The following is a 144,179-nucleotide window of genomic DNA, read 5'->3' on the forward strand; positions in this document are numbered from 1 at the left end:
GGCAAGAGGGGAAGAGAAAGGGAGTGCTTAAGAGAGACGGTGGGGAGGGAGGCTGTGGCTGTGGCGATGGGGCCCACTATGGCCAGCTAGCCAGGCCCACGCTATGTGGCGCCCCTATAGCCTGCCACAGCATGTGAGAAATTTTTCTCACCTACTGAGCTTTGGCTTGGACACGAGGTCGATCACAACGTGGTCGGTTGCATCGTGCCCAAAATATATTATTATTATTATTATTATTATTATTTTGGATTGTTACATGGTAGATTTGTTATTTAGAAGGAAAAATGAAAAAGGAGGATGGCCCTATGGGACTAGGGTTGTATGACAATTGAAGGAGAAAGGGAGGAACGAAAGGGAGGAAGATCAAGAGAGACGAGAGGTAGAAAATGAGTCCATTGCAATATTCTTCATTAATCCCTATAATAGGCTGCTCTCCATATATATATTAGAGAGTAACCTTAATGACATGAAATTAATTAAACCCTAACCCGAAAGAAATAATCGAACCAGATTGAAATCAATGTGTGGTATGCCTCAATAATGGCTGCTTTCTAGTTTGGGTGTTTGAACTCCATTGGCTAGGCATTCAAATACCTCAACAATGTCTTGAATCTTGGGCGTTCAAATGTTGTTTGCCAAGCATTTGATTCCCAGAGCCAAAAATAGCTGGATGTCTTAAATAAATGGCAAGTGTTCGAAAGTGAAAAATGACTCGACCCATCTAAAACAAAGCCCTCCCACCCAGCTCTCTAGAATTGCTCTCACAAAATCCACCCTAGAATCTATTCTAAGACCATTTCTGATCGGATTAAGTCGTTTCTCCATCTAAAAGATCGGAGCACGTATCATGGAGATAAAGAGGCTAATGGTGATGATGGAATTGATAATTTATTATTTAGAAGGAAAAAATTAAAGAGGAGGATGTTGGCCCTTTGGGGCTAGGATGCTACAACAATTGGAGGAGGAAGGAGGGTGTTGGCTTTGGTGGTCGCAACGGCTAGGTTGAAGGAACGAAAGGGAGGAAGATCAAGAGAGAGGAGAGGTAGAAAAAGAGGCAATTGCAATATTCTTCATTAATCCCTAGAAATGGCTGCTCCCCGCATATATATTTGGAGACTAATCATAATGAATTGAAATTAATTAAACTTTAGCTCCAAACAAATAATTTAATGGGACTGAAATCAACGTTTGGCATTGAATGCCATTGGCTAGGCATTCGAACACCTCAATAATTGCTACTTTCAAGTTCGGGAATTTGAACTATGTTGGTCGGGCATTCAAATGCCTCAACTATGTCGTGAAGCTTGGGCGTTGGAATGTCGTTGTCCAAGCATTTCACTCTTTGAGCTCGAACTGGCGAGATGTCCTAAAATATGACAAGTGTTGTGAAGATAAAAATGACTAAGCTAAGATAAATGGGTTTGACCCAATTAACCCAACCTCCACACCCATCCTACGAGGTGACCCCATGTAAGATTTTCACACGGTGGTGTAATGATGTGGAGTTGAGGGCTCGGAAGGTAGTATTGATGCTAACCTATGTGATGGATTTACGACTGAGGTTCTTAATCTACAATGGCAAATAATTCGGTCATATTGTTCGTAGGTGATCGGTTAGCGAGTTACCACTAGGATCTATCATCCCTTGTGGGTATTGTGCGACCGAGTGTGAGTGTTGATGTGGCCTACGAGCGTAGCTCTACATAGGCCTAAGTTTGAGGACTCGATAGTCTGGATTGATGCATGGTAGATTATTGATTGTTAATGTATGTGCGCATTAGATAAATATGTTATGGAATATTGATGTATTGATTTGATCTTGATGTGCATATTCATATTTACTTATTGTTGCATCATTGATTGCACTATTTTTAGACTATAACAGTAGATACTTGCTGGGCTTTATGCTCACTAGATTTTGGTGGAAATATTTTTTGATCGGTTGATTGACCCGAGCCCGTGGAAGATCTAACGAAGACTAGTTTTAGTTTTTATTTATTTTATTCTTGTAAAGTAAGCTAGAAAGCTTGCAACCCTTGTGTAGGAATTATAATTTATTTATGGTTTGTATTTTGAGGCTTGTTGTGGTCTATGGTGTTTTGGACTTCCTTCTGTTTTATATTATTTATAAAAATATGGGCTTTCCTCTTGTTTATTGTGTTAAAATATTGATGAATATATCATGTGGACATTACATAGGTTGCACAGACATGAAGGGCACATGTATTTGATGGTAGGTGTTACACCCGATCAAGCCCGAATCACATCAACTTATATATATATATTGTTATGGTTATACAATTAAAATTTTTATATACATATAATAAACTATATTAGTATTATATATTATATATAATTATTTTTAATATTATTAAAATGTCATTCCGCCTAAGCACTCGCTTGTCGAGTTAGAGGTCGGCGGTACGGTGACCTTATTCCCACCGCCCTGAAATTGCCTCTCAATACACTATATATATTAGCAATAAATTAAGTTCATTGAGCTGAATTCGATGTAAATTTCCCAAACATTAAAATGGTTCAGAAAATTAAAAGGAATATGAGCACCATAAGTAAAACAACAATTGACTCGTAAGATAGCAGGTCATACCAAACCGCTAGGTAATCCCTATGAAAAGCTATTCAAAGATGGGGTCATCGACTTGCCCTTAATAGAACTGGAGTTCTGTACAAGCTCGGTTCCGAATTGATTTCGAGCTTAATCGAACCTACACAAGAGATTGGGATATTTTATACATATATATATATTCTCGTCTCCCTATTAATACATACCCTCATAGCTGTCATGCGTATTAGTTTAGAAGCATTAATATTATATTATTTGCATTTAAAAATATACGTATATGTAATATATACTAATTATCAAGTCTGAGAAAGGGTTGGCCCATAAGCTATATATATATATATATATTGTTATAGTTATAAATTATATTATTCAAATCTTTATATACATGTAATTATTATATTAGTATATTATATATATATATATATATTTTACTAAGTGGTGAGGTGATCGGCCCCATCCATGATCGTACTTCAATACATTAATATATATATATATATATATATATATATATATATAAAGTATAAATTGAGTTTATTTAGCCGAATCTATTCGTAATTAAATTTGAGCTTTACTTTGGTGATCAAGCCGGGCTAGTATTAAATATGAGGGGAGCTTGAGCCTCCAAACATAGACACCAAGGGCAATAGAGTTTTTGATCAAACTAGACCTATTTAAAATTTTTTTTATCCAAATAGTTTACACCCCAAACTTCTCTATTTCATAGTGGCTCTAAATGAAATGCTTAACTGTTAAGTGTTTTACTCAGGCAAAGGTAAAATGCTGATTTGATCAATGTTATTTAGTTTAAAATAAAATATGGAACATTTATAAAAAAAAAGATACATATAAGCATTTTATTATTAAAAACACTAGATAGCAACAATATGAGTACAAATAAAAAGAAAAAATTTATAACGTCATAACTTTATGCTCGATTATCAATTTTAGTCATAAAATATGTCACTGTGAAGAAATGGAGGAGTTCTATAATTCCTCGAAGCCAACTATACTCAGGATCACAAATAAAAAGATGGTAGCTCCTCCAAATTTATGTGAAATTTTTTAGTTCTTTCAAATAAAATGCTCAACTCTTTAGAGTTTCCTAAATATAAAACGGTGATGCGTTGAGCGTTTTATAAAATAAATTTTTCGACATTTTCATCTAAAAGTAAAACGCTGAACTTTGAGGTTACATTTCCATTCAAAATAACTTATTAGCATTTTACCTATGGCCACAGTGTCTCAGACCTATTATTGTATTAAGTTTGAGCTGGAGTCCATTTGGGTAAATAAAAGGTAAAAGAGAGCTAGTTTGGTAAAAAAAAAAAAAAACTCATTATATACTACTTGGGAAGTTGCTCCTTTACGTGTACACCCACCTCTTTAAATATCTAATTTGAACGTTTCCCTTTCAATATTGCCAGAAGTTTTTGACCAAATTAGCCCTCTTTTACATTTTATTTACCCAAATAGACTCCACCTCAACTTAATACCAAAATGGATCTAAAGACCTATAGCCCTAGGTAAAACACTATAAGTTCAGTGTTTTATTTTTAGATAGAAATGATAAAAATTTATTTTATAAAATGCTCCACCCATCAGCGTTTTACATTTTAGAAAACGCTAAAGAGTTGAGTATTTTATTGAAAAGAAGTGAAAAAAAAAATCAACTTAAATTTTGAAGAGCAACGGATTTTTATTTTGCTGCCTATGAGTGCAATTGGCTTCGAGAAATAACAATAACATATTTTATGACTAAAATAGATAACTGAGCACAAAGATATAACATTATAAACTTTTTATTTATATTACTTACATAGTTGCTGTGTAGTGTTTTTAACAATAAGATAGTTAAATTTTCAGCGTTTTTTAATCTATCATCTTTTTATAAATGTTCAGCTTTTATTTATAAAAAATAAAAGCGTTGGTATGATTAGCATTTTATGTTACGAACCAACCTAATCTGATCCGCAACGGTTCTGAAACTTGGATCCTAGCTTGGTAGCCCACTAATGGCTAGATAGATGCTAGGGTTAGATCTTGGTGTGAAATGAGAGAAGTTGTTATGAAAGAGGGTGGTTAGAGGCTGGAAGAAGCCGACCAAAGACTTGGGCGGTGGAAGAAGGGAGGTGGGAGAGAGCGCCAATGGCTAGAATCAAGAAAGAAAGAGATGAGGCTAAAGCCAATTCAAATCCAAATAAAAAAATCAATTAGGGTTTCCTCCACAAATATATAGAGACTCACCCTAAGGACTCCATAATTAACATAAAAACACCCCAACCAAATCCTAACAATCTCTAACTTAACCTACACTTTCGTCATAGTGCGTTCGAACGCGCCAATTTCGTTCTTTGTCAATGCAAACGTGATGCAGGCGTTTGAACGGCCGCGTTCAAACGCACCCATTTCCGTTCGAACGTGCCAATTTCGTTCTCTATCGATGCGAACGTGATGCAGGCGTTCGAACGCGGTCCTTACTTTGAACACACCCTAGCAAAAATAGATTTTATTGATTCTACTTACTCAACTAGATAAATAGGCTCATTTTCATGAACCCAATATCATGTGTGATGCCAATATGGATTAAATCGTATCACTCCAGCAATGCTTCGTGCACCTTGGCCTCAAGGTGTCAACTCAGGGTAATGGTCCATGAAGTCAGCTTCAGGCATCCATGTCGCCTCCTCCACTAGACGTCCTTGCTATTCCACCAAAATCTCAGTCATCCACTCGTCCTGAACTCGAGTGCATCGGCGAGCTAGGATTCGAACTTGAGTAGGGGTACTTGGTTCGGATTCAGACTCTTCGGCCTCCATCGTCGTTGGTTCGATTGAACACCTCCGATGGGCTCGGTAGGGGAGACTCGAGCCTTCAGATTCAAAACATAAAATACTGGGTGTATTCGCGCCTCCTCTGGTAAGTCAAACCGATAGGCTACCGATCCAATCCTCTCGATCACCTAGTATGGTCCATAAAATTTTGGAGCTAACTTCTGATTGGGAATTGGTCTAACCGAGCTTTGTCGATATGGTTGGAGCTTGATGTAGACCCAATCCCCAATCGAGAAGGACCTTTCTTTGTTGCCTTTGGTCATAAACTAGCTTCATCCTATTTTGGGCAGCCGCTAAGTGTATTTTGAGTCTCCTCAACGCCTCATCATGGTCTCTCAAAATAGCATCTATCTCAGTTTGCTCCGTTCGGGCTGATGGCAAGTATGTCTGCAAGGTAGGAGGGGGCTGTCCATAAATGGCCTCAAATGGAATCGTGCCAATGGTCGAATGAAAAGTTGTATTATACGACCATTCCGCCCATGGCAAACAAGATATCCACCGTCGTGGTCGCTCGCCCACAAAATACCTCAAATACTGCTCTAAGCAACGGTTCAATACTTTGGATTGCCCATCTGTTTGAGGATGATAGGCTGAACCCATCCGAAAGGTAGTCCCTTGGAGTGCAAAGAATTCCTGCCAAAATTGACTCACAAATATAGGATTACGATCTGAAATAATTGATTTTGGCATACCATGCATCTTGGGCACATTGCGCACATAGACCGCAGCCACCTTTTTCATCGTGTAAGGATGCGCTAAGGCTGAAAAATGCACATACTTGCTGAAGCGATCAACCACCACCAATATAATAGAATGTCCCTTGGCCTTGGGTAGGCCATCAATGAAATCCATGGCGACATCCTCCCAAACCTTGGTCGGAATGGGAAGCGGTTGAAGCAATCCAGCAGGTTTGGCCAACTCCGTCTTTGTCCTTTGGCACACTTCACAAGCTTTGACATAGGTCTACACATCCTTCTTCATTCCTACCCATATGCAACTCTGACTCAACCTTTGGTAGGTGCGTAACGCCTCTTAATGTCCAACCATAGGAGAGTCATGGAAGTGGCGCATCAACTCCTAGTGCAATTGACGGTCAGCTGGAACAATGATCTTCCCCTTGTCTAATAAGAGTCCATCCCTCATCAACACCCCTTGTTTACAATTAGGATCTGCAGCAAGGTCATCCATCATCTTCTTGGCTTTCGGATCCTTTTTGTAGGCCTCCTGCTGTTGCTGGAAAAAAAAGGAAAAATCGGTGCTAAAATGGCGGCTAACTAGGCTGGGTTCGAGCATCTGGATAAGGCGTCGGTGGCGCTGTTTTCAATCCCCCTTTTATACACAATCTCGTAGTCATATCCGAGTAGTTTAGACACCCACCTTTGTTGGGCTGGTGTGTAAATGCGTTGCCCAAGAAAATATGGTAAACTCTTTTGATCCGTGCGGATCGTGAAGCGCCACCCGATGAGATAAGGCCTCTATTTGGTGATAATATAGATGATGGGGAGCATCTCTCTTTCATAGGTTGATAGCAGTTGAGTCTTGCTCATGTAAGCTATAGGCCTTCCTTCTTGCATTAAAACTGCCCCCACACCGACTTCGGATCCATCGCACTCAATGGTGAACGATTTGGTAAAATCTGCTAAGGCAAGGACCGGGGCTGAGACCATTGCCTTCTTCAAAGCTTCAAATGCTTCCCTGGCTTTGTTCGTCCATGAGAATGCCCCTTTCGTAGCAAGGTCGTGAGGAGATTTGCCACCTTGCCAAAGTTCGCTACAAACCGGCAATAGTAGCCGGTTAAACTAAGGAAACCACGTAGTTCCTTGGTAGTCTTGAGCAACGACCAATCCACTATGTTTTGGATCTTCTTAGGGTCTTCTTGTACTCCATCTTTTGATATGAGGTGACCTAGGTAGTCGACCCTTTGCTGCCCCCATGAACACTTGAGTCCTTTGCCTTTAGCTCATGCTGCCGAAATAGTCCAAGCACCGTCCTAAGATGTCCCAAATGTTCCTCCCATGTACGACTGTATACCAATATATCATCAAAGAATATCAACATATATCGCCTTAGGTGAGGCCTAAAGATATCATTCATCAAGCTCTGGAAAGTGGCTAGGGCATTGGTAAGACCGAGAGGCATGACCAAGAACTCGTAGTGTCCATCGTAAGTTCTAAACGCCGTCTTGTGCACGTCAGATGGTTCGACTCTGATTTGATGGTATCCAGCCCTCAAATCTAACTTCAAAAAATAACATGCACCAACTAGTTCATCCATCAACTCTTCAATCACCGAAATAGGGTACCGATCCTTGACGGTGATGGAATTGAGAGCTCGATATTCCACACAGAACTGCCATGACTCGTCCTTCTTCCGCACAAGTAAGACCGCTGAAGAATAAGAGCTTCTACTTGGCCTTATCACCCCGCTGGACAATATCTCCTGGACTATCTTTGATATAGCCTCCTTTTGGATGAATGAGTATCGGTATGGCCTCACATTGGCTGGACCCGCCCCTGGCAAGATCTTGATGCGATGGTCTTGCGCTCTAGGTGGTGGCAGTCCATGGGGTTGCTGGAATACATCTTCGAATTCCTGCAAAATAGCCTTTAAGTCAGCGGGTAAAGGTGTTGAATCCTCCATGATTTGGTTCCCCTCAATGAGTTGCATGAGGAACCCGCGGTACCCGGGTTTCGGCAACTCTTCTAGGGATTGTAGTGCTCCAAAAGGTTCCTTGTTTGATGCTATCGTTAATTGGATCGGGTTGCCTTCGTATCTAAACTTCATCACCATGGTGAAATTGAAGGTGATCGGTCCAAGATTCTGTAGCCATTGCACCCCAAGCACCATGTCGGCCCCTCGAAGAGCCAATAGATAGAAGTCAATTCAAAAGGTGTGGCCTTGAATTTGCAACTGTACCTAGCGGCATATTCCCTCAGTCCTCAGCACGGTGTCGTCCTCGATGATCACATCAAAGCCATTAGAAGGCTCCGATTCTAATCCCAACCGCCTAACCATCCGTAGATCCACAAAGTTGTAAGTGCTTCCTAAGTCAATAAGAATTAGGACCTTTTTCTTCTTAATCATACCTTTGACCCGAAGGGTTTTCGGAGTCGACTCGCCAGCAAGCGAATGGAAGGAGAGTTCGGCTTGAATTTCTAGCGAGTTGTCTTCCTCGATGTGATTCATTTTTTTCACTTGCTGCCCTTCAAGATCTTCAATAGGATCTTCCTCAATCATCTCTTCCATGAGCATGATGACTGTAGGCTATTTGGCACATTTGTGGCCTAGTGTGAAGTGCTCGTCGCAATAGAAGCATAAGCCATTCGAACGCCGATCTTCGACCTCTGCTAGTGCAAGGCGTCACCCTGTCACCCTTGGCTATCCTCGAGAGTTAGGGAGGGTTTGGTCGATTAAGGTTTGGTCGAGCCCACCCCGAACGTGCCACTCTCGAAACCGACGGTCTGGTGTTAACACGCGGGTCCGCAACGCTCCAATTGGGAAGGTGAGTAGCCTTCAATTCCTTTATCTTTTCTTCCATCATTTGAGCCACTGAGAAGGCCTCTAGTAAAGATGTAGGACGGGTAGCCTTGACTTCCGCTTGGATGTCACAACGAAGCCCGGAGATGAAAGTACTTTTAAGGGCCAAGTCCGACCACCCATGGACTCTATTGCTTATCCTTTCAAACTCCTTTTGATAGGTTCTTACCAAAGTTTTTTGGGTTAGCTTTGTCAAGGTGGCTTGGAAGTCTTCATAGTCTGATGGTCTGAAACGCACACAAAGCACATCGGCAACCTCCCAAGTGGCGAAGGGACCAGCTCGATGTGTTGCTTGGTACCACCTCACCGCTACATCTTCAAGGTGGAATGAGGCCAATAACACCTTTTGATAATTAGGTGTCCCTTGGTATGTGAAGAATTGTTCCACTCTATAAATCCAATCCAATGGGTCCCCATCGCTAAACTTAGGAAAATCAATTCGAACGTTGCAGGGTTGTAGCATTTGGTCACGCCCGTTCTCACGTCCTCGACGAAGCGGCCCTTGATGTTGGGCCCTTAGCTAATGAGAGAGGTCCTCCCACTCATCCCAAGGCTCTTCCTCTGGGTATGGGGCCATAGGTTCCCTCGAGTGAAAGGGAAATAAGTTGGTGCGGCGCCCGTGCGACTCGTCGCATTGTCTCCAAGGTGCCTCTAGGATCAGTCCTCGTTGGTTCCCCTCTCTAGGTAAGGGTATTTCCTCATGTCTTCGATGACGCTCAGGGGTACGCCTCGGAGGGTATTCATTCATATCAGCAAGGGTGTCTTTGATCTCCAACAATGTTTGCACCATATGCGCTAAGGATTGTGCGAGATTAGGCAGGCCTTCTGTTCATCCTCGAGAACTCTAAGGGGATGGAGATCTTGATATAGCCACATGGTCCGTCTCCACGCCTTGATCACTTACTTGCTTAGCCGCCTTGGATCTTGTGGTAGCCATAGTGGTCCGAGGAAGGTTGGCTCTAATACCAGTCGTTACGAACCAACCTAATCTAATCCGCAACGGTTCTGAAACTTGCTTGGATCCTAGCTTGATAGCCCACCAATGGCTAGATGGATGCTAGGGTTAGATCTTGGTGTGAAAGGGGAAAAATTATTATGGAAGAGGGTGGTTAGAGAATGGAAGAAGTCGACCAAAGACTTGGGCGGTGGAAGAAGGGAGGTGGGAGAGAGCGCCAATGGCTAGAATCAAGAGAGAAAGAGATGAGGCTAAAGCCAATTCCAATCCAGATAAAAAAATCAATTAGGGTTTTCTTCATAAATATATAGAGGCTCACTCTAAGGACTCCATAATTAACATAAAAACACCCCAAACAACCCTAACAATCTCTAACTTAACCTACACTTTCGCCATGGTGCGTTCGAACGCGCCCGATTGCGTTCGAACGCGCCCGATTGCATTCGAACGTGCCAATTCCGTTCTCTGTCGATGCGAATGTGATGTAGGCGTTCGAACGGCTACGTTCGAACGGCCAGGTTCGAATGCACCAATTCTATTCTCTGTCGATACGAACGTGATGCAGGCGTTCGAACCACCTCGTTCGAACGCACCCTCGCAAAAATAGATTTTATTGATTCTACTTACTCAACTAGATAAATAGGCTCATTCCTATGAACTCAATGTCACGCGTGGAGCTAATATGGATTGAATCGTATCATTTTACTTTTGCCCAGATAAAATATGTAACAGTTAATCATTTTATTTAAGGCTACAGTAGAATATACCCATTTTATATTAAGTTTAGGGCGTCAGTCATTTCGGTAAAAATAAAAAAATGGAAAAGTTTCTAGTTTGGTCAAAAACTCGTAAATTAATATCATACAGTGACAGGCCAGTGCTTAGCGACTGACCGCTGGATAAAAGCTTCAGATTGTTGGCCTGACAAGCCTATTTCTTGTAATGCTAGGAAACCTCATTTCCACTTTCTATTACGTATATCGTGGCGGCCACGCCGGCCGGCACATGGATTTGTTTGTTATATAAATTCTCCGAACGTCGATTATAAATTATAAGACCTCCATCCTGAGAACTCGAGGATCTATCTAATTACAATAATTAATTTGGAATTAATCCGTGGTCAACGTAGCCATATAGCCATTATATATAATCCTGCCTATCCATCAAATAAAAGAAGCCCATCGATCGTAGCTGCAATCCTTTCAAGTAGATTTAGGAGAAGATTGAGGAGAGATGGAAGGGAGACAGAAAGGGGTGGTACAAGAGGAAGCCGCCACCTTTCAATACACAGCGGTGGAGAAGTTACTCGGATACGAATTTAAGGACAAGAAGTTGGTAGAGGAGGCATTAACGCATGAATCGCTGTTCTACCCGTTAATGCCGGAGGTCTCGTACCACAGACTCGAGTTCATGGGTGATGCGGTGCTCAGTTGTCTCGTAGCGCGCGAGGTCTTCAAATCCTACCCAGCTCTCGACCCTGGACACCTCACCCGCCTCCGCGCTGCCAATGTTGACAAAGAGAAGCTTGCACGCATCGCAGTCAACCACCACCTACACCTTTACCTCCGCCATAAGACTACTCGCCTCCCAGAACAGGTAAAATCCTTCGCTTAGTTTCCTGATCGATCTGATAGTTTCCCTATTTAATTAATACTCCAAATAATACTATAAATATCATTGTCAGAAATAAGGGTGTACTCATTTATCTCTAGTATTTAACAGGAATTCCATACGTATGTATAAATGAATTGAGGATCTTTTAGTCATTATTTCATCTGTATTAATCTAATACCTTGAAAATCGATTATTATTTCTTGACGTATAAGATAGCTGTTTCATATACTTTGCAAGCTTCTTATATATTGTATTAATATTTCATAACTTCTAATCAATTGCTTGCTAGTGCATCTAGATTGAAGATTTCATGAAAGCCATGCATGAGTACCCAACACATTCCAATGGACTGCTGGACCCACCAAAGGTCCTAGCCAACATTGTCGAGTCTCTCTTGGGTGCAATTTTTATAGACTCCAACTCTTCTTTAGATGCCGTCTGGAAGGTACGTCTTTATCTCCTAGTATCTCTCTCTCTCTCTCTCTCTCTCTCTCTCTCTCTCTCTCTCTCTCTCTCTCTCTCTCTCCCCATTTCTCTCTAGATCTCTGCGCTCCTCCACGTACTATTGTTTCTAACGCAGGTCTTTAAGAAGCTAGCTGAGCCATTAATCAGTCCGGAGACACTAGGAAAGCACCCTATGACAGAACTACATGAGCTGTGTCAAAAATTGGGAAAGCAGGTGAGTATCAAGAAGGATGGATGGGCCGAGAATGGTAAAGTGGAGGTTTGTATTGATGGTAAGTTGGTTGGAAGTGCCACTTACGTTCACAAGAAGGAGATTGCTAAAAATCGTGCGGCAAAAGTTGCCTTGGACTGGCTACATGGGGGAAAAGCTGATATCAACTTACATACATCCCCCAAGGACTGACTGATGAAGTCTATTTCAAGGTTTAAGGTCATCTCTTTGTATGACTTCTATGCATGTTCCAATGTACAGGACCCTCATTTTTCAATCCATCCTATGGATATAATTACGATGAGCAACATTCTTGTGCTTCCAATGAAAGTAAACGGATTATGTAACTTCTCTATAATTATTCTAAATTTTTTGCACTACAAAAGAAGCTTTACATTGGCAAAGACGTATGTCTCTTTTATTAGAAAAATAAATTATGTAAGAAAAAAATTAACCATTACATCCATCAACCACTCAAAGAATCAAACGAAGTACTAGTACTAATACTAGTACTATCATTTGATACTCATAACCCTATTTGAAATGAAATTACTCAAGTTTTCATTGATATTCTATTTTCTCTTCTCCACTACTAACTGTGTAGCCCTCAAGGCTAGTTAACCTCTCTGTCACTCTCGAGATAATAATGATTACGAATTAGCAATGATTAAAACATTAGTGCAAGGAAACCACTACTAGCAATAATCAAAATATGTATCTAATATATCTAACATGATATATTAAATATATAGCATATTATATTACTTCTAAATTGGGCTATACTTACTGAGTTTTATGCTGATTATATTTTGGTGGAATACTTTTAGATTAACAGATGACCTCAAGTTCATCAAGAAATTTGCGAGGAATATTTATATTTCAAATATTTATATGTTATTGTAAATTAAACTAGATGGTAGCCCCTATGCCAACATTAGTATCAGTTGGTTGTATGAATATATATATTTTGGGGCTTATTATGGCTTATGGTATTTTAAATTTCTTATTTTTGCTTAAGTTATTTACGATTAGTTTTTATTTTATATATTATATAGAAATATTGATCAATAGCTCACATGAAAATCACATGGGTTCCACTCACTTGAGGATTAAGTATGTGTACTTGATGGCGGGTATTTCAATATGTCCTAAAGCACTTGAAAGAGCTAAGTTAAGTCGTTATCAACAATCCAACACAAGATTAGTCTTTAAATTTAGAGAGTTCTCAGCTTAAATGCTAGCCTACTGCAACAATTGACCGTTGAGCATCACAGAAATTGAATTGAGTTGTCAATAGTAACTTTTACCACTATGACATGAGGTTTGCAAGTTGGTCGGTAGCTTGGGTGCTTGCCAAAAGATGCCTTCAACTTTACAAGAATTGTTAATAGCTTACTTTGGGTTTAAAAGATTACTTAAATGCTTAAGCATTGGAGTATTAGGAGGGGTTGTAAGTAAATTTTATTTTATATTGCTTGGTGAAATATTTTTTTCCTCTCTATGTGAGAGAGATTTCAACTTTAAAAAAAATGTCATTATGTTTACCATGTTTTACTTTTCCTACTCTTATTGGACATTCCTTTCCCTACTCATTTTTGGTATAGGAATCATTCTTCATAACAACTCCGGACAAAGAAGAATTGTATAGTAGAAAACAAGAACAAAAAATAAAAGAGAATCAATCTCACGAAATAGATTGAAATAAAACTAAGAATCCATGCATGTTTGTGATAACTCTACAAAAACGAGATGGAGGAAATCCCAAAAATAATATACCACAAGGAAATCCAAAAATTTCTACAGATAAATTTAAGAAACTAAACATCTGTACAAGATAGATGGAGACCCCCAAATCTATAAACAAGCGATTGAGAACTCACAGATCCTACTCTGATAGTAATTGTGTAATAACCCAAGTACTAAGAAAAATAAAGGGCTGGGGATGACGCGATCGGCCACGCTGTGGCCAACCTCGTGCACAACATGCGTTGCATGTTGTGGCAGTGGTGGAGGTGCCACACACCTCCACCTTGCCACCCTTCTCCATATCGCGGTGACACGTGGAGGTGGGACCGAGCCCACCGGCCACTTCACCGCTGCCACGTGACCCTCCGATCTCTCTCTTTTCCTCTCTCTCTCTCTGATTTTCTCCTTCCTCTTCTCTCATTCTCTCGATCTCTCTCTCTCTCTAACTCTCCCTCTCTCTCTCTCCCTCTAGTTCCCCAACAGCCACCGACTGCCGGGAAGAGCCGTCTTTGGCCCTTCTAACCGCCAGTGAGTCTCTCTCCTTCATTTTCTCTTTCTCTCTCTAGTTTTCTACCTCTTGATATTCCTTTGCGGGGCCGCCGAAGGACCAAGCCGTTGGCCATTCCCCTCTCTTGCGGTCCGGCCCCCTTCTCCCCCTTTCTTCCTGTCCTTCTTCCTTTTCTTCTTCTCCTCCTCTTATTCTTCTTTTCTTGGGTGGCTCCCCCTTGCCTCTTCTCCTTCTTCCTCTTCTTCTTCTTCTTCTTCTTCTTCTTCTTATTCTTCTTCTCCTCTTATTCTTCTTTTCTCGGGTGGTTGCTACAATGGTGCTGGGCTCAAGCCAGCACCACGCAGCAAGTGTGCTTGGGCACTCGACTCGGCCCAACACCTGCAGCATTTTGTGCATTGGCCCAGCACCTGCAGCATTTTGTGCATTGGCCCAACACCCATAGTATTTTGGGCACTAGGCTCAACCCAGCACCCGCAAGATTTTGGTGCTAGGCTCGGCTCAGCACCTTAAGGCTGTGAAGTGCTGGGCTAAGCCCAGCACTGTCTAATTTTTTTTTGTAATTTATTTAATTACTATTTAAATTATGATAGATTATATTAAATAGTTTGAAAAAACCCCTAGACACAAGTATGTATCTAAATACTAGGCAATGATATCATTCGTTCGCTTAAGTAAAAGTCCGTAGAAATATTAAGAACAAAAGCAGAGATGAACGCCAAGATTTTAACGTGGAAAAACCCAAACGGGAACAAACCACGGATCCAAACTCGAATCAAAACCAATCACTAGAATAGTAGCAGTTACAAGACTGACTCTCAAAACAACCCGTCGATCCAAACGACTTTATTCCTCTCAGTCTTGCTCGCTAGAACCCACGATTCACCGCTTCTCGTGATTGAAGTCCAATCTCAGTAACCCTCGAGATTGATCTTTCGTCTAGATAGCCCTTAAGACAAAAGATTAAGATTTGTAGATTAGTGGAACCTTGTTAGTTGAAGAACCGATGTAGCCTCAAGAAGTCTCCTTCAATAATGCTTCTTCAACTACGCTAGAGATAGGGTTTCACAATCCTTATATATCATCTCCAAGATAGAGTCAAATTCCAATCTTATCCGTACTCACGAAAGTACAAGATAGAACCAAATCCTAATCTTATCCGTACTCACGAAAGTACAAGATATAGCCAAATCTAAATCTTATCCGTACTCACGATCTTCAAGATATAGCCAAATCCAAATCTTATCCATACTCACGATCTTCAAGATAGAACCAAATCCGAGTCTTATCTGTACTCACGAAAGTCCAATATTCTTAAACTTTGTTGGTGCGTTCGAACGCGACAGCTTGAATTCTTCAGGATGCGTTCGAATGCGTTTGTGAACGCAGCTCTCGGTCTGTGTGAACGTAGTACCCGCGTTCGAACACATTTGTGAACGCGGCTCTCTGTCTGTGTGAACGCAGATTTCGCGTTCGAATGCGTTTGTAAACGCGACTCTCTGTCTGTGTGAACGCAGATTTCACGTTCGAACTTGTTTGTGAACGCACCGCGTTCGAACGCGTTTGTGAACGCGGTGTGAACTCGAAGGCTTTTCTCCAATAATCTTGCAATTCTTCAAACTAGAGATATTCTAGACTTGTGTAAAGCTCATATACATGAAAAAATATACTTAGAATATTTTGTACACAATTGCCAACAAATAAAAACCTAACAATCTCCCCTTTTGGCAATTTGTGACAAAACACCTAGGTTACAAGATATTACACAGACTTCAAATGAGCAATCAACAAGACTAGAATATTTTGCACATCAATCCCTGCAAATAAACATATACCAATCCAAGATCAAGCGAAAATAACTTGAAATGAATAAACAATCCAACCACAAGTTATCAATGGAGCATAAGTTCAAAAGTACTTAAACAGACAAAGTTCACAATTTCTCCAAGCAAAGTTATAAGCAATATTAGAAAGACAAAAAGACTCTAATAAACTCCCCCTATTACCATGCTCCCCCTACACACGTAAACTCTAAAACTTTAAACTCTTACCACACACGACACACTAGACACTCTCCCCCTTTTTGACACAAATGCCAAAGACTAGGAACTCGGAGGGAACTGACGATGAAGAAACCATGAAGGCCCTAATTGAAACCCATCTTTCACTTGAAAACGCTAAGATATCACATTCAATCGCACAAGAAACATCAAGATATTAACTTTAACATGATCAAAACTCGAAACCGCACGAAATCAATCAAGATCAAGAGACTTAATTGAAAGAAAAAAAATTGATGAATGATCATACCTCGCAAAAAGTGAAGAAAATCTTGAAGTTTCGGCCAAAAGACTTTAAAAGGGTTTGAAGTGAAAATTTTGATGAAAAAGATGAAGATCTTGAGGATTTGGATTTTTTTTTAAAATTTAAACTAAAACAAATCAAAAATCTTTTTGGAGATGCACTTCTAGAAAATTCAAAATAGATTCAAGACATAGAATATGACAATCAAATGAAATAAGTCATACACAGATCAATCAAATCATCAAGAGCATATTATAATCAATTCTAATGCATCACTCAAAATTAAATTAATCTTGATTGATCATAACGATATGCATATGCAAGATGAGTATAGATAACATGAACCAATCTTTTTAAACAAACTTTTCTATATAAACAATGATGCAACACAGTAGTCAAATCGACTTAGTATTGAAAATTTTCACTTTTCGACTTATTCTCCATAACATAACAGGAATTTTCCTGTATTATTTTTTATACATAAACCAATATAGGTGCAATGATGACTTTCACACATGAGTAGGTAGCCCTTTTCTTGTAATACAAATCAAACAAAGTGCAAGAAGAAATTCACATATTTTTTTTTTTTGAATTTGCATATAATGTACTGAGTCAAACTGGACTCGAAACAAGACGGCTTTCACACTAACTCATTGTAGCCCTTTTCATTGATCTTTTATGAACATATTTTTTATGACTAAGCATGAGGTCAAACTGTGCAAATCAAAGTTAATAGTGAGCTATTTAAAAAAATATTCATGATATCATGCTCACACAATAATACACATACGTTATGAGTGCATTAAACTTTTTATTATTATAGAAGTCGAGGGAGTGACAAAATCAAAATTGAAACAATATACTACAAGATGACAAAATTGACTATAATAACTCATAATCAAGAGAAAAATCATATTTTTATGTCAAGAGTATATTATTGAATCTAGGAGTGCATCAATTTTTTTTTTTTTAGCAAAAACTCTCGACAAATCTGAAACTAAAAGCAAAAAAAAATTTCAGAGTAAAATAAAACCTAAAAAGAAACAAAAAAAACTCATAAAAATGAAACATGCAAACCAAAACAAAAAGAAAATCAATCCAAAGCATAAATTCCTAAAGAAGTACGAAGATATTCAAATCTCTGTAAATCCAAAAGTTTTGTAAACAAATCGCCTTTCTTGACCCATATGGCCTTTGTTTTCATCCCATAAATAAAAGCACTTCTAGGTTTTTGCAAAAGTTTGTAATGAGGTTGAATATGCCCTAGAATGCCGCAATGATAGCATGTCGAAACAAACCTTTTTCTACTCACCTTTTGTCGAGGAGTGTGACTAGAGTTTGCCTTTGGTACAATCGAAGATTCACCAGTTTGTATATTCAAGTTTTGTTTAGAAGGGTTCATCCAGGATTGCTTTGTAAATGCAGTTGTTGGCTTCAGGTATTCCTCCTTTTGTATACCTGCAGAAACAAATACAGTTTTGTTATTATTTGAATTACTAGTGTATCCAACACCATACCTGTCTTTTCTAGAGATCTGAGCTTTTAGAATCTCATCAAGTTTGTTCTTCCCTTTTAGAAATATTACTTCCTTTTAGAAATATTACTTCCAGAGATCGTTCTAGTTCAATTTCATCAGCCTTCATTTTATTTTTCGCATTATCAAGTTGTTCAGAAAGGTCTTTGACACGTTCAAGCTCCAATTTGTACTTCTCCTCAAATTTAATTCTTTCTGGTTCAATTACCTTGAGTCGTTGATGTAGTCTAAGATTGCTTTTCTTGAGTTTAAACGACTCCAGGTATAGGTCATTATATGCCTTTTGAATTTCAGATTCATCTTCTTCAGTTGGTAACATATCCTGATCATCTGTACTATTAGTATCAATACTGGAATCAATATTAAGTAGAGAAGAGGCAAAAGCTACAAAGTTTTCTTCGTCTTTTCCAGAATCATCATCAGATTCATCTGAGTCATCCCAAGTAACTTTCATAGCTTTACCCTTCTTCTTAAGGCGATTAGGGCATTCTTGTGCGATGTGTCCAAAACCAGAACATTTAAAACATTGAACTTTATTCTCAGAATTCTTATTTTTCTGTTTGACATTGTTGTTGGTACCACCTGTATTTGAACTCATAGTATTCTTCTTTTTCACAAAGGCTTTGCTTTTATCAAGTTTTTCAGCATTCAACTTGTTTGGCTTCCGAAAGAATTTATTGAACTTTTTGACAAACTTGGTCAACATCTCAACATCTAAATCACCTTCATCATCAGACTCCTCTAAATTTTGTTCAACTATGGATAGGGCCATCCCTTTAGACTTCCTTGGTTTTGAAAGACTGGACTCAAATGTTTGTAGATTTCCTACCAATTGTTCAACTTTCATAGAATCGATATCCTTACTTTCCTCAATGGCTGTAACTTTTGCCTGAAACCTTTCTGGAAGAGACCTAAGGATCTTACGGACAATTTTGTTTTCAGGAATTTTCTCTCCTAGGTTGAAACTGGAGTTGACTGTATCACTCAGCTTTGCATAGAACTCATCAAATGTCTCATTCTCCTCCATACGTAGAGTTTCAAAACTAGTAGTCAACCTCTGAAGTTTAGAAAGTTTGACAGCCATAGTTCCTTCATGAGTTGTTTCTAAGATCGTCCAAGCTTCTTTTGCTATCTCACAAGTAAAAATTCTTCTAAATTCTTCCGAGGAAACACAACTAAAAATTGCATTTATTGCCTTGCTATTCCATCCAACTTTTTCATAGTCTGACCTATCCCATGACTCTATCGGTTTATCAGCAAGTTTATCATCCACCATGTACATTGGTGGACTCCAACCGTTCACAACGGCAAACCATACTCGTTCATCTATAGATTTCAAGTAAGCTCTCATCCTAGCTTTCCAATATCCATAATTTGATCCGTCTAGGATAGGAGGTCTAATAGATGATGGTCCATCTCTATGAAAATCTATGCCTATCTGATCTCTCTCAAAGGGTGAGAGAACCTGCTCTGATACCAATTGAAAAAACCCCTAGACACAAGTATGTATCTAAATACTAGGCAATGATATCACTCGTTCGCTTAAGTAAAAGTCCGTAGAAATATTAAGAATGAAAGCAGAGATGAACGCCAAGATTTTAACGTGGAAAAACCCAAATGGGAAAAAACCACGGATCCAAACTCGAATCAAAACCAATCAATAAAATAGTAGCAGTTACAAGACTAACTCTCAAAACAACCCGTCGATCCAAACGACTTTGTTCCTCTCAGTCTTGCTCGCTAGAACCCACGATTCACCGCTTCTCGTGATTGAAGTCCAATCTCAGTAACCCTCGAGATTGATCTTTCGTCTAGATAGCCCTTAAGACGAAAGAGTAAGATTTGTAGATTAGTGGAACCTTGTTAGTTGAAGAACCGATGTAGCCTCAAGAAGTCTCCTTCAATAATGCTTCTTCAACTACGCTAGAGATAGGATTTCACAATCCTTATATATCATCTCCAAGATAGAGCCAAATCCCAATCTTATCCGTACTCACGAAAGTACAAGATAGAACCAAATCCTAATCTTATCCGTACTCACGAAAGTACAAGATATAGCCAAATCTAAATCTTATCCGTACTCACGATCTTCAAGATATAGCCAAATCCAAATCTTATCCATACTCACGATCTTCAAGATAGAGCCAAATCCGAGTCTTATCTGTACTCACGAAAGTCCAATATTCTTAAACTTTATTGGTGCGTTCGAACGCGATAGCTTAAATTCTTCAGGATGCGTTCGAATGCGTTTGTGAACGCAGCTCTCGGTCTGTGTGAACGCAGTACCCGCGTTCGAACACATTTGTGAACGTGGCTCTCTGTCTGTGTGAACGCAGATTTCACGTTCGAACGCGGCTCTCTGTCTGTGTGAACGCAGATTTCACGTTCGAACTCGTTTGTGAACGCACTGCGTTCGAACGCATTTGTGAACGCGGCTCTTTGTCTGTGTGAACGCAGATTTCGTGTTCGAACTCGTTTGTGAACGCACCGCGTTCGAACGCGTTTGTGAACGCGGCTCTCTGTCTGTGTGAACGCATATTTCGCGTTTGAACTCGTTTGTGAACGCACCACGTTCGAACGCGTTTGTGAACGCGGTGTGAACTCGAAGGCTTTTCTCCAATAATCTTGCAATTCTTCAAACCAGAGATATTCTAGACTTGTGTAAAGCTCATATACATAAAAAAATATACTTAGAATATTTTGTACACCATTGCCAACAAATAAAAACCTAACATAGTTATTAAATTATTGTAGTTAATCTAATGTATTTAATTTATATGAATTAAATCTAATTTTATTATGATAAAAAAATAAATCTAATTATACCAAGATTAGCAAATACATGTAATATAAATTACTATATTAATCCTAGCTATATATAGTAATTATTGAAGTTATGTGCATATTTTCATATGTAATTACTTACATTAATTTAATTCTTATTTTCTTAATTATCAAAGAGAATAAGAGGCAAATAATTATGTCTTAAATAAATTATTGCGATAGTATAATTATAGTTAATGAATAACAAAACAAATATAGGAATTAATAGTATATGATTACAATGAGGAATTATCTTTTAGTCAGGTTAATGTTAATTAGTGAAAAGACTGATATTATATGTTATAAATAATTTTAGATTCCAATCCTTAGTGGAAAGACTGACATTATATGTTATAAATAATTTTAGATTCCAACCCTTAGTGGAAAGACTGACATTATATGTTTTAAATAATTTCAGATTTCGAACCCCCCTATTCAAGACCCCGTGGACCTAGTTATCGAGGACCGATCATTGTTGTAGCAACATGAACGAGTGGTTGTTTGGTAATTTTACTTATGGTGAGTAGTCTTATCCCCTAGACATCTTTCTTAAATTAGAATTTATTAAATAATTATGTATATACATATTTTGGCCTCCAGCATGATTATATATCCTTATCTAGAAATAATTTTAGCCGAGCATATTTTATCATGCATGTAATTAGGCTGATATTGGATATGAGTATAATGATGATAAATAGAGATGATTAGAGATGACTATGATTTTATAATTTTATGTCTAGTTGATCTATAGCATGAGTATGCATATGATAGATTAGCATGGATATGCATGTATTGATTACATGGTTGGAGACTACGTTGCATTAATTTTCTCTTAATTCCTATTCTACCTAAATTTTTGTTATGCATTAACTTGTTATCATACCGGATATATGCATATAATTTATCATTTGGAAGGAAAGCATGAAATTTAATTGATAGGATAGTTGATAGAAAGCGTGAGGATATCTGAGTGGGTGTGAGGGTTAGGACGACGCGCTTGGTGGATGATTGATCGCTCGACATAGTCGGGATCTTGTGGCATTATGTGTGAGGTCGTTAGTCTTTGTGCGCAACAGACATTCGGACAAATGCCGTTCACTAAGGCATATGTGGCGAGTTATCCTCATGAGGTTTTTATTAGCTAGAAGAGTGCCTAGTCTAGATGGATATTGATACTATTAGCGGATGGCAGGGTATGTGTAACACCCATGAGAAAAAAAGGAAAAATTTAAGCGCACGCGCGTGCCATGCGCGTGCACTCTAACCGCAGCGCACACGCTTGGCGCGTGCGCTGACTTATTCTTCTCCTTCCTCCACCTCTCGCAGTTAGTTGCGAGAGGTGGGAGAGAAGTGTGTTGGAGTGGAGTTGAACTCCACTCCGCTCCCCTCTCCCCCTCAACTCTATATAAACTCCAACACCCCTCCCCCTCTAGCTTTCTACTCTTCGCAATCTCTCTCTCTCGCTCTTCCACCCCTTCCTCTCTTTTCTCTTTTCGAGCTGCCGAAGACCTTGTCACGGACAGCGGATCACCAGAGCGTTGGCGGCCGATCAAAATCCCCTCACCTCAATCCTCGAACCCATTACTATACGAGGAGGATCTCGAAATTTAGGAGGAGTCGAGTGATTAGGAGAGTGAGACAAATTTTAGAGATATTTCAGGCAAGTTAGATCCTATATTAGTCTACGAATAATGTTTACATATGTCATTTCTTACTTGTATTAATTATTACTTATTGCATATATATGATAGACCCCATGCTTAATTTTAATACATGTTACTTTGATGATCATGATATAATAAATAATAGAAGTCATGGCACTACATGCACGTATCATAGTTACTCTAGTCCCAACTAGGCAGTGCTCCTCTCACCCACTCAACCTAGGGTTAAGGAAAGAGTGTATTATATAGTATTATATTAGCGGTCTACACCTGAGATCGTTAGCTGGTAGAGCATTCAGGTGATTACACTGCCCTAGTTGTAGACTAGTCTAGAATGATATTAGTAAGATGATTAAGAGGTAGGGTTATAGTTCTAGCGATATCCGAGAACTCAGGGTTAGGGCATCTATTGAGCTGTGAGCTCTTACCTGCTGTATGCGATGATTCTGCTCTGTGCGATCATTCAACTACAAGTAATGATTATGTTATATGCAATGATTTACTAGAGCGGTTATGATGGGCCTACGATTGGGGTCTATAGTCTAATGGCTACAGACAACCAGTCATATGCAGCGTTGCCAGACATGTATGGGCGATAATACCGCTAGATGACTAGTCCCCCTCGATACTATGTTGCTTTGTAAAATATGACATTAGTGACAGTTTCTGTGTGGATTTTTATATATATTGAGCTATGATGACGAAAATTTATTGAAATTTGTATTGTATACATTTACCTGATATGTTGATAATTATGGTTATGTATTTCTATTTATCATGCAATACAATATTCATAGATTACTATTGGATTATACTTGTTGGGCCCTATGCTCACTACCATTTTGGTAGAAATATTTCAAAGCTAATTATGGAGGATGCGGATATCGAGGAGTAAGGATTTATTTTCCTATTAGTATTGTTTATTCTGTTATTCCTAGTTGGATTTTAGCCCTTGCGAGGGTTTTTATGCTTAAAATTTGTGTATGGACTTGTATTCTTAGAGGCTTGTTGAGGCCTGTGATAATTATAACTTTGGATTATTTATTTGAATTGTTATGGTATTTCTAGACTTATCCTAGATACTTGTGAGATTATTCCACTAACAGGTCATGTGAGAATCACGTAGTTCTCTCCACGCGAGGAACACGTGATTTTTGGAAGTGGGTGTTTCAACTTGGTTTTAGAACATATGTTCACCATAATCCGGCAAGTTCTCTAGGGTACATGTTAGGCTCTGATACCAATTGATAGGGCTCTGATACATGTTAGGCAAGTTCTCTAAGAGGCCGGCCGTCGGCTGGCCACCAGCGGCCGGTGCCCTTCCCACTGGTGCCAAGTCCTCCTCCCTTCATTTCTTCCTCTCTTCTTCTTCTTCTTCCTTCTTTCTTCTTTCTCTTTCTTCTTCCATTCTTTTCTCTCTTAGCTCCTCCCTCAGCTTTTGGAACAGTGCTGGGCCGAGCCGCACTGGTGACATTGTTTAATTATCTACTTTACTTTATATTTATTTATTTATTTAATTAGGTATTACTTCCTTAATTAATTTAGATAAATTATTTAGACATTAATTATTTTAATAATAATGTATATTCTTCAACATGATGATTATTAATTATAATTAGTATAATTAATGATTTACTAGGTTATAAACTGGATTTATGTATTGATATTCATAATATATGCAATTTAAGTAATCTTAACAATTTATTATATACTATCGTGTGTAGAATAAGATACTAGTCTTATTAATTCATTAATTATTTTGCATAATTAAATAAATACTATATAACTTCTAATTAATTAAAATAGACTAAGAAATATAAATTTATTATAAATAGATATTATCTATAGTTATATCCCATTTATAATTGTTTAGCTTTTACTTTATAATTATATATATAGAATATTAAATAAAAAGAAACGAACCTTTCTCCGTATGTTATAACTAGCATTTTATAATAATAGTATGTTATAATATTTGAATCGGTACCTATAATATGAATTTAATTATGTACAAAATAAAAGAAGTGATTTTAAACCAAATAAACTTTTATATTCTACTTGAACTAATTCTAATTGGATAAATGACTAACTAATATTTGAGATACTCTTGCGGATGGCAGAGTATGCTCGGAGCCTTCGGGCATAATGTTGAGACCGGGTACCGGGTGTTGACTGTGCATAGTGGTCTAGTATGATGATATTATACCGAGATGTCGACGATGATCATGATGTTGAGAAATGCATATGATTTCATTATCATCTATTATACTTGATTATCGAATGGTCAATATGCATCATAGGTGATTGCATTTGATATCATAGCATGATCATGATCGGCATGCATCGTATGTGTTATATTTGAAAGAGAGTTATGATAATGGTATGACATGGAAATTTATTTATACATTGTCGAGGATTATATATTTTATTAGTTATGATATGACATGTTATCTATTTTTCATTTATGTATTATTGAGGAACATTCATATACTTATTCATGACATGATGCTATTTTTGATTCATATTATCTGGTACATGATTTACTCTCTGTTTGGCATCACTAATTCGGGGTAAGGTCTATTCACTGAGCCTTTTACTTATGACTCTCTTTATTTTTTTTCTAATCCCCTCAGATATGTGGTACGTGATAGCGTCTTGAGATATCTTGAGAAGATATTTTAAAGCGATGATGAGATGAGCTATAAATGTGAGACGGTATAGATGATAATTTACATAGAAATTGAGTTGTACCAGTATTTAATATTTGTACTCTTTTGTATTAGACGAATTGTATAATACAGGTCGAATCATAGTGTACTTTTATGTTAGTCGTTTTAGTTATATCTTGATGGTTTGTTGTGGCCTGTGTGGGTCTTGCCAGATTATATAGTGGTTTAATGTATATTATTGTGGATTGAGATATTCATATGTTAATAGGTTTATTTGGTTAATAGTATGATTTATCTGGTGATGGATTATGTGATCATGGATAGGTTAGCAGATTTTATTTGATGATGTCATGATTATATGTGCATAAGAGAGTATCTGTGCGTGACGGGCCCCGCCCGACTTGTCACATTCACCGCACGTGCTGTGTGGGCGCGTGGGTGTGCACGTGCCTATGCCGGGCGGGATCGTTACAATTCAAGTGGTATTAGAGCTCAGGTTTAAGGATGATCTAGCAAACCATCAAGTATAGTAGTTGTCGGTTTATGTTAGGGTTACGCTAGTAATCGATCTTTACGAGTGAAATACTAATTGGTGAGATAGAGATCTAGGGTGTGATGTTGCGATTATTATGTTTTGATACTTAACGATATTGATAGAAATAATTTGAGATATTGGTGTATTGAGAAAATTATCTAAGCGACTAATGAATAGGAAGAGATATTACTAAAATCATGCATTGATGTTATTGATATTGAGGTGTTATAGGCTGTGGAGCATAATATTGGATATATAGACTTGTTCATATGTTGTGATAAAGTATAGAAATTTGTAAATATGTGGAAATATATATTTTGTGCAGAATGATTATTATCAGTAGATTTGAGGTTATTCTGAGTAGATATAGCATATTTTTGGATTTTTAATCTTTTATGGATAAATTTCATATTAGGAGATTGATGTAAAGAGATACAGGCATAGAGAGACTATCCTGATTTTTAAGAGGGTTATAGTTATGGATTATGGATGGAAGACATATGATGATTTTGTATAGCAGAAAAGAAATTATGTGTTATGATATAGATGATTGTAGATCGGATGACTAGTATGATAAATTATGTTTGCAAGATACTTGTGTTAGTAGGTATGAAATTTTGATTGTATCCATAAGATAGGTTATTTAGTAGGGATATGTGTATCTAACAATAATACTAGAGGATTAACGTCTCGTTTAAATCTTTAAGTTGATAATTACCAAATAGGGTAATGAGCATAGGAAATATTGCATTGATACAGTTATTAGATTATAAATGATTTCAGTAGCTGAGACTTAATATATATATTTATGGATGATATGAAAGTATGTTTAGTTTAGAAATTACTAATTATGTGAATATGATTAGATAGAGAGGATAAGAATGAGAATGAGATGTACTATATAGGGTGATAGTAATTTACTAAGATGGTAACACTTTTGATATACCTTGTATGACAATGAAAAATGTTTTACCAAGTTATTTTGACATCGATTTAGAGGGTAAGAATGTTACAACATGTTGATTGTGCGTTTTTGATGGTATTGGATTTGAGTCGAAAATATGTGGATTTATATTTCATTACGATTATTATGTGGTACTGATGACGTTGTAGAATAATTTTGAACAATAGTCTAAGACTAAATTATTTAGTATATGTGGTGGACTTTGTTCGGAGGAGTATATGTAATAGAATATTAAGTTGAAACTTGGAGGAATTACCAGGTTTAAATGATTTAGTTATTAGAAATGAGAGATGAGAATTTTTTTTGATATGGATATTAAATTGAGTGTTATGATATTGTCGTGATGATACAACAAGAGAGGTATTTAGATTGAATTATATGTAGAGTATATGGCAGATATGATTATTTATTATGACTGATAGATGATTTGAAAATTGAACTAATTGCTTCATAGAACGAATCATGTTCAGGGTATTGATGGATGTTTATTATACTGCTAGATGATAAACAGATAATGATGTATAGGGAAATGATTATGTTAGCATTTGTTTAACCGTTGGCTTACATGTTCGATTATTACTAGAGATTATTGAGCGAGCCTTTTAGAATGATGAGATTGATCTTAATGATTATAAAGACTTACATGCTTATATTTAAGTCTTAAGATAAAGATATTTGATTGGGATATAATGATTCCATGATCGGTTCCATTATAGTTTGTCAAAATTTGAACTTTTAATGAATAGCAAAGTGAAGGTTGTGAGTTGATCTAAAGTAAAATGGAAGATATACTAGTAAGGTTGTAATTTATATTTTTAGATGTCTTCTAATCTACATAAAGCAGTTAGTGTCAGTTATTTTATTAGCAGATCATAATAGCATTACCAATTCGGGAGATTAATCTTAGTAGCTTTAGTTCATATACAATGATTTTGTGGATTTGTCTAAGATGTGTTTATGCATTCTTAAAGATCAAGTATGATGGATTAGTAAATATTTGTGTGGCAATGGATTAATATTATGAACTGAATATTATATCTGTCAAGATATTGAAGAGATTATTGGATTACTTAGTAGAACTCAGTAGATGACTAGTCTTTGGACCTAAATATCGATATCATTAAGTGATATTTTGGTGGATATACTAATAGTGATAGTAACTAAATAGATAATGATCAAACTGAAATTATGTGAATCGAGGAATGAATAGTTCGGATACATAAATGATTGATAGAAAGATTATTATAAAGTTTATCATGTATATTTCTTCAGATAGTTTGAATTTAATCTTTCAGATATTGTAGATTAAGAAGGAAGATAATGTGGAGAATTAGAAGGGTGTATAAATTCGTTTGATGTTACATTAGGATTAACATTGATAGGTTGGATTTGATGCACTGCATGTTATTTTTAAGAATGTATTATGAATACACGTTGATATTGTAGTCTTATTTGGATAGGTGTGATCTCTTATATTAATTTATCTAGTAATTTGTATAATGATTTAAGCATATGAGCAATGCATTTTAAATAAGTGACTTTGTGCTATCGCCTAAATTTTTTGAGAATTTCGGATGATGCTGAGTATGTTTAGATAAGTGACAATATTTGTCTAGAAAGAGAAGCATGAATTAAGTATTTCGAATGTTCTAGAGATAACTTGTATTTATTGTTCTACTTGGTATTACTGATAGTATTGAGGGATAATCCATGGAGTATGTTTGGGATCGGAGTATACTTTCAGTGGATTGGAGATAATTTACTTAAATAGGTTGTATCATATTATCAGAAGTGATTATGGCTTTACGATGTTGTATTGTTGTAGTTAGCAGGAAAAGTAATAAATTTGGACAGCTTGAGGTATTTTGGAGTAGATTATGATTCAATTAATAGATGACAACACTTTTTATATTGTGGAATGAATATACGCTTTCCTGCATACCAGTGATATTATTGATATTTATAGATAAGGTATGATTACCTGACTGACTTAGATCTAGAAATTTTAATTTTGTAAGGGAGTTATTTGTGGTGGTATAAGTTATAGATTTGAAAAAAGTGAGATTGCACGGTTGTCGATTTGATTAGAAGATTGTGGAACTAGAAATGTGGATTATCTTACAATACCAACAAGATATAAATTTTCGTAAAGGGGGAAGGAAAATATAACCAAATAAATATTTATAATGTTTGAATCGTACCAATAATGTAAATCTAGTTATGTACAAAATAAAGAAGTGATTTTAAACTAAATAAACATTTATATTCTACTTGAACTAATTCTAATTGGATAAACGACTAACTACTATTACCCCGTGGACCTTGCTAGCGATGAGTGTCACTCAATTGATTGGCGGATGTAAGGAATACGTGGTTTGCGCCTTCTGATCAATGTGAGTAGTCTTAGCCCCTAGACGCTTTTCTTAAATTAGGTTACATTATATATTATGTACATGCATGTTTTGGCCTCCAGCATGATTATGTGACCTTATCTAGAGATAATTATAGTCAAGCATATTTTATTATGCATCTGATTAGGTTGATATGGGATATGAGCACATTGGTTATAAATAGAGATAATGAGAGATGATTATACTGTTATAATGTTATGTCTAGTTGATCTGCAGAATGAGTATGCATGTAATTGATTAGCATGAGTATGCATGTGTTGACTACATAATCGGAGACTATATTGCATTATTTTTCTCTTGATTACTGTTCCACCTAAATTTCTATTATGCATTAACTTGTTATCGTACTGGATATATGCATATGATCTATCATTTAGAAGGAAAGCATGAAATGTGATTGATAGGATAGTTGATAGAAAGCATGAGGATACCCAAATGAGCGCGAGGGTTAGGATGCGCTTGGTGGATGATTGAACGCTCAACATAGTCGCGATCCTGTTGGCTTTACGTCCAAGGTCATTAGCCTGTGTGCGCAGTAGATATTCGGACACATGCCGTTCGCTAGGGCATATGTGACGAGTTATCCCCACGAGGTTCCTATCAACTATGTGGGTGCTCGGTCTGGATGGATGCTGATACCCTTAGCGGATGGCAGGGTATGATTATATTTGAGATACTCCTTGCGGATGGCAGAGTATGCTCGAAGCCTTCGGGCATGATGTTGAGACTGGGTACCAAATGTTGACTATGCATAGTGGTCTAGTATGATGATATTATACCGAGATGTCAGTGATGATCGTGATGTTGAGAAATGCATATGATTTCATTATCGATGATTATATATTTTATCACTTATGACATGACATGTTATCTATTTTTCATTTATATATTATCGAGGAACATTCATATACCATTCATGTTGCTCATGACATGACATGACATGATGCTCTTTCTAATTCATATTATCCAATACATGATTTACTCTCTGTTTCGCATCACTAATTCAGGGTAAGGTCTATTCACTGAGCCTTTTGCTCATGACTCTCTTTATTTCTTTTATAATCCCCTCAGATATGTGGTACGTGATAGCGTCTTGAGATATCTTGAGAAGATATTTTAGAGCGATGATGAGGTGAGCTATAGATGCGAAACTATATAGATGATAGTTTACATAGGAATTGAGTTGTACCATTATTTGATATTTGTACTCTTTTGTATTAGACGATGAATTGTATAACATAGGTTGAATCATAGTGTACTCTTATATTAGTCATTTTAGTTGTATTTTGATGGTTTGTTGTGGCCTATGTGGGTCCTGCCAAATTATGTAGTGGTTTAATGTATATTATTGTGGACTAGGATATTCATATATTAACATGTTTATTTGGTTAATAGTATGATTTATCTGGTGATGGATTATGTGATCATAGATAGGTTAGCAGATTTTATTTGATGATGTTATGATTATATGTGCACAGGAGGATATCTGTGCGTGACGGGCCCCGCCTGACTTGTCGCATGCGCCTCGCGTGCCGTGAGGGCGTGTGGGCGTGCACGTGCCCATGCCGAGCGGGGGCATTACAGTCCAAGTGCCTATGGGTAGTACCACGAGTGGAGTATTTAGGACACATCATTTCAGCGGATGGAGTAGCGACAGATCTTCAAAAGGTTGTATGTATGACCGCTTGGCCTATTCCTACTACTACTATCAAATTGAGAGGATTTTTGGGGTTGACCGGATATTATCGACGCTTCATCACCGGATATGGCAAGATCGCTGCTCCTCTCACTTGTTTGTTGAAGAAGGACTCTTTTAGACGGATGAAGCCACTTCAACCTTTGAAAAACTGAAAACAGTAATGATGACGGCACCCGTTCTCACGCTACCGGACTTCACCAAAGAGTTCATTGTTGAATGTGATGCATCGTGTGTTGGCATAGGAGCTATACTTATGCAAGGAGGACGTCCCATAGCCTTTCTTAGTAAGGCTTTATTACAAAAATTTCAGCAATTATTGACCTATGAGAGAGAGATGTTGGCAATTCTACATGCGGTGACAAAGTTGAGGCCTTACTTGATCGGTAGACGATTAATTATCTGAACCAATCAAAGGAGCCTTCCATACTTTATAGGACACCGTATACACACTCCGGCACAGCAGCGATGGGTCACAAAATTGCTGGGATATGATTATGAAATCCAATACAAGAAGGGAACGGAAAATAGAGCGGTGGATGCACTATCGCGCCAACCCGATATCGTCGAGCTTGTAGTCTATTCATCTCCTACCTTTCCCTTCCTTGACGAGCTGAGGTATGCATGCACATCTGATCCAGATATTGTGAGATTGTTACAGGAGGTGATGGATGATCCGGAGCGCCATTGAGAGTTGGAAAATTAAGGCGGGTTGTTGCTGGACCGCGGATGCATTCGAGTGATCGCAAATGATGGATTGCGATAGAAATTGTTGGAGCACTTCCACCATACTCCAGAGGTTGGTCATGAGGGTGTCTTGAGGACTTATAGGAGGATATCTCAGAGTTGCACGTGGCCAGGATTGAGGAGGGATGTGAGGAGTTTTATTCGTGCCTATGAAGTCTGTCAAAGGGCTAAGGCAACCACATTGAAACTGGCTAGATTACTACTGCCTTTACCTATACTAGACCGTGTTTGGAAAGATATTTCTATGGATTTCATAGAGGGTCTTCCGCTGGTATGTGGTTATTCTGTTATTTTTGTGGTGGTTGACAGATTGAGCAAGTATGAGCACATTTCGGCATTGTCATATCCGTTTTCAGCTAAGTCAGTCGCTAAAATTTTTGGTAGAGATATTATTCGATTACATGGCATGCCACGCATGATTGTCTCGGATCGTGATCGTTTATTTATGAGTGACTTTTGGACTGAGTTTTTCAGATTGTAGGGACTCGATTGAACTTTAGTAAGGCCTACCATCCGTAGACGGACGGCCAAACCGAAGTGTTCAATCGAGACATTGAACAATATTTGAGGTGCTTTGTGGGTGAGAAGCTGAGACGATGGTTGGAGTTCTTACTGTGGGCGGATTGGTCTTATAACACCGCTGACCATAGCATCATTGTTATGACTCCATTTGAGGTGGTGTATGGACGCACGACTCCGACGTTACGTGCTTATGATCCAGTGGCATTTGTAGATCGTACGAAGGTGGACTTAGCTTTGATGGACAGAGACGCCACATTGAGGAGGTTGCATGCTCATCGTAGCCATAGGGAGTAGGAGTTCGACATTGGCAGTTGGGTGTTTGTGAGAGTGCAGCCGTATCGATAGGTGACCTTACATTCGATGCGTAACCAAAAGTTAGCACATCGTTACTTTGGTCTGTTTCGAGTGTTGGAGCGTATTGGTCCGGTTGCATATCATTTGGAGCTGCCGGAGGGGTCGAGAGTGCATCCTGTTTTTCATGTTTCATTATTGAGAGAGCGTATTGGAGATCATGAGATTGTTGGATCGATTCTACTAGAGCCATTGTAGGAGATAGAGATCGTAGAGCTAGTTCAAGTATTTGCTAGACGCCGACGATGATATGGTACCAGATTGGAGATTGAGATTCTAGTTGAGTGGCTTGGCGAGCCATCTGATAAGGTGATATGGGAGTTGGAGACTGATATCTTGGAGCGTTTCCCTAACTTTTCACCTTGAGGGCAAGGTGGGGGAAGCGTGGTGGGTTGATACACTTAGTTAGGATCTTTTCTTATTGCATTAGGTGTTTATGTTCATTAAAATAATATTCCTGTAGGTTGCGTTCGAACGCAGGAGGTGTCACGTTCGAACGCCCTTACGAACGCCTACATTAGGTTCGCAAATACAGAGAACGCATATTGTGCATTCAAATGCGGTCGGGCGAGTTCGAACGCCCGCGTTCGAACGCTTGCATCGCGTTCGCACATACAAAGAACATGTTTTGTTGCGTTCGAACGCGATCGACGAAAAAGTTCTAGAATTAGGGTTTTATATTATTTTAGGACTTGTTGGCTAGCCTCTATATATATGTGGAAGGTAGCCAATTTCATTATGCAATTGGATTATTGATTTCTTGCCTCTTATCTTCTCTCTAGACTTCTCCCTCCTCCCTCTTCACCAACCTTCCACCTTTACCGTTGGCAAGATTTCTCCTAACTTCTAATCTCCCTCGACTGTCGAGCCCCCCTTTTCTTTGGGATCTCAACCACTTCGTTCCCTTCGTCTATATCCCTTAATCACATCCACTATCCACCTTCATCTCCATACCCACCCATAACCCTAACATCCACTCCACTCGTCACCACCAGCAGCACCCACGTTATTCTGTATTTATGTCCCTTCTATAGTTAGAATCTATGAAGGGAATAAATACAAAAGTTATAGATCAGGAAGATACGGATCTAACCCAATTGGTTTCATAATTTTCTAGCTATCAGAGATTATTTGATGAATATTTTACCACGGTTGCATAGACTGATTCCTATAATACATCCAGATCTTGAAGGAATGGTTGTGTAGCCTATCTTTGGTTCAAGAACTTGTCATAGCCTTATGAGATAGAGTTTTAATGGCTTTAGTTTCACGTCAATCAGATGTCTGGATGAAAAGATATAATTAAAACAGTAGAACAATGTTAGAACATGGCAGAATAGTAAATATCTGATGTTGCGACAATCGTCGGAGGGTGGCGAACAGCCAATGGTGGTAGTGGGCAGCTCTATAGTAGGGGTGGCTACCGAAGGAAGGTGGTGGCTAGGGTTTGGGTGACTGTAAGGGTTCTACGATTATAATCTATTCCTATGAAGATAAAGACGATCTAATGGCTACGATAAAATCGGTAAATGTTATAATAAGAAAATAACTAAACTCAATTAATTCTCAGTACTTGTATGATTAACTAAGAAGCCTAGCTCTTCTATATGTAGAGGTCGAGTACAATGAGTCCTATTCGGATTTGGCACTAAAAGACTTACATGATTTAACTAGACTTGCCTTAAGGGCTTACATAAGCATGAATCAATTAAAAAAATAAATAGGCTCAATCCATTGAGCCTAATGTTCTCATGATGCGATCCGATCTGATCCAGTTCATATCAAAGAAGAAGAAGAAGAAGAAGAAGAAAAAGAAGAAGAAGACGAAGAAGAAGAGAGGAGAAAGAGAAAGGGAAGGGAACGGAAGCCGGGTTGGCGAAGAGGGCTCAATTGCTGCTGGCCAACTGATACGATTCGGACTTCATCGATATCGTCTCGAGCATGGGTATACACTTTAGGAGTTTCTTTTATTCTTATTCTAGTATTTGTTTTAGGAGAAACAAAAAGAAAAAGTTTTCTGTATGTCGCATTTGAACGCAGATGAGGTGCGTTCGAACATGTTTGTGAACGCCTGCATCAGGTTCGCAAATACAGAGAACGCAAAAATGCGATCGACGAAGATCCACTGTTTCTAGGGTTAATGATTGCCAATTTTGAATTATTTGGTTAGCCTCTAAAGGTGTGGATGGCAACTAAATAGTCATTATTGAATGAATTGAGTTTTGCCCTAGTCTTCATCTTCTTCTTCTCTCTCGTTCTCTCGTTCCTCGGTGCCGCCGCTTGTAGCCTCTTGCGACTGGCCACTCACCCTAGTCCCTTAGGGGTGGTCCCACTCCTCCCCCTTCTTCCAATCTATCTATCACCTTGCCCTAACCCCTTCCATTATCCGTAATCCTTCCATCTCCACTTACTCACCGGTGCCACCCTATTATCGTTGGTCTACCACTATCCATCAACACCTAGGATCTCATGCTTTCATCCACGGATTCATAGACGGACTCCTTGATGTTTATCTACTTATCGGACGATATCTTGAGATCCTACTGTTTGATTTCCCTGAAATGTCAAAGTTCCACATCGATCTGACGACTATAATTTATGGAATCCTTTTCCAAAGTTTCATGCAAGATCTTGTCCAAATCTGGAAACGGGATAGATCTAACCTTAGCCTAAGGGGAGATCATATCAGAGTGGTATCAGAGCCAACATTTCTCGGACATGCGCTTCCTATGATGACAAACGGAGCCATGTCTGCACGGCGAAATGAGGAAGACGTGATTTCCCCAATAGAGAAGGGGGAAACGGATGTAGGAACTTCCACCCACGGTACCACCCGACCAAATCTAAATACGGAAGAGCCTAGCGTTCAAGCCATGATTAAGTCTCTTTTCGAGCAAATGGCCATCAATACTCAGATGATGATGGAGATGATGCAGGAAATACGGGTGTGGCCAAAACCTTCTTCAACAAGCATAGCAATCACAAGGCAGCATGGGGAGCCCTCCGCAGCATACCCAACATCCTCCACGGCCTCCCCGTTCCCCACAAAAATAGGGGAGAGTTCGACTATCTAGCAAGTTCGAGCTTCTACACCTCGACCCATGGTCAGCCGCAACGAACTTCCACCGGCTACAATGGGATCCTCAACCATTGTAGCAGCCCTCGGAACCTCCACATCTTCCCATGCACTGGAGACCTCACTAACAAACCGCGAAAGGTTAGCCGCACCCTTCCCGATCACTGTAGAAATGACGAAGAGTCCAGCTTCAAGGCAGCAGTTTCCTCTGGCGAGCAAGACAGTTGAAGAGGTTCTTTCAATGCCAGAATAGAGTTCTTCAATGAGTCGACAACCGTGTGAACCACTGTTGAATGGAGGAAGACCACGCATGGTCGCTGGATATCCCTCATCAAGAATCCTCATCAGTGGTGAGGGAGATGATCTGGAACTGCAAGTTCCGACACTTGGGCCACGTTACACCACCTCCCTTTGCAACCACAGCGAGTCAGCAACTAGGAAGAAATCGCGTATGGCCTCCAGCAACCTTCCACCATTCTCATCAGTCAATCGACGGTCGACTACGACAGCGTCATCACGGGCGATGACGTTGCAGCTCCCCGCCAAGCTACAACTCGAAGGAGAAGGTCGCAATCTTCCACCCACGACAGCACCGGCCGCTGACAGCCCCGTAAAGACCTCGTGGGCTGCTGCATTTCACACCAAGACGGTCGAAAGCTTCCTGCCATGGCTGTGACTAAATGAAGAAGAAAGGAGATGAATGCTTTATTTTTGTCAACCTCAGCCTTCCACAGTAGTCAACCATCGCCACACCAAGAGGGACCTCGTAGGCAATTATTTTTATATTCCAGACAGCTGAAGGCTCCTTGCAGTGGCTACAACGGGATAGAGAAGGAGATGAAGATTTCAATTTTTGGGCCAACTTCAGCCTTGCATCGCCGCCGACTACCGCCACACTATCGGGAACCCTGCCAAAGCAACTACTGGAGGTGGTCACTACTTAGCCATGGCTGCCACGTGCCAAGGCAACTCCTATGGTAACGGCTGATAGAGAGGGAATTATAGGAGAAATATTAGGGATTTCAATTTTTTTTTAAAAATCCTAAGTGGTTAGAATTTCAAGATGGCTACATGGTTGGGCTTGACCAGGTTGAATTGCTAGACATGAGCTGGGTTGGACCTAAGAGACAAAGGGGTCAAGTCAAGTTTGAGTTATCTCAGGACTTGGGAACTCAATTAAGTCAAATAAGGGGCCTGATCAAAAACCCTCTACTTGACTTAAGTCGAGTTTGCTTATACCAGGACACATTTGACTTAGATCCTAATCCATGGAGTGGGCAAAACGATTATGAGCATAACTAATAGTTAGTTCGACTAGTTGAACCTAACTCGAGTCATTAGGTGGACCTAATCAGGATCCACCAACTACATCTAACTCGACCTCCCAAGCGCAATTGGATGCACCAGATTTCTATAGCTGAACTGACATTGAGTCAATTGGTTCGACCACCCGAGACCAAGTTGACTCAATGTAGACGGACCCGAATCCCACCTTGGGCCAATAAGAGTACAAGTATCCAAGCTCGACTGAGGATGACCCACCAAACATAGCAAGTTTGACTCGAGTCACCTTGAGGACAAGGTTGTAGAAGCGTGGTGGATTGATACGATTCGGACTTCACCAATATCGTTTCGAGCATGGATACACTTTAGGGGTGTCTTTTATTTTTATTCTAGTGTTTATTTCAGGAGAAGAAAAAGAAAAAGTTTTCTGTATGTCACATTCGAACGCGGGTGGGGTGTATTCGGACACGTTTGTGAATGCTTACATCAGGTTTGCAAATACAGAGAACGCAAAATGTGCGTCGAACGTGATCGACGAAGATCCACTGTTTCTAGACTTAATAATTGTCATTTTGAATTATTTGGTTAGCCTCTAAAAGTGTGGATGACAACTAAGGAGTCATTATTGAATGAATTGAGTTTTGCCCTAGTCTTCATCTTCTTCTTCTCTCTCGTTCTCTTGTTCCCTAGCGCCTCCACTTCTAGCCTCCCTCTACCGGCCACTCACCCTAGTCCCTTAAGGGCAGCCCCACCCCTCCCCCTTCTTTCAATCTATCTATCATCTTGCCCTAACCCCTTCCATCATCCATAATCCTTCCATATCCACTTACTCACCGATACCACCCCATTATTGTCAGTCTACCACCATCCATCAACACCTAGGATCTCGTGCCTCCATCCACGGATCCATAGATGGACTCCTTGACATTCGTCTACTTCTAAGACGATATCTCGAGATCCCACTATCTGATTTTCCTAAAATTAGATTTATCGGAAAGCTCTCTTCCAGGGCTACAATCTATAAGAGTTTCACATTGATCCGACGGCTATAATTTCCGGACTCCTTTTCCAATTTCATGCCAGATCTTGTCCAAATCCAAAAAATGGGATAGATCTAACCTTAGCCCAAGAGGAGATCGTATCACCAGTCAGCGGCCAACCTCTCGCCAACAGCTCGGGTCCGACAAATGAGAGAGAGACAGACAAAGACAGAGAGAGACAGGAAGAAAGAGAGAGAAAGAAAAGAGAGAAGTGAGGAGGAGAGGGCTGCAAACCAGAGAGAGAAAGAAATGAAAGAAGAGAATAGGAGGGAGCTCACCTTGGTGACGGTGGTGGCAGGTTGGCGTCAGCAAGAGCAAGAGAGATGGAGATTAAGAGAGAGAAAGGAAGAGGCGATGGCGGGGTCCATCATAGCTAGCTAGCCCAAACAAGTTGGCTGGGTCGACAACCTAGTCCATGTGGCGCCCTTAAAGCCTGGCACATATACTTTGCAAATATCTCACCTACTAGGCTTGGCAAACGAGTCTATAAAACTAAAAGAGACTCTAAAGTAATAAAGGAAACATAAGGTACTTATAGTAAAAAGATTCACTAAATTGAAGGCATTGATTGCAATGAAATTATTTCTCTAGTCTCTTAGAAGGACCTACTCAGAATAATCACGACATTAGTAACTCATTTTGACTTAGAGTTACATTAAATGGATGTGAAGATAACTTTTCTAAACGGTGATCATGATAACAAGTTTATATTGATCAACATAAAGGGCTCTCACATAAAGACAGAATATATAGTATACAAACTGAAGAAATCAATATATGGACTTAGATAGGCCTCTCAATAGTGGTATCTCAAATTCGATGAAGTAATCACAACCTTTGATTTTAAGGAAAATGTTGTTGATCAATTTATATATTTAAAGGTCAATGGGAGCCGATTCATAATTTTAGTTCTATATGTTGAGGACATCCTGCTTGCTATTAATGATTTAGGGCTTTTATATGATATCAAGTCTTTTCTTGATAATAACTTTTAGATGACAGATATGAGTTAAACCTCCTATATTTTAGGTATAGAGATTCATAAAGATAGGTCTAAGTATATGCTTGGACTATCTCAGCGGGCCTACGTCTTTGTAGTTCTTGAAAAATTTGGTATGAGTACATGTAAATCTAGTATAGCTCTTATCCAAAAAGGTGACAACAATGAATGATAGTGCGTAAGGAATATGATTGAGCTAGCAAAAATAAAGAACATTCCATATGCTTCTACTAATGGTAGCCTAATATACACTCAAACTTATACTCGTCCAGATATTCCCTATGTAGTAGTACTTGGTAGACATTAAAGCAAACCAGACATAACATATTAGAAGGCAATCAAAAAGATTATGAAGTATCGTAAGAGGGACTAGAGACTATATGCTGACATACATAATCAGATAATATTGAAGTTATTGGGCGCACATTTAGATTTTGTTAGATGCCTAGATGATTGCAAATCAATGTCAGGATATATATATTTATGCTTGCTCAGGGTGTAGTTTTCTATAAAAGCATAAAATAGAAATCAATCGTCTCATCCATGATGCACGTAGAGCATATCGCTTGCCATGAAGCCATATCTCATGCCTTGTCATTGAGAAATTTTATCGTAGAACTTCAAGTGGTTGATTCCATTTCCAAACTATTGAAGATGTATTGTGATAATACAACAACTATCTTCTTTGCTAATAACAAAATGATATACAATGGTTTAGGCATATCAAAATCAAGTATTATGTTGTTAAACAGAAGATAAATAAATATTATGTGTCAATTGTTCACATCGACACCGCGATAATGCTTGTAGATCCTATGACCGAGGGGCTAGCACCTAGGTTATAAGGAACATGTCATGAACATGATCTGATTTTAGTATAAGATAATTGATGTGATATTTGGTTATTAACATTATAATTCAATTTTATTGCTAAATATATCATCATTCATTCTTTTTTTTCTCAACATTTTTTGTTGGTTAAAGTGTCCTCGACAATAAAGTAAAGTCTAGAATGAAGGCATTATGGTTTATAGCATTTTAATGGACATAGAGGTAACATTTATTTATGAGCATCATGTATCTCATACAAATACATCACATAAGATACTTAGCTTAGACAGGTCAATAATAACTAATTATGGAAAAAAAAGTATGCAAAGGAACTACATTAGAATTGCCATAATTCTTATCATTGTTTTCGCTAAGTTTAGTTAAGAAAACTGATTCATAATTTTCTAAAATTGTGCACATCTTCTATTTCCAAAAAAGTAAATCAGGTTTAATGAATAAATTTTTTCTTTATGTATGTATACAGAATTTATATCAATATTTTAAAATTTTACACGTGATTATTGGCCAAGTGGGTGGATGTGGATAGTTTTCACATGGGTCCCACCTCAAGTGGGATTTGAAAAACACACCTATAATATTTAATTATAACATAACCACTAACTAATTCACTTATCTCTTTTGTGGCTACTATCCCACTTGAACTTGATCAAGTGGTATCCCACTTATCTCTGTATTTGATTAGGGCCACTTATCTCTTTAGTGGCCCACTATCTCACTTAAACTTGATCAATTTGAGTTGATTATAATTTTCTAATCTATTGGAGATTTTATTTGGTTAAAAGATTTTATATGGCCCCTCCCTCACCTATAAATAAAGACGCCATATCCCATCAATTGCAATCACATCCGAAGAGGTATGTGAGAGGGAGGAAGTTCAGTAATCCCTAGGCATAGAGATTCAAGACGTGGAAATATCACTTTTGCCCGGACGGGTTGCTGTAGCCTAGAATAGGGAAATTGGACTAGTTGTGGGTAAGTTGTCCAATGAGGTCGGCATGAACAAAGCACTCTACATCGATAACGCATGAGAGTCCCTAGCTTTCTAATAGTGATTGTCTCATTACTGACGAGCGCCCCACCACGTTAGCTTTAATAGTGATTGTCTCACCGCTATCAAAGCAATTAACCACAACCTGAACAATGTCAGCTAGGCGACCTTATCTATAGTTCAAGAATGCACTAGGTTGTTGAATCCATTGCCCATTACTAGGGTCGACTATACAAGTAGGTGTAATAATTACATAACTCATGCCTGGGCTAAGTTGAGTTTTTGACAAAAACTAGACCCATTTTATATTTTTTTATCTGCTACTTCAACTTATTACCAAATAAAATATAATTCACTGTAGCCTTAACAAAAAAATGCTAAATTAATCAGCATTTTTAAAACTACTGATCAGTTCAGTAATTTTATTGTTAAACATTTTTTTGCTTTAAGTATTAAATGACTAAGTTAAAGAGATTTATACACAAAACATTGATCAATTTGGCATTTTAAAACCAAACAAAAATGCTAAACTTATCAGCATTTTTGCCTAAAGAAAAAAATGCTAATCAAGTTAAGTGTTCTTATTAAGGTTAAGGCTAGAATAAATTAGGCCCCATTTGATAATAAGTTTAAGAGCAATTCAATTGTAAATGTGGAGGATGCCTAACCTTCCAATGTACATAAAATGAAAAGGAAGAACCAAAGGACCACTGGGGAATCATCCACTAGCTAAAGCTCAATCTCATCATAGGAATGAGCGGTATTGATGTTTCTCAAAATCTGAAGAGCAAGCGAAATTTAGCACCATTTGATACCGGTAGGATTGATCAACAATCTTAAAGGAAATGAGGACTATGAGCAAGGGAAAACTCCTAAACAAAGAATGTACAACTTGTTTAACTTTGATAGATTCTTACATGAACAACTCACATCTATTAATAGATAGATATAAAGACACTCTTCATAAATTAAAAAAAATTCTATTCTAGAACACTAAAAAACAAAGAATCATATATTAATTATTATAACTCCTAAATTAAAGGTAGTTCCCAAAACCTGGAAAGCCAAATAAATACCAATCCCTACAAATGCCCAGAACTTTGGAACCCTAACACCAGTTCACCTGATCTTGGACATGTCATAAAGAGGATAAAATAATCTACAACTTTGATATCTTGCAGTTTTTCCAAAATCTGTTATTTCACAACCAGAGTTTTCAAAGGAATATATGGAAGCAGGAAGAAGCAGCTTATTTGCTACATCTTTTGTCAGTGAACCACAGAATTAATAGGAGAGAACAAGGGAATCGTGCAAGCAATTCAAGCTTGAGCCGAGATTGATTCTAAAGTTGATTTGAACTCATCTTAGTCATTGCTACCCGGCGGCTAGCTAAAGCACATCGACCCAAAATTAGAACTACATTAGCCTAGATTAATCATTGATCCTTTGAAAATTTGTTCCAATCTTTTGTAGCTCAAATCAAGCTTGGCTAGATTACTCACCAAACTCTACTGTTTCAGTTTAACAGACATAACTTCTATCGATACACATAGAAGAGCACAAACACACTTTTTAAAAGTGCAACTAAATAAAAACACAATAGACCGCCAATCTCCGAGAAAGCACTCTGGCTGTATAGGCATAAAAAGTGGCCAGCAGCAAACAAGTCTGGCATCATTCGAGTTCAGAATGAGTAGGCCATCACTGGAGTGATACATGGCCGCAATCACGGGCTTCAAGTTCTGAAAGTGCTTACTTGGTCGATGTACTGCAAAAGAACAGAAAACGCATAATATAAAACCAAGGTCATGGCCTTGGGAGTTCCACTAGAGAGTCTGCTTGAATAAAGCAACATAAGTCTTTTCAATGCAAGCTCTTAATTCAAAAGAATTAAAAAGTGAAAGAAACTCAAAAGATAAGAATCTCCTCATACCGCTTTCTGTTATCATCCTTATCTCGTTTGACGTATATTTACTATAAGAGCAACTGCATGCCGTAGGTCAGTTCAAATTCTCAAAATACGCACCAATTTGTATACCTGCCAATGTCGAATTATTGGAAAAGAACAATAAAGAAGCAAGTGTAGTAAAATCTGCCATTCTATCTCCTACCTGAGCACTTCTACGAGGCAATGCTAACCCGAGGGAATTCCGATAACCATCAGCCCTGTAATGCATAGTACCCATGTCAGGCTACGGTGGCTCTATAATGCAGAAAGTGCCAAAAATAGATATAACTATATACATAACCACTTCTACGAGACTATGACCTACTCAAATGAACATCATACATATAATATAAAATGTTATAAATAGTATGTCAAGGAAAACCTTTTGGCGCTTGTCCTCAAAACACACTGACCACTCTTAATCTCACCACGTCCACCATATCTGATGTCATCACTGTTGAGTATTATCTGTGCAGATGTATAAAAAAGCCATCAGCGAACCAAAGAATGAAAAACACAAACTTATAAAGGGAAGTTGTAGTTTTAACTTTTAAAGTTCTAAAGGGACTTTCGAACTAAAAAGTTTATTCGTGCAAACATAGGAAGGCAGCCCACTCAGTGACACTTTGACTAAGCGACACATCATAAGGGAGAGACTTTGATGTTACAGGTATTTGTCTTTTTTCTATTATGAGTATTTTACCCTATTTGTCTTTTTAGAGTTTTCCTATATAATGGCTTGCTATATTGTAATATAGAATTAACGAATATTTTGAGATTTTGAAATCATCTATTTTCTTTTTCGGTAGTGGATTATAACACCTACTTGGTGGATTCCGTGGGTTGACACCTGTATTCTTCTTCAATATCATTGTACTATATCAATTTTAGTATTACTGCCGAAGATCCTAGTATATGTACGGTCCAATTATAGGGTTTTATACCACCTTGCACTTATTCTTTGCTCAATCACTTGCGCCATGAAAGTCGGATCATAACAAACTACGCTGCACATTGAGTAACGATGAGTTCTAAGTCACACGAGGAGATTAACATTGCCAATGAACAAGAAAAACCTGTCATTATCATGGAACTACAAAGCAAGACCCCATAATCGCCAAAAGTAAAGTGTTCACACATCATCCAATATTTCATCACCATAATGACAGATCAATCTTCCTTTCTGCCATAGGTAGGTAAAAAGGGGACCTATCAACAAATTTTCAAAATTCAAATTATGGTGACCTATCCTTTCCTTAAGATCTCAACAAATTTATTTTTTCCCCTAATCCTAACATCAAATCCTAATAATCCAAAACTACCCAAGCCTAATCTAAACTTCTTTTCAAAGCACCCAACCCATTAGCCCATTAAACTCCCTCATGTGACCCAGCACAACAAATTGGATCAGGCAAGCCAGCTAATGCAAACCCCAAATCCAAATTAACTCAACCAATCCAATTTCTTAGCCTTTAATCCCTGTTCTTCTAGCTCGATCTTTCCCTTACCTTTCTCAAACCCTAGCCGATTGTCCCCACCACAAGATCTGCCGACCCTCTCCACCAGAGTCGGCAGTTCTTTGTTAGGTCCAGCCTCATTTTCACTACCACTCTCGATATCTTTGTCGCCCTACATTGGCATCGCCTTCTCATCCACTACCACCATCACAGCCTTCTCAGCCACAGAAGATCGCCTTGATATCCCCGCGGTTGTCTGCGTCACTTACAAAAGCACAATTATCTCCAACATCACTATCGCATCATTTCTCCACCAGCTTTACTCTGTTGCCATTTCATCTTTGTCGTTACCACTTTCTTCTCCAACACACCTCTGCTTCGTCGACCATCCCTCGTCAACTACACCACCACCGATCATTACTGCTCCTGTCGTTGCCTCATTGCCCCTCATCTTCTCCATAGCATTGTCATTGCGTTGCCGATCTCCAACTCTGGCTCTGACAATTGCTCAAACCCTCATAATCTTGCTATGGATCAACTACCAATATCTGTGTTATGAACCGAATAAATCTCCGTCCATAACTAGGGTCTAAGCGTCGATTAAAGTGGGACCAACGGGTTGATGAGGGTGGAAGGTGGTAAGCATAGTGGAGAGAGAAAAAGAGGGCAGCAGTAGTGGTGACAGGGGTGGATTAGATTATGACTACTCCTATGTTACTCTTACTACTCATACTCCTATAGTAGTCTAATGCTAAAAGATAATCTCAATGCTTCCATGAATAATAAGGGTCGGGTACAACAAATCCTACTAGAATTAGGACTAGCCTTGAATGCTCACACGACTCTAACTAGGATTACCTCTAAAGACTTACATGACTCGAACTAGAATTAGTCCTAAGGGCTTAAAGATAAACATGAATTAATAGCCCATTCAACCTAGTCAGGCACACTGCCCCCCTAACATGGCCTTTGGCCCGTGACGCCTGATTCTGGCTCCATTTTGCTCGAACAACATCATCTCGCCTCCTTGGCCTTCACGAGACTAAGCCTTGGATGCCACTACCCCTGTTCCTCCACAGTGGCAACTATTGTGGCAACTACATTTTAGCTTCAATCATCAAGTTGTCGTTTCTTATCTGACTTTGATGAGTTTGACCTAAAATGAGACGGTCAAACTCCTTATCTAAGTCTTCTTAATATTCCATCTAAGTATCCTATGTTCATGTTTTGCTTCTCTAACAGTTCAAGTCCCTCATACGTGTCGTACAACCCATCATTCTATATCTGTCACTCCAGCCTCTTTAGCAATATCTATGAGGTCAAAGAGAACCTCCCTCCTTATCAAATAATGGGTCCTCCTGATTCTCGGCAGTCTTCATCCGCTCTATTATAGGATTCTCCTCATACGCGAAAGGACCAGTATTCAAATCTCCCTCATCTCTCTCCCGATCCTCAGTTGCATGTCACAAACATAGCCTCATATTGTAGTGGACATATACCCATTTCTCCAATTGTGACTGCCAAGTAGTATGTCCTTCCTTAGTAATTTTAGATTAATTTTGGAATTTGGAAAAAATTTAAAGGAAACAAGGTTTTCTTGTTGATTATTACATTTCAAAGTGAGTCTAGCACCAAAATCCTAAAATATGTAGAAAGATCCTTACGAATAATTTATCTAAGAAAATTGAGCTAGATATATCATTTTTACACTGCAAATTAATTTTTTAAATGTTGGAAAAGAGAAAAAAACCTAAAGAGAATGAAAGAAAAATAGGACTTGAAGATGAAATGTTATCGTAGGTCGAAAATATCTATGAACTAGTGATTTGTCACAGGCCACTTATCTTCTTCCAAAATAAACCCATTTCGAGGTTGTTAAGGCCCTCCAATTTCCTAGTCAACTATATCTTTATCATATATGGAATGTCTTGATTGGCTAGAAGCTCCTACTATAGAAAGAATTGAGCAAAGCGACAAGAGATAAAGTTGATGTGGGATTCAAATTCTATATTTTCTTCTTTAACTAGGAGCATCCTTCCTATTCAAGGAGCTCCCACTATTATAGATGATTTGCACTCATGGCTTGGTATGGATCTCTTTTAGTGAAAGGGAATGAATATTACTATGCTATTCTATTTTTCTTCTTTGTATTCTCAAAATTTTCTTTATGGTGTAGCATCCAATTGTTGAGTTGGTGAAATATGTTCCCTCTCTCCATAGCCACATTTGGATGTATAAGAAAAGAAAAATTGTTGTTACATGCTGTGATATAAAGGACTCATGACAATTAAGTCCATAGAAATGCATGTCAAAAGAAAAACAATAAAATTAAGAAAAAATGAGTTACCCACTTGATATTCCCCAGCTTCATCTACACCAACACGATACATCTCATAAGAATTTTCAGGATGGAAATTGAATATGAAGAGAAAAGCTCCTCTAATGTAAGATATGACCTGGCCACGATTACATTAGTACAATTATCAAGATGTATACAATTCAGAAAAGGTGTAAAAATGAAGCAGCATTTTTCTTGCTTTAAATGATTTTAAAACCTAATAAGTTGCTTTAGCTTTATGTAAATAGTCTTGTAGAAGGTAGCACTAAACCTCCTATGAAAATTATGTTAGAAGACATCAAGTTAACAGACTGCACACATACATTCACTCCAATTGTTTTACTATGCAATTCTTCCATCATATAAATCTACAAAAAATTGTCCCATTTGTAGCATCAGTAAATATGATTCTACATCATACCATATAATAGTCTACAATGATATTGTCATATGGATAGTGCTTAAATATTATTTCAAGAGTACTATTAAGAATTCCACTCCAACCATAATGTTCATAATTGTTGCCCCATTTGTGGCATTCGATTAGTCATTCAAAAATATGATAGAAACATGATTTCATTGTATCAATGGACCAAATAATTTCAGGCTTGTAACTATTTTGTGCTAAATTGGCTTACTAGCCATTATAAATGTATACAAGTATACAACAATTTGATTATTGTTTTCTTAAAATTACCAACTGAGCTAATTTTTTTAAAATTGCGAGTCACATAGTTTGACATAGTTATGGTTTAAAATTATAACTGCACTAACAATTTATGGTTGAGTGGTGATATGTTAATATGTTATATGATGGTCAACATAAAGTGTTGTCTCAGAAGGCTGTATCTTAAACCAGTATATATAACAGAATTTTGTAATACAACGATAAACACACAGAATATTATCATAAATTGTTTGACTAATCAAATACATCTATACCCATGAATCAATTTCCCAAATAAGTTCGTAGTAATGCAACTCTAGTATAAATGCAATGTTTTGGAGAACAATCGACCCAAACAACTAAAATAAAATATAGTAAGCAATAACTGACAATAATGTAATCGATTAAAAAGATCACTACTAGATGGAAGGAGAGAAAACTACTCAGATAAGGCAGTAACTTCCTCAACTCTCAAATAGGTATATTGACAGTAAAAAAACCTGAAATATAGTGTAAGGAAAGACTTTAGAGTTTAGGTTTACCAATAAATAGAATAGTAGTGCTTTTACTTTGAAATCACGTCTTCCCCTTCACGTCCGGGCACTCAAAGATTCTCTTTCACTACTAAAATCTTCTAGACAACAACAGTGACCAATGAAAAGTAGAGATTGAAGAAGGAGAGAAGTTTAGAGAGAAAGTAGAAGAGATTAGAGAAAAATGTTAAGATGGAGTAGGAGAAAGGGAGAGAAGAAGAAGACCACAGGAGAGAAGAGATTTCAAATAAATCTTATTCAATCGTCCCTTGTTTCTCATGCAATAACCCTTAAATAAGTTAATAACTTTTATTTCAGCTAATTCTAATAGAAACTTATTTCCTAATAGGACTCTAATTGATTATCTTACCTAAATTGACTAACCAATTTAGGTAATAAATCAATGTGGATATCCCCCATATATAAGCTTACCATAACTATCAATTGAGATTCTAATAGGACCCTAATTGATTAGGTCTTACCTAAATCGACTAACCCAATTTAGATAATAACTCAATACAGACATCCCCCGCATATAGGCTTACCATATCTATTAATTGACTAATTTAATTAACCATTTGAATTAAAAAACAACTCAACAAATTAAATGTTAAAATAAGTTGAGCCTAATTAGCTCAATTAGACAAAAATTGGACTCAACCAACTTTATTTTGGTCAAATTGAAGATGATGTCCACATCAATTAGCTACGCCTAAGACCAAATACGAGTTCATGTCCATGTGGAGAAGTCAAATTATTAGGTCAGTCAAACTTAGATTCCATGGACAAATCAATAGAACACAAGAGAGCTATTAAAGACATTCTTACTTTATGGCCTTTCTTACCTATTTGATGCATGCTCGAATTCCAAATCATGTTTTACCACAAATTTTAAGTATAGAAACTGGCATACATATGTTGGATAATTGACTTTGGTAGCTTAAGAGAACAAATGACGTACTCGAGAAATTATAAATTAGCAAAATTACCCAAGCAAGATCAACATCTCCCCATTATTTAAGGATCCATTTTATTGTAAAAAGATATTGCCAGATAGAAATATGTTGTCAGGTAGTAATAGTGACAAATCAACTAGGTTTATCTAGTAAGCTATCCTTATAGACAAATGGATTGTATGGATGCCAAAATAAGGATTTTATATTACAATGTCAATTTGTATGATTTATAGATTAAGTTGTTTGGCATGCTTTCGTTACTTAGTGCCAAAGTAACAAAATAATAGGACAAGTTTTCAGTTAATAAAATTCAAATACATACAACTACTTTATGTGCCAAAGTTACACACACTCGTGCACACACACGCGCACGCACACACACATGCACACATATATATATTATATCCCCCTAGCTCCTAGTGCACTGTATCCTTAATCTTTCAAGACTTTGTATCGACACATTTGTCTATGTTGTTTGCATCCTATACATAATCATCTAGTATTATATGTGGTATCATAAAGGGTTTAATAGAACTACCATGTAGCAGTACTAGTGAAAGAGCATAAAGGCCAATGATATATTGTAGATTAGAGAGTTGGTAGATAGTTTTTAGATGTCTTTATTGAGTCAAGTCTAGTTAGTGTAAAGTTTGTTTGGGATTAATTTTCTATTTTCGTAATTTATTTGACCTATAGACAAAGCTCTCTCTTTTTCATCTTGTGCCAGATGCAACAAAAGATTAGTCCTTTTTTCCTTTTCGTGCCAGACGAACCTATAGACGAAGCGGCATTTGATAACTTTTGTATTTGGGTCTAGTTTGGTTTCAATATGAGGCCATTTGGGTCAATAAGTTAGTATGTGGTTAGGTTATTGGTACCTGTACAATGAAACTTTCAAGGAAATAAAGAAAAGAAAGATGCCTTTTATTCTTCCTTCTTTTCTCTCTTAATTGTTCTCCTTATCTATACTCTCATTTATTCTCTTTTTCCATCAATTTCTCCTCTGTCGCTGTTTAGTTTACTTTCAATGCAGAAAACCAGAATAATTTTTTTTCAGGATTTTAGTATTGTAGCAGCAGTACCATCAGCAGTGTAGTAACCAATACCACCAGGTGCTTTAGCAACCTGTACAACTTCTCTTCAATCAGACTTCAGATCAGATATTTTTTCTTATTCCTTCTATTATTTCCTCTTCTTTTTTTTCTAGTCTAATTTCAGTTTTTCTATAGAACTCTATATTTGTTTCTCCTTTGTTCTTCTATATTTGCTCCACATCAGCTTGCAATCAGAGTTATTCGTCCTACATCAGTTTGGTATAGGAGCTATATCACCCCACATCAGGTACTAGATTTGAATTAAAACTACTTTCCCGTTCATGTATATCTGCAACTACTAGAAACACAAAATACTAGAAGTGATAAGTAGAATTTCATACCATAGTCGAGTCATTACAATGGTGAACGCTGGGTGGACCTCTGGAGAGCATACTTTCATTTTTGTCCAAGCTCATCATGTCCTACAAAGAAAATAAAGCTAATAAGATTAGGTATTGTCAAAAAAATCCACATGAAATTATTAATTTATATATATGCCAGATATAACAAACCTTATGGGCAATAATACAGGAACTGGGATGATATTAAACTATTAAAGCATAACATCCCCAAATAAACTGCGGAAAATATAGTATGACCAATTGTTTATGTGCTTTTATTTTGGGTTAACAACTTGTTTTGTAAGCTTGTCATTCAACAGACAGAAGTTGTGGCCAATAGTACCAATGTTAGATATCGAATTTAGTAATATCGTAATTGCTCCAATAAATTCCCACAAGTTTGTTAAAAAAGGATTCCCTAGGGGACAAGATAGTTGCTCCAATAAATTCCCACAATTTTGCCAAAAGAAAAAGTGTTCCCAGTGGATAGGCTTCCTCCTATGTGGTGTCTAGAGAGGGGAGCTCCTCATTTTTGAAGAGGTTGTTTCCTACTCCCAAGACCAATGTTTTGAAAGGAGGTTTTGATGGCCACCTTGGCAGTGGTGACCCATAGATAGCACCATATAATCCATATGCCATCGTTTATGCAGTTTTTGGTAGCTATTTGGAAGATGTGATTCAGGTTAGTAGGCATGAGTTCTAGTTTTATATTTTTGATAAAAACATAATTCTACCAAATGCTATGTTGTATTCTAGTCCATTACAAACCAAATTTTACATAAAGTATACATCATATCACTTAGGTGCATAGCCGCCCACATATGCACCAACATGCCATTTATGTGTTATGTAGTGGGGTGGTATGCGGGCACCTTTCACAACATAGCCCAAGACATCTTGGACCAAGCCTTGTGGTCACACACTGTGACACCATGGAATCCAGTTACGACTGATCTCAAGTCTAATCAGCCAAAACGGATCGGGATCAGCTGTTGATTGGTTTCGACTATATCAGTTGATCCTACCCGATACAGGTGGGGGAGAGAAAAAGAGAAAGAGAGGGAGAAAGAGAGACAGAGAGGTAGGCTACGACAGTAAGAGAAGAAGGCAAAAGAGAGGAAAGAGAGAGAGGAAGAGAAAGGAGATAGAGAGAGAATAAATGGTGAGAAAATAGAGAGGTGGGTCGTGGCAGTAAAAGGGAGAGGGAAGAAGAGAAATTTTCTTCTTCACTACACCATAGTTTTTTTTTTTATTTTCTTCCACTCGCTCTCTCTAATCTCTTCTTCTTTTCAATTTTCACTGCACTATAGTATTTTTCTTTATTTTCTTATTTTTTGTCATTTTTTCTAAATTATTTGATTTTTTTCATTTGTAAATTAATATTTAGAATTTACATAATTAAAAAAAGTCTGATCCAATCCAAGCGACCGATACAACCGATCGAGCCGATATGTATCATTTTTCTAAAAGAACGATCCTTATCCCAATCCTAATGTTTCGAACCTTGTTTCCTTCTTTAGTCTATTTGTATTTGGCTAGTTTCTCCCATGAGGTTTGCATCTACTATTTGGTTGTTGGGGCTCCCAAGTACACTCCAGGTGATTGAAAGTTGATCAAATATACTTTCACACTTTTATAGTGAGTCATGTAATCAGAATGAAGGCACAAATAATAACTTTAGTTTAGAAGCATTACTGATTCTCTAAATAAGGTGCCATTTGTCATATATGATTGTGTTTATGGTACTCAAGTTTTTGAATTAAACCGTCAGTTCAATTTGGTCATCTCCTTTGGTACTCTACTATTTCTCTTCATATCCAAGTCTGTTGTTCTATGTAATCTTCTTAGTTCTTACAACCAGAACTATAATCCTAATCACTTATCATTACAACCAGAACTACAATATGCAATCTACTTTGATTAACTTTGAAATTCTAGATACACCTTATATCTCTCCTAATAATTGATCGTCTTCATTTTAAGATATTTGGTGCCCCATTACTGTGGATGTGGCAATAGCAATAGGTTATCATTGCTCATTGATATTCTTATTCTTAGATTTGATTCCTCAATGATTCTCTAGACTTGGTTGAAATAGTATCTCCAACTTCTTGGCCATCAAACTTCTTTAATAAAAGGACATGTATAATACAAATTATCATTACAGAGAGCTTGGTTTTCTGAGATTACTTCATCTTGCAAAATTACTGGGTATTTCTTGTGGGCAGTTATATGCCATAACTACTTAGATAAGAGCTATAGAAGATAACCCACCAAGATATTGATAACAAAATAAAAAGAGATAACAAATTCACCTAGCTATAGGGAGAAGGAAGACAATCCACCAGGCTTGTCATGGAAAAGAAAGCCCTCACAATCTAAGAAAACATGGAATCCACCACAAAGAGAATAGCGGAGAGAGGGTGAAGATACACATGAAATTTGCCACAGGAATAATATCTTTCAATTTTCAATGATATTCTGTTCTTTCTGGAACTCCCCTCAACCCTATGTAAAGAGACAAGTTGATTACATCAAATCAAAACCAAAATTAGCCAGAAGCTTATCTAATCTTATCTATAACCAAACTAGGATTCTTTTAAACTCAAAATCAACCAACTGAATACTACCAAAACTTATCTAAAGACACTAATAAGTAATAACCAGATCTCCTAAACCCTATGTAAAGAGACAAGTTGATTACATCAAATCAAAACCAAAATTAGCCAGAAGCTTATCTAATCTTATCTATAACCAAACTAGGATTCTTTTAAACTCAAAATCAACCAACTGAATACTACCAAAACTTATCTAAAGACACTAATAACAAAAAAAGACACTCTAAAAAAATTATAATCTCTAGCTAAAAGAACATTCAAATATATATATATATATATATATATATATATATATAATTCTCATCATTAGTTTCCACAGTGCAAATCTCGCCTCAAGATCATTTTCATAATCTACATCATTATTCTTCATCAGTTAAGCATTAGAACTTTAGAAGTGTTCTTCCTTCAAGTAACTTTGCCTTCATCTTTTATAACTGGATTTATTTAATGATAGAATTCAATAGATCTGAACTTGCCCCAGTACCAAATTGATGTGGCATAAAATAACAAACATATCGATACACTGAAAAATAAGGAGGTATATGAATCCATACTTAAGGAGAAAAGATAGGAAATCAATGGATCCCTTTTTTAAGTCTCAAAGTACATTTTCCATACTAACATAGCTAGATAGATAAGAGCAGTAGAAGATAATGTAACAAGATGTAGGGGAAAGAAAATCACACCCTAGATGTAGGGGAAACGAAGGCAATCACTAAGCTAATCTATATAAAGCTAGGACTCTTTTAAACTCGCAATCAACCCTAGTAAAACTTATCTAAAAATTAAAAACAAACTAACAACCAAATCTCCTAAATTTTAGGATTTTTAACCAAATAAGACAATCCAAAAATTTTTTAGCTAAATATCCACACAAAAAATGAAAATCTAATTCCCATAAATCCTACACCACCAATTCTAGATTTGGTATCATTTTTCTCTAGAACTGTTTAGAACTCACTTGAATCACACAGATTACAGGTTTCTTTTGAGCTACAAGGATACTATGCCCCCTATTACGATGAACTTACACAGATTACCTTTCAACTTAGGACTTGAACAATTTGTCTAAATCCTAGGCCTCAAAGACAGAAGATTCATCCTTCCTATTTATTTTGCAATAAAAGACTGTTTCCATTTTCAAATGGATTTATAAATGAATTTTAAATGGATTTCCTATAGGTTTTAGAGACAGCTTACAATGTAATATGCACATTTATGAACAAAGATATATAGTTGGAAATTTCACATGTCAGACGCTCGTATCTCTGACACCCATATTGACAACATCCTTGTGTCTGATGAGCATACTGTATTCCCTACAAAGCAGTAAATAACTTTAAACATTCTTAAAACAACATAATGAAAATCTAGGACCGGATTCTAGAAAAGCATGATGGTTACACCACATCAATTGCATTCAAAAAGTAAAAAATTGTTAATAAAGGAAAAAAAATTAGTACAATAATGAAAGCAGATGTTCTAATTTCTACCTAGGCGTTGAATCCCATTGGAAGTACCCATAAATGTAATCTCGTGCTTCACATCAAGCAACTCAATGGAGAAAAATATAATGTCATCAGATGAATATAACTTGCAGGACAGGCACAACCTGAAGCAAGCATTACAAGAAAAGGTACTCTATTGTAGGTTCATGCTATTATCTTTTGTTACTCTACAGTATAATTTACCCTAAATAACTGAGTAACTATTGAAATGGAAAGGCATGACTATGGACAATTTCTCACATCATGCTGCATCTACACTGTAAATGCATCAATGCAAAAATACTTACCTTATGAAAATTGAAAAGATTATTGTGAACTCCTTTATCCATCAATAGGTCCCATCGACGATTGGCAAAGGCAAATGAAAAGTTGTTGCTTGCCATAGGAAATTCAACCCTCTATTAAAGTAAAGCAAAAGGACTTCTTAAGTTCTAAATTCAAGATTATTGGAAAATACAAAAGTATCAACAAATAAAAGGGAAAAAAACTGAAAATAAATATAGAGCAGCATAAAAAAGGATTGGATATCTTACATTTGGATGTGCAAATTCATTGCCCATAAAATTGAGGTATGCACGTCCACAAGTTGTAAAAGTAATTAGTTTAATCATCTGCAACAAATTAAAGTTGATATAATTAGTGAGTTTGCAGCAATAACACTGATCATAGGAATATATAGTTGACAGTAGGTGTAACACCCGGAAAATAAAAAATATAAAAAAATATATAAACAAACCCGACGCACGAGCCGAGCGCGTGCGTCACAAACCCCCTGCCATCCCCCCTTCCAGCCCGTCCTCCTCTAAGGTCTATATGATTTCACACCTCCAATTGAAAAAAGATGAAAAGGAACACAATATTTTAGATAAACCCAACTAAATATGATATGTTGACACCCTGAATGTAAATTAAGTTGCACATTAAACATGCATTGTGTTATCCCAATTGGACATGATGAATGAATCTTAAAAGTTCTTTGATGTCACATTAAGTGGTACTAATTAGGTTCTCACAATGTATCTTTCTCCTCCTCATTACACCTCCCAATATACTTGTTTCATACTTGTTTCAACTACGGTCAATATGTTGTTCTACTTCCTAGTTGCAACTTTGTAATGAAAATATAGTGGATCTTCAAGGTCTTGTTTGGTTTGAGACCAAGCCTTGAACTCAATTAGTCAGTCTCATTTCTTAGTAAATCCTAGAAAAGCTCATCATTAGTAGATGATGAATCCAAGAAGATGGAATAGAAAAGAACCATTATTGTTCAAAGGGATGCCTAAGCATATGTTTCACTTATAGTTGAGTCCATAATGATGGTTGCAATTAAGGTTTATGGCATAATATTAATCCTATCTTTGGATGTTAATATTTAAACTACTACATAGTCCTACAATGCTTGCACTTGGTCAACAATTCCAAACATTATCAACCAAAAGTCCAAAAGTACTATGATTTATAACTAAATGAACCTTTAGAGTATTTCTTCATGCATGAAAGAGATCTTAGTACATCTATTGGGTACTTGAAAATCTCTCTCCCTAATTGATACCACATCTTGCCACTAGATCACAAAGTCTTTTCCAGCAGTAAGGGGTAAGTGAAAGGGGAAAGTAATTTTTTATCACCCAGAGGGCACATTGGTCATTTTCATATATGGGATAAAGAGTGGGTAACACAATTTTTTTTAATCCCCACCAGAACTTGGGATAAATTTAACTGAATAAACAGAGTTTATCTGGTTTTTTTATCCCAATAATTTATCACGTGTTTTGCACTGAATTTCTAAGATAAAGATCCCTTATCCGCTTTTACTAAATTGCGCTAAAAGGAAATGCATTGGTGCTTATAAAGGAAAATCAGGGAGTGTTAAGCTATCTTCAGAAGTACAATATTAATAAACACCAAAACTTTAGAAAGAATATTGAAGAATGAGTAGAAAATATAGATGCTAGATCATTTCACTTGTTAAGTTAAAGATTGTACTCTGTTCTTCTTTGCCAGCTTCAAAACCAATAATTAAACTCTGTTGCTTAGAATATTGAAAGCTAAGCATGGAAATAAGCAAACCAGCAATACTTGAGTGAAGCTATTCAATATTGCACAATAGTGAAGACTGAAGACCAACCTCTTCTCTTTCTCCCCCACACCATCACCTCTCTTCTTCTTCCTCCTTACCTCATCGAAGTTAGCATTGTCGATTTGGTCGCCGGAGTAAGATAAGACCAACCAGTGATTCACCACTCACCAGTGAGTCCTCTCCCACCTCCTACAACTAACTTCAGTTTAATAGAGTATATTGTAGTGTAGCCTCATGTTTGTATTTTTTGACTTCATGTTATTACTAGATGGGCCCAAGAAGCTTCGAGTAGGCAGCTTTGTACTATAGGTGCCCTTCGCTGGTTCAAAAAAGCTCCTAGTGGAGGCTACATGATATAACTTCCCATCAAGCTTTTCCAGCAAGGACCATGGCAACGACCTCTCAAACATGTTCTCCTCATATGGAAGTAGTGTATGAGAGCCCTAGTAACACGGATCACCGAGATGTTGATCTCCATGGCCACCTGGCATGGAGGGAAGGGCCCTAGTAGCACGGATCAGCAGCCGCCTAGCTAACATGCCACTCCTTTCTTCTTTCTTACCTCGATTTCTTTGTGAGCGGTGAGAGTTTGGTTGGCTATCTTGCAAAAGTCAAATCGAGAGCATGAAGCACCATAGTGATGTGTGTGAGGCATGTATCTAGCTGAGGAAACGTGCACGGCAGGAAAGCTGAAGTTGTTGCAAAGACTAAGCAGCAATGTGCATGACTTGTGCGAATGGCCTGCGAGCATGTGAATACAGAGTGGGGACATGTGCAGCATGTTAAGAAGGCTGAGAGAGTGCTAGAGGACTTTGATGGCCTAGTGGCATGTACGGCATGCCTTTATGAAGACATGTTGAGTCGGTTAGGGAAATATGCGAGCGGTAATTGTGGACAAAATTGCGACCAAGGCTAGCAAAATTAATGTTCCTACATCACGATGGTTGTCTAAGGACCTTATCTATTGTGATACGTGGCATCACGAAGCCTTATTTTGGGAGAACTTAGATTGTAAACCTTGAAGGTTGGCTTCGCGATGTGACAAAATAGGGACGTCAAGTCTAGGCCAAGACTTGGGAGTTTGGTACTTTGTTTGAGGGCATAGTTGTGCTTGGGACTCAATAGCATCGGGAACCCAAACGCAGAATATTCTCGAGTGTTGTTAAATGACATTTATTTGATAGCATTAGGTTGGCTCTATTGAAGAGTTGGATATGAACCCTCGTGGAAGGGACACTTGGATTGAAAATATGTAGTGCCGAGAGAGGAGCTACACACTTGGCCATATTATAGCTAGCCTTAATATGAGATATTGATGTGCCGCAAGGAATTTTGTTAGGTAAAATCTCTGATCCTGTGACACCGCACTAAATTTGCGGTTGAGTCCAAGTTTTTGGGCTTTAAATTGGCCCAAATTAATTAGTTTTAATTTTAAAAACTCTACTTATTGTTATATTAATATATAAATTTGTTTATTAATAAAGATGACAATTTTTCCTTGCATTTGTGTTAGTGATTCCAGCTATTCTGTGTAGACAATATGTGAGTGGATTCACTTATATTTTTCTTTGCCTCGGATTTTGTGAATATATGTGTACTATCATATTAATCTTCATCCAATGTTAATCTTCGTGCATTATTATTGTGCAATATTATTCTTTGTGTGTGGGTATTCTTCACTCAAAACAACATGTATATCGATCATGATTATCTAGTGAAATTTATATTATGAATATTTTTGACCAGAGAACAATCCTACTATAAATTGCTCTGAGACTTTCTATGGTGACTCAAGTTTACCTTGAATTTCAAGGAATAGACCTATTATAGGTCATCATTGTGACTTTTAGCATGGCTTCCAGTTTCGGCCGATACCCAAAACAGGCTGGGATGGGTCGAATCTAACCCGAAGGCATCAATTATTGATGTCCCCACTCTCCCAGCCATCTCTCTACTCTTTCTCTCTTTTCTCTCTTATTCTCTCTCTTACTCTTTTTTTCTCTTCTCTCTCTTTTCTCTTCTTTCTCACCTCTTCCAAAGTTCCACCACCAACGATCGAATAAATCTCTGACAACGTTCTCCGACTAAGATCCGATGACCTCGACCTCATGCAGCCTCAAGTGAATTTTTTTTAATTATTTTTCAGTTTTTCTTTCTTCTCTTTTTCCCTCTCTTTTCTTGCTGCTATAGCAGAAATTGCTACAGTGAAATTTTTTTTGAGAGTTTTATTTTCTTAAATTTTAAATTATTTTAAATTACTAGTACCTTTATTTCATCACAAACAAATTATAAACATTATCAAAGCTGAACCGTATAATGTTACAGTAGAGTCTGAAAATATTAGACTAATAAATATATATCTTCAGAGAAAAATGAGTCGTACACAGACTTCTACCAAAACATCTCTAAAAAAGAATTAAAAATGTAAAGAAGCATATTAGTAAATAAGCATCACATTTACAGTGAGACATTTAAACAGTATTATGATGAATTTGATTGTATACTCATGTGTGATGGAAAAATATGCAAAATAGAATAAATATAATTAATTTCTTAGTGTACTCAGGCATGAAAATAATATTTCTAAAGTTTGTGAATGCTATTGCTAATTTCAAAAGTACAGATTATATTTGTCAGTTAATTAATGAGGTGGTAGAAGAAAATAAGTGAAAAAATGAATAATACAAGTGGTTATAGATAATAGGCTCAATTATATGGCTACTAGAAAATTACTTATGATAAAGAAATCTTATTTATATGGTATGGACCACGTCTGGAACGATCCGTCCGTAGGATGATTATGAAAATTTAGGTGGAGGTAGCCTCGTGAGATAGGATTCTAATGGCTTTAGTTTCACCTAAATCGAAGGTCGGGATGAAAAGATAAAAATAAAATAGTGGAGATAAATCAAGGAGGGCAGAATGGTAATTTCTGACGTTGTGGCGGGCATCGGAGGGTGGTGGACGGCCAAAGGTGGTGGTGGACGGCCGTGTAATAGGGTGGCTATTGGAGGTATGAGGTAGCTAGGATTTGAATGCTTGAAAGGGATCTACGGTTAAGATCTACACCTATGAAGATAATGACAATCCAACGGCTAATGTAAAAAGATAAAGACGAAAATAATAACTTATTAAACTCAGATTTCTCTCAATGATCGTTATCAATTCATGTCCATCCTTATTTATAGGAGTAAAATCCCTAGCAGATCGAATTCACATGCAGATTATCCGATTTATTTGAAATTCAAAACAGAAAGATTATTCAAAATTTTAAAATTTTAATTTTTGCCTCTTAATTTTTGTTAGAATTCCCAGCAAATCCCCTCTTTCGTAAACTTTCTATTAAACTTCCTTTTTCTTCTCAATATCCCAACAAGTCTCCTCTTTTCCAAAACTTCTACCAAACTGTCTTTTCTACATTTCGAAATTCTCTCTTTCCCAAGTGAGCTCAGCCCAACTAAATCAACCTCAAACCTAAATCCTCTCACTTAACCAAACCCTTACCCACCAGACCTAAATCCAAATCCAAAGCACCTTAACCAAATACCTAAAACCCAACCCAAACTGACTTAACCCATTAGCCACCTCACTAGCCCGTTAGACTAAACCCATTGATCAAACTGATCAGCCATTTTCATCCATAACTTTCCCTCACCTCACACCGAGCCCTAGCCCAACTCCCCACCGCCACCGCCACGTCCTCGACGACATCGCCCTGACGCTACCATATCCCCGACGACAACACCTTAACGTCATCACTCCACCTAACAATGCCGCCTTAACGCCGCTTCGATACCAGCGTGCCACCTGAAGCCACCTCAACGCTGACTCGACGCCAGCGCTCCACCTGACACCATGTCAACACCGTCGCTCCACCACCGACACAATCACCTAACCCTAATCTCCCACCGTCTTCTTCAAGCTGCTCAATTGTCGCCTGCTTGTAGACACCAGCACCATCCACTCCAACGCTCGCCATTGACGACATCAACAACGCACCGTTCCTTGGCTGCCACCATCTAAATCTTCATCGACGCTATGCCGCCACTGACGCCAACAACCCCACGATCACCAGTGCTACCTCCATCATTGCGGTCGATCCTCCCAGCCTCTTCGCTACCGTCAACCACCCCCAAGCATTGTGCTGCTACCAATCGGCGGGTTAGCTCATAATCAGAAGACCGAAAGAAGAGAAACGAATGGTGAGAACTCGAATTTTGTTTTCAGGTTGGTAGATACGCTTCTCCACAGTAATAGATATTTTTTGGTTATTCATTTCTAGTATCATCTCTAAATTATTATCATTTCCTACTGTCCACAAATTGTGATGAAGAGACCTTATATGTTTTAGTCCTGATATTAAGAGCTAAATTGTGCCAAATAGAATTTTAGCATTATGTTAATTTTTGGAAATAAGTTTTTGGCATTGACTAAATGCAACTTTTGTTTAAAAACCATTAAATCTTGCCATTAGTCTTCAAATCTCGTAATTAGAAATTTAAATTTAATTAATTATTCACTTTTAAGATTTTCTTATTTACATAGCATATCACATCAATTAAATGAAAACACTCGCATTTAGACCAAATTTAGTGGACATTACATTCCCTTAGGTTAGGAACATATTTATTTCTGTTTAAATTAGCATGCATAAAAAAATCAAATCAAATCAAATCAAAACTTAACTCATTCATTGCATATTACTGTATGCCAATACGTAGAGGTAAGGCTTATTTCCTCATTGAATCAAGTGAATTCAGTAATAGCAGTATGGATCTAAAGCTTATTAAGAATATTATAGGGCAGCTAAGTACCTTAACTTAACAGGTCAAAGATATTTAGGATCATTTGCTTAGGTATCAACGGATGATTGATGAGCAATTACATAGGATAGAAAGATCCCATGAACAAACCGCTCCTCAAAATACTTATCGCTTCGATCCTAAATGCAGTGAGTCTCTCACTCCTTTACTTCATCAACACGTTCAAGCGAATAAGCGAGATCCTAATGGGGAAGAAAAAGATTTTGAAGACGAAGAGGAAGAAACCACTCTAGGATGCCTAAGACACATAAACTCTACAAAATTACATATTGTTAGATATGCTCTTTCAACCTAAAATCAACAATGATTGGAGGCGTAGCTCCATCTTCCACACATTCACAAATATTAGAGGTAGAAATTGCAAAGTAATTATGGATAGTGGAAGTTATATAAATGTCGTGTCCTCTACCATTATTTCTAAATTAAACTTGAGAGCAGTTCCCCATCCTAATTTCTATAAGGTTTCATGGATCAAACAACCATGCTAGAGATAAAAGAGCGTTGTTTGGTCTTAATAGAATTCATGACCTACATGTATAAAGTCTGGTGCGATGTTTTGCCTATGGATGTGAGTCAAATTATTCTTGGATGACCTTGGCTATTTAATAATAATGTTCATATTTATGGTCGTTAAAATATCTACATGTTTGAACACGACGGTAAAAAGATCAAAATTCTTCCCACGTAGTTTAGAAATGGCAAAGTTAAAAAGAAGTCTAATCTCATCTAGCCTAATAGTAAAGTTAGCTTGATTAGTGCTCAAAACATTGAGCGTGAGATGAGTAAAGAAACTCCTATTCTGATTCTTGCTGCTCGAGAAATCCTAAACGAGCCTAATGAATCGAGTCCTCTTGAGATCATTGTCGTGATTGAAGAATTCTTGGATGTATTCCAAGAGAATCTCCTAGATAAACTACCACCAATGCAAGACATTCATCATGTTATTGATCTCACCCTGGATGCATCTCTTCCTAACTTGCCTCATTACCAACTTAATCCAACTGAAAACTTAAACGACAAGTTGAGCTATTGAGAAAAGGTATTTTGAGGGAAAGCCTAAGTCTTTGTGCGACTCATGCATTATTAACGCCAAAAAAAGATGGAACTTGGTACAGGTGCGACAAAGCCTGCACCATTACCTGAATAACAATAAATACCATTTTCCAAATCGTCGCTTGGATGACATACTGGATATAATGGCAGGAGCCACGATCCTTTTAAATATAAATTTAAAAAGTGGCTATCACCAAATTAGTATACGTCATGGTGATGAATGGAGGACTGCGTTTAAAATAAAAGATGATTTATATAAATGGACGGTCATACCTTTTGACTTGACTAATGCCCCGAGTACTTTTATAAGAGAGATGACTCAAGTATTACGACCCTTTATAGGATAACTTTTAGTCGCATATTTTAACGACATCCTTATCTACAGTTAATCTCGGGAGCAACACATAGATCATCTTCATTAAGTCTACGCTGTCTTGAGGAAAGAGCAACTGTATGCAAACCCTAAGAAATGTACATTTCTGACAAATAAAGTTATTTTAAGGGTTTCATTGTTTCATTCAAAGGAGTCTTTACTGACCCTGATAAAGTCAAAGCTATTAATGAATAGCCCGTACCATAAGAGATGTAAAAAGTTTTCATGAGCTCGCTACCTTCTATCATCGATTCATTAGAGGGTTTAGTACCGTTATGGCTCTAATAACTGAATGTCTCAAAAAGAAAATGGCGAAAGCTCTTATCATGCAACTTCTCGATTTTACTAAAGTTTTTAAGATCACATGTGATGCTTCTAGAATTGGTATAAGCGAAAATCCGAGACAAGAAAGCCATCTGATTGCCTACTTTAGTGAAAAGCTGAATGAAACCAGGCAACGGTATACCACTTACGATAAAGAATACTATGCTGTGGTTCAATCCAAGGATGGCCGTGCCAATCGGCACGCCTCGTGCTAACCAGCACTTGCAGTGCTAGTAGAGGCATGGCACTTGGCACGGGGTGTGCTAGTAGTACACCCCCGTGCCGAGCCGTGCCGACCGGCACGTTTGTCGTGCCGATCCATGCCGATCATGTGCTAATGTAGAGACATTTTTTTTAAAATTTTTTTATTTCCATCAATTTTTATCAAATTAACTTTACTTATTTTCTTAACAACCATGATATGACATGTGAAACCTATTTTTCTAACTTTTTTTATTTCCATCAATTAACTTTTATCATTTATCATTTTTGAAATAACAATTTATTTGTCATTTTTTAAAATTGGAATGACAACTCATTTACCAGACCTAGACAGCCACAAAACCGAATTTATTAAAGACAGAAGAAAAAAAGGGACCATCTCAAGCTCAATATGATTACAGTCAGATGAAGGAAAGAGTTAAGTCTATAGGTAACAGGAGATCAAGAGAGGTGCGCTCACCGGATGATATGAGTTCATCATCATTACCATCATATCAATCACACCTACCAGAGCCGCAACACCCTTATACTCCATATCCACAATCTGTATATGCTTATGATGTGTTTATGCCTGTGCCAATGCCGGTCGTTCCCGTGCATATTCAATATTTATATCATATCATCGAAGAATTACAAAATTCTTATTTGTGTGAAGACTATGTGAAATGTTATAACGAGCAATATTATCAATGGATGAGTTTTGAAGAATATCGACAGTATTTAACGCAACATTTCGGTGTTATTTTTGTGCTAGCAAATGAAGTCTTTGATCCTCCTCATCATTCTACGTTCAACTAGATATTAGTTTTATTGAACTATTATCAATTATATATTGAATGATCAATTATGTATTGAATGTTATTATGTGTTCAATTATATTATGGAGTATTCAATCATATTATGGAGTATTTAATCATTAATATTAATTTTAATAAATGTATTCAATCATATTATGTATTAAATAATATTTATATTCAATTGTTGTTTTATCTTTAATAAAATAGGTTATTTACAAAAATAATCCAAAAATAAAATATTGTAATGTAGATTTTAAATTTTAATACATATATTTAAACAAAAAAATCAAATATTGACATACCAAAGACCAAAAAATATCTCTAAATATCCTAAAAAATTTATTAAAAACATTATAAATGTGTGCCACTGGCACGGGAGGCATGCCATTGGCACGAAGGGGGCGTGCCGAGGCATGCCACTAGCATGGCCATCAGTGGTTCAATCTCTTCACCACTGGAGGTGTTATTTGCTCCCGCAAGAATTCATGATCTTTTTTTACTATAAGGCTTTTCGTTACATTAACTCCCAGAAGAGGCTTAATGCTATACACGACAAGTGGATTGAATTTCTCCACAATTATACGTACACCTTCCGACACAAATCTAGAGCGGAAAATAAAGCTGTCAATGCATTGAGTAGTCGCATGATTCTTCTTTCAAAAATGAATGCATAAGTAATAAGTTTTGATAAAATCAAAATTGAATACGAATTGTGTCCGAATTTTTATGAAGTTTACAATCTATTAAGCGACAAAATGACTCAAGAAATAGATGGTTTCATCTTGCATGATGGCTATCTATTTATATCTCAAAAGTTATGCATTGCCAGCACCTCGTTAAGAAAAATATTTTTATTTGGAAATTACATGCTGGAGGTCTAGCAGGACATTTTGGACATACGAAAACTGTTGAAGCTACAGAACATCTTAAGAGAGATGTTATGAGACTTTTGGTCAAAGTTACACATGTCAATTCACTAAGCAACGAAAGCAAAATACGGGATTGCACACACCTTTACCTGTTCCTAACTATCCTTGGCAGAATGTTAATATGGACTTCGTACTTGGACTTCCAAAACTACTCAAAAGCATGATTCCATTCTTATGGTAGTAGATCGATTTTCAAATATGGCACACTTTATACCCTGTTCTCGATGAAATCATTTTGATGAAATCATTAGGCTGCACGGACTGCCAAAAACTATTATGTCAAACAGAGATGTAATATTCACTAGCTATTTTTGAAAAACCCTATGGCATAAAATAGGAACTAAACTTCAGTATTCAACCGATTTAAACCACAAACTGACGAACAAACTAAAGCAGTCAATAGTAGTTTAGGGAACCTACTAAGGACTCTTGTCAGTGAAAATCTAAGGAATTGAAATCAAAAACTACCAACCACTGAATTAGCTAGTATATGGTTACAAACCTCGACAACCTATAGATCTCATTCCTATGACCCATTATCATAGGTTGTCTGAATCTGCATCAACATCCGCATCATATATTCATGACTTGCATAAAGAAATCAATAGCAGAATTGCCCAAGGAGATTCAAGGAATTTAATGTCAAGTCAATTATAAAATTCGAGCTGATCTAAGAAGATTTAAGGAATTTAATGTTGGAGACTATGTGATGGTCTAGATACGTTCGGAACGGTTAGCTCCTATAACTATCAAAAAGTTGTATGCATGAAGTGTTGGACCTTTTAAAATTCTCAAGAAATTATGATAATGCTTATGTTCTGGATCTACCAAATGATTTCGCCATCAGTTCTACTTTTAATATTGAAGATCTAGTAGTTTATAAAGGTCCAGATTTTACCTCAGATAACCTACTAGCTAATGAGCCTACTAATGAGCCTATTTATGAGACCCCCTTTACCTCCACGTCCTAACATTCCACCTAACACAGCAGACGAAATTGATAAAATTTTAGATGATGAGATTATTTCAACTTGAAAGGATGGGACCCAACAATATTTAGTACGTTGAAAAAGACAACCTACATCTGATGACACATGGCTTAATTGCCATGATTTAGAAAGGCATCACCCTGATAATTTAGTGCAGTATGAGAACAAAAGAGCAACACATTCGACTGGGTCGAGTTCTCTCTCATTTGGGGAGAATAATGCAAACATCATGGTAGGACTCGATGGCATGTGTACCAGCACAAGAGTTGTCAACAATTGATGATTCCCCTTATAAGGATTTGGTTATGATCGATTTTATATTTTTATTTATTTAAGATATTTTCTGCTTATTTCCTATTTAAGAATTCTTTTTCTTATTTCTATTGCATGTCTATATATAGACCCATTGTATTTTTCTTTTGAGGTTAATGAAAATTTTTTACTTTGCTCATTTGAGAACTTTAGTGTGAAACCATTTTTAGGGTGAAGATGTAAAACCTCATTCCTTTCCTCCCTTTGTTTTCTCCTCCATCTCTCTCTCCACCACGTTTTGCATTACGGAGTTCACATGGTTGGACAAGAATAGACTATGGTTTTCAGTAAACAATAAGAATTGAAGATTACAAGAAGATATCAACATTACATGAAATTTAAAATAATAATGACATTAGCTTAGTCTTGCCAATGAAAAGAATGAGGAGCTAAGATCATACCTTAAGCAACGAGGAACCTCTAAACAGGATATCATCTAACCCATCATTGTTTTCCTTTTCCTTATTAAGCAGAATATCAGCAAAAGACCTCCCTCCTGATATTGACTGCCAAAATTCTAAAAATAGTTAATATACAATGAAATGGAGTTATTTTATCAATGAGAAATCAATTTTACACATGGAATCCTATGTGCATATTAATTGAAAAAGATAATTGAAAAGAACTCTCTATTTATCTCATTAAAAATTAGCATATGATCTTCAATTTTACCCTTGATTTTCATCAGTTCTTATAATTATCTATCCATGTGGAGTTAAAGTCAGGACTAATACAGGTATCCAGAAACTGTGTAACGAAAATTTTAAAAGGATTTCTTATACAAGAATATATTGAAATATGACTTCACTTTCAGATATCTAACAGTGAAATAGTTGCAACATGTAAGATGTCATATGATCAAAACAGCAATTAGAGGACATAAAAAATATAAATTAGACAGAATGACCTAATATAGAGGGCACCACTTGGTGTGGTGTTAAGGATTGCAACATGCATCTAAGAGGTCATAGGTTCATGGAGACATCGCCTTCATAAATAAGGGTAAAACTGTGTATATTTTCTCCTTGACCCCAAGTGAGCAAGAGACTCGTGCATCAATATGTCTTCTTTTTTACATACTTACCGATATAGATATTTGCAGCAATTATTTTATAAAAAAACAATTGTAGTATAAACTAGCAATCCTACTCTTACAATTCGGTTAGTTTAGAGAAAACTGATAATACTAGAATCAAAAATGATTAGTGATGAATCAACATATGAATGCATTCTTTATGCACCATGATTGAATAAAAAAGAGAGTGGATTAGATAATCTAATTAAAGGGCTATACCTGATTATGATTCTCAGCATATGAAAGCATATTAAAATTGCTTTTCTGCTTGTTTACCAGCACTTCCACAATCTGCAGAAACAAAGAATCAGATGTGCAGTAATATAAAATAAAACAACAAAGTCATCAAATTTCACAATACAAAACAGAAAAATCCCAAACCTTACACAGTAACAATGCACAACAGTTCAGTTTAGATAAGAGATGAAAGAATGGAATGGAAGAAATAGCATGAATGTCTAGATAAGGAAAGACAACTACGGACAAAGAACATCACAAGTTTTCTATGGGCAGAATTTGTGACATAAAGAATTTGTGACATTGTAACGTTATTAGGCTTGACCCTAGATTGGGTTGAGGGAGAAGAGAGAAGGAGAAGAGAAGAGTTGGGAGAAAAATGTTTTGTATTTTCCTCATAATGAAAGAGAGAGCAAGGCCCTATTTATACAAGGTCATGATAAAATAAGATAAATGAATAAATATAAATCTAATAACTCTAATACCCCCCTCAAACTCAAGGTGGATCATAAACCGAGAGTTTGCTGACTAAATGCTCAAAACGTGGAAGAGGAAGAGACTTCGTGAAGAAGTCGGCAATCTGCTCCTCAGTGCTGAGGCGATGGAGCGAAATAATGCCAGCTCGGTACTCCTGACGAGTATAGTGCATATCGACTTCAATGTGCTTTGTCCTCTCATGAAAAACAGAATTTTCAGTAAGTTTTTTAGCACCATCATTGTCGACATGAAGAGGAGTTGGGATGGGTAAGGAAACACCCATATCACAAAGGAGACGACGAAGCCAAACAATCTCCTTCGTCGCCGCACACATAGCACGATACTCTGACTCAGTACTAGAGAGAGACACCACATTCTGCTTCTTACTACGCCAAGAAATTAGGGAATCTCCTAGAAAAATGCAAAAACCAGTAGTAGACTTTCGGTCAGACCTGTCACCAGCATAATCTGCATCGGAATAAGCTCGCAGAGCTAAGATGGAAGTCGATGGCATGAAAAAAGAGCGAGTGATAGTGCCACGAAGGTATCGAAGAATACGTATAAGAGCGGCATAGTGGGCAGATCGAGGAGCCTGCATGAACTGAGTAACAAGACCAACTTCATAAGAGATATCAGGTCGGGTAATGGTCAGGTAGACGAGTGCCCCAACCAACTGACGATATCTGGTCGGATCTGGAAGAAGCTGACCATCATCGGGCTGAAGCTTCATATGAAGCTCAACTGGGGTAGCAGCAGGACGAGTATCAGTGATGGTGGCACGACAAAGAATGTCTGTAATATACTTTTGTTAGGACAGTAGAAGGCCATGTGATGACTAAGCAATTTCGATACCCAAAAAGTATCGAAGAGAACCGAGATCCTTCATCTCAAACTGATGCTGAAGATGCAGTTGGAGAGAGCGAATACCGGCCGAGTCATCTCCAGTGATAATCATATCATCGACATACAAAAGAAGGAGGACCCGACGCTGAGTAGAAGAGCGCAAAAACAGAGATGGCTCAGATGGGCTCTCTGAAATCCGCAGGCTGTGAGAACACTACGAAATCGATCAAACCAAGCACGAGGGGCCTGCTTGAGCCCATAGATAGCTCGGCGCAGTCGACAGATGTGACTTAGAGGAAGAGGGAAACCAGGTGGAGGATCCATATATACCTCCTCATCAAGAAGACCATAAAGAAACGCATTCTTCACGTCCATCTGATGTAAAGGCCACTGACGATTAGAAGCAACAGCAAGAAGAGTGCGGACAGAAGTTATCCGGGCAACTGGAGCAAAGGTCTCCTCATAGTCTATCCCGTACTCTTGAGTAAAGCCTCGAGCAACGAGACGAGCTTTGTACCTAGCTATAGATCCATCAGGTCGATACTTGACCTTGAAGATCCAATTACAGCTGACAGGCACAATGTCTGGTGGGTGAGGGACAACATCCCAAGTATGCATCTGCTGAAGGGCCTGAAGCTCATCTGCCATGGCCTGCTGCCACTCTGGAACCTGGACGGCCTCACGATAGGACTTGGGCTGAGGGGTGGAGTGAATGGCTGCAAGAAAAGTGTGAAACTGGGGGGAGTATGTAGCGGAAGACATCATAAATCCATACCAGTCAGGAGGGCGATACTCACGCTCTGGATAGAGACGAGCGGGTGTGAGAGCCGTCACAGTAGAGGATGGGACGATCGGAGGGATACTATCGATAGAGGAAGGCTCAGTTGTAGGAGGGGGACACGGCCTGCGAGTGTAGAAGTATGGAAAGGTCGTCATGGGAGGGGGGTACTCCTCTAGAAGAGGTGGAACCTTAGTGAGAGAGCGGTCTGGAGAAGCAGATGGAAGTGATAGTAAAAGGGTGTCGATGGGTAGAGTATCAGACAAGTGGGGGGCAGTTGGTGGGGCTGAGGTAGGGATATCCGAGCGGACGGAGGATAGGATAGGTGTAGAGAGATCCAGAAATGATAAGTCCGAAGGAGCCAAAGTGTCGGAGGTGAAGAAGGGTATCTCTTCCAGAAAAGTGACATGGCGTGATCCTAAGACGACGAGCATAAGTGTCATAACAACGATAACCTTTATGCTCAGGACTTTATCCTAGAAAGATGCATTTAGCTGCTCGAGGGGATAACTTGTTACGTTCACCGGGAGGAAGAAGAACAAAGCACGTGCACCCAAAGATACGCAGATGACCATAGGATGGTGAAGTGCCATGGAGACGCTCGTACGGGGTCACACCATCAAAGACTGAAGATAGAGTTCGATTGATTAGATAGAGAACAGTAAGAAGAGCCTCAGCCCAATAAGAAAGAGGAATAGAAGCCTCAAAGAGAAGAGCACGAGTGGTCTCAAGAAGATGACGATGCTTTCGTTCGGCAACACCATTTTGAGCAGGGGTATAGGGACACGACTGCTGAGGTAGGGTGCCGGCAGAAGCATGAATAGAACGAAATTCAGAGGAAAGGTACTCCCGAGCACCGTCAAATCGGAAAATTTTAATGGATCGACCGAACTGGGTACGAACCATGGAAGAGAAATCACGATAAATTTGACATACCTCAGAGCGCTGATGCATGAGGTAAACCCAAGTGAAACGAGAGAAATCATCAATGAAACACACATAGTAGAGGAAACCAAGACCCGAAGACAACGGAGCTGGGCCCCAAATATCAGAGTGCACAATGTGAAACGGGGAATCAGAGATATTTGCACTAAGAGGGAAAGGAAGGGCCCGGTGTTTTGCCAACCTGCAGCCAGTACAAGGGGACAAACAAGAAAAATGACTATTGCCTAAGCATCCAGACCGGGACAAGGTCTTGAGATGCTGACTTGATACATGACATAGACGCCGATGCCACAGGTCTGAAGGAGGGAGAGGAGTGACTGGACAAGCACTGGGGCGAGGTGATGGCAAATGAAGCTGATCCAGGTAGTAAAGCCCGTGGATCCGACTACCGATCCCAATCCTCTGGCCTGTAGACGGGTCCTGCACAACACAAGAAGTAGAAGAGAAGGATACAATATAACTAGAGTCAGAAAGCTGAGTAATAGAAATAAGACTCATAGTTAGGCCAGGAACAAGCCAAACATCAGATAAAGTAAGACGACTCGTGGGATCCGTGGTAGGGATAATGTAGCCAATGTGAGAGATGGGATAATGGGTCCCATCAGCTGTGTGAACATGAGGAAGGGTCATAGGGGCAGGCGTGAGGCTAGTAAACATAGAAGAGTCACCAGTCATATGATGTGAGGCGCCAGAATCAAAAATCCAGGGTTTGGTCATACCAGAAATAGCAGAGAAAGAAGTAGAGGCACTAGTGAAGCTGAAAGCTCCATGAATGAGTTGTTGAATCTGCTGGAGTTGCACACTGCTGAAGGTGGGATTGCTGGAGTGATCAGATGAGCTCGTGCTTGGTACAGCGATCGAGGAAGCCAAGTGGCAACTTTTGTCCTTGCTTGAGCCCCCCTTGCCAGAACGGGGAACAAGCTCAGGATGAAGTCGATAACAGCGAGCGGCAAGATGACCAGGACGACCGCAATGAGTACACATGGGACGCGATGAGTGATGATCTCGTCCAGGCACATGAGAGACGCGATCAGCAGTCGAAATATCAGGCGTGACTGATATAGGAGCAGGAGCAGCACCAAGCACACTCTATGACAACAGACAACGGTATAGAGGTGACTTGCTGAGAGGGTAAAAGACGCTGCCTAAGCTCCTCAGCCTGTAGCTCAGCTATGACACTGTCCAAGCTCAGGAGAGTGGAGCGATGCAACAGATGCCGAGTCAAATCTCCAAATTCCGGACGAAGGGCATTTAGGAAATCCATCAGATGATCCTCGTCATGGTGGCACCGAGCAGACATCGAGTCAGAGGGACAGAAAGTAGGCTCCATTGAGGTAAGCTCACGCCATATGTCAGTCATGCGGGCGTAAAAGTCCTGAATAGAGAGCTGACCCTGTCTGACCTCCTGAGCCTCGCGACGGTGCTGAAAGCGACGCATCAGACTCGACTGAACAAATCGGCGACTAAGATGGGCCCATATGGCCTGAGCAGAAGACAAGGTCTGAAGCTGAGGTCAAAACGATCGATCAACCTACAAGATGAGGTAGGTGCAAACCTCCATGTCACGCAAGGCCCACTCATCATACTCCAGAGACGGAACCTCCGACTGAATAGCCTTGGGTGTATCAGATTCAGTAGAAGCCACAGTGGTGGCCTGGATGATAGTGCGAGGGGGAGCACACCCCGCAGAGATGCCATCGATGTGCCCGAGAAGACGTCGACCGCAGAGAACCGTCTCAATGGAAGAGGCCCATGTGGTCCAATCCCGCTGAGTCACAAGTAGAAAACCGACTAATGATACACTCTCACGACCAACCGGGACATAAGACGCCATTAGAAGGGACGACAATCTATCAAACACCTTGAAAGCGATTCAAGATTTCCAACTTGACCCCACTCAAGCCTTATGTTGAACACTTGGTGAGCAGGACTTTGAATAGTGCAGCAGAGAGAAAAAAAAGAAGGAAGGGGAGCTGTGGATACAATAAACCTTCACGTGGTGGGTACTAGTTAAGAAAATGCTGCTGTTGCAGAATCGAAAAACTGCAAAAGAAGAGGGCTGTGGAGACAAGGACTTTCGTCGAACACCTGGTGGGCACTAGCCCAAGAGAAAAAAAAATTCTGCTGCTGCTTCTGGATTGAAGAAATATGTGGTCGAGCTGCTGCTGAACGAAGAAGATGGTGAGAAGGCCGAGAAAAAAAAAACGTTGTGCTGCTGCTGAAAACAGTGGCTGATTGCTGCTGCTGCGTCTGCAGCTGTGGTGGAGGTTGCGGTAGTGGCTACTGCAGCAGCAGACGAGCTCGAGGAGTGGGGGGGGGCAGCTCTCGAGATCGAAAATGGTGAAAGAAGGAAGAAGAAGACACAATCGAAGAGGGAGATGGAGAGGGACTGTTGGAGAATGAGAGATCCAACAAGTGTCTCTAGAGATCGCGATTGCTCTGATACCATGTAACGTTATTAGGCTTGACCCTAGATTGGGTTGAGGGAGAAGAGAGAAGGAGAAGAGAAGAGTTGGGAGAAAAATGTTTTGTATTTTTCTCATAATAAAAGAGAGGGCAAGGCCCTATTTATACAAGGTCATGATAAAATAAGATAAATGAATAAATATAAATCTAATAACTCTAATAGACATAAAGAAGGAAAGTTATGTCTACGAACTTTTCTTAAAAAAAACAAAAGAAAGAAAGTTCATTCCTAACAAGTGGTCTAAGTTACAAGTTTCAACAAACGATAGTCATGCAAGTGGTACGTGCCGTGATATGCCACTATCGAACTGGCACCATCAGACCAATACATACCTCCACCTACAGTATTCCCACAACCTAGCTTAAGACCTCCATCCCAGAGATCCGTCCTCTCTGAACTTCAGTCACTGTTCGGTTGATATCTCAAGATCTAATTAGTCAAACTTTACGATCTTTGATTTATTGGAAAGCTCTCTTCCAAATTTCAAGAGATTCTTCGCACTAGATAGATTGGAGCTCAAATCACCCGGTGCAAGTTTTTGGGGTTCAAATCGACACAAATTAAATTGGTTTTAATTCTAAAACTATATTTATGTGCACCATAGGTGAGTGGGTTCACTTACTCCATCTCATAAATTATCACATTATTCTTTGTGCAATATTATTCTTTGTGCAAATGTTATTCTTCATTCATTACAAACTTCAAGTATATTGATCATAATCATCTAGCAGAACATAAATACGAAATGGGTTTCACTAGAGATAGTCTCGGTATAAATCACTCTATGCCTTTCCATGATGACTCGAATCTATGTTGAAGTGTCATAAAAACATAGTCTAAACCACTATGGTGACTTTTTAGGTGACTGGTGAGATTAGGGAACAGATTCTGGATAGATCAAAAGATTTTTTATGGTGTCTCTAATCTCTCTCAATGGTTATAGAAAAAAATAGTGTATTTATCACTTAATGACACCTCCTAATAATCCTAAATGAATCAATTACAAAGAAAAGAAATGAGCATCTCAAGAGTGAGTTTTAGTTAATATGGATCCAGAGTAAGAGAAATATATTTTTGTTGATATTGAAAGATTTTTTATAATGCATTGGAGTTAGGGGTGAAAACGGATCGAATACGGATTGGATAGTGTTCAAGTCACATTTGGATTCATATTTTGGGTCCGAATACGGACATTGGACGAATAGCAAAATTTTAAACCATATCCTAATTAAATAAATACGAATATTTTTCCGATATGAATCAAATAATATTCAGATAGAGAATCGGGTCTTAAACGGATGCGGATCAAATTTTAAATGAATTAAGACCTTTTTTTGGAGACAATTAACCCAAAATATTAAGAGTTTAAAAAGAAATTGCATGTCAAATACATATAGATTTAGGAAAATCAATCTTTACAAACAATATACAATACATCATTAGTACAAAATCAGTCTTTACAAACAATATACAACACATTATTAGTACAAAATCAGTCTTTACAAACAATATACAATACATTATTCCTTTTTAAAATTTTCCTATTTCCATGTAGAAATATTATTTTTCTATTTCCATCATGTGCCAATGTAGACATTTTTTTTAAATTTTTCTATTTCCATCAATCTTTATCAAATCAACTTTACTTATTTTCTTAACAAATATTATATGACATGTGAAACCTTTTTTTTTTTACTTTTTCTTATTTTTATCAATTAACTTTTGTCATTTGTCATTTTTGAAATAATAAGTTATTTGTCATTTTTGAAATGACAACTTATTTGCCATTTTTTAAAATTGGAATGACAACTCATTTGCCAGACCTAGACAACCACAAAACCAAATTTATTAGAGACAAGAAAAAACAAGGACTATCTCAAGCTCAATATAATTACAATCAGATGAGGAAAGGGCTTGAGTCTATAGGTAGCAAGACATTAGGAGAGGTGCACCCACAGGATGATATGAGTTCATCATCATTACCATCATATCAATCACACCCCACGAGCCGCAATACATTTATTATACTCCATATCCACAATTTGCATATGCTTATAGTGTGACTGTGCCTGTAACAATGCCGATCGTTCCCGTACAAATTCAATATTTATATCATATCATCGAAGAATTACAAAATTTTTATTTATATGAAGACTATGTGAAATGTTATAACGAGCAATATTATCAATAGATGAGTTTTGAAGAATATTAACAGTATTTAACGCAACATTCCGGTGTTATTCTTGTGCCAACAAATGAAGTTTTTGATCCTCCTCGTCATTCTACGTTCAACTAGATATTAGTTTTAATTATTAACTATTATCAGTTATATATTGAATAATCAATTATGTATTGAATATTATTATGTGTTCAATTATATTATGGAGTATTCAATCATATTATGGAGTGTTTAATCATTAATATTAATTTTAATGAATGTATTCAATCATATTATGTGTTGAATAATATTTATATTCAATTATTGTTTTATCTTTAATAAAATAAGTTATTTACAAAAATAATCTAAAGATAAAATATTGTAATGTAGATTTTAAATTTTAATACATATATTTAGATAAAAAATCAAAAATTGACATACCAAAAACCAAAAAATATCTCTAAATATCCTAAAAATTTTATAAATGTGTGCCACTGGCACGGGGGTGTGCCACTGGCACGAGAGGGCGTGCCGACGCGTGCCGCTCATCACGCGCCATACCGATGGTGGCACGGCACGTGCCACTGGCACGGCCATCACTGGGTTGAATATTGTCACGACCCGAAATAGGAATCATGACCGGCCATGCATCTCAATATGTTTGAGATGCACGAAGCCTTATTAATACTCTCTACGTGTACGATGGCAAATTAAATAAATAAAATGAGAACGTGCTTCATTAAATTTTATAATTAATTACAATAAAAATATAAAACAATGTTAATGTTTTTGAGTCTCTAAACTAAATAAATAAAATGTCTAATCTAAAGCATAAAATCAAAAGAGCGTAAAGGTAAATAGGTGAATCCTAAGTAGAGGTGGAGTCCGTGTACATCTCGCTCAGTCGCCCCGCTGACTATTACCTGAAATAAATAAACAAAAACAAAACTAATAGAACCCATGAGCCAACAACTATAGCTCAGTGAGTGGAATCCACTCACTAACCAAATAAATTTTAAATTCATATTAATGCTGAATAATTTAAACTAAAATCAACAATATCCGTCATAATATACAATAGGCATGCTGTCTAAATAATAACAATGATAACAATAGAGAGAGATGTTACAACTTGTAACCTTGCACGTTTTCAACATATTAACATCTTTTGATATTTATACTGTCATATATCTCAATGGGTCTAAACCCTGTGGATCCACATCAACAAGAAGTCACCTCGAGATGACGCTCGGAACTTTTCTTTATAGCCGATCCGGTTAGGGTCATCAGAGAGTATCATCCTGTGATTAACACACTCTGTCTTTTCCTCTAACCGTTGAGAGAAGTTAGAGTCACCTAGAAATTTTTTTCATTCGTCATAAGACTGTTCCCTAACCCCGCCAGAGTCACCTAAAAAAGTCACCGCAGTGATCTAATTTAGAACTTTCCCCTGGACTTCCAAATAGACTTGAGTCACCACGGAAAATCGCAAACAATTTATACCGGGACTGTTCTCTAAGTCGTATCAATACTAGTCTCATTTTTTTTTCCCAAATTTCAATATTTGCACGAAGTATGGTGATGCACTGAATATAATAATTAAATGCACACAGAAAATAAAACAATTAAATTTTCGCACGTACGGATGAAATAAAATAGATTTGCACACAGAATTTGTAACAATTTAATTTTTACACATAAGAGTGAAATAAATAATTTGCACACCGAAAATTTACATGATCTGACAAAAATACGAAATACAATAAAATAAACATGTGAGTGAACCCACTCACCTGAGTCTAGGCAAGACAGCCAAAATCTCAAATTTTTAGATCACGTACTAAAAATCGCCACTTTAAATAATAAATAATAATGAACTTTTTAATTTGAATAATAACAATATTTTTTTAAAATTTAAAAACCAAAAAGAACTAAAATGGGTTTAAAATTACCCATTGGATTGGGCTGGACTGCTGTTGGCCGAGGCCCAACCGAATTAATTGAATTGGGCTCGGCTAACCTGCAGCCCACCAAATTAATGGTTCGGGTCGGGTCCCTTGGATTCGGATCTAACCCAACCCGAATCCAAACACTTAATAGGAGAAAGCCAGACTCGGGTTGCCGAGGTCTGTCTTCTCCAAACCGAAGAGAGAGAGAGAGAGAGAGAGGAAAAAGAGAGAAAATGAGAAGAGGTGCCGACAGTCACAGCCGACGATGAACCACCGGCCGCACCCTAACCTCTTCTACACTCTCGCAACCCAACATACCATGAGAGGTGGAGGAGGAACCGTAGATGGCGGTCGACAGCTCGACTCCATGGTCGGCGGCCCTAGAGTCGTCTCCTCCACACCTCAAGCTATGAAGACTTCAGGGGAGTGCGCCTACGACACGAGGTCGACGACGCAAGACTTTGGCATACGAGCAACAACGACCCGAAGCCGCCGACCGGCGTGAGTCGCCGGTGAAGCCAAAATCCCAAATTAGGTATTTTCGTTTTACTCTATTAAACTTTAATTAAATTTGAGGGGTGAAAGAAGGCTTACGAAGGAGTCACGAGGTGGTCTCCGATGGCTCCGACGACGCTCCGGCTGGCCGATTCCACGGCGTGACTCCGTCGGCGAGAAAAGAAAGAAAACGGTGGAGGAGAAGAAGGCTGGGAGGGGGGTGTTCAGGAGAGAGAGAGAGGATTAGGGTTAATTTATAGATTAGGAGAGGATCAAACCTAATCCGATTCGGATTAGATGAAATCCACCCTTATCTGCGCTTCGTTGCGTACCGAAGAGGGATAGGGGAGGGGCTGCACGTGCAGAGCACGTGCACCCTCCGCTCTACCCCAAATTTATTTTTTTTTTCTGGTTCTAACAACTATTCCCAACAAAAGAAATTTCGTCCTCGAAATTAAGATTAGTATAATACAAGGATAAGGTAATACCGTAATAGCCGCTATGAAGATTGAGGAAATAGCTCTGGATGCTTTTCCCTCGTTTCATCTTCACGCTCCCAAGTTGCTTCTTCCGGCTTATGGTTTTGCCATAAAATCTTCACAAAGGAGATTATCCTATTGCGAAGAGTTCTTTGCTGAGTCTCTAGAATTTCCACAGGTTGCTCTTCATAAGATAAATTTTCTCGAATTTCCAAAGGCTCGAAGTCGATCACATGGTCTGCACTAGGCACATACTTTCTCAACATAGATACATGAAAGACATTATGCACTTTAGATAACCTAGGTGGCAGAGCTATTTGATAGGCCACCTCTCCAATGCGCTCTAACACCTCAAAAGGTCCAATAAAGCGAGGACTCAACTTGTCTTTCTTACCAAACCTGATCAATCCTTTCCAAGGTGACACCTTTAGAAAAACCATGTCACCCACTTGAAACTCAAGATTTCTTCTCCGATTATCAGCATAGCTCTTTTGACGACTTTGAGCTGCAAGAAGCATTTTTTTTTTATTTTGACGATTTTCTGAGTGGCATCTTGTACTATATCAGGTCCTAATAACTGTCTTTCACCAACCTCAAACTAACAAAGTGGAGATCTGCATTTTCTACCATATAACGCCTCGTAGGGTGCTAGCCCCAAACTCGAATGGTAGCTATTATTGTATGAGAACTCCATGAGTGGAAGATGATCATCCCAATTTCCTTTCCATTCCAAAGAACATGCTCGCAACATATCCTCAAGGGTTTGAATAGTCCTCTCGGATTGCCTATCAGTTTGCGGGTGATAAGTTGAACTGAATCTCAAACGTGTGCCCATAGCTGAATGAAGGCTCCACTAGAATTTAGAAACAAAACGAGGATCTCGATCAGATACAATAGACAAAGGTGCGCCATGGAGTCGAATAATCTCTCTAATATAAAGTTGTGCAAGATGATCTAAAGAGTAAGTCATACGAATGGCCAAAAAGTGAGCAGACTTAGTTAGTCTGTCAACGATCACCCAAATTGCATCATGATTCGATCTAGTGCGGGGGAGTCCCGAGACAAAGTCCATAATCACATCCTCCCACTTCCACTCTAATAAAGGCAAAGGCTGTAACATCCCTGCAGGCTTTTGGTGCTCAACTTTGACTTGCTGACAAGTGAGACATCTGGCCACAAAGTTTGCTATGTCCTTTTTTATGCCATTCCACTAGAAGTTTTCTCGCAAATCTCTATACATTTTTGTGCTGCCTGGGTGGATACTGAATCCTGAACTGTGAGCCTCTGACATAATTTCATTCTTTAACTTCTCACTAGCTGGGATGCAGACTCAATTCTGGTACTTGACTAGTCCTTCATCTGATCTCGAATAGCCAGGAGCTTCTCCTTTATCTAATCCTTCCAAGATCTTCTTGAGGTTGGCATCCTCTAATTGAGCAGCCTGGATGCGATCTAAAAGTGTAGGTTTGACCACTAGCCAGCTACAAATAGCAACTCTCTTTGGATTTGATGTTACTTCAATCTTCAAGCGTTTGAATTCTTCAATAATGCACTGCTGACAAGTAAGTGTTAATAAGTGCCCCTCTGATGATTTCCTGCTCAAAGCATCGGCTATCACATTTGCCTTCCCAGGATGGTAATTGATACTAACATCATAATCCTTGATTAATTCTAGCCACCTGCGCTGCCTCAAATTAAGTTCTTTCTGAGTGAAAATATACTTGAGGCTCTTGTGATCAGTGAAAATTTCACAAGATTCTCCATAAAGATAGTGACGCCAAATCTTTAGTGCAAAAATCACTACAGCCAACTCAAGATCATGAGTAGGATAGTTCTTCTCATGAATCTTAAGTTGTCTAGATGCATAAGCTATCACCTTTCCATGCTGCATCAAAACACAACCGAGATCCTGTCGGGATGCATCACTGTAAATTACAAAGTTACCGCCCTCTGTCGGAAGCGAAAGGATAGGAGCTGAAATCAATCTCTGCTTGAGCACTTGGAAGCTATTTTCACAATCATCTGACCACTCAAATTTCACCCCCTTCTTGGTGAGGTGAGTAAGTGGCAAGGCAATCCGTGAAAATCCCTCCACAAACCTTCTATAGTAGCCTGCCAATCCAAGAAAACTGCGTACTTCAGATACTGAAGTAGGCCTCGGCCATTTGCTAACAGCCTCTATCTTCTTTTGATCCACCTTGATTCCATCCTTGCTAATTATATGTCCTAAGAACGCCACCTCAGCCAACCAAAACTCACACTTCTTAAACTTTGCAAAAAGCTTTTCCTCACGAAGAGTTTGAAGTATTGTCCTCAGATGTTCCTCATGCTTTTCTTTGCTCTTGGAATAGATCAATATATCATCAATGAATATCACAACAAACTGGTCCAAGAAGGTTTTGAAGATCCGGTTCATTAAGTCCATAATAGTTGCAGGTGCATTTGTAAGACCAAAAGGCATCACTAAGAACTCATAATGGCCATAGCGAGTCCTAAATGCTGTCTTTGCAATATCTTCATTTCTTATCTTCAATTGGTGATAACCAGACCTCAAATCGATTTTTGAGAAGACCTGAGAGCCTTGCAGTTGATCAAAAAGATCATCAATCCGGGGTAGTGGATACCTGTTCTTCACAGTGACTTTATTTAACTCCCGATAATCAATGCAAAGACGCATCGATCCATCTTTCTTGTTTACAAACAAAACTGGTGCTCCCCAAGGTGATACACTCGGACAAATAAAACCCAAATCCAGTAACTCTTGAAGTTGGGTCTGCAACTCTCTAAGTTCTGCTGGTGCCATCCTGTAGGGTGCCTTTGATGTTGGTTCAGTGCCAGGGAGCAGATTTATGGTGAAGTCTATCTCTCTATCGGGTGGAAGACCAGGTAGATCTTTAGGAAAAACATCTGAAAATTCATTTACCACTTGAAGTTCATGAATCTCCTGCTCTGCACGCTCCACGCCCACTACCGATGCCAAAAAGCCTGGGCATCCTTTCTTCATTAATCGATTTGCTTGAAGTGCTGAGATAATACTGGTCGTAGGAATCTTTCGCTCACCATGGAAGAAAAATTCTAGCTTCTCCGGAATAGAAAATGTAACCCTTTTCATTCTAGAATCCACTATAGCATGATGTGCAGATAACCAATCCATACCTAGTATAACATTAAAATCATGCATGTCTAGACAAATAAGATCTACTGGAAGGTTCTGACTGTCTATCTCTACTAAACAAGATCTGTAGATAAGATTTAAAAGTATGGTCCTCCCTATGGGTGGTCACTGCTAAATATGATTCCATAATCTCAGGTGCAATAGGTAATAAGGAGAGAAAATCAGGTGAACCAAAAGAATGAGAGGCTCCAGAGTCAAAAAGGACTTTAGCTGGTATGGAAGAAATAGATAATGTACCTTGCACCACGGATGGTGAGTGCTCAGCTTCTTCCTGCGTCAAAGTATAAATTCTTCCTTTATTCTCTGGCCTCGCTCCTGAATTTCCGCTACTTGCTGGAGGCCTATTGTTCGCTGTGCCAGACTGGGACGGCCGATGCTGTTGATCCTGCTGAGAAGTCGGACGCCATCCCCCACGTGGTGCTCTGCAATCACTCGCTAAGTGGCCAGGTCTTCCACAGTTGTAGCAGCTTCGTGATACTCCATTGCACCCAACACTAGACGAATGTGAGCGTCCACACCTCGTACAATTTTTAGGCTGACTCTGTTTGGGACCTCCCCCAGAAGGGTTTGGTCCACTCCCGACCCTCAAGGGCTGTCCAGACGACTGACCATCTCCTCTGTTTTGCTCCTGGTACCTCCTCGGCTTCTTCTATGGATGTTGTTCTCGTTCTTGGTGAAGCTCCCCAATGTTTCTTTCGGCGAGGAGTGCCTTAGACACCATTTCTGGAAGTGTCTGACATTGGAATAGTGATATCCTATCTCTGATGGCTGGCCGCAACTTACCCTCGAAGAAGCTAACTTTCTCTTCCTCGCTCGCTGCTATATGTGGAACAAATCACAACAGCTCGGTGAACCTCGCCTCAAAGTCCACCACAGACATGCCTCCCTGTCTCAGCTCAAAGAACTCATCATGCTTCTTTTTCTTTAAAGCCCGAGGGTAGTATTTCTCGAAGAAAATCTTCTTAAAGTTTCCCCAAGTCAGCTCCTTCTCTCGTCCAATGAACTGGCGCTCAATCATCTGCCACCAATGCTCTGCCCGATCCTCAAACATATAGGTCGTCAAAGCAACCTTTTGATCCTCTGAACAATCCAATACTCGCAATATCTTCTCGATTCGCAGCAGCCATGCCTCTGCTTCAATCGGATCAGTGGTCCCTCTAAAGGTAGGTGGAGATGCCTTCAAAAAAATTTCAAATACTGTACCCCTATCTAGACTAAGGGGCCTTGACTCTGATGTAGCCGGAGTCTGCGATGGCTGCCCTCCAACGACCTGAAGAAGGGTCTGAAACACTAACACCACTGTATGAGTAGCAGGAACTGGGGTAGGAATGGGGATCTGGGCAGGGGTAGGAGCAGTTTCCGATCCCGAACCAGGAATAGCAGTAGGTGCAAGAGCTGGCGCTTAAGCAGGAGCCGGCTCTTGCTCCCTACTCCTGTCAGGAGATAAACTCTGAGCCGCAGCTCCTTGTCGACGACGACGCGTATACATATTGTCCCTTCAAGATTTATAAATGAGATAAGAAAAATTTTACTGAATATAATAAAAATTTCATAACGAACCTGAGCTGATGCCACCGGACCTCCACACAACTCTAAGGGTGATTTAGGATAACACAATTTTTAAGCTCTGATACCAACATTGTCACGACTCGAAATAGGAATCATGACCGGCCATGCATCTCAAGCATATTGAGATGCATGGCCGGTCATGATTCTTATTTCGGGTCGTGACAAATATTATTGTCAAACCACATGAACCAAGCCATTTCTATCACGACCCGAGATAGGAATCATGACCGGCTATGCATCTCAATATGCTTGAGATACACGAAGCCTTACTGATACTTCCTAAGTGAACAATAGCAAGAATAAATAAACGAAGAAGATGTGCTTTATTTAAATTTAAAACTAATTGCAATAAACATAAAACAATGTTATTGTTTTTGAGTCTCTAAACGAAATAAAATTTAACATATAATCGAAAGCATAAAATTTAAAAGAGCGAAAAAGTAAATAGGTAGATCCTAAATGGAGGTGGAGTCCGGGTACGTCTCGCTCAGTCGCCACGCTGACTATTACCTGAGATAGATAAATAAATAAATAAAAAAGAAATTCATGAGCCAACAACTATAGCTCAATGAGTAGAATCCACTCGAAAACTAAATAGTTTCAAAAAAAAACTAAAATCAATAATATACATAACAATTTGCATTAGACATGCTCTTTAAATAATGACAATGATAACAATAGAGTCACAAGTTGTAACCTTGCACAGTTTCAATATATTAACATTTTTTCAATATTTATACTGTCATATGTTTCAATGGGTCTAAATCATGTGGATCCACATCAACTAGAAGTCACCTCGAGATGACGCTCAGGATTTTTCTTCATAGCTGATCCGATTAGGGTCATCAGATGGTATCACTATGTGATCAATACACTCTGTCTTTTCCACTAACCGTTGAGAGAAGTTAGAGTCACCTAGAAATTTCTCATTCATCATAGAATTGTTCCCTAACCCCGCCAAAGTCATCTAAGAAAGTCACCGCAGTGATCTGATTTAAGACTTTCCCCTAAACTTCCAGATAGACTTGAGTCACCACGAAAAATCGCAAACGATTTACACCGTGACTGTTCTCTAAGTCATACAAATACTAGTCTCATTTTTTCTTTTCACTAAATTTAATATTTGCACAAAGTATGGTAATGCACTGAGTACAATGATTAAATGCACACAGAAAATGTAACAATTAAATTTTTGCACGTAAGGATGAAATAAATAAATTTGCACACATAAAATTTACATGGTCTAATAAAGGTACGAAATATAATTAAATAAATATGTGAGTGAACTCACTCACCTAAGTCTAGGCAAGATAACCGAAATCTCAAATCTCTAACTCACATACTAAAAATCACCACCTTTAATAATACATAATAATAAAATTTTCAATTTGAATAATATCATTATTTCTAAAATTTAAAAAGAACTAAAATGGGTTAAATTACCCATTGGATTGGGCTGGGCTATTTCTGGCCCGGCCCATTCCAAAAAAAATAGAAGTAATCGGGCTTGGTCAAGGCTCAACCAAGATAATAGATTGGATTAGGCTGCAGTTAGCCCACCCTTCCACCTCATGCTAGTTGGGTTGGGCCTTGGCCCAACCCAAAGCCAACAAGGAACTGGGCTGCAGGTCGGCCTGCAGCCCATGACTTAAGGCTAGAGGTCGAGTCGGGTCCGCAACCCAAACCCAAACTCGAGAGAAGGAAAAAGGTTGGCTCGAGTTGAACCCGAGCCCAACCTTTTTCTTTCCCAAGAGATCGTTGAGGGAGAAAGAAAAGAGAAAAGGGAAGGGGGAGAGAGAGCATCGCCGGCGACCATTGTCGCCGGCAACCTATCGACCTCGTCGGAGCTTCCCTAGCGACCTCGACAACCTGCACTAGAGAAAAGGTCGACCACAGCGACCAACAATGGAAGATTTCCCACTCATGGCCAACCACAACCCGAGCCACGAGGGCCTCCTAGAAGATATCATCGACACCGGGCTTAGAGCACGAAGCTTCCGGTGACGAAGCAATTACGACCCAAAGCCGCCGGCCGGCCTAATTTGCCAATGAAGCTGAGAAACCCAAATTTAGGTATTTCTAATTTACCTTATTAAACTTTAATTAAATTTGAGGGGTGGGAGAGGGTTTACCTAGGAGTCACATGGTGGTCTCCAATGGCTCCGGCGACACTCCGACAGGCCGATTCCACGGCGTGACTCCGACGGTGAGAAAATAGAAAGCGAAAGAAGAGAGAAGAAAAGAAAAGGGGGCTGAGATGGTTAAGCAGAAAGAGAAAAGATTAGGGTTTAATTTATAGATTAAAAGAAAAAAAATCCAAATCTAATCTGATTTGGATTAGGCGAGAGATTTTTTTTTGCTGCGCCTCGTTGCGTGCCGGAAAGGGAGAGGGGAGAGGGTTGCACGTGCACCCTCCTCTCTCAACCCCATTTTTTTTTCTGGTTCTTACAATTCCAGTTCTCAAGTCTCAACAAAGTCCTCACAAAGACAGCATATACTAGAAGAAAAGATAAATATGACATCCAATCCATTCAGTAAATGTCTAAAAGGTTTGTCAAAAAGAATTAATATACTGGGCTGAAAAGAAAAACCCAAAAATAGGATACCACAAGAGGATAGGACAACCCCCACCTCAATATAAATGCATCTGTTCAAAGTACTATTTCTCCAATTTGAAACATACATCAGGCTCTAATTTGAATAACCAAAAATTCTAAATCATAATGATACACCCTTTAGCTATCACATATTAAGAACTAATAAAAGGATCCAAGAGCTAAACATGCAATACTTCATTCGTATTTGGCACTAAAAGATATGCTGGAAGATAAGTCTAAAAACCACTAGACAGACCTTACTCATGCTCCATTCCTGATCAGGAACATTTTCAAGATGCCATAACCACATTTCTGGAATAGAAAGATTGACCCAATAGTCAAAACCCAATCCACCTTGAGTGGTTGACTCACATAATCCAGGATAGAGTGTTACCTAATAAACAAAGTATGAAGTCAATGAAATATAATGTTTGATCCTAAGCACATAAATTCAATAAAAGATGTATACAAATTGTGGTTTACACCCTGCCTATTCACTAATTTTATTCTCCCCCTGCATTTCTATTAGGCCACTGAAAAACACCTTACCCAGATTTTTTTACTGATTTAATGAAAAATGTAGGGATCACTTGGGGTCTATTCTGATGATTTATTGAGATACTTAGCGGTCAAGTAAAAAATAGTGAAATGGAAGTTGCCAACAATAAATATGTAAGGCATGGTGTGAAATGAGAAAAATCCCCATACGTCAATACAACCAACATGAAATAAATTACCAAGAGATATAAGTGAATATAAGATATCTAAAAAAATTAATTTTTAATACTTTTGTGGCTCTATAGATATAAAGTTTGCAAGAAAATAAGGGAATCAACTTCATGGTAACTTCTATTGCAACAATAAGTGAATAACAGCCGCTACATCATGCAGTATTTTTCTTATATATATCCTAACTGATAGATGATCTAACCACCATATATTTATTAAAACTAGGAAACATAAGGAAGTTCAATTTGATGTATTATTCTTATTGGTATGTGCTCCTTTATTTAGAAGTTAGAACATAGCTTTTGAAGTGCTAGGTGTTTTCTTTCACTCAACTCCAACCAAATGCAATAGTAATAACCCAGGTTTCCAAAATCATCCATATAAATTTACAAGCATGAAAACCCATTAGTTTGATATCACCATGCTTATCACTGAGACTAGAATATTTTTCAGACAAATTTTAGACCACCTATGTGAAAAATACTAAACGTGAAATAGTGCAATTTTGAATATCAAATTCATGGAATAGGACTTTAAAGAAGTATATCCAGCAAATTACACATGTGATGATAGTAGAACATAATGCTAAGTGAAGATCATGCTTGGCCAATTTCATTGAAGTTTGTGAAAGAGTCGCACATAAATAACAAGTTGAATGTAAATTGTTTGACAGATAGCATAATGCTATATTATATGCCATGATTACTGACCATCTGATAAAAGTTGAGGATAGGTAATCAAACTGATTGAAAAAAGGCAAAGCCTATCACAGAAGCTTGATCAGTCGAACAATTAGGTCAATTAGGGCTATTTCAAATGATAATTTGATTTATCAATTGAGCTTTCTATGGGCTCAATAAACTGTTTGCAGTTTGGCTAAGTACAATTAGAACTACCAAATTACAAGGAAATTGAATGGTTATCTAAGGACCTTATAGGGAGAATTATCTATAATGGAAGAGGAATCAACCTAGTTTAAGACTAAATTGAAACTTATTACAGTTAATTCAAATTAAAAAATGACAGAAAGTAGCCTCTTTGCAACAATTGTTCCAGTATAACCTCCATTCAGTAAAAATCATTAGGTGGCTTTCGGACATATAGAGAGATTGAGATAAGAGCCTTGATGGATGAAGACCACCCAAAGCCACTGTCATTTAACTCTGGCAGTTAGATCCCCTTAACAATCACCATCAAAACAGCCGGAGGCCCAGAGGGAGAACAAGAAGAAAATTCAAAAGAGTTACGGAGTCAGGGCAGAAAAAAAAAATATGACCACAGACACAACCTGACAATGAGGCCAGGTGCGGATCGCAACCCTTGCTTCCAACCATTGAACCTAGCACATGTTGCATCCAACCATGTGGCCCATGGCAATGTAGACTTAGAAGCTATTGCTTACATCCATTATTGGCTCATCTCTACAGGACATGTAGTTAGTCATGGATGCTCTCAAATGCTTAACAGTTAGAAACATCACCTTGTCCTCAAGTGTCGGTCTTCCTATCTCCTCTAGATTTCCCTTCGTTGGTTAAATTTGTCATCCAATCATCTACTTGATATCATGATAATTTTTCCTCTCCATTAGTCTCTGTGTACTCTTCTTGGATTCATTAATTGTTTGCAGGAGTATGAAGTGTAAGATTATTCTATTCTACTAGGGATGTGCATATACCATGACATGTACTAAGTTTATATTCTCTTCATTCATTGTCACAGTTCATATGTCATTGCTTCTGCAGGTTGTTGGCTTGTACAGTCTATCATGGTTTGAAAAATCGGCCGAAACCAAACCGTTTCAGCCAAAACTATTCTGTCATATGTTTGTTGAGCTGAATATAACCAAGGATGCTTTTTGGACCTTAAAGGCAATAGGCATCAATACAAATAAATTAAAAGGTAGGGTGTGAACTAATAATCTAATACGTACAGCAAAAATAAAATGAATGCTCTAGTAAACTGGAAAAGAAACTCAGACTTAATTCTTATCAGTTATAGTATCTGATTGCTAGAATTGAAAGTCAAGGTGATGCTCTCTCAAGGTATATCTCCCTCCCTTGGTGTCCTTCAACAAAAATCTAATGCGTCCTTGTTTTATTCTCTTATATTTCCATTCTCGTACACTGAGTTAGTCAATAAAATACTCAAGCTATCCAATTCCTAAAATTCCTTTGTTTGCTAAGTGGTTCATCCTAAGATTGTTCATATCTGAGCATAGGTGATTCTACAAATTTAAGCTAAACTTCAGGCCTACTCCTCTCATGCACTTGCTTTAAATTTTCTGAAACAATTGGAAGTGATTCCCAAGTCATAGGCAGCTTTAGCATTGATAAAGGACTTGTATCGATCAGTAAAAGGAAATGAGGACTATCACTGATACCGGCTTGTATGAGATCATATTGGTTGAGGTTAGGATATCTCAATTCTTTAATGTTAGGTACTAAGGTGTGCACTGATATAGGGCTGGTAGCATGTGCTACTCCATGAAAATTGGCATTGTGCAGCACAAAAGGAAAAAAAGAAACCCATGGGTATAGTCTCCTAAACTGAGAGGAATGATTTTCTGAGACTAGACACATAATATGAATAATGTCTAAAAGAAAACAAAATGAACTTAAATCAAATACAAGGAAAAATTGTGCTTGCAATTTCTTATAGAAACAACTCAATGCCCACTTACATCTTCCGCAATTGTAATAATATCTGGATGAAGTTCATGCAGCATCTCATTTGCTAAAATTAAGTATATCAAAGCATCCTTGTCAACATATTGATTGCAATACCTATAAGAAGAAAATGGTCAACAAAATGAGTATCTAAAAGATGGTAAGAAAAGCTAGAACTTAGAAGAATCAAGTATGTTATACAATCTAAATACAAAAATGAAAGAATAATTTTTACATGAAGAACATGGTTGTTCAACATGTAGAGATACTAGAACAAAGTGAGCACCCGTAAGTGAAGTAACATAGTCGATACAGGAAAAACTAGACATGTCATATGATGCTATTGTGGACATAAAGGGCAAAGAATTTTAGGATTGTCATCAACCAACTATCCTTGTCCAAAAAAAGGGCTTGACAAACATAAGTTCAATGACTATTGGCAATTAAAAGATCTATGCTTGGTTTTTGTGGTGGATTGGTGTCTAGTGTTATAGGCCACTTTTAGTCAGAAATTTTCAACAATGATATCAGATCAAGAACTCAAGTGTTGCATGACATATATCGTATTGGAGCAACAGATTAGGGCCAGCAGATACGGATAGAGTGCAAAGAGGGAAGAAAGGAGAATGTCACATATTGAGTTGGAAAACTTAATTCAATGCCTCTCTCTAACATGCTTCTCTCTTTTCCTCCTGCTCTATCTCCCTTGGTCCACCAGCCTTCCCTCATACTATCCCTCCACCTCTTGCTTACCCCTCCCTCCACCATGCAAATGTTAGTCTAAGTGAAAGATTGTTGACACAAACCTTAGACCACAACACAGCCCAAAAGCTATATAATACCATTTCACTTTTTACTCCGGTTCCAATTTGAGATTAAACTCTTGCATGTGATACTCAATAATCTGCCCCACATACGAGCCCCACATCAACTAATCCATCTCAATCCAATCCACTACTCTTAACCAAACCTTGTGCCTAATTTCTCTTCTATCTCACCGACTTCATGATGCGATCAAACCCGAATCAGGTCAATCCAAGCAACAGGGGCTTTGGGGGATCACATCAAGAGAAGTGGGCAGTGGGCCCTATAGTAAGATGAGCTAGTTATTATTATTAAGTTCAAGTTTATCTCTAAGTCATATTTATCTCTTAATCGTGTTTATATTGAGCAATCTTCATCGTATGTAAGCCTTTAGGGCTGATCCGAATTGGGTCGTGTCCGTGTAGGACTCTTGTATATATATATATGGGGATCAATTATATTTTTAATCCATTCAAGCATTGAGATTTATTTAGCTCTAAATATCTCAAGTGTAAGAATAAGATAATTTAGGAGTAAAAAACTTAATCTCTACCACCACTGCCGCCCATCTACTCTTTCCACCACCGTTCGCCATCATCACTCCCCTACCACTTGATCCACCACCATTCATCTTCACCAACCAACGACCACCCATATCCGATACTCTAGAAGTAGAGGTGAAAACCGATCAGATTAACTCTGATAAACCCGCTATCCGACCATATTCAGATAAGATTCGGATAAAATATTCCTACCCAACTCAAATACAGATTCGGATACGGGTAGAATATACGAATTCGGCTACGGGTAAAAATATCGGATATAGATACGATTACAGATACGAATCGAATATAATATTTTGGATATGGATACAAATATCAAATATCCATTTAATCGCATATTTTTTAATGAATTACAGTTTTTAGTTTGCTTATTTAAATAAATTTGATCCACATCCATTTAAGATCAGACCATCTATCCAAAAATTATTCTTATCTGTTTAGTTAGGATATGATTTTTAAATTTTGCTATCTGTCCAATATCTTTATATTGAAACTAAGCAAGGTTACAAGTTATGACTCTCTATTGTTATTATTGTCATTATTTTAAGAACATGTCTGTTTGAAAATTGTTATTTATATTGTTGAACTTGGGTTTTATTTAACACTATAAAAATTTTAGAATTTATTTGATTTTCGAGTGGATTCCACTCACTGAGCTATAATTGTTGGCTCATGAATCTTTTACTCTTTAATTATCTCAGATAATGGTCAGCGTGGCGACTAAGCGAGATGTATCGAGACCCTATCTCCACTTAGAACCTACCTTTTTACCTTTCTGCTCTTTTGGTCTTATGTTTTAAATTAATTGTTAATTTTTTTTTGTTTAGAGACATAATAACAATGACATTGTTTTATTTTCATTACAATTAGTTTAAATTTAATAAAGCAGATCCTCTTCGTTTATTTATTCTTGCCATTATACATTTAGGAAGTATTAGTAAGACTTCGTATATCTCAAGTGTATTGAGATGCATGGTTGGTCATGATTCCAATTTCGAGTCGTGACACTTTTCCTCTCTAATCTCCATGTAGCTACAGAAGCGCTCCATCTACGAAATCAAATCAACAAATCTTCAATACTTAATTGACCATTAAAAGACACATGATCTATCTTCATGCAAAAAGCCCAAATATGTTCTTGCGGATCATGATAGGTTCTTCCTGTCCTTGAATTATGTTCAAGAAAGAGATCTAGTTCGTTGTCACTAGAATTTTCATCATAGACAAGACAATGAGGATGTGCATTGTCTCCTACCCAACTCATTTTTTAATAAAGGTTCAATGTTGGATTTGTTCATTACTGTTGTTCAACTGCTACCCACAATTTATCTACCAAGCATAGAAGGTTGAGGTCAATCATGTGTCCCAACCTAAGTTGTCACATCATCTGAGTTGTTGCAAGGTTAGCGGCCCCACGAGCCTATTGCTATTTGAACAACGCTGACCACAATGAGATCTCCCTAGGACAAAGACAGCTCTAATACCAATTTGGTGTATTTGGCGAAAGAATTTTGTGATCACTGTCACAAAAATAGAATGAGAATAAATCAAATAGAACTAGCAATATATTTCATCAAAAATGATGTGTTCTCCATCATACACCATCTCCTTATATAGGAAATAACCGAATAATCCTAAAGCAAATAGAATCCCTAAACTACTAGGAATCCAATCTAGATAGGAAAGTAGCAACTATTAGGAAACCAAATAATTAAGGCACTCGAAGTAGGAAGCGCTTTAAGATTAGTAAACCTTTTGAGGATAGGAATCCTATAAGAATTAGGAAATGCTTGATACTACATCAGTTTGTTTTATCTTTATAATTTTCGACCTTGCCAGCATGGTAATTCTTATTTCCAGGTTCTACAGAAGTTCATATTATTACTTTATATATTCTAGCTTTTTGTTGCTAAGAATACATGAATTTCAGCAAGAAGGTTAACATGTCATGCAATTGAGTACTACTCATAGCAGCAGCAGTATCGTGACAACTAATACATTTCATTTGTGCAAGTTACCATGACAACTAATACTATGTCATGTGTTTGACCCATCCTTCCTCATGCTTCAGGTTGCTTGGATGTTAAAAAGATAAAATTCGTATGTACAAATTCCATAGTATCTCTTAACTCATAATTGCAAGAATAGTAGTACTGTGACAAGTGACACATTCATATTTAAAGACAATCATCAAAAGATAAACAGATTCTAGTGATGCATAATCATTTTTTTCTGAGATAAATGCATACATTATGCATTATTCAAGACCACTTACTCCTCCATTGCACCACTAAACGTAGCAAAACCATTGTGAGTATATAACATGGATGCAAGTGAGTGAAACTGGAACCCATCAATCTGGTACTCGGTGACCCACCTATTAATATAAATTTCAAGCAATGTGAGACAAGTAAGATAAAAAAAGTTTCAGTGTTAATATTGTTAGGGATAGTTACACCTAACCGCACAACTATTACCTATTTTAACATATACTCCCTTATTTATTTTTGACACTTTGACTCTATCAACTATCTAATATCTCTCAACTCTTGAGGTTGTCAATGGAAATGTCACATGACCATCTCACTCTCAGCTTTTTCTCTTTCCTCAAAATAAGGGTAAAATGGTCCTAGATGTTTAAAATTGATTATGTCACAGTCAAGTGAGATTTTAAACAGAAAAATCAAATGGTCAACTAATGGAAGGAGCATTCTGGAGGTTTTACATAGTTAGGAGAGTCAATGCGCCACGAAAAATAAAAGGATCTTTGTAAAAATGGGCAATAGATTAGGAGGTCTAAGTGTAATTTATCCCATATTAATATTATAAAAGAGTAGATAGATGCATGAAGATCCAAAAGAAAATGACTACCAAAAAGGAGTGAAGTTTCAGAATTACCATTTCAAATTAGACAAAAGAAAGTGTAGCACATCTACATCACCATATTTAAACATTCTGGTACCCCAATATTTATGGTGTCCTCGCTTTCCTAGTAGGGATACAGCATTATCATCAAAGTGCATATAAACATTATTAAACAAGACGTGCAAACAAATTAGCAAGGTTTTAAAAAGATGATAACATGAAGGTCAATAAAAAAAAAAAGTAAACAACCAACAGCACAATAGGCAAACCTAACAAAAAATACTATGACATGCTTGTATACGGTACTCTCTAAAGTAGTCAAATACTACTGGAAATTGAGGATCTTAGACTAGAAATTAAGGATCTTCAACAGGAAATTGGAAATTGAGGATCTTACTTCTATTGTAGTATAAATTGAGGATCTTACTTCTATTGTAGTATCTCATCATATTGATACAGCTAAGGATTTATGTGCCACTAGTACAGTGCATGCCAGACAGCACATCTCTTTTCGGCGACACTTAAGACGCAGCGCATCTCATGCTAGCAAGCCATCAGAACGAGAAACCATTAGGAATACTCATTGGCTGGGTTCAAGCCTAGTCCTAGCCCATGCTAAAACCGGAACGTCCTTCGGGCTGAGCTGGTAAGGGTGAACCCAGTAAGTGAATGGACTTTAGGGCCGAGTTTTGGGGGGGGGCGGAACCAAGCTGGGTTCAGGCAGGAAGATATTGAGAAAGCTACGGGTGACCCCACCTGATCTGAACCAAATCCATAATCTCAAACCAATCAGCTACGAGACATGTAGACTCAAACAAGGATTATAATGTCAGTGGAAAAGAGAGTGTCCACCCTAGCTCATGACACGTTTTGGGCCAAGTATAGGCACATTTTAGAGTGTTGCTGGCACGATGGCACAGCCTTCACATGCTCTTGAATAGGCATTAGACAATTTCAAGCATAAAATAGTTGTAATGTCTATCAAAAGGACTTTACTACTATTAGTAGTGCAATGCATCCAATTCGCTGTAGAAATAGGATTATGACTTATGAGTATCCTGAAGAAAAACTTTCGTACATGTTTAATCCAAAACAGAGATTGAAATTAATAAATTATCACTTCGAAGGAAGCTCTACTTCAACATATACCAGTAGGGTCATTTTCACTCTTTTAGTAAAAACCACTAAAGCAAGAATCCGCCAGTTAAGCATATGTATCTATATCAGTTACATATCTGATACAGATATGCACTGGATATGGCCAGAAATATATTCAATACTTTAAATAAGTAAGTTTTTCCAAAACATTAGGAAAAAAAATAGAGAAAACTAAAGAGAAGAAAGATGATTAAACCAACTGTAAAAAGTAATATGTTTATGATGTTTAAACTTTAAAAAGCACAAAAGATGCTACCCACTATTAACTTCAGTCAAAGGATAAATAAGCTAGAGATGGAAAGCATAATACCAGAGTGAAAATAGCAGTCATTTGATCCATCAAAGAGTGATAACCCTACTAACTCATCTGCTGATGCATATGAGTGGACTATATCTATGAAGACCAAGATCCCAAGACCTGTACAACCATTTTTGTGTATCAGAAAAAAGATAGTTGTAACACTAGAAAGTACGTAACAAATACAGAGATCAGCATTCAAGTCTGATTTCATATACTAATTGTACTGCACAAAATCTAAAGAGATTTAATCTGCTGATGCAAACAAAAAGAAACCATTTTTGCCATTTTTTTAAGCTATTACTCTCTTTTTGGTGAGAAAACATTGGCAAAAAGAAACTGTGTTGGACATAAAAACTAAAGAGAGATAAATATAGGTGATAGAGAAAACAAGACCATGTGCTTCATCCACCAATTTCTTGAAGTCATCTGGAGTACCAAATCTACTGCTGACAGCAAAGAAATTAGTGACCTGCAATAAAAGGAGATGATTTACTTACTGGAAATGCTCCATAATCCATAACACTATTATTCAGGACTTTGTCGAAAGTACAAACCTAAAAGAAGATTTAACTGTATGAAGGTATCTTTATCTGTTACTGTTGTACCAATATCTATATTTTACCACACTAAGAGTTCGATTACCAGAAAAGCTACTAGGAGATAAAGGACAATGATCTCAAGAGATAGATTTCGCAAAATATCAATGTGATGAAACTATCTACTGTTATGCTAGTGGCACGCATTTATAATAATTTTAATAAACTTTGTAGGATATTTAGAAATGTTTTTGGGTCTTCGATATGACAATCTTTAGTTTTTTGTTTAAATATATCTATTAAGAGCTATATTATAATATTTTATCTTTAAATTATTTTTTAAATGACATATTTTATTAAATATAAAATAATAGTTAAATATAATTATTCAACACATAATATGATTGAATACATTCATTAAAATTAATATTAATGATTGAACACTACATAATATAATTGAATACCCCATACTAAAATTGAACACATAATATTTAATATATAGTTGAACATAAAATGTTGAGGAAAACTAAGGACTTCATTTGCTAGTACAAGAATAACACGAAAATGTTGCATTAAATATTATCAATGTTTTTAAAACTCATTCATTAATAGTATTGCTCGTTGTAACGTCTCACATAGTCTTCATACAAATAGAAATTTTGTAATTCTCTTATGATACGATATGGATATTGAACATGCATGAAAATGATCAGCACCGACACAAGCATAAACACACAATAAGCATATGCAGATTGTGGATATGGAGTATAATAAGGATGTTCTAGCTCTTATGTGTGTGATAGATATGATGATAATGATGAAGAATTTATATCATCCTATGGGTGCACTTCTTTTGATGTCCTGCTGTTACCTACAAACTCGTCTTTGTAAAAATAATACTTCTCTAAAAAGGTTGTGTAATAGAAACGCATGTCTCATCTCCTTCATCACCATTATCAGACTGAGTCTTGTCATTATCACTATCACTATCACCATCACCATTACCATTACCATCATTATCATCTCTACTCTCATTATCATTAATTTTATCTAAGCCTTATAAATAGTCAATTGATCAGTTGATTTGATAATGATTGATGAAAATTAAAAAAAAATTTAAAGCTCAACATGGCACAATGATTGGTACGCAGCCATGTCGGACTGGCACGGCTCAGCATGGCACGCGTACTTGTCGACACGAGGCATGTCGGCCAACACGGCCATCCATGGACAAAACATAATTGAATCACCATAAAACATCATCTAATACACTTTCCCTCATCGACATTTCTTTCTTTTTCTGACATATTATCTCAATCAACGATGGTCATACTAGTGGCACGCATTTAACATAATTTTCATAATAAACTTAGGGTACTTAGAGATGTTTTGGGATCTTCGGCATGTCAATATTTGATTTTGAGTTTAAATATATATATATATATATATATATATTAAAACTTATATTATAGTGTTTTATCTTTAGATTAATTTTGTAAATGATCTATTTTATTAAAGATAAAGCAATAGTCAAATACACATATTATTTAACACATAATATGATTGAATACATTTATTAAAACTAATATTAATGATTAAAAACTTCATAATATAATTGAACAATAATAATATTTAACACATAATAATAGAATTGATTAATAATGATTGATGGAATTAAAAAAAAGTTAAAAAAATAAGCTCCACATGTCATCATATTTGTGCCAATGGCACACCCCGTGCCAAGTGTTGTGCCACCACCTATACGGCCATCCTTGATCTTAAGTATCAATAACAGAATTTGCTATTTCTTCATAGTTAGTTGTTTATTAATGGAATCCCAAATAAAGGCATATCGAAGACCCAAATAAAGGCAAATGATGGAACTTCTAACAAAGATCAATTTTCTCCTATGAAACATAAAAGACCACAGGCTTATAATAACCATAAGAGAGTAACTTGATGCACGTCAAGATCGGGAATCAATATGGAGGTTGTTATTCAAGTATATTTGTTACCTCACCATCTATCATTATTTATTTCTAAAAGTACATGTGTTGTTGATTTGTCACCATAATGTTATGTACCTCTAGTAGTCTTGTTGACAGTTAAAACTGATTAAAGTTAGACAAAACTATAATTACTTATTCGCATTGATATTTAGATTACTCCTACTCAAGCACATAGAAGCAAGGATTTAAGTGTCGAACAGGAACGCCCATGCCTCCCAAAACATCCCATGCTGGTTGGTCATTGTGATTGTCATCAAAAGAGGTAAGTCACCAATGAATTAGAGTTAGATTTAGTAATTTCTGAATTGGTCAGGTTGGGCTGCAAATTAAGCTTTATCTAATCCAGATCTGACCCAATAACTTAAATTATCATGTAAAATGGTTGGTTCAGGACGGACCAGGCTCTATCTAGTCAAATCTGGCCTAAGAACATAAGACCTTATTTGGTTTGAGACTAAGCTCTGAACTAGATTAGTTGGCCCTATTTCTTAGTCTTGATTTAGATACCTCGAACTAGACTAAAGTATTTGATGTTTGGTTCTAAACTAGGCTAATAGTGTATTTATTATTTGTAATATGATGTGAAAAAGTGAAAAAAGTATTAATTTTGGAGGAAAATAGATGATATGTAAATTTAATAGACAAAAATACATTTTTCATGCCATGATAGTGATCATTATTATAATATATGAATATTATGATATTATAATAGCCATTTGCGAGCTTAAGTGCATACTTGAAAGAATTTGTTAGCTTATATAGTGTTTATAATAGTCATGTGCTTGCTTATATGGTGTCTATAATAATCATATGCTTGCTTATATGATGTCTATAATAGTCATTTACTTGCTTATATGCATATTTGCTAGTTTATAACTTTATATAATGCCTATAATAGCTGCTTGAGTACATATTTGCTAGGTGTTATGGTATCTATAATAGTTACTTGCAGGCTTAAGTGCATATTTACTAACCTATATGGTGTCTATAATAGCTATTTGCAGTCTTAAGTGCATATTTGTTGGTTTATATGATGCCTATAATAGCTATTTATGAGTATAAGTGCATATTTGAAATGATTTGTTAGCTTATATTAGTTTGAGTTTCAAACAAATGTCCACATAATGCGATCTAATCTGACTCGATTCGCATTAATCCACCACGATTCCGATCACCTTATTCTCAAGGTGTTTAGGGTGGTTTCCATACGTTCCGTCTCTCTCGAACCGCATGTCCTCGATCTCCATGTGGGTCTCGTCTGCCACATAGAGGAGAGCCCCACGGTGGATTCTGCTCTAAGGCCCACTTGTTTGAGTCATAGTCTGCCATAATCATGGGTGGCTCGGGCCAAATCTTAGCCGCTAGTGGTTCGAGCCAGGATATTAGTGCATGCAGTTTAAGCTATGGCTCAGGTGCCAGTAGTCTAAGGTGCTGGCGGTGGTAGCTTGGACCAAAAGTGTCTGGATCATCATCGGTGGAAAAATAGGGTTTTGACCTTTATTTCCACCGCGGCTAGGGAAGATGACGATGGGATCGTCACTAAGGGTTGCTCCGACGTTGCGTCGATGGTGGAAACGATTTGTAGAGATGGCAAGATATCTCTACCGCGGTCGGCATTGGTGCTTTGATTACGATTTGGGCTGGCACTTTGCCTCCCTCTCGATTGGTACCACTGTGGCCAATAGCGCTAGCAATGTAGGGGGTGGTGCTAGGTAAGGAGGGCTGCTGCGAAGGCTTGAATAGTCTTTTCCATCTCGGTGCTCTTCGCGTAGGATCGCTACCTGAACCATTAACCTATAACTCTTACTCCCTTTTCATCTATCTCGGTTCTCCTCATTCCTTCTTCATCAGCCACTACGAAACCCTCACTCCCTCACTTTCTCCAACAAATCTTCCTCTTCAGTCTTCACCTGTTGGAGGACACCTTTATCTCGCTCAGACGACTCTCCCTCTTCACTCGCTAGTTGCTGCCTCCATCTCTCTCTGACTGACTCTCCTTCCCGATGACTATTGTACCTTGGTTTCAAAGAGTGGCATTGAATACTATCATATTGAAGGTCTGGACATACATAAATACTGTGATTTATTTTGAGCACTCCAAGTCTAAAAGGGATTAAATTCTTGAAAATTCTTATTCTGATTAATTCTATTTCTTAATCTACTTGTGTTTCAAAACTTCTTTCAGTTTTGATGTTTATTTCTATTCATTGTTCATTAATTAAAAGACAAAGTGGACTTCCAATTTTGAAGCAAAACATTTCACATCTGACATTTGCTACAAAGATAGGACACCTTGCTTGATGAATTAAGCAGTAAACTTGCCAAACATTTTTACATTGAGTAACTAATTGCAATGATCTCAACAAATTGTGAGATCAATTCACAATGTGATTTTGTTGATAATATCTCCTCAAGGTCCTAGAGTTAGATAAAACTTCTGAGCATTCCAACTTCTCTATATTAATGTCTGAGTTAGATATAATATATTGTCTTGACTCAATAGATGATAGATACATACATATGCCGATACTACTTGGATACATATAAATATAAAAATATGCATGAATATATTTATATATGTATATTAGCTCTTTACAATTCTGAGGTGCAACCAATGCACAGAGAAGTATTAAAAAAATTTGCAACTTTTTTAACATAAAGATTGTAGTTTGTACTCCAACTCATAGAAATATGTATATATGGTTAAACTACAATCTTAATGTTAAGTTTTTATGACATAAGTAAATATATGATATGAACTAATTAATTTTTCTTTATATTTTTCTTTTTCTTTATCAGGTGGAGGGTGATTGATCAAGACACAAGCCTACAAAAATGGGCAATGGTTACAAGGCTAAGGAGTGGGTGTCCAACTGGCGTAACTCCCCTCGAGAGGGGCATGCATTTGCATACAAACAATTTCAATTTGGTTAACAATCCTGCCTCATTTTGTGTTCTTTGTAGTTGCTGTTTTAGGAATTATGTTCAAGAATGCAATTCAATCAGGGTTATAAACTTCTTATCCATCCTCTGCATCATTGGGTATGTTATGTTTTCATCTATTTTCATTGTAATGGAGATTAAATCAGGATTTGGTTTATCTATATCACATACTCTTTGGACATTTTTCCATGAGCAAGCCTGAAGGTGAGTGATTCTCGTCTTGGTACTCCTGCTATGTTGCTCAGGGATTAAGCTTTTAGATTAAGGAGCATTACGTTAAGATCCAATCTATACTCGATCTTCATCCATATTCGTTTAAGATTCGATTTATACCCAATCTGTATTTATATCTATTTAAGATCCAATCAATATCCAACCTGTATTTGCATCCGTTTAAGATCCGATCCGTATCTGATACCATATCCGTTTAAAATCCGATTTGTATCGGATTTATATCCATATCTATTTAGTTAAGATATGATTTTATTTTTTGCTATCCATCTAATATACATATCCAAATCCAGATCCATATCCAAACAAAATATGGATTCGAATGAAGGTTGAGCACTATATGTATTCAATCCATTTTGATCCTAGCTAAAAAGCATATCTATTCCTACATCCCAGTAAATAATAAATTCCATAAAGTGGCCTAGATTTCAGTTTTGACCAAGATCCTAGAGGTTGATTACTTGGTTTAAATAATTTTAATGGTTTTGGTAGTTTTTGATTTTTGTCTCATGTTTCATCGTAAAGCCATTTCTCAAACTACTAAGAAATGTAGATTTTGGAATAACAATAGAAAAGAACTTTCACAATATTTGATACATTATAGTAATGTTTAAACTACTTTATTAAAATTTCTCTATTTTCCATCTTGGTATCCATCAAGAAACAAAGAGATGACAAAAGACAACACATATGAGTCCTTTGGACCAAATTCGATGCAAGCCAAAACTCAAAAACCATGCCTTTCTCAAACCAGTTAAATCTGAAACATTAAGGTTTTCAGTTTTGAACCTAGAACATAGCATCTAATCAGCACCAACCAAAATTAAAAGATTTCCACTTTGTTTCTGAAGTTTATAGCAGACCTCAAAAATGACCATCTAATCAGCACCTACTCAATTATCTTCCAGTTTAATATATAGAGAGAGAGAGACAGAGAAGTCACATCTCAATTCTCTATTTAATACAGTCATATTCAAAGAGTCAACTCTGAATGGTACATGTAACATGCTAAAAGTTATTGATCCTGAAATATGGTTATATTAAGAATTCCATCGGAAATATTAAAAAACATAAAAAAAAAATTGAGAATCAAGTAGTTGAGATCAGAAATACAACTCACTTTGTAGCCAACCGAAGAATAATCTCTATGCTCAAGAATCCCTATTAGTTGAATAGCATTATATCCAGCATCTTTTATATGTGGAAGGACCTATATAAGAGTAGCCAAAAATAAGAGAAGACAGATATAAAGAACAAGTATATCAATTCAAAGACGATGTACCTTGGTAGTGAATTCATCAAAGGAAGATACTTTTGGCTCTAATCCACTTATTCCAACATGACACTCATATATACGAAGAGAATTTGGAACTTTAGGCCGCTTATAACTCCATTTGTAGATATCTTCTGGAGGTGGCTCCCAATGCACTGCATAAGATTGCTTTCCTTCTGCCTCTGATAAATATTAAGCATAATAGGAATTAAAAGCATAAGAACCACATCATCCAAGTATGACTCAAGAGTGATACATCATTAAGAATTAAAATTATCTTTACTCCATTAGTCTCTTAATAGCACATCCCAATCAGCAAGGGCAAGAACAATCATACAATCCATCTACACATCCATGTAGCAACTATTCAGAAATGAAAGTGGTACAGTCACAACCCGATTTCTAGAATCATGATCAGTTGTGAATACCAAAAGCATGACCAGGGAGAGACCAAACCTTTTCATCACTGTGTATCAAATCTAATTAACACATCTAGCAACTTTGGCATTCTCCTATAAGTTCAGTTTAACTGCAAATATGCTTTATCCCTATCACAGTTACAAGGAGTATAAAAGTTTGGATGTGACATGCATTGTACTTTATGTCTATAGGGAGAGTCTTTTCTTTCCCTTTTTTATATTCTTGCATCCTTGGCCATAGTTTATCAGACAAACCCACTATCTATATTGGATGGGAGGTGGCAGCACTGATGGAAGGACAGAAAAGAGGAGTGACAGTGGGCAAACTGCGTGATTTAGCATGGGGCTGTTGCGTGCCGGCATCGCTGTGACCCTCACCTTGAACCACACCAATCCATAGATGCATAACTAATTACCTATAGATCAAGAGATTCATATTTATCTATCCATGATTTTGATGTTCCTTGAGGTGCTTTCTTTGAATTTATGTAATATTTGTACTGAACAAGGTGACTCAGTTCTCGGTCTTTGATTTCTCTCATATAGCATAATCTACAAACAACTTCTCTACCTAAACTTGGAGAGGGTGGTTGTGGACCTATCTACAAGGTATCATCTCCTTTGAACAAATTCATGGTTTCTTATTAATTGGACTCTTCTACGGCTCCCAGTGTTAAAATAACCATTAAAGGCTAAAGCACTACCTAATGAATAATACGATTAAAATATCCTCAGACATAAGATTCATATATTGATTATTATCCTTCTCAGATTCAACAAGATCCATTTGATATGAATAATACGATGCAATCATTTTTTAGAGCACCAGACCCTAGACATCATTATTTTCAAACTTATGGTGATTACTATGACGACTACAGGGATTTACGAGAGCCAACTCAGTATTCATTGAATTTTGATTTTTGAGTAAGTTAGTACTTTTATTTAATTTTTAAGACTCATATGTGAATAATTATTATTTTCTTAATTTTTTTGTCATGTTTTCTAAATTTTTTTTAAAAAATCTGTATTTTTAAATAATATTTAAAATTTTATGTAATTAAAAAAATCTGATCCGGGCAATCGATACAGCCAATCCTGTTGATCTGGCCAATATGTCTCATTTTTTCGAAAGGTTAATCCTAATCCCGATCTCAATTTTTTGAACCTTGTTTCTAAGTTCTGTCATGCCAACTATGTTGTGTGCCATGCAATACAACACAAGCCATGAGCATGGCAATCCTTGTCACAAATTCTATATACAATAGTCAAATCTCTAATAATGATCACAAGAGAGATTGTACTCATCAAAAGCAACTTCAACTACAAGCATTCTCTCTCAATTACTAGCTTCTTTGGCCAATTCCATACTTGTCAGATGCTCTATCTACTTTCAATATTTGTCCTATTGGTTTTGTTACTCTTTTGTAACTAATTTTACTTCAATATTTATCTATGCCTAAGCCAGTTTAGTTCAAAATTGTATCTATGAGCTTATGATTAGTTCTGATAATGGATTATGATTCTCCCCGATCTACTTTTTACTTCCTAACCAAGGTTTTAAATATTGGTTTTGGACTTGGGATCAACTGCTACAAAAAATGATACATATCGGCCGTTTCAGCATTGGACTATTTTTTAATTAGATTGAATTCTAAAAAATTCATAAAATGCAATAAAAATACTAACTTAAAAAAAATAATAGGAAAAAAAATCACCGAACTCTCTCTTAGCTATTGTAGTAGCAAAGATAGAACTCCAAGTGAAAGGGAGAGACAACGGGAGAGACAGAGAGAGAAAGGATGGGGAAGAGAAGGATTCAACCCATTTCAACCGAAACGGGTCTCAAACTCATTCATTTTGGCCTAATCCAAGCAAAACCTACCAACATCAGTCAAAGGGCTAGTTTAGAAGGGTGGGATCGGATGGCTAGTCCAATCCAAATCAGGATTGGCTGAAACTTTGTTTCATGGTCAGAACATAAAGGGGTTCAATATTACAAATGGAAGTCTCGAGAGACATTTCTCAATTTTTCACTTAACCACATGGGGATAAAATATATTTTCTTTAATTTAGTCTACGGAAAGTCTATAGAACTTTAAATAACCAAGATTAAAATTCTCAATCATGTCCACCGAAAAATGCAAACAAGGATTGAGAACAATAATTTTACTTGAAATTAGAAAGAATGATTCCACTTCCCACATAAGAAACAACAAAGTCTAGCAATGAAGTGAAAAACCAAGACATATATATAACTTCAAAGTGGATAAGCACATGTACCTGGAAGAACATAAGTAGCCCAAGATGGAATTCGCTCCAAATCCCCCTCAGGAGTGTTAAAATAAACCCTATACCTGCTTTTATGAGAAATAGCTGGCATATACTTCTTTAACCATGCTTTTCGTCCTTTTCGCATTTCTATCCAGTAAGGAAGAGGAGGTTTCTTTGCTCGGAACTTCTCACTTGATATTGGATCAGCTGCAACACTGTAGATATCACCATCCTTCCCATTATCAATGATATCGAAGGAAGGCAATTTGTTTGTTGAGTCATTATTCCGGGATGCTTTCCACTCATTATATCGTGTTTCAGCATCAGGTATCTCACCTAATTCTTCTTCCGTTTGGGGACCATTAGGGCCGAACATCTGTTCATATAACTTAGCAACCATCTCTAAACGAGAATTACGAGACCACAATTCTCCAGGTTCCCAATATTCATCATTTACTCGTTGTAGTAATTCTTCAACATTAACAGCATTATCACCTTTATCATAATCATCCACATAATTATATTCTTGAAAGTAATACTCATCTGGTTCTTGCCCATCTCTAAGCTTATCTTCAAGTATGATAGACCAATATCCAAAATCATCATGCCCCAAGTGTCCTTCTCTTGCACTATTTTCTGTTGGTGACCACTCATTGAAATCACCAACAAGAGAACAATATCGAGCACCTAACAGCAAGATTTACAACATTGTCATAAGTAAAGAATATAATAAAATAGAAATGAGTTCCTTGCAAATGCAGAACTTAAAGAGCAAACAGTTAATATTACAGAGAATTAATGCATTCAGAAGCAACCAATCTAGGGAATACTAAATGGCAACTACCTTACAGCATTTAGGGAATACTAGGTCCTATTAGTCTTCCCATACCGCATTGAATCCACTGATGCATTGCTGGGACATTACGTGCTAGGAAGCATGGACTTCTCAACTTGACACATTGCTTTTCAGAGAGCATATAACAAGTCGACATATGCTCAATATCAGTCAGATCTTCATATTTATAGCACATTACATAATTACTGCTTCTGATAGTTTATGAAAGTTCCAGTTATTATTATCCTATTCCTATCATCTTTGCCACACTTACAACATATTACTTCATCTAGGAAAGCTAACCTTATAAGTGCTAGAAAACCAAAATCCAGAATAAAAGACCTTGTGGATTTCATACAGAATATTTCACTAGCGACCCACTACAGAAAATCTCTAACTTAGTGTGCTGCAAGCCATCACTATAATTCACAAAGAATCCTGCCAAGAGGAGTAATCAGAAATTCGGAGCACCAACTTGTCGAACTATCAAGAATTAATGGAAATAGGGCAGATTACTACCTGGAGCCCACTCCATGTAATCCACACGATGTTCCCGGTGCCTATGCATTCCCAATATCTCATATCTGCCCAAAAGTCCACCAAGAAACAATAAATTAGAGAGCTAAAGTCACAAATCCACAAGACCAAATTCTCAACCACAGGAACACATCACATCCTAGACGGAAATTATAAAAACCTACCCAGCAGATGCCTCTTTCAGATCGATAAAACGGGAATACAGCTCGAATCTGCGGTCCTTCAATGCCTTATGCCTGAACATAAAGCAAATGAAAGACTATGGTAATTAAGAAGTGTGGTGGTGGTATGGAAAATAATAGTTGCTGGAAGTGATACCGATCGCGCAGGAATTGAGAAAAGGCCCGGTCGGAGATGCCGAGTTTGGAGAGAAAGCCGACCGGATCGACATCCGACTCTGCCTTCCGGCTCGGGATGCGGCGCGCCAGCTTCTGCTGGCTCTTGGCGGGACGCTCCTGGGCTGAGGAACTGCACTTCCACTTTCCCCTCCATCTTTGGGTGACTGGGACGCTGCCGTTGAGGCAGAGCGGGTCAGAGAGAGGAGAGCACCAGTCCTTGGGAGGGAGGAGGAAATGGGTCGGTGTTGCTGGTGCTAGGACGAGAGAGGAAGGCATCGGTTAGTTTAGAGTAGAGTAGAGTAAAGTAGAGTAAAGTAGAGTAAGTAGGGGGGGAGGAAGGGGGCTTGGGAGAGAAGGGTGGGAAGGGTAGAAGGAGAGCAGAAGAGTGGAGCGCGGACACGAGGGTTTACCGAACTGATAAGCCTCCGCCGCGGGGGATATTTGAAGTTTGGAAACTGAGTGCAGTAGAGGGCGAAAAGTCGCTTATGGAGTGATTAGATAAGACGTGTTAAAATAATTAGGGAAATTTGTAGTAAAAATATAGTGGGTTTCGATTTTGTAGTTCGGGCTCTCGGTTTCTTTTGCATATAAGATCTTTTTTTATTTTTCTTCTTTCTAAGTTTACTCTTCTGTGAACGAGTATTTTATTAAATACTGATGCGACACTATAATATAGAGAAATAATCATATACTCTTCTTCTTGTGCAACTATTTCTTTTTTTTTTTCTTTCCTTTCTTCTTTTGCTTCTGCCTTTTTTCTATTTTTTAATTTTCTCTTCTTTTTTTATATAAGTATCCTTAATTGCTCTTTAGTTAATAAAATAAAAGACTAATCGAAAAAACTTTGAAATTCATAGATTAACTGTAAATTTCATAAATTAAATGTGAAATTCGTAAATTAACTATATACCTAATACGAAATTTGTAAATTAACTATATACCGAATTTGAAATTATACGGTAAAATAAATACTTGTCCTTTTTTAGCAACTCATAGTACCAATGTTTTCTCTTTTTAAAAAAGTTGATTATAGCATTTGGTTCTTTTAGCTATTTGAATTGAAAAAAAGAAATTCCATACATACTTAAAAATTATGTTAGATTGAAAAAAAAGTTGAATGATTATGAAAGTTTGAATAGAGTATTATCCCTCTTATTTCTCCTTATCCTCATTTTTTATGATTGTAATTTATAGTTTATTTATAAAATTAGTAGTTATATAGAAAAATTTACTCTACTCTTTTCCTACTTATTCTTTTATATTTTACTCATTCATCATCTTATTTCTCTTATATGAAAAACTTATATAGAATTATTTTCAGTGAAAAAAAGAAAGACAAATAAGATTAGTAAATATAACTGTGAAATTCGTATATTAACTGTAAAATTTGTAAACTAACTATGAAATTTATAAATTAACTCTGTACTTAATATGAAATTATATAGTAAAATAATTGTTTCTCCATACTCATAGCATCAATGTTATCTCTTTTTGAAAGGTTGATGATAATATTTGATTCTTTTAGCTCTTTTAGATAGAAAAAATAATCTCATATATATTTAAGAAGTTGTACTCATAACCATTAGAAAAGTATTAGTGATTATGAAATGTCTCCAAAAATTTAAATAAAGTAGTATCTCTCTTGCTTCTCCACATTCTCCTTCTTTTTATGACTCTAATTTAAAGTTTATTTATAAAAAAAAATTATGCTCCTCTTCTTCTATAAAAATAATAGAAGACAAAGAAGTTTAATAAATATTACTTCGAAATTCATAAATTAACTTTGTACTTAATATGAAATCATACAATAAAATAAATGTTTGTCCTTATATTTTAGCTACTCAAAGTACTAATATTCTCTCTATAATAGTTAGCTAAGTTTGTTTATAGAATAAATAAAAGTTCCAATCAATCAAAGGAGCAAGTCTCGGGATAGGGCGTTCAAATGCCCTTAAAGCTGTTCAAACACATTTATCTGAGAGCTGGAAGATTAATTAGGTGTTCAAATGCTTACAAGGCCGTTCAAACATATTTACCCGAGAGCTAGAAAACTAATTAGGCATTCGAACGCCCTCAAGGCCATTCGATCGTCCGACAGCAAGGAACCCTAATTTAGGTGTTTTAATTAAATATTTTTGCTTATGTTAGGCAATAAGATTCAGACATGTTCGATCTTATTATTAAGTCTAGTTGAGTCAAAGAGCCATCTAAAAATAGATGTGCTATGCATCTAGATAATCATCTTAGATTATTGAAATTAATTTACAAGATCATCTCATTTCTTCTTGTTCAACTACTTCCAAGCTTTAAAACTCTAGCCACCATCTAGGATCTTTAGTGTTGCCTTTCTCTTCGCATGACCGCACCCCCTTGCTCTAAGAAACGAGCCTACTCTTTTGTATTCCTTTCCCACCGACCTCTACTATTATCATCTCCACCACCTTGCCATAACCTTAGGTCATTCACCACCACACCTCTTCAGCCTCCCATTTCCATGATCCATCCCAATAGATTCATTTACCATCCCAAATTTATCTCAATTAGAAAAGTACTCCACCATCCAACCGTTATATTTCTAGTTCACTCTTAATTTTGGAGATTTGCGGTAACTCTATCTTTCTCTACATGAGTCAAAATCCAGTTCTATTTTTGGATTTAGACTAGTAGTGATCATGGGGTCAAAAGGGTGATCGTTATAGTGGTACTAGAATAGGTCAAACCTTGGACCACTTTGAAGCTCCATAAATGGTGAACACAAGGTCTCGAAGAAATTCTAAAGAAATAGTGAATATGGAGGATCATCAAACTACCATCAACCATGATAGGTCGAAGGGTAGGAATGTCTCCATGGACATGCTACTCTTTCGTATGTTGGAAGAGATGAGGGTGGAATAGGAAGCAACGAGGGCATCGCAAGAGAGGATGTTTGCACTCTTAGCCGATGCACTTGTAGCTAAGGTGACCTTCTCGAACCCTCCACTAGTTGCCACAACCATGGAGACCACTCCCACTAAACAACCTCAAGGATGCCCACAGCCACAAGGGCAAGAAAGAGAAGTAGAAAGGGAGCTACCCGCACCACTGTCGGCCGTACTGATTTATAGGGAGAACTCAAGGGACTTTGTAGAAGACGAAGAGGGGCATGACTTCGAAAAGGATGAACAACATCATGTAGACATGAGAGGCTACCACCGAATAGGCCAAGGGCACCCTCCTTACAAACGTGCACCACGATGTCCATTGATGGAAGATTAAAGCATTCGCACTCAAACAAAGAGCATTGACTTTCCCAAATTTAAAGGCGAAGACCTGATCGAGTGGTTGTACCATGTTGAGCAATTTAAAGGCGAAGACCTCATCGACTTCTACTAATGGCAAGTTGGAGCATTAGGAGGAGTTTAGTAATGGAATTTTTTGACATTTCAGAGTTAAAGGATATGAGGATTTTGATACCCTCCTCACCAAGCTTGTACAGTGAACTATTGTTGGTGCTTACGAAAAGGAATTCGAAATCAGTAGTAGATGCAACCCGACTTGGTTAGATACGCTTCTATGGCATTCTTTCATATCGAGGCTGTAGGGAGAGATTCAAGCGGACATCAAAGCATTGTGTCCACACACCTTAGATGATCACTTTCAGTATGCTATATTAATGGAGAGGAAGCACAAAGAACTGAGTAAAAATAAGAAATCATGGCCTAGATAAGACGGCAACCATCCTGCTCAACCGACCGTGACTACAAGTGATTAGGCTACAGCGTTGAAACCAGTAGCAAGTTTTCTAGGCTCAGAGGCTCTACTCAAGTCTTTAGCTAATGTGAAGGGAGGCCGTCCACCTATTGTCCAAACTCCCATACTTGCACAAGTGGAGGAGCGATGAGCAAAGGGTATTTGCTTTCGCTATGACAAATGCTTCACACCCGATCACCGGTGCACAATGACGATGGGAAGCGTGATGCTGACTCAGAATTCTACCCAAAGTGAAGCAAGCATTCTCATGATAAAAGAATCTCCAAGTATTAAATTACATGTTTTTGAAACTATCTGATCCATATCCTAAAACTATTTGATCCGTATCCATATCCTAAAACTATTTGATATGTATTCAAAAATTATTCAAATTCGCTATCTTAGGATATGATTTTAGTTTTTTCTATCTGTCAAATATCCGTATCTGAATTCGTATCTAGACAAAAAATATAGATTCGGATGTGGGTTGATCATTATTCGATCTATATCCGGTCCATTTTCTATCCGTCATTTGTCTGTCTTACAGTGAGTGTCCTATCAGTATTTAACTAGGCACTAAATGACAGAAAAGTAAATTTAAAAAAAAAGGAAAAATGATTGACTTGAAAGAAAAAACAAAAATATGCTTAAGTGACAAAAATAAAAACCAAGTATGTTTTTGATGCAGATTTTCCAAACAATTATGCAGTAGCAAGAAGAATTAAAAAACAAATGACCAAGAGGCTTACTATGGTGGTTTGTATAAAAAAAGCCCCTAGTTATAATATTGACAATTTTGGGCTTCTTACTTTTGAATAGGAAATTTAGGCTTTTTTTACTCATCCAGCCCTTATTGAAAGCATACATTTAGGTATGTATCTTAGCAAAATAAAGGCATATATTTTGCATACTCTTTAGATATAATTTATATAAGTAATGCATGTCAATTTTTTTACTAAATTTGGATGCATACCTTAGCAAAATTGAAAATGCACTTTTGCATAGTCTTTGTATATTGTTTTAGGATACTATAATCTATTCTTTTTTTACTTTACTAAACCTACATTGGGCAAAAAGAGTTAGTTTATTTGTACCAAAAACTCACTTGGTTTTTATTTTCGTGAACTAGAGCCATTTCTAATTTCCTTTGCAAATATAATGGAATCAAAAAAAGAAAATGAAACATTAACAAAAAAGAAAAGCAAAGAAGAAGAAGAACTAGTAGCAACATAAGAAGAAGAAGAAGAAGAAGAAGAAGAAGAAGAGGGTACGAATCATTTCTCTCTTACATTATTCCATCAGTATTTAATGAGCACTAAATGATAGAATGACAAACTTGGAAGAAAGAAAGGAAAAAAACAACATCCGCAAAGAAAATAAAAAAAATAGGTGTAATCAGACAATTTATCCATATTACCTTCAGTTTAATATTTTCTATAATAATAATAATAATATATTCATCTGAATGAGCATGCAACATCATGTATTTGATAGCAGCAATCTTCGAACGTGAAGATTTTAAAACATTGAGAACTTAAATCTTTTGGGTCATCAGTTTTTACTCTATTCCAATGCCCCATATTATCTACATTATTCTTAATTCGAATGTAAGATCTTTGTGCACCTTTATGATGTCATCCAATTTTTGATGAGGATTAACTTTACGCTCAACCCATAAATATGGTGACTTGTCATATCGAATTAAGCTCTCAATACTCTCCATATATGTTTTTCACTCTTTCTGCAACTATTGATTCTTTGACATGATTCTTTAGTTCTCATAAAACCTCAATTTTTCTTTTTCATATATGAATCATTGTATAATGAAAGCATCATAATTTGTTTGCAATTATTACTAACATTATATGTATGGTTTTCATAAGCATATTTTCTACAAATGCATTTATCTTCTTTTGCATCTAGTCTTCACAGTTTTTCTAGCATTTAAATATACAAATTTTCATATCATAATAGTGTAGAATAATTGTGTTGCATTGATGAGTATACTTATTCAAACCTTTACATTGTCCTCCAAAATAAATATTCTATTAAATATACTATGTTATGTTGTTGAATATACTGCTCTAAGCTTGGTAGATATTTTACAACATTATCTAGAGCATTTTTTATCAAATAAAAATAATTTTTCAACAACACAGTTAGATGTATCAGATGAAATTTGTACTAGAATTATAAAAATAATATCAAAAGATTATTTTGTTATAGTGGTTCTAGTATGACAATTTGCTTAAATTGGTCTTCACTTTATTAGTAGATATGCCTGAGTTCACTTAATTCAATAAAATAGTACAAGATTGTGTCAAACTAAAATTTGTCAATATATAGAGAAAGTAAATTAAATTTAAAAGTAGAAATATTTAAAATTCTTCTAATTAAATTATATTTGGCAATAATTATATTGGATTGTGTATTAAATGTATGGAAGCTAGAAATATTTAGACTTCTAATTGATAATGTGGATTTATTCCAAAGTGGGCCACTATTTATAGCCAATAATAATAATAATAATAATAATAATTAATTGATCACATCTACCATTAACACTTCACAACATCTATCATATATTAACACATCCTTTTTACTTTTGAAGTCCCTTCTCCTCTTAGAATTGCTAGGCTTATCGTTGCATGCGGATCTCTCGTTGACGCGACATTATTCTAAACCCACTCATGGTATATTTGATCATCTATGAAAGGTTCACCCGTGACATTGAAGAAGCAACAATAATATTGTAACACCCCCGCTCGACACGGGCACGTGCACGTGCACGTCCACGCACCCATACGACATGCGCGGCGCACGCGACAAGTCGGGCGGGGCCCATCACGCACATATACTCTCATGTGCACATATAATCATGACATCATCAAATAAAATCTGCTAACCTATCCATGATCACATAATTCATCACCAGATAAATCATACTATTAATCAAATAAACCTGTTAACATATGAATATCTCAGTCCACAATAATATACATTAAACCACTACATAATTTGATAGGACCCACATAGGCCACAATAAACTATCAAGATACAACTAAAACGACTAATACAAGAGTACACTATGATTCGACCTGTATTATACAATTCATCGTCTAATACAAAAAAGTACAAATATAAAATATTAGTACAACTCAATTTCTATATAAACTATCATCTATACCATCTCGTATCTATAGCTTATCTCATCTTCGCTCTAAAATATCTTCTCAAAATATCTCAAGTCGCTATCACGTACCACATATCTGAGAGGGTTAGAAAAGAAATAAAGAGAGTCATGAGCAAAATGCTCAGTGAATAGACCTTACTCCAAATCAGTGATGCTAAACAAAGAGTAAATTATGTATTGGATAATATGAATCACAAAGAGCATCATGTCATGAATAAGTATATGAATGTTCCTCAATAATACATAAATGAAAAATAGATAACATGTCATGTAATAACTGATAAAATATATAAACATTGACAATGTATAAATAAATATTCATGTCATACCATCATCATAACAAACTCTCAAATATAACACATATGATGCATGTCGATCATGATCATGCTATGATATCAAATGCAACCATCTATGATGCATATTGACCATTCGATAATCAGGTATAACAGATGATAATGAAATTATATGCATTTCTCAACATCATGATCATCACCGACATCTCGGTATAATATTATCATACTAGATCATTGTGCACAGTCAACATCCGATACTCGGTCTCAACATTATATCCAAAGACTTAGAGCATACTCCGCCACCTACAAGAATATCTCAAATATAACCATACCCCGCCACCCGCTAGGGTATCAATATCCATCCAGACTGGGCACCCTTCCTAGCTAATAGAAATCTCGTGAGGATAACTCACCACATATGTCCTACCGAACGGCATGTGTCCGAATGTCTGCTGCGCACATAGACTAACGACCTCGGACGTAAGGCCAATAAGATTGCGACTATGTCGAACGATCAATCCTCTCTAGGCACGCCCTAACACTCATGCCCACTCGGGTATCCTCACGCTTTCTATCAACTATCCTATCAATAATATTTCATGCTTTCCTTCTAAATGACAGATCATATGTATATATCTATTATAATAACAAGTCAATGCATAATAGGAATTTAGGTGGAATAGAAATCAAGAAAAAATGATGCAATGTAGTCTCCAACTGTATCGTCAACACATGCATACTCATGCTAATCTATTACATGCATACTCATGCTACATATCAACTCGGTATACAATCATAACAGTAGAGTCATCTCCAATCATCTCTATATATATCACCAATGTACTCATATCTGAGATCATCATAATCAAATGTATGATAAAATATGCTCGACTGTAATCATTTCTAGATAAAATTATATAATCTTGCTGGAGGCCAAAACATGCATATACATAATATATAATATAACCTATTGAGAAAGACGTCTAGGAGATAAGACTACTCACTCTGATTAGAAGACGCAAATCATGTATTCCTTACATTCGCCAATCAACCGAGTGACATTCATCGCTAGCAAGGTCCATGGGCTCTCAACTAAGGGGGTTCGGGATCTAAAAATATTTAAGTAGCAAGAAGTTAGTCATTCATCTAATTAAAATCCGTTAATGTAAAATATGATGATTTATTAGATTTTAGAATTTCTACTTATCTTTATAACTACCTAGATTTTTAATTATAAATAAAAATATAAGTATAGATAAGAACCTAATTATAATTAAATTATATCTTGATGAATTAGGAACTATTTAGTCATTACTTTATAAAATAATAAATAAATACTTAAGCCTATTATTTTATTTGCTACAAAATAATAATGTATAATAAATTATTAGAATTATTGAAAATGTATCTCATGAGAATATTAGTATATAAATTTGATAATTATAATTTACAAATATATATATATATTAATCTAATAGAGATATAAATAAATAAATAAATATGAGTATTACCTATATTTATACCTAATTAATCATTGATTATACAAATTATAATTAATACTACATAGAATATTAAAGAGAGAAAAAAAGAAGAGAGAAGAAGAGAGAGAAGGAGAAAGAGCTCACCGGCGCTCACGGAGGTGGCGACGGTGGTTTCCAAGGATGGCGACGGCGGCGATAGGCCGGCCTCGGCGAGAGAGAGAGAGATGATTGAGAGAGAGAGAGAGTGAGAGAAAGAGAGATATATAGGGAGAAAGAGAGGCGGTGGGAGGGGTTGGCGGTGGCTGCGGTAGAGCTGGGGCCCGCCGCAGCTAGTTGGCTGAGGCGACATGAGGGGTGCGTGGCACCTCCCCACGTTGTGCCCCATTGCATGGGCACGAGGCCGACACACTGTGGCCGGCCACGTTGTGCCCATGCAAAGATTAATATTTTTATTTTTATTATTTTTATTATTTTATTATTTTTATTGTTTATTATTTTTTTTAAGGATAGGTTGTTACAAATAAAAATTAAACTAACAAATTAATACAGATATCACATCTGAAAGCCAATTATAAATTCATCCATAAGAGCAAAATAACAACAATATCAATTGAAGTTATATAAGCTGTACCCCTTGGTGCGCCTAAGAGGACTTGAGTCATGGCTTCCATTGATGCTTCCATGGCTCGTTGTGTCTCCATCATATCCGCAACATCTTGCTCAGATCTGAGTTGACCGTAGGGGTCATTGGAGACGTTCCGATTGGTGAGTTAAGGTTGACCTCCGATCTAATAATCTTTGTGGCCTCTCCCTCAGCGGAGGTGCCTTCATTAGGTCTTGATGGTAATGCCCTCCTCACCCGGTATAGGCAAGTGCACGTCCACGCGCCCAAACGGCACGCGCGGCTCATGCGATAGGACAGGCAGGGCCCATCACGCACAGATACACTCTTGTTCACATATAATCATGGCATCATCAAATAAAATTTGCTAACATATCTATGCTCACATAATCCATCACCAAATAAATCCATACTCAACATAATTCATCTCAGAGGTCAATCATGCTACCAACCAAATAAACCTGTTAACATATGAATGCCCAAGTTCACAATAATCATACTAGATAGTTACATAATATGGCAGAACCCATACAAGCAATGACAAACCATCAAGATACAACTAAAACAACTAATATAAGAGAACACTATGATTTGACCTATATTATACAAATTATCATCTAATACAAAGGAGTACAAATATCAAATACTAGTACAACTTAATTTCTATATAAATTATTATCTATACTGTCTCGCATCTATAGCTCACCCCATCATCGCTCTAAAATATCTCCTCAAGATATCTTAAGTCGCTATCAAGTACCATATATCTGAGGGGTTAGAAAAAAAATAAAGAGAGTCATGAACAAAATGCTCAGTGTATAGACCTTACCCTGAATCAGTTATGCCAAATAAAGAGTAAATTTTATACTGGATAATATGAATCAAAAAGAGCATTATGTCACGAATGAGTATATGAATGTATCCTCAATAATATATAAATAAAAAGTAGATAACATATCCTAACTGATATAAGTATATAATCCTCAATAATAAATAAACAGATCACCATGTTATACTATCATCAAAACTCTTTCTCAAATATAACACATGATGCATGCCAACTATGATCATGCTATTGTACCAAATGCAACCATATATAATGTATATTGAGCACTCGATAATCAGATGATAATAAAATCATATGCATTTCTCAATATCTTAGTCTTCAATGTCAGCTCTATATGTTATCATCATACTAGACCATTATGCACAGTCAACACTTGGTACCCGGTCTCAACATCATGCTCGAAAGCTCAGAGCATACTTCACCACCCCGCAACGAGTATCTCAAATATAACCATACATTGACACCCGCTAGGGTATCAATATCCATCCAGACCGGGCACCTTTCTAGCTGATAGAAACCTCGTGCGGATAACTCGCCACATATGCCCTAGCGAACGACATGTGTTTGAATGTCTGCTGCGCACATAGACTAACGACCTTGGACATGAGGCCACGAGATCGCGACTATGTCGAGCGATCAATCATCCACCAAACGCTTCTTAATCCTCACGCCCACTCAGGTATCCTTACGCTTTTTATCAACTATTCTATCAATCACATTTCATATTGTCCTTCTAAATGATAGATCATATGCATATATCCAGTATGATAACAAGTCAATGCATAATAAGAATTTAGGTGGAACATGAATCAAGATAAAAATAATGCAATATAGCTTCCAACCATTTAGTCAACACACGCATACCTATGCTAAACTATCACATGCATACGCATGCTACAGATCAACTAGACATAAAATTATAACAGTATATTTATCTCCAATCATCTCTATATATCACCAGCATATTCATATCACAGATCAGTCTAATCAAATGCATATAAAATATGCTCGACTGAAATCATCCCTAGATAAGGTCATATAATCATGCTAGAGGCCAAAACATGCATATACATAATTATATAATATATTCTAATTTGAGAAATGTGTCTAGGGGATAAGACTACTCACAGTCTGATCAGAATACAACCCATGTATCCCTCACATCTGTCAACCGAGTGCCAACTCATCGCTAGCTGGGTCCATGGGGTCTCAAATAAGGAGTTTCGTATCTGAAAATATTTAGGTAATATAAGATTAGTTATTTATCCAATTAGGATCTATTTGTGTTACATATGATGATTTATTAGGTTTAGAATTTCTTCTTTTGTTTTTATTAAATGATTTGATTTATAACATGTATTTAATTATAATAATATTAATATGTTAATATTCTAATTTTAGATTTATTTATAAAACCTTAGTTTGCTAATTATATATTAAGTATATAATAGTTAATCTCTTTTGATAAAAAAAGAAGTAAAAGAGCTACATGTACAATAATACAATTTAAAATACAAGTACATATATTATATAATTATACTTTAATAATTTTCTGACTACTACTATTACTAAATCAATTAAGAGTTGCATATAAAAAATAATCTTTAGTTAATCATATAATATAAACATTAAGTAAGCCTACTATTTTATTACATGCATAATAATGTATAATACGTTGTATATATATATAATAAAAATATATGAAGTTAGAAGTGTATTTATTTACAAATATCTATAATTATAATTAATTGAAATTACACTAATTACACTTATCTAATAACCATGTTACTATATATATATATACTCTTGAAAATTTTTAAATATCTAAAAAAAACTTATTTAGATTAATTAAAATTCTATTTTTACCCGCTGAACTATCACTGATCTCCACAATGACTCCCTAAACTTTTTTTTGATACACACTAACCCCCTAAACTATGAAAAATACCTTACCCCCCTAATGCTGTTAACAGAATTAGTGAATTGACTAGATTGCCCCTCCTCTTATAATAGTGGGATAATTACGTGGTAGAGCTAAAATTAAATATTTTAATATTTTTTAAAATTCCTACATTGCCCTCTGCCCAAATCTCTTTTCTCCAAAAATTTTTCATTCCTCTCCCCTCAAAAGAGCTCGAAGTCGGCAATGGTGCATCCCTTGGTCTTCTTCCCACCAGCATCCAAACATACCATCACCGAATGCTGAGTGGTGGGAACGGATGGATGCGTGGCTCCAGCTTGGCGTCTGCATTCAGCCTCTTGCGTGCAAGATGAAGGAGAGGCCACACCGCCATTGATGGCAAAGTTGTCAATAGACCTCGAGGGACACGATGCGCCGCTGTTGGCCTATTTCTCTCGCCTTCTCTAGATCTATCTTCAAGAGCTCTCCCTTCTCCTTTCTCCTCCGAGCGGGATGCCGAGGGTGACAGCGTGATCGACCGCCCACGTGAAGTGTATGTCGGCCAACCTATCTCCCCCGCCAAGCCCACTTCGGTTTCCTCCCCACCCTCTTCCTCCTCTGCCGCTCCTTCACCGTCAAACTCAGCAAGGGCCCTCACCTCCCAAAATCGAGGGCAGTCATCGTCGAATGCCGCACGAAGGCACTCTAAAATGACCTCCTTTGCCCGCCACCATCTTCGTCTTTGCTTTGGATTTGCCCAAATGGGTTCTTCTTCTTCGCGAACTTCATCGCCTCAGAGCACCCAATTTTGGTGAACAGAGACTTGAAGTAAGCCTTCGAGGCATTGAGAGAGGGCATGACGCATTTTGACAAAGAAAGCTCGGAGAAGAGGGCGACGACGATGGGGAAAAATTTGGAGAGAGAGAAGGGGCTTGGAGAAGACTACAACGGTGATGCCGAGCTCGGAGAAGAGGGTGACGGCTACACTGAGGCGGGGCTCAGAGAAGAGGCAAATTTGTCTCGCCTTGATCGGCCATAGTCGCTAGAGGCAACGACATAGCTGCCAAAGCTACTAGGGGTGGCAATCGGGTCGGGTTAAGCGGGTTCGGGTCGGGTCAGATTCGGGTCGGGTCAACTTTACCCTAACACGACACGACCCGTCTAACCCGTTTAATAAACGGGTCGTGTTAACACGACACGGTAACACGACCCCGTCTAACCGTTAAATAAACGGGTCGTCTTAACACAACCCGATAACACGACCTGTCTAACCTGATTACCCCCATATAAAATTTAAAATTTATTAATTTATTCTATATAAATAATGTGTTAAACAAACAAACAAACAAATTAACCTATTATCATTTCAAAACTCATTCAAACATAAAGTTGCAGTATAAAGCAATCGATGTTCAACAATCATTTCCTTCTTTCGTCCACAATAACAATTTCTTCAGTAATTAAAGCTGCAATAGGCTTTGGTGCACTAGAAGCACTAAAGGTTCCAGCTAATATGGAGTTCGTATATGTTCCAAGGACCGCATGCGCTTTGAGTTCTTTCTATTATCGAAATGCAAAGTTTCTACTTCCAGCTGGTAATGTATTGATGGCTTCAAGAGCGGCTCCAACATGTTTAGCTATTTTAGAGGAAATATTGTCAACCTTGATCAAGGATGTCTCCCTACCAAAAATAAAATGATGAGATTAGAAAGCAGAACATAAAAATGTTAGAACCAAATGTTATTGTACAAGCTGCATAGCCTGCATAGCGTAATACAATAGCAAAGTAATAACAATGAACAAATCGTAAATACATGTTAAAGCAATATGGCAGCCCATAGTAATATCTAACCAAGGAAGTGAGGAACTATTAGGAATACATGAACAAATGCTGCTACCTCGCTGCAGTAATCTCAAGCCAAAATGCCAAATTGTTAAGCACAAAAGAGGAGACACATTTGGAAAACGCGAAGCAACACATCTCAACTAGACCGCCGACGTAGCAAGCGCCGCCGACGATGATTAGGTTCAGCTGCTGGTTACGGTGAAGGACAGCAATGAGGGTGAAGGCGGTAGGCAGCGGCGGTAAAGGTTAGGGCAAATGGGGAGATCTGATGAGGGTGAGGGGGTTCGAGAGATTCAGAGAGAGAGGAGGTGAGAGGCACACAGACGGAGGCGGAGACAGAGGTGGGAGTCAGGAGGCACCGCGGATGGAGGCAGTTGGAGAGATTCAGAGACAGAGGAGGTGCAGAGGCACTACGGACGGACGCCGACGAACTCTCGAGGCAGATGGCAGGTGGAGACTAAGGGGGAGGCACCGCGGCAGGCGGTAGACGGCGGCTGGAGAGATTGCAGAGAGAGAGGAGGCGCGACGAAATCTTTTTGCGGTGAGATGAGGCAGTTGCGGGCTGCGGCTATGATGGAGAGTGGAGAGAGTGGGTGAATGATTTAGGTTTTAGAGTTTAGTTAGCTTATATATATATATATATATATGGGTTGACGGGTTGGCGGGTTAACCTGACCCGACCCAACCCGTATCCTTAAACGGGTCAAAACGGGTCAGCTATATAAACCCGAACATGACCCGATTAATAAACGGGTTAGGCGGGTTGACCCGTTTATGACCCGAACCCGATTATACTAAACCCAAACCCGAGTAAAAGCCAGCTTATCGTGTCGGGTCAAGATTTGCCACCCCTAAAAGCTACACTAATCCAAGATCCAGCTTCGACGGGGATGTAGATCTTGCGGTGGATCTGAGTTGGAGCACGCCGAAGAGGAGGGCGATGGCAGGCTACAGAGGAGGTGATGGTGTTCAACGTTGTGGATGTGGAAGAGGTGACAACAGTAACACCGTGGAGGCTGCGGTGGGCTAGGTTGTGACCACAGCGATGAAGGAAGAGAATGAGGGGTATTTTCATCCACATAAAAGTTTCTCATGACTTAGCATGTGACTTGCACATGTATGAGGGTAAAATTGTCATATATTTGTGAGGTGATTATCACGTGACATCTTTTGGACGGAAATGAATAACGAAACCCTTACGGAAGGGATCAAATGAAGTATTTCTGATAGTTTGGGGGTTAGTGTGTACTAAAAAATGTTCAGGGGATCAATGTGAAAATGGGTGATAGTTTAAGGGGTGAAAAGGGAATTATCCCTTAAATAAAATAAGTAATTTAGATAGGTGTTGCCAAAGAAGAGGTAAAACTATGGGAGGAAGAAGAAGAGAAGGGAAGAGAGGGAGGCTCACTTCGGCGGCGGCAGAGACAGCGGCAGGCCAGCGTCGATAAGAGAAGGAGAGAAAGAGAGAGCTCGAGAGAGAGAGGTGATTGGGAGAGAGAGGAGGGTAAGAGAGTGAGAGAGAGAGAGACAGAGAGAGACGGTGATGGGGGTTGCGGCTGCGACGGCAGCTATGGCAGCGGTTGGCCGGTGTCAGCAAGAGAGAGAGAGAGAGTGCGTGAGAGAGTGAGTACGACCGAAAGAGAGACAGAGGTGATTGGGAGAGAGAGGAGAGTAAGAGAGAGTGAGAGAGAGAGAACAAGAGTCTTAGAGAGAGAGAGCTATAGAGAGAGAAAGACAGTGAGGGGAGGTCCGGCCGCGATGACAGCAATAGGCCGGCATCGACAAGAGAGAGAGAGAGAGAGAGAGAGAGAGAGGGAGTGCATAAGACCGAAAGAGAAAGAAAGAGAGGAAGAGAAATTTAGAGGGAGAGACAGAGGTGGTGTAATAACCCAAGTAGGGATTAAAGAAAAAAGAGAAGTGGCCTCGTGCCCATGCAAGCTACATGAGCTGCTTGCATGGTAAGGTGCCACATGCCCACCGCCGCTGCCGCAACCAACCAGCTATGGCCAGTTGGCCGTGGCGGGCCCTGGCACCGCCTCTCTCTCTCTCTCTCTCTCGGCCACCCTCTCACTCTACTCTCTCTCTATTCTCTCTCTCTCGGCCACCCTCTCACTCTACTCTCTTTATATTCTCTCTCTCTCTCGGCCACCCTCTCACTCTACTCTCTCTATTCTCTCTCGCACTCCTTTCTCTCCATTGCCGACACCTTCCCTTGAGCCGCCGCCGCCGGTGAGACCTCTCACTCCACCTCTCTTTCCTTTCCTTCCTCTCTCTCTCCCTCTCTCTCTCCCTCTCTCTTTTTTTACTTGAGCTCGGGCTCGCCGTAGCCGAGCCGTCGGTGAGAGGCCGGCCGCTGGCTGGCCAGTAGTGGTCGAGCCCCTCCCCGCCAGCCCGGGTCCGCTCCCTGTTCCCTTCTCCTTCTTCTCTTCTCTTCTCTTTTTCTTCTTCGTCTTTTCCTTCTTTCTTCTTCTCCATTCTTATTCTTCTTTCTTCTTTTTCTTCTTCCTCAGCTATTCTCCCTCTACAATAGTGCTCGGCTCGGCCTAGCACTATAGCAGACAGTGCCGAGCCCAATAGTATGACAAGGGAATTACTCCCTTTTAATTTGTTACATTAATTCTATGATTTAGTTTCTAAAATTTAGGTAAATCAATTTATTTAGATGATAGATTATTTTGATAATTTACACTCACTAGTATAAGTATTAGCTAAGTATTTTAGTATAATAATTTATGAATTATAGTTATAAACACTTGCATATGATTATATATGGTTTAGCCATTGTTTATTAGATTAATACATCTAATCATATTGATAATAATCTTATATTTTATATAGTTAGTTTTATATATGGATAATGATTATTATATGTATGATTAGTAACTCGTTAAGTAAAAGTAGTAATTGCCAAATAATTGGATTATTGTTATTTATTTTATGTACATATATTTTAATTATAGTTTTGTATATCTGATTCTTTTATAATTAAGGAGGTTAATTATGATGCCTAATATATATAATTAGAATAAGGACATCTGAATTATATATATATATAATGTATATCAAGTTATTTAATAAAATCAAATAATTTATTATATTTTGCACTAATAAATTCTAAATGGGATAAACGGCTAACATCATACTACTTAAATAATTTCAGATTCCGACCCTCCTATTCAAGACCCTATAGACTTTGCTATCGAGGCTTGATCATTATCGTAGCAACGTGAACGAGTGATTGTTTGGTATTTGCAGTGGTAGTAAGTAGTTTTATCCCCAATATGCATTTTTCAAATTAGATTATATTATATATTATGTACATGCATGTTTTTGCCTCTAGCATGATTATATAACTTTATCTAGAGATGATTACAGTCAAGCATATTTTATCATGCATCGATTAGGTTGATCCTGGGATATGAGCACATTGGTAATATATAGAGATGATGAGAGATGATTATACTATTATAATGTTATGTCTAGTTGATTTGTAGCATGAGTATGCATGTAATATATTAGCATGAGTATGCATGTGTTGATTACATGATCGGAGACTATATTGCATTATTTTTCTCTTGATTCCTGTTATGCATTGACTTGTTATCGTACTAGATATATGCATATGATCTGTCATTTAGAAGGAAAGCATGAAATGTGATTGATAGGATAATTGATAGAAAGCGTGAGGATACCCGAGTGGGCGCGAGGGTTAGGATGCGCTTGGTGGATGATTGATCGTTTAACATAGTCGCGATCATATTGGCCTTACGTCTGAGGTCGTTAGTCTATGTACGAAGCGGACATTCAGACACATTCTATTCGCTAGGGCATATGTTGCGAGTTATCCTCACGAGATTTCTATCAGCTAGAAGGGTGCTCGGTCTGGATGTTTGTGGATATCCTTAGTGGATGGTAGGATATGATATATTTAAGATACTCCTTACGAATAACAGAATATGCTCTAAACCTCCGGGCATGATGTTGAGACCAGGTACCGGGTGTTGACTGTGCATAGTGGTCTAGTATGATGATGACATATAGAGATGATATTGATGACTGGAGATATTGAGAACGCATATAATTTTATTCTCATTTGAATACCTGATTATCAAATGGTCAATTTACATCATATATGGTTGCATTTGATATAATAGTATGGTCATAGACGACATGCGTCATGTGTCATATTTGAGAGAGTTATCATAATACTATGACATTAAGATTTGTTTACTTATTGTCGAGGATTATATGTGAAAAAAACCCCTAGACACAAGTATGTATCTAAATACTAGGCAATGATATCACTCGTTCGCTTAAGTAAAAGTCCGTAGAAATATTAAGAACGAAAGCAGAGATGAATGCCAAGATTTTAACGTGGAAAAACCCAAACGAGAAAAAAACCACGGATCCAAACTCAGATCAAAAACCAATCACTAGAATAGTAGCAGTTACAAGACTGACTCATAAAACAACCCGTCGATCCAAACGACTTTGTTCCTCTCAGTCTTGCTCGTTAGAACCCACGATTCACTGCTTCTCGTGATTGAAGTCCAATCTCAGTAACCCTCGAGATTGATCTTTCGTCTAGATAGACCTTAAGACGAAAGATTAACTTTTGTAGATGAGTGGAACCTTGTTAGTTGAAGAACCGATATAGTCTCAAGAAGTCTCCTTCAATAATGCTTCTTCAACCACCCTAGAGATAGGGTTTCACAATCCTTATATATGATCTCCAAGATAGAGCCAAATCCAAGTCTTATCCGTACTCACAAAAGTACAAGATAGAGCCAAATCCAAATCTTATCTGTACTCACGAAAGTACAAGATAGAGCTAAATCTAAGTCTTATCCGTACTCATGATCCTCAAGATAGAGCCAAATCCGAGTCTTATCCGTACTCACGAAAGTCCAATATTCTTAAACTTTGTTGGTGCGTTCGAACGGGCTCGAGTGCGTTCGAACGCGACAGCTTGAATTCTTCAGGTTGCGTTTGAATGCGTTTGTGAACGCAGCTCTCGGCTTGTGTGAACGCAGTACCCGCGTTCGAACGCGTTTGTGAACTACACTGCATTTCTAGACTTGTTTGCAAAAATTAAGCCACCCATAAGGAAATCGCTGAACAGTTCAACGTTTTACCTAGAAGAGTAAAATGCTAAACTTGTAAGTGTTTTCAGTAGAGCAATAGTTAATCTGACCCCTTTTGGTAATAAGTTTGGATGGTAATCCATTTTGCTAAATTAAATTTCAAACAATGCTAGTTTGGTCAAAAACTCTTCTTAACATACCCTAAGAATATAGATTTTACAGCTTTATTTCCTAACTTATGTCTCTTTTGTGAAGGATCTAAGATAGAAGCTATACAACTCCAACCTTAAAATAATTTATATTTGATTTTCTATTAGATTTGGTCTTCTCATAATTCTTCTGCAAAATTCTATTAACTATATAGCATGTCATAAATAATGCTTCACCCCAACTTTGCCACACACATAGCAAGAACCTTTCTTCTTTTTCTTTTTCTTCTTAAAGTCAAGTCCTTCTTCTTGAACTTTGAAAAACATCTTACTTTTGTTGTGATGCTTCCCTTTATTATTTGAATTGGATGCCGAATTCTCAATGTTGTGAACATTGTCTTTCTTCCCAATGTTCTTCTCTTGATTTTCAAGTATTTCTTTAGAATAGGCTTTATTTTCAATTTGGATGTGCATTATTAACTAATTAAGAGTTTGAGCCTTCTTATGTTTTAAAATATGTTGATAATCTGTTCAAGGAGAAATTTACCAATGAATTTGAAACTTGGAAGTTCTCGGTGAAAGGCTTTACTATTCTCCAATCTCACGAGCATAATTTTGAAGTTCATTTACTTACTTGAGGACTAGTTTAGCATTATCCATCTTGAAATCAACATACTTGTTAATAAAAATAGAACGAAATCCGGCATCTTCAATAACATATCTCTATTCGAGTGCTCCATATAAAAATGTTGTTGTTGTGTACTTCAAAAATTTATCGAACAACAGATTTGTCATTGAGTTGAGAATGGTATAGCAGCAAATGTAGTCGCCATCGATCCATTTCTTTTGCTTGTCGTTGTATTCTCTTTCGGGTGTTCCTTCCAATAGGAAAGGAGTTGTGATCACATAAGCAACTTTCAATATGGTGAGTTGGTAGAAGATTAATTTCCATCTCTTGTAGTTAATTCCATCAAAATGATCAAGCCTCTCTACTTCTTCTATGATAGTCTTGAGCATTGAAGACTCCATAATGAAGATGATTATTATCTTAAAATTGTTGAAGAAATTTGTGAAGTAGAGTAGAATCAAAGTAGAAATTAAAATTTTTCAGGCAAGATGCTAGAAGCTTCCTTTAACATAGTAATTTTTCCACCAAGGTATAGATTGACTCTTGCAAATTCTATCTCGAATATGATGCCCTCATAATTAAGTTTTGAAGGATTGTACTTCCAAAAAACTTGGGGACCAATCACTAACCCAAAGATCAAGAAAAAATAAAAATAAAAATCAATGCTTTTGTATGAAGAAAGAATGATCAAGAGTATGATTATTTTCTTATACTTTAAGTGCTCTCTTCCTCTTTATTTAAAGAGTTTTTAAAGATGAAATAGGTATATCTTCATAGTAGGAGAGATCCATTCGAAATGACTGTTTTGGACCAAATAGAGCTATTTTTTTTTCAACCAAGAAAAATTGTTTTCTGAAAGTCGTTTGATTGGTTTTTGAACGTTGGATAGAATTTACTCTCGGGAAAATCTCATTTAAACATCTTAATCTCGTTCAAACGGATTTCCAATAATTTTTCCTACAACACTATTTTTTCAATAAAACAGCCCCACTAAAGCATATTTTGTTTTATATTATTTACAAAAATACCCTACAGAAAATATCACTTATATTAAAACATTGATGAAAACAGATAATGTAGTTCTAGGTATCCTATCTATAGACAAACTAATAAAAACCTTTCCACTAGTTAAATAACTAGGGAATCATATGGATCACATATGTAGAATAAGAATCATGGACATACAGCATATAAGTAGAACAAGAGATTGAATCATAAAACTTAATTTGTCTCTATAAAAGACACAATAATAGAAAATAGTTATACCTTTGAGGCATCTTTATGCCACCAAATGAGAGCCAGTTAAGTGATCAAATGGCACAATGTGGCCGACCTCGTGCCATGATGCGATGGCGTGTGTTGGGGGGTGCCACGCACTCGCAGCCACTGGCCCAGCCAACTGGGTTGGGCCATCTGTTCCGGTGGGCTAGCTGCTGCTGCTGACGCTGCGCCAACACCCCACCGCCTCTCCCTCTCTCTCTAAATTCCTCTCTTTTGATATCTCTCTCTCTCTCTCTCTCGGTCTCCCTCTCTCTCCTCTCCTTCACACTCTCTCTCTCCCCATTGTCGACACCGGCCCATCACCATCTCCCCTAGAACTGCTGCTGCTAGTGAGACCTCTCCTTGCCCTTGGGCTTAGGCTCGTCAGAGTCGAGTCGCCTGTGAGTGGCTGGCGCTGGCTGGCTAGTAGCGACTAATACCCTCTCCGCCAGCCCGGGTCCGTACCCCTTCCCTTCCCTTCTCCTTCTTCTCTTTTATTATTCTTCTTCTTCTTCTCCTCCCTCCTCGGTTCCTCTCTCCTAGCCGCAACCGGGTGCTGGGCCTTCCTTTCTTTTTCCTTTTAATTAAGTAGTTTATGTTAGCTAATGCAATTAGTTTATATTACCATATATATATAATATTATTAGCTAGTTATAATTATTATAATTAATAATTAATTAAATTATAAACACCTAAATATACCTATTACTTACATATATTATTACTTGCATATAATAGATTAATACTTAGCTTCATTAATTATAGTCATGAGATTTATAAATATACCCTAATATTCATTATATATATAGCTAGTATGTAATTCTATTGTTTATTTATTATTTTGTATAGAATGAGATAATAGGCTTAATTATTTATTTGTTTATTTCTTATATTATATAATTAAGTAAAAACTACATAGTTTCTAATTAGTTAAGAAACAATAAGAATCACAAATTAGTTGTAATTGCATTTTTTTTCCATACTTATATTTTTATATATAATTAGACATAGTTAGCCTTTTATTTTATAATTACATATTTAGACTATTTTTATAAACATAAAATAGTAACCCTTTTAATCTTATCTCATCACTTGCATTTTAATAATAATAGTATATTTATAACATTAAAAGTTTATATATAATATAAATCTAACTAGTTAAGAAAGATAAGTAATAATTCTAAAACCTAATAAACCATCATATTTTACACGAACGAGTTCTAATTGGATAAACGACTAACTTTATGCAACTTAAACATTTTTAGATCTCGAACCCCTTATTTAAAATCCCGTGGATCTTGCTAGCAATAAGTTGACACTCGGTTGACAGATGTGAGGGTTACGTAGTTTGTGTCTTCAGAATAAACGGTGACTAGTTTTATCCCCTAGACTTCTTTCTCAAATTAAGATATATTATATAATTATGTATATGCATGTTTTGGCCTCCAATATAATTATATGATATTATCTAGAGATGATTCTAGTCGAGTATATTTTTTCATGCATTTGATTAGATTAATCTTGAATATGAGTATATTGGTGATATATAGAAATGATTGGAGATGACTATACTATTATGACTTTATATCGAGATGATCTCTAGTATGAGTATGCATTTGATAGACTACTGTGGGTATGCATGTGTTAGATGTATGATTCGAGATTACATTGCATTATATCTCTTTTGACTCCTCTTCTACCTAAATTCATGATATGCATGACTTGTTATCGTATTGAATAAAATGCATATGATTTGTCATTTAGAAAAAAAAAACATGAAATATGATTAATTAGTTAGTTGAAGGAAGCATGAGGATACTCGATGGGCGCGAGGGTTACGGCGCACTTGATAGATGATTGATCACTCGACATAGTCACGATCCTGTGGCTTTATGTCTAAGGTCATTAGTCTGTGTGCAAAGTAGATATTCGGATACATGTCGTTTGCTAGGGCATATGTGGCGAGTTATCCTCATGTGGTTTCTATCAGCCAGAAGGGTGCTCGGTCTAGATAATGTTGATACCCTTAGTGGATGGCAAGGTATATTTATATTGAGATACCCTTTGCGGATAGCAGAGTTTGCTTTGTTTTGAGCTTTCGGGCATGATGATGAGATCGGTTATCGGGTCTTGATTATGCATAATGCTCTAGTATGATGATACTATTCAGAGTCAATATTGATGGTTGAGATGTTGAGAAATACATATGACTTCATTGTCATCTAATATATCTAATAATCAAGTAGTCAATATGTATCATATGTGGTTGCATTTGATATCATAGCATGGTTATGATTAGCATGCATCATATGTGTCATATTTGATAGAATTATGATGATGGTATAACATGGAGATTTACTTATACATTGTCAAAAATTATGACATAATATCTACCTTTCATTTATATATTATTGATGACACATTCATATACTCATTCATTACATGATGCTATTTCTGATTTATATTATCCAGTACATGATTTATTCTCTATTTGACATCACTTATTCGGGTAAAATCTATTTACTGAGCATTTAGCTCATGACTTTCTTTATTTATTTTCTAACTCCTTTATATATGTGGTATGTGATAATGATTTGAGATATCCTAAGAAGATATTTTAGAGCAAATATGAGGTAAGCTATAAATGTGAGATGATATAGAAGATAATTTATCAAGATATTGAGTTGTACTATTATTGGATACTTGTATTTTATTATATTAAATGATAATTTGTATAATACATGTCGAATTATAGTGTACTCATATATTAGTTATTTTAGTTGTATCTTAATGATTTATTGTGGCCTGTGTGGGCTCTACTAGATTATGACTTTCTAGATTATGTAGTTGTGTAGTATGGTTATTATAGATTTAGATATGAATATGTTAACAAGTTTAACTTGATGATGTCAAGATTTATTTTGTGATAGATTATGTGAGAACATGGCTATATCTATGAGTGACGGGCCCCACTTGTCCTGTCGCATGCATCGCGCGTGCCTTGTGGGCGCGTGGGCATACACGTGCCTATGCCGAGCGGGAGCGTTACACATTGAAAATGAACCAAAGTACTAAAGCAAAATATTTCTAAAGGAATGAACATTACTTTGAAAAAGAAAACTAACAAACTTACATAATAGGTCAAATACATTTTACTACTACGTACTTATGCTCAAAATTACTTTACCCTATGTATTTAAGAAAATCTCAAATCAATTCCTATCATTATAACTAAAATGAGATCGTCAATTTTTCTGCCAAATTTAACTGAGCACTATGACTATTTTGGTCATTTAATGACACTATCTTACAAAACCTACATGTCTTCTCTAACAAACACAATGAGAGTATTTTGATAATTTTGGTGTCATTCAATTTAGCTTAATAGAAAAAGCTAACAGTTTCATTTTAATCATAAGTATATTGATTAGTTTAAGATTTTTTAAAATATATAGGGGGTAAAGTGATTTTGGGCATAAGTATAATATAGTAAAATATATTTAACCATAGTGTGTAATATAGTATACAAGACTAATATATATTATATTAGCAATAAACAAGGCTAGTATATACAAGCATGCAAATGAAAGTATGAGAGAGAATTTAAATGTCACAAAAAATTTACGGCATTATCATCATAAATAATAGCAGAATGTGAATGTGAGGTACATTCAATTGATAATCCATTGATAAGTTAATCACAAATTCATGCATGGAAATTCAGAAAGTCCAACCAATTTAACAAATAAAATTAATCAAACTTACAAATTAGATCAAAAGCATATACTTTGTTTGCGATCAAATTAGATCAACAAATAAAAGGTTGAGTTAAATACAAATTTTTCCTAAAATAAGGTGAGAAGAGGAGAGCAAAACCATATTCTTTGCTGAAAAATTCAGTTACCATATTCTTTGCTGAAAAATTCAGTATCTGTTTATAATAAATAAAGCATATTAAATTATTTTATTTTAAGAAATGTAGAGAAGATAAGTAAAACCACTTTACCCAAAGATTCATAGATTTCATCAACTTTAACTCTAAATAAAATAAATACAAGTAAAATTATCTAAACATAATGCTCCAATAAAACTTTTCTAGCTGTTACAAGTAAATGCTTCTTCCACATATAGATAATTAAAAGTTCAAAATTCCAAATCATCAAGAAAATCCATGTGCCTAAACAGGAAAATTTTTACCTTTCCTCACCATAATAATGGGAAAAGCCAAACAGACAAGTTATCATACAAATCTCAAAGGATACAAGATCATCAATTGATGGGCAAGACTCTATAAATTGCTAAAATACATAGAAAAGCATTTAAGCTGCTGGCTGATGCTAAACAGCTGTCCCAAGTTTGGCAAACATGTTCAAGCTACTCAGTCCATGTCTCAATCAGCAATACCAACACCAGAATTTTCAACATCAATTTCTCCCATTCCTGTATCCTCCTCATCTTCGCTTTCTTCATCTCCATCAACCTCCTCATTTGTTGACATCAACTTTGCCATGTGCTCAGCAAGTTGCTTGTCATCTCGCTCACTCACCTACCAAGTATCAATGAAATTTGAATTAGCTAGAAACAAATAATCTGCACAAATTAATAGATGCATCATTTCTACTCAGCTTCCCACAAGAAAAGGGACTCAGACCTTAATATGTAATGCTAATTATCAATGAGAAGCTTTTTAAGTGGCATGTATGCAGTGCACAATACTGCAACTTCAAAGTTAAAGAAGGAAAATGTTTCGCATAATTTAAGAGTAAAGCAAGTGAAGATATCATTATAAAACTTCAAGTAACCTTTATCAATCAACTTGAGAATGTCAGGATGGAATGCATGATAACCAAATAAAGAGAATAAAATGCATGGCACTTGATGTCATGGAAGGTGCTGCCCATACAGCATAACAAATACTTCATATATTTACCTTTCCAAAGTCGGTTACAGATTTGAACCATTAATATGACGACATCATTTCATATAGTGAATCCTAAACTATGTTAAAGTCTTAAATAAGAAAGAACCACACAATTAGATATATTTGCACAAACAATTAACTTGTTTAAGGAGCAAATAGACAAAATAACTACTTCCATCTATATGCTTTCAAGAAAGAAAACTGTAAGATCTACCAAGGCAAGACACACTGAAGATGAAATCGAACTTACAGCTCTTGGTGCTTCCTTCACTATAAGTTTTCCTTTGTGGCGATCAATCTCTTCAGTGCAAGCCTTTATTGCATTATTAAGAATTGATATCCCTTGATCCTGTACAGAAGAGAAAATGTTGAATAGATATTGAAAGATGCACAAAGAGAACAATAAATAAGACTGATAATTGTCAATAATGAGTAAATCTCTATTTGACCTCTAGTGGCATTTATGAATAGCTTTGTATTGTTAGTGTTACTTAGAAGCAAAAAAATGGGTGCCCCAAATAAAGCTCTCTTTAATGAGATTTTTGGTTGCTAAATCTTGAATTTTCACTAGTATATGGTTCTCATTGTTTTTTTTATATGTGTGATTTCTAATAATTAGATATAGAGAAATAGAACCTCAACAAGAATTAGTGGTTGTTAAACTAGGAAGCACAAACACGGCAAATTGGTTGTTTTGATTGTGTTCAATGCATGCCAATGTGTCGAACACCAACATGCATCGAATATGGCTCCAATGAGTATCAAACATGCAATTTACGTATCCTTTCATTTTTAGTTGGAAAGAAAAATAGGAAGGATATGCCATGGGCACAGGTGGGACACTCTTAAGGCTAATTGAAAATAGATTCATAGGTTTCTAGTTCAGTTATTTGATAGGATTACCGAATCCAATAGCCCCTTAAACTAAATCATATGCTCTTGGAATCCCTAGATAACGCTCACTCCAGGTGCATTTGATCCATTGGCTCCAATTATGTGCCACCACGATTGAGCGGGTCTCCTCAAGGACTATTGATTTGCAACAATATTTTAAAAAACGGCCGCGGGTGGCAGGCGGTCACCCCACCGCCTAGCGCCTAGGCGAAAGGCGAGCGACAAGGCGGGTGACAAGGCGGTCTAGCATTTTTAATATAAATAAATAAATAAGTATAGTATATATAGAAATTTTAATAGTGCACTAAATCAAAACACTAAATAACATAATCACATTGGCTAATTGCTTATTAGTGATAACTAAATAACTAAGATATCTATTTACTAACTCTAGTTTATTCACATGAATCACATTTCAAAATCCTCTAATCATAAATTATATACTTAAATAGCAGGCAATTAATAATTCTCCCAATTAATAATGCATGACAGTGAAAAAAAATTTCTTCTCTGTAATCTTAATTCAATAATTCATAAAGCAATTAGCAATTAACTCCTCTATATTGGTTAGTTTTATTAAACCCGGTCCGCTATAAAACCCGACCTGCTCACTAATAACCACATCTCGACTTGGCGGGCCGAAGCACTAGCCCGCCAAGTTGGGCCAGGCGGCCCACCTAGCACTATTTAGCGCCTAGGCAGCCCGCCAAGGCGCTTGGCCACCATTTGCCGACGCCTTTCAACATGGCGGGGCGGCCGGTGCACCGCCTCGCCATGGCGGCCACCTTTTCCGCTTTTCAAAACAGTGATTTGCAATCAAATCCCAATTGTGGAGGCTACCAAAAAGCAAATCACAATGTGGATGGAGAGCATAATGTAAATCAGGTTAGGTCGAATCACATCATGAGGATACTGGGCTCGATGGATCGAATCTATTTATCTCTTAATTGATTCATGCTTATCTTTCATGTAAACCTTTAAGCAAGTCTAGTATGTTATTTAAGGCAAGTCTAGTTATGTCATGTAAGCCTTTACGTCAAATTAACTTTAAGGTAAGTTCAATTAAGTTATATAAACTTTTAAGGCAAATCCTAAATCGAATCGTGTAAACCTTTAGGGTTAGTCCTAGTACGACTCATTATATCGAACCTCTCTATATATATAAATTGGACTCCTTTGTTTAATCATCCATTAAAGAATTGAAAATTTATATTTTAGCTTTACCCATTTTAGGAGTAAGAGTAAGAGTAACATAGAAGTAGTCATAAAAGTAAACTAGGACTAGAAATAAATTAAATTTTTATCACCACCTCCATTACCGTTCATCTTCTCTTTCCAAACCATAGTCACCATCTTCCTCCACGAGCCACTCAACCTTACAGCCATCCACCACCATCCTTGATCATCCGCCACCCTTCGCTCGCAACATCGGATATTTTCATTTCTGTCCCGTTCTAACCTTTATTCACTATTTTATTTTTAACTTTTCACCCTCATCTCGGATTCACGTGAAACTAAAGTCATTAGATCCTAACTCGCAATGCTACCACTGTAAAATTCTCAGTATTTTCTTATGAACAGACTGGTCCAAATCTAGTTCATAATAGAGCTGATCTAAGGGAAGAGCGCATGGCTATGGTTTGGTTGAGATGAGAAGGAACGAAGAAGCTTTTCCCATCTCTCTCTCCCTCACTCCCTCTCCTATAGCTGCTAGACTGTGAGGGCATTGCTCTTGTTCACAAATTATTCCTTTATAAGCAACACATTAGTAGCCAAATCAAGATTTTTATATGGTTTGGGCACATTTTAGTTCTCTTATGAAATAGAGTATGTATTTTTATTTTGTACTTTAGAAAAATTAATAAATTATATATACAGTTTACGTATTTATTTAGCATCATGCTCTTTTTTCATAAGATGTTGTATCACTGTGTTTGTGTCATGTCATACATGTGTCCCATATCCGTGCTTTATATTAAGTTAAATATTTAATCCAGTGGTTTGGTATTTAATCATGGCTAGATGAAGTATTTCATATATGGTGTTGTATAAATGAGTTCATTTTCCCTATTGTGACTACTTTTGAAGTGGAGTGTTAATAGCAAGGTTTCGAATACAAGAAATTAGGAAACATTACCAGTATCAATATCGATCATTGGAAACAGTGATACATATTAGTTCTATCGATCATTCCAGTATCGAGCTATTTTTAAGTTACATAAAATTATGAACAATTAATAAAATGCAAAAAAAAAGAAAGTTAAAATCTAGTAAAATAATAGAAATATAATAAAATTTAAATTATCGCTTAAGGTAGTGAGTTTATAGAGAACAAAAGTTGGTGGCACATCTACCACTACTACCAATAGTGGGCAGAGATGGTGCAGAAGTCATATAGGAAAGAAAAATGGAGAGGAGAAAAAGAAAAAAAATAGTATGATGATCTTGACAAAATATTCGTATCGTTATGCAATCTAACCAAACAATGTTGTTGTTAATCTAAGCCAAGTGTGTTATGCAAATATAACACAAGGTGTGATTAATATATACTGAAAATGCAAGGTGTAGACCACAAAATCATGAAATTCAGGCAGTTAAATGCAAATTTCCTTGTATTAAAAACAATATATATGATATAGTATACACTACATGTGAAATTTTGTTAGTAATAAACTAACATATCTAAAAGGAACAAAATGATATGTGTAACACCATACAATATAAACACAGAACAATTGGTAGCATGTCTGTATCAAATATATAAAACTACAACATGCAAATAGTAATAAATCAAGAACATAATAAAGAAGTAAATAAATCACTAGTATCATGTTTTCTTGTGTCAATACCGACTCACCTAAGCCACCAAATAGGCGGTCAAAACCTACATATGAGCCATCAAAACCACATATGAGGCCTAGGCCCCTTGCTAGGCCTTCTATGGCTGGCTATACAAGACAATTGATGGGCCATCCCCGGCCATCACAATCAGAGGCTGCAAAAATGCCTTTTAAAACATCAAGTACCTCATTTATCCCCAACTACAAAAGCCTTTGTGATATAAGTCACACAAAGGGAAGGGTGTTAATGTGTTATTCTCAATCACTTCGGGTTTTTCTCTGAACTTTTATGAAGTTTGTTTTAACAACTTCTAATAGCTAAGAAGGGAGAGGAAATTGTAGTTTAAACTTTTGGTTTCGGTCTCAATCCCGAGAAAATTGATACTTCTCAAAGTTTTAGTTAATTTCAATGTTTTTTTGTCTCAATTTTTTAGCTAAATAAAAAATTAAAAAGCTCTAAGTGGTGTGGGGTGGGTGGGGTTGGGGGAGAGAGAGGAGATTGGACATAAATCAAATGTGAATTGGGTGTGGGTGCTCTAATGATTTCTAAGGTATTCTACGGGTTTTACCATAAATACAAGAAAAGCGATGGGCTTCTTGCAAACTAAATATAAGAGTGACTGAGTGAGGGTGTCTCTTGCAAAAGGAGTGCAGCTAGAACAGAAAGGTATCTAGAGTTTTGATCAAGACCCTCACCTTACAATTAAAAGGCTCAAGGAGAGAAAACAAACAAAACGACTACGAAAAATTGATATGCTGTAGTTAAAATGCTGGCCCCCTCAAGTTCTCATTAACATCTGTCTCTACTCATGACCATTAAGCCAATTAGAAGGCTGAAAGAAATTTAATACAGACTACTCTAGCCCTAATTAGGGCTGGAGTGGAGCCATCATATCACCAACTGTCTCCACGTTGAAGTTGTGTGGTGACAACAAAACAAAGAAAGAGAGATGAGGAGGGAATCTTTCCTCTCTTCTACTTGTAGACTTGGGTGACCGCCCGCCAACCGTAGTCGCCTTTCAATACACTGATCCTATATTAAATATAGTACTCAAGATGACGATTAACAAGTTTATGAAGAGACTCATACTTTTGCATGCAAAATGGGGACTCTTAGCATCAATGTTGTATAAAGAGAATTCATACCATCCCTTCAACAAAGTCAATGCCAATCAATATTCAAGTAAATGATTGTTTGAGCACTTCCCCAAATCTATGGACAAGAATATCCACTTCTCTTGTAATAAAAAATCTTAATCATTAAGAGTAGGTTGTGTGGCCAATAACATTTATCTAACAAACTACTTACACAATTTTCTCTTAAAAAATGCTCACCTAGTCAATGATTCCCACCAAATCTATGCACAAAAATCTCCAATTTCTTTGCTCTTAAGTTCTTTATCATAAGTATATGGTCAATGCACTTGTTGGACAGCTTCCTTATTGGAGTTTTGCTTAAAAAGATTTTCAATTACCAACCAAGATTTTCATAGAGAAGGTATGGTGCCACCTTCAAACATTTACTCTTTTCAGCTATAACAACTAGGATCTAGAAGTCAAAGTGTTCCTTCAAAACCATCAAAAAGTAGTGGATGACCAATTGTCTGGACCAATTGAGCATGATCTTTTCGATAAAATTTATCTCAAATATCCCTTGAACAACAAGAATCACTACAGATTCCAGTTGACAATGTTTCCAAGACTCCCAAGCACAACTTACTTCAAATGAAATATGTGAACCATATATAACTACTAGGATTTTCACCAAACCTTGTCAAGAGTTTGTGTGGTCAGCACATAGAGGGGAGGAGCAACAAGTTTGATCTTCACAGGGCAATCATTGTTCCCTGCAGCCTCTGCTTTCCTCATAGCTTCCTGTAAGTCCATTAGTCAGGCAAAGATAATCAATCATCAAAAAGCATCTATCTTATTCAGATACGGTATTGTAGGGGATGTAAGACCAAATCTGAAGAATCAGTTTTGAGAAAAGGCAGTCATTCATTACGGATTATAATGACAAAAAATAAACAAGACTTGAGTAAAAAGAAGTTAGAATGGTAACCTTGATATGGAGAACCCCATCAAACTGAAAGCATTTCATCTCGATGTCAGCACGAATCTTTAGCGGCTGAGGTGTCATTCTTCTCCTGATATTCTTGACCAGAGCATCCTTAACTTCCGGCGTCATTGCCGGCACTAACTTTGCTACCTGCACTCTGCCGATATAAGCATACTAAAAAAACAAAAGTGCCAGAAGGAAAAGAAAGGAAGTAGCAAAAGTTCAGCATCACCTCCTGCCCATCAGGCCCGACTTCTTTGACTTCCCGGGTAAGAGAATCAAGAACTGAATCAGGGTCCGCCACGATCGACTTAAACGCCTAGAAACAAGCAACGAGCCATCTTTCAAAACGTTACACATCTCTACGCCAATTCCAAATTTGATACCCAAACGAGTAAAAGACCAATCTTGGCAAGAGATACCTCGAAGGCATGACCATATTTGCGGTAGAGGGGCCAACCAACGTGCACATAGAGGTCCTCGAGGTCGAGATCAAGAGTCTCCGCGACATGGCGCATAATGGAGTGGACAAGCTTGCTCTTATTGTAGCGTTCTTCGCAGGCCTGGATGTCCTCCTCCGAAACACGGCGCTTGGAAAGGTCAATGTATCCCTTTTCCCGATCGACGCGGAGGACCATGACGGGCTCCTGGCGGCCGACCTTGATGAGGGAGGAGACGGAGCGGATTCGGCGGCGGGAGAGCTCCGAGAAGAGGATCATGCCCTCGATGTTGTTGTACTCGAGGAGGGAGACGTAGGCGCCCATGTCGGCGATGTGCTTCACCTGGATCATCACCGCCATATCCACCTCCGGGTACTTGGCCTCGTACATCCGGCACTCGAGGTTCGGCATTCTCGCCTTCCTTCTTGCTGCCTGCCCTTCTGGCCTCCTTCCTTCGAGGGTTTTGGCTTAGGGTTTGGTTTTTCTGCTGCAGCTGCTGCGGAATCTGCAAAGGGAGGATTGAGACGGAACCTCACAAAGGCTGAACAGTAAGGGGATGAGAAAATCGGAGCACTTTGTTTGCACGTGACTTGTGAAAAAGAAATACAGAAAATTTGCACCGAAAACACGTTTAGTTTTCGATTTTTATGGCTTTTTTTTATTTTTTCAGTTGATTAAGAATGCATTATGCATAGGCGAGGTACCCAAAAAAAGGTTACATAGTGGTGCAGCATGTGTAAGGTGTCATCTGCATCATAATACACAAAATAGAGGTTAACTTAAACATCTCTTAGCCTTTTCAAATAAAAAAAAGAATATTTTTTCTAGCATGGTTTGCTAGTTGGCAGCACCATTTGTTTCTCTAAGAACATGGTTTAATGTCATTTTGTTGAAAGTGCTGAGAAGACGAATGTTAGTGAACATGTTTTTAAAATTTTTGTTCCCCTTGTTGGAATTGAGGGTGTTCACAAGTTAGAGCGAATCAAACTTCACTGAGAGCCTCTGAATAGCCAAACCCTTAGCTTGTTCAAGTGCCTCTCGAAGTGCTCAAGCTTCAGCAAAAAAGGCATGGTGCAGCGAACAGGGGCACCATCAGCCAGTAAAATATTGGAGTTAGAGTCCCTAAAGCCAGCCTCCTCCACCGTGACTAGATAAGAGTTCAAGAGACTTATCACGGTTAAGTTTAATCTAATTGTGTCGAAGAGGAGACCACACGACAAAGAGAGAAGGAGCGGGTTTTTTAGGAATAGTTGTCATAGAAGATTTGAAATAATCTATAGTCATAGTAACAATGTTGCACGTCAGCAAGCATAAAAAGAAGCATTTATCAATTTAAAATGAACAAGGTTGTGGTTTTTCCAAAGTTGCCAAAAGGAGTTGGCAATAATGAGAGAATGAAAATCTTTTGCTAATTAGAGAGGCTATCGCTCTCCTTAAGTCAATCTCCACACAACTAATTGCAATTAAAGATTAGGCAAATACCAAAAGTAGTCATATTGAGGTCCCAAATTTGCTTAGTGAAATTACAATCTAAGATACATAAGAGGTATAGGCGAATACTAAAAGTAGTCATATTGAGATCCCAAATTTTCTTATTGAAATTACAATCTAAGATACATAAGAGGTATTTTTTTCATTTCTCGTTTCAAGTTTATAATTTTATCATTTAATGCCTCATTAAATGCTGATGGACATTCTAACATAGAGAAAAGTTGCTTCGTACACTTATTCTTTTTCTTTTCTAATGTTGCTTCTTCTTCTTCTTATGTTGTTGTTGCTGCTTTTTTGTCTTCTTTTCTGCTATGCTTCTTCTTCTTCTTCTTCTTCTTCTTCTTCTTCCTCTTTTAATTTTGTTTTTATATAAGTCTCTTTAATCACTCTTTAATTAATAAAATAAAAAACTAATCAGAAATAGCGTGAGATAATTAGTATTAGTTATTCAGCTATTCATTTGACTTGCCAATAAGCACGCGAAATAACTAAAATCTCTATAATCAATCTTTCATAAAGAGAGAATTGCTTAATTTTAATTATTTGATTTTCATTAAAAAGAACTTAATTTAGATTTAGATACTGCAAATTAGCAAGGTATTAGTAATTAGAATGTCTCTAAAAATTTGAATAGGGTAGTATCTATTTCACTCTTTTTATTCACCTTCTTTTTCCAACTGTATTTCATAGTTAATTTACAAAATTTATAAATTAATTATGAATTTTATAAAAAAAATTGTGAATTACAATTAAAACTTCATAGTTAATTTATAAATTCTGTAGTTATATTGACTAACCTTCTTTGTCTCCCTTTTTCACTTGAAAAAATTCTATACAAGTCTCTCATACAAGAGAAATACATTGGTAAATAAATGAGATATAGAAGAATATGTAGTTTGTAGAAGATACAAAGCTTCGTTAAAAATTAGTAAAGTTATCAGTTAATGTAGATTGTGCATTTTTAGATAGGGAAGTTTATTTTTGCACCTTTGATGCAAAAAATCTCTAGTTTATGTTTGTAGTGGCTAGAACAATTATTAAGATCTTACACCACATATTGATAATTACAAATTTCTCTTTGAGTACATGAGAAAATAAAAGTAAATTATCTATTAAGACTAAATAAATATAGAGCTTGAAAGAGTTGTAGCTTTTCTCCTTCACATTAAAATGTTTACTTCACTATTAGTAATCTACATAGGAATATACACACTTATTTTAGTTTGTAAAGTGTAAGCACTTGTGTGATAGGTTCTACGGAACGATTCTTTCTCGATTTATTGTAGGAAGCAGTCTGTGTAACTGAAAGAAAATATTCACCAAATATTTTTTCGTAGTCATAAAATTACGAAACCAAGTGGAATCGATCCGTAACTCCCTAATCTACATTTTTAGTATTTACACCCTTCGCAGATTCGAACTGTAACTAGGATGAAAGTATGATTTAGTACGGATAATAGTAGTGGTGATGAGTGGAGTAGATGTTAGGGTTATGGATGATAATGGAGATGAAGATGGATGGTTGATATTGTTTAAGTGGTAAAGACAAAGGGGAAGAAGTGGTCGAGATCTGAAGAAAGAGAAAAGACTCGATAGACGATGGAGATTAGAAGTTAGGAGAGACTTGCTAACGATAGAGGTGGTAGATTGGTGAAGAGGGAGGAGGGAGATTAGAGTAGAGAGAATAGAGAGAAGATAGGAGGTAAGAAATTAATAATCTAATAGCATAATAAATTTAGCTGCCATCCACACCTTTATAGAGATTAGCCAACAAGCCCTAATAATATTAATTAACCCTAATTCTAATGGAATCTTGCTGATTGCGTTCGAACGCGACCCTTTTCGCATTCGAACGCAACCTACAAGAATTTTATTTTAATAAAAATAAATAATTAATACAATAAGAAAAGAATCTAATAAGATATATCATTGTGATAATTATAAATATGAGAGACTTGCATAGAATTTGAAACGTATTGATAATTATAAAATATTTCTAAAAGTTTAATATAGTAGTATCTCTCTTACATTTACTCATCCTCCTTTTTATGATTGTAATTCATAGTTTATTTACAAATTCGCAATTAACTTACAAATTTGTTTCTCTACTATTTTTCTACTTATTCTTTTATTTCTCACTCCTTCACTATCTTATTTCCATTGTATAAGAGTATTATATAGAATCTAGTGAAAAAAATAAACAAAAAGTGTTAGTAAATATAATTATAAAGTTTGTGAATTAATTATGAAATCTATAAATTAGTCATGTGTCTAACATGAAATCATACAGTAAAATAAATGTTTATCCATTTATTTTAGCTACTCATAGCATCAATGTTCTCTCTTATTAAAAGATTAATTACAATATTTGATTCCTTAGCTCTTTCATTTGAGAAAAAAAATCTTATATACATTTAAAAAATTGCATTAGATAAATAAAAGAGTTAATGTACATTAAAAGGATATTAGTTATTATGAAATATCTCAAAACTTTAAATAGGGTAATATCTCTTTTACTTCTTCTCATCTACTTTTTTATTATTATTATTGTTCGTAGTTTATTTACAAAATTCATATTTAACGTACAAATTCTTTTACTCTACTCTTCTTAAATTTATTCTTCTATATCTCGCTCTTTTACTACCTTATTTTTCTTATATGAGAGGTTTGTATAAACTTTATTTCCAGTGCAAAAATAGAAGAAACAAAGAAAGTTAGTAAATATAACTGCAAACTTCATAATATAACTATAAAATTTGTAAGATAACTATAAAATTTGTAAATTAATCATGCACCTAATATAAAATTATATAGTAAAATAAATATTTGTCTGTTTCTTTTAGCTACTCATAGCATTAATATTATTTCTTTTTGAAAGGTTAATTATAACAGTTGATTCTTTTAGCTCTTTCAATTAGTAAAAAATTCTCAAGTATACTTAAAAAATTGTATCAGATAAATAAAAATGCTCATATATATTAGAAATGTATTAGTGATTATGAAATATTTCCAAAAGTTTAAATAGGGCAGTATCTCTCTTACTTCTACTCATCTACCTTTTTTTATAATTATAATTCTAATTTATTTACAAAATTCGTAGTTAACTAATACACCTTGTTAGAGTCTTTTCTTATTGTATTATTTATTTATTTTTATTAAAATAAATTTTTTGTAGGTTGCGTTCAAACGCGGTTGAAGGCGTGTTCGAACACCTTTGCGAACGCCTGCATTAGGGTCAGAAAAACAGATAACGTGAAATGCGCGTTCGAACGTCTACGTCGTTTCGCATCGAACAGAGAATGCCTTTTGTGCGTTCGAACACGATCGGGCGTGTTCGAACGCGATCGGCGGAAATTCACTAGAATATAATTGTAACAATCTATCTTAAGAAAAAACCTTTTTGGGCATGATGGGACCGGTTCTCACCTGTCATTGCTGGCTTTGGGCGCACCACATGCACCCAGCCGCCAGGTCGACCAGCTCGGACGGACTAATTGGGTGCTGCAAGGCCCGTAGTCACCGCGAACAGCCCCCCCATCGTATCTCTCTCTATTTTTCTTCTCTTCCCTCTCTCTCTCTCGGTCTCTCTCTCTCAAACTCTCTTTCTCTCTCTTTTTCTCAATGTTACTATCGCTGAACCGCCGCTGCTGCCACCGTCACCACGATGGCCAAGATGAGCTTCTTTTCCTCTCTCGGCTTCACCGGAATCGAGCCGTCGGCAAGAGGCCGGCCATTGGCTGGCCAACAGTGGCCAAGCCCTCTCCCTGTTGGCCCGGTCCCCTCCTCTCTTTCTCTTCTTCTTCTCTTCTTGTTCTTGTTCTTCTTGTTCTTGTTCTTGTTCTTGTTCTTCTTTCTTCTTTCTTCTTCCTTCTTCTTCCTTTCTTCTTCTCCTTGCTCTGTTTCTGCAACCGTGCATGCTGAGCACTAGTGGCATTGCTTTTATTATTTATTTTATTTTATGTTTGTTTATTTATTTAGTTAGGTATTGCTTTCTTAATTAATGTAGATAAATTATTTAGACATTAATTATTTTCATAATAATATATATTCTTTAACATGATGATTATTAATTATAATTAGTCTAATTAATGATTAATTAGGTTATAAACTATTATGCATAAATATAGATAATACTTATATTTATTTATTTATTTATTTATATTAGATTTATGTACTAATATTCATAGTATATGCATTTTAAGTAATTTTAACAATTTATTGTATACTATTGTGTGTAGAATAAGATACTAGTCTTATTAATTAATTAATTAATTAATTATTTTGCATAATTAAGTAAATACTATATAATTTTTGATTAATCAAGATAGAGTAAGAATTATAAAATTTATTATAAAATAGATCTTATCTATAATTATATCTTATTTATAATTATTTAGCTTTTACTTTATAATTATATATTTAGAATATTTTAAATAAAAGAAACAAACCTTTCTTCTTATGTTATAACTAGCATTTTATGATAATAGTATATTATAGTATTTGA

General features: G+C 37.0%; 3 protein-coding genes across 4 annotated transcripts; 1 reads left to right on the plus strand and 2 right to left on the minus strand.

Annotated features, from left to right (window-relative positions):
• The first annotated feature begins 11,140 nt into the window (after nucleotides 1-11,140).
• LOC140781476 (ribonuclease 3-like protein 3) lies at nucleotides 11,141-12,457 on the plus strand. Its single transcript, XM_073127459.1, has 3 exons — nucleotides 11,141-11,503; nucleotides 11,820-11,966; nucleotides 12,102-12,457. Exons 1-3 carry the CDS (start codon nucleotides 11,141-11,143, stop codon nucleotides 12,387-12,389), a joined length of 798 nt encoding a protein of 265 aa, XP_072983560.1. The 3' UTR covers nucleotides 12,390-12,457.
• Nucleotides 12,458-42,321: 29,864 nt separating this feature from the next.
• On the minus strand, nucleotides 42,322-106,437 carry LOC140781902 (1,4-alpha-glucan-branching enzyme 3, chloroplastic/amyloplastic). Of its 2 annotated transcripts, XM_073128192.1 has the most exons (22): nucleotides 105,979-106,437; nucleotides 105,825-105,896; nucleotides 105,643-105,707; nucleotides 104,298-104,975; nucleotides 101,605-101,777; nucleotides 101,443-101,532; nucleotides 94,997-95,072; nucleotides 94,613-94,720; nucleotides 93,178-93,268; nucleotides 92,555-92,656; nucleotides 88,927-89,029; nucleotides 85,774-85,911; nucleotides 67,568-67,639; nucleotides 66,675-66,779; nucleotides 54,905-54,982; nucleotides 54,659-54,769; nucleotides 50,246-50,326; nucleotides 46,668-46,772; nucleotides 43,242-43,327; nucleotides 43,023-43,077; nucleotides 42,845-42,949; nucleotides 42,322-42,679 (listed from the first exon to the last, which is right to left on the minus strand). In XM_073128192.1, exons 1-21 carry the CDS (start codon nucleotides 106,272-106,274, stop codon nucleotides 42,917-42,919), a joined length of 2,718 nt encoding a protein of 905 aa, XP_072984293.1. In that variant the 5' UTR covers nucleotides 106,275-106,437; the 3' UTR covers nucleotides 42,322-42,679; nucleotides 42,845-42,916. The 2 variants fall into 2 exon arrangements, with proteins under 2 accessions (XP_072984293.1, XP_072984294.1); XM_073128193.1 differs by lacking the exon at nucleotides 92,555-92,656.
• Nucleotides 106,438-131,093: 24,656 nt separating this feature from the next.
• On the minus strand, nucleotides 131,094-138,767 carry LOC140781307 (eukaryotic translation initiation factor 2 subunit alpha homolog). Its single transcript, XM_073127242.1, has 6 exons — nucleotides 138,167-138,767; nucleotides 137,977-138,063; nucleotides 137,748-137,894; nucleotides 137,456-137,560; nucleotides 132,202-132,300; nucleotides 131,094-131,576 (listed from the first exon to the last, which is right to left on the minus strand). Exons 1-6 carry the CDS (start codon nucleotides 138,593-138,595, stop codon nucleotides 131,421-131,423), a joined length of 1,023 nt encoding a protein of 340 aa, XP_072983343.1. The 5' UTR covers nucleotides 138,596-138,767; the 3' UTR covers nucleotides 131,094-131,420.
• Nucleotides 138,768-144,179: the final 5,412 nt, after the last annotated feature.

Source organism: Typha latifolia, chromosome 2 (genome assembly GCF_019914945.1).
Source record: "Typha latifolia isolate L0001 chromosome 2, TyphaL0001v2, whole genome shotgun sequence".
NCBI lineage: Eukaryota > Viridiplantae > Streptophyta > Magnoliopsida > Poales > Typhaceae > Typha > Typha latifolia.

Excerpts from the sequence above, each read along its gene's own strand:
- LOC140781476 (XM_073127459.1), top strand. The coding sequence starts at position 11,141 with ATGGAAGGGAGACAGAAAGGGGTGGTACAAGAGGAAGCCGCCACCTTT. Across the intron at positions 11,504-11,819 it reads CTACTCGCCTCCCAGAACAG|ATTGAAGATTTCATGAAAGC; the intron begins GTAAAATCCTTC and ends TAGTGCATCTAG. Across the intron at positions 11,967-12,101 it reads CTTTAGATGCCGTCTGGAAG|GTCTTTAAGAAGCTAGCTGA; the intron begins GTACGTCTTTAT and ends TTTCTAACGCAG.
- LOC140781902 (XM_073128192.1), bottom strand. The coding sequence starts at position 106,274 with ATGCCTTCCTCTCTCGTCCTAGCACCAGCAACACCGACCCATTTCCTC. Across the intron at positions 89,030-92,554 it reads TTTAGTGGTGCAATGGAGGA|GTATTGCAATCAATATGTTG; the intron begins GTAAGTGGTCTT and ends TTCTTCTTATAG. Across the intron at positions 66,780-67,567 it reads ATGCTGAGAATCATAATCAG|TCAATATCAGGAGGGAGGTC; the intron begins GTATAGCCCTTT and ends GAATTTTGGCAG.
- LOC140781307 (XM_073127242.1), bottom strand. The coding sequence starts at position 138,595 with ATGCCGAACCTCGAGTGCCGGATGTACGAGGCCAAGTACCCGGAGGTG. Across the intron at positions 137,895-137,976 it reads TCGGGCCTGATGGGCAGGAG|GTAGCAAAGTTAGTGCCGGC; the intron begins GTGATGCTGAAC and ends GGCAGAGTGCAG. Across the intron at positions 132,301-137,455 it reads CCACACAAACTCTTGACAAG|GATCAAGGGATATCAATTCT; the intron begins GTTTGGTGAAAA and ends TCTTCTGTACAG.